Source organism: Rhamphochromis longiceps, linkage group LG7, assembly GCF_057381845.1.
Source record: "Rhamphochromis longiceps isolate RC_006_pf linkage group LG7, R_longiceps_female_GT1.1, whole genome shotgun sequence".
Classification (NCBI taxonomy): Eukaryota; Metazoa; Chordata; class Actinopteri; order Cichliformes; family Cichlidae; genus Rhamphochromis; species Rhamphochromis longiceps.
Genome location: NC_140563.1, coordinates 49,598,270 through 49,742,448, shown reverse-complemented (window position 1 = coordinate 49,742,448; position 144,179 = coordinate 49,598,270). Strand labels below are relative to the sequence as shown.

General features: G+C 42.0%; 2 protein-coding genes across 4 annotated transcripts in view; one reads left to right on the top strand and one right to left on the bottom strand.

The window, feature by feature from the left end:
- Window positions 1–16,142, top strand: part of smad7 (SMAD family member 7) — a 16,520-nt gene extending 378 nt beyond the window's left edge. Inside the window, exons 1-4 of the mRNA XM_085414061.1 lie at window positions 1–1,138; window positions 1,979–2,032; window positions 5,267–5,338; window positions 15,223–16,142. The exon at window positions 1–1,138 is cut by the window's left edge and continues 378 nt beyond it. Of these exons, the coding sequence (XP_085270187.1) occupies window positions 673–1,138; window positions 1,979–2,032; window positions 5,267–5,338; window positions 15,223–15,761 (1,131 nt within the window). The 5' untranslated portion in view covers window positions 1–672 and the 3' untranslated portion in view covers window positions 15,762–16,142. The remainder of the gene's footprint in view (window positions 1,139–1,978; window positions 2,033–5,266; window positions 5,339–15,222) is intronic.
- Window positions 16,143–77,142: 61,000 nt separating this feature from the next.
- On the bottom strand, window positions 77,143–139,060 carry ctif (CBP80/20-dependent translation initiation factor). Of its 3 annotated transcripts, none has more exons than XM_085414058.1 (14): window positions 138,899–139,060; window positions 125,974–126,212; window positions 124,654–124,725; window positions 123,020–123,142; window positions 121,732–121,805; window positions 120,069–120,173; window positions 119,859–119,937; window positions 101,777–101,853; window positions 97,012–97,092; window positions 93,514–94,087; window positions 90,973–91,272; window positions 88,127–88,279; window positions 82,022–82,075; window positions 77,143–79,699 (listed from the first exon to the last, which is right to left on the bottom strand). In XM_085414058.1, exons 2-14 carry the CDS (start codon window positions 126,148–126,150, stop codon window positions 79,478–79,480), a joined length of 2,091 nt encoding a protein of 696 aa, XP_085270184.1. In that variant the 5' UTR covers window positions 126,151–126,212; window positions 138,899–139,060; the 3' UTR covers window positions 77,143–79,477. The 3 variants fall into 3 exon arrangements, with proteins under 3 accessions (XP_085270184.1, XP_085270185.1, XP_085270186.1); XM_085414059.1 differs by having other exon boundaries at window positions 125,983–126,212; XM_085414060.1 differs by lacking the exon at window positions 97,012–97,092 and having other exon boundaries at window positions 138,899–139,059.
- Between the last annotated feature and the right edge of the window lie 5,119 nt (window positions 139,061–144,179).

Genomic DNA, 144,179 nt, shown 5'->3' with positions numbered 1-144,179 from the left:
CAAATAAATAAATAAAGCCTCCGCATGCCCGGTGGAGAACCGCACTCTGTGCAGTTTGGATCACGGATTTTTGTGGATTAATGCTCTTGAAGACACACGGCAGCGAGCTTCGGTTTTCATGGGATAATTGCTATAACATTTTAGGCTTAATTAGGCCCCACGTTCTGTAATTTCCATTAAAGCTACTGCGAACTGGCAGAAAGCTTTTTTCGTTCTTTTTTTCTAAGGCAGTGTTTATTTGCTGAAAAAGCTGCCTGGAGAATTTTTAAGGGGTCAGCTCACTGCTCTGGGTTGCACATCACCAAGTGAAAATTGTAACACATTTAGGCTCCGCGCAGCAGGGTTGCTCCCCCATTCGCTTTAACGATCACATTCTGCTAGGTTTTCGTCATCAGACACAAGTCTTAAATTCCCGAAGGTGATGGTGACTTATCCCCGGAGGAAAAGTTAACTGTCCCGTGAACCCTGTCTGCTTTTTTTGGTGATCTGGTTTGCAGAAGACGGCGAAAGAGACTGGCGTATGCTACAGATTTCCTCTGCTTGTCCAGACCACAGTTTTTCCACCGTCTTTTCTCAGGCTGCTTATCACCGCCTGGACTCGGATCCCGGAATCTTCATGATTTGCGGACACAATGCTCGTTTTTTAGCCGGGAAACCCTCTTTTCGTCCCGCATGTTTAGGACCAAACGATCGGGGCTCGTCCGGCGACTCTGGAGGAGCCGTGCGCCCGTGGAGGGCGACGGGGAAACGGATAGAGGGACGCATGGCTCCGGGGGCTGCTGCATGGGCAAAACGACAAAGGTGGCCAAGTCCAACGCAGGGTCGGAGGCTGAATTGAAGGCGTTGACCCACTCGATACTGAAAAAGATCAAAGAGAAACAATTGGAGGTGCTTTTGCAGGCAGTGGAGTCCAAAGGGGGTGCCCGCAGCCCCTGCTTGCTCCTGTCCAGCAAAGTGGACGCCAAAGTGGGTCAACAGTCTTACTCTCTCCCCATGCTGCTCTACAAAGTGTTCAGGTGGCCGGACCTCAGGCATTCCTCGGAGTTGAAGAGGCTGTCTTGCTGTGAATCCTACGGGAAAATCAACCCAGAGCTTGTTTGCTGCAATCCCCACCACATGAGCAGGCTCTGTGAACTCGGTGAGTTGGATTTTTATGAAAATAGACACGTTTGTTTATTTATCTGTTTATTGGCAGCAAGTATTTTGAATTCTCTGGCCTTATTTCAGAGCAAGTTCAAGTTCAGATGCTGTGACATCATGTCAGAATTACCTAAAGAGCTAATTAGCCTAATTCAAATGACATCACCTCTGTTGGCACAGTTGTGTTGAGTTTCCATAAGGTCAAACTAGCGTGCTGAGACCTCCCCAACACCTTCCCATCTTTTCGGAAGTGTGGCGCCATTAAATCCGAGTTTGGCATGTCATTTGACTAAAATAATAATTGATTGATTGGCCGTGTTGTAAAAACGGTAACATGTATCCTAACGTATACAAACATAAAGAACATGCTTTATTTTATTTTTGGCACTTCAAATATGCGCTTTCCAAACAACAACAAAGCCTTTCTGCTATTTAAACCTTTCATAGATGGCATTTCCGAAGTGCACAGGGCTTTACAGTCTTCCAGTCTTTCCACGGTGAAGTTTTTCCAGGGTCTCTGTGTGTATGGGCGTGCACGCGCTCGCTCGATTGAGTGCGCGCGTTTGCTTGGCGTCCCGGGCCAAAAGAGGCCCGTATCTCAGTTTGTCCTAGACGCTGATAGTGGCCCTTCTGGCGCCAGGCGGCCCCCCCCCTGTTTATCTGCCTGCCAATGAAAGGCAATAGCCGCCCAGCCGGCCTCTCAGCCTGCCTCTCCAGGCGGAGCTGACAGACACAAATCTTTCCCCCCTGAAAAATGACAAATCTTATCATAAAGTTTCGATCTCTCCCTTGTTTTCCCTTTTTTTTCCTCATGTACTCATTTTTTTTCTCCATACAGAGTCTCCTCCTCCACCATATTCCCGCTATCCCATGGACTATCTTAAACCACCAGGTGAGCTTGCTATTCATGCATAAATATATGCATTCATGTTATTGCCAGAAGCGCATTTGTTTTTGCATAACATTTCCATCTAAAAGGCTATGTTGCATTTATGAATGTTTGTGTTGTATGTGCCTCTCCAGTGCGCGTGTGTGTGTAGGAAATGGCTCCATGTTATGTTGTGATTTATGATAGCAGTGGAGTGGCACATCTGGCTGACTGGCTAGCCATTTCCAGCATGGCTGACAGCCAGGGCAAGGCAGTATAAAGTTGAGACACCAGCTATAGACTGACTGACTGGCACATCACCGGGGGCAGCCTGTGTGTTCCTGTGTGTGTGTGTGTGTGTGTGTGTGTGTGTGTGTGTGTGTGTGTGTGTGTGTGTGTGTGTGTGTGTGTGTGCGGCTAAAGGGGGGGTTGTTTGTGTGCTCGTCTATCTCTTGTGAATCGCAGCGCAGGGAGAAACAGACAGACAGCAGCGTCTCTGGAGCCAGCCAGTCTTTATCAGCTGAATTAATCAACAGAATGAGGGTGAGGGCTTGTGTGTCTCTAGTGTGTGTCTGTGTGTGTATAGCTGGGGGTGTCACTGTCCCCATTTCCCGGTTTGATGTCTTGCAGAACAGAAGAGAGGCTTTGTTGTAATTTCTTCCACATCTAAAGCGTAACTGTTGCAACCGTGTTAATTGTGCACTTCGCTCCACACATGGCTTCTGCTGTCATTCTCTTCCTCTGTTCAGGAAAGTGGCATCAAGTTATGTCAAACAAGGCAAAGTCAGTTTTCAGTGTGTTAAACTTCACACACTGTAGCTAGAATAGTGTGAGATCTACATAATTTCCCATCCCGTCCTCTGTGTTTTGTGTTGTTTTTTTGCTCGTTTGCTCATCATCTTGCTGTCTACAAGTGCAGGAGTTAAACAATGACCAGTTAGGCGACCAGCCAGCCAGCCAGTTAGTCAGGAGAAGAGGAGAAAGTGGCTTTGAGTGAGTGGAAACAATAGGAAGTCATTGCAGCTGCAGCTGCGGTTCTTCAAAGCCCCCCTCCTCCTTCCCTCCGTCTTTGTCATCACCTCTTTAGCAGTGATGTTGTCCTTAAAGAGCGTTTTTCAAAAAGTTAAATATAAGTAGGGTTGATCTAAAGTGTTGGAAAGAAAAAAACAAAACAAAACAAAAAAGCCGCAGCTCAGTCCTCAGTGCGTAACACTCAGCTGATGTGAAGTCTGCCCTGTGGAGTTGCAGTGGCGTCTCCGTACGAGTTCAGTTGGAGACTTTACCCTGATGAAAGGAAACAAGAATGTAAATAGGAAAAGAAGGCTGGATACACACAAAGGAAATGATTATACAACTCATACCAGCCTGAATGGGAATTAAATCCCCCCCCCCCCCAAAAAAAAAAAAAAAAACAGAAAAGAAAAACCCACAGAAAGTGTGTGCGTGCAAGCAGATGTGTCAGTTTCACGCCTCTGCGGAGCGTACCTGCTGCTCTCTTTCCTCGTTCGGTTGCGTTAAGCCCGCGTAGCTGCGGTTGTGGTTACTTGGAGACGACCCGTGTCTGTCTGCGCGTCTCCTTATTGGCAGAGTAGGTGAAAGAAGTATTAATAAAACACTGCAGCGTGGTGGAGAGTGCACACACACACTTGTATGCACACGGGACAAATAAGCTTATCATGCAAAAAAGTAAAAACAAAAAAAAGCCAGGGGTTTTTCCCTACCGCCTCAGGGAACTGTCAGTCATCAGCTGGTTCATGTATCTGGACGTTATTACAGTTTTCTGTAGAATTCTCTGTGTGTTTGGTTTATCTGAGGATGTGGTAAATCCTCATGACATTCAGAGAAATCTGCATGGAGGGCGATTGGACGTTGCTAAATAATTTGCACGGAGCGGAAGGGCCATGAATTTTATGATGATGGTTTTATGATTCCAGCAAGCAGGAAGTGGGTGGGTGGGTTGGGGGGGGGGGGGGGTATGCGTGTCATGGTGCCTGCCCACTCCAGCAGTGGCGGTCAATATGAAAGTAGGCCAGACATAAAACGCTACCTTGTTTCAGCTCTGGGGAATATAAATCACACACTGTTTAGTTCCTTCTCTCTGATGCCCCCCCACCTCAGCCATGTGGTCAGCTGTGAACTGTTGCCCGGGAGACCAGGGCAAGGCCATTGGCAGCCGGTGAAAGCGAGGCAGGCTCGGGTTATGCCCGTACATCTCGTTACCGTGACCGCAGCAGCATGGGCTGCGTTTGGACGGGCCGGGGTGGGAAGGGAGCAGTGAAACCGCTCTGGTTGGCTCTCTGTCAGCTGCTTTCAGCAGAAACACAATAGCACTCCTTGCCATACGTGGATTACTTCTGTAGGTGCAAATAAATATAACGCCTTTTGGCGCCTTGTTGAGCAGTCAGAGCGGGTGCTTTGGAGTTGGGAAAACTTCACTGACCTTACACTTCAGTGAGAGTGGCGCTGACCACCGCTCCATACTGTGGTGGTGAGCATTGTTGACGCAAAAGGAATATATCATTAATAAATCCCAAGCTACCAGCAGCAGTCTGCATTGGTCCTAGCCCTCGCCCAGCACATGCTGTGGTTTTGTTGAAGCTCCATTCAGGTGTCGTGTTGAAACTAGTCTACATTACAAGACTTAGTGGGAGTTTAGCATTCAAATGCAAAGCGAAGGAGAGAGCGGGTCTAGTTTTCTCTCTATTGCGCGCATCTGCTGGTTCACCATGAAGAACATTTAGAATAAGCAACTTTTTTTGAGCCTTTTTTGAGCCCACTAAACGATTTCGAGGCTTGTTTTTGCATCTTTGACAGCTCTGTTTGCTTTTCGGCGTGAAGACTCTGATGTCGGTTTGACATTCAGATCTTTTACACAAGCCCGGTCTACTCAGACCCAGAGCGGTCGTGTAATGTTGGGTTATTGAGCGGGGTTTATCGTGCCCAGACTGAACCCTCCGCTCAGTCGTTAGCAGAAAGAATACACCTCTTTTCGGATCAGCAGCTCGTCTGTGCAGGGGAAGCCGGGCTAACGTTCCTCCTGAAGCAGTGGATTATGGGGGATTATCAGGGGTGTGAGAAGCGCTCCGCTGTAAGTCTCCTGTGCGTATGTGTGAGGGTGCGAGCTTCGTCGTCAGCATCTTCATTAGGCATTGATTTCACCAGAGTGATTGACGGCCTCGCAGCTGCTGCTGTGCTGTCTCCTCTCACTGCCATGTAAATGCACACACACTGATTCAAACTCTTCTCTTTCTCCATTAGATTCTCCAGACTCTGGACCTTCATCCAGTGAAACTGGAGGAACGACTTACTCGGCCCCTGTGGGGCTTTCAGGTAAATATTCCTACTATTACCCATTTTTCTGCTCTTTTTCTCCCAATCCATTCCACTTATGTCTTCCTTTTCCTCTTCTATTGATTCTTCCCAACAACCACACGTATTCCCTCCATACTTGCGATGATGGAGGCGGTGATTGTGGGGGCCCCTGCTTCCCCTCTGTAATAAAAAAAGCCGTTGAAGGAGGGCGGCGTATTTCTCCCACATCCACATAAATTCCTCCATCCTGGCTCTTTGAACAACGCTCCACTCTTCTCCTTTTCCTTCCCCGTTCCCTCTCATCCCCTTTCCGTGTTGTGTTGTAATGGAAGACAAACACGCTCAAGCGTTGTTTGGAGAAGAATATGTTCTGTGTGTGTGGTATTGAGGGAGGAAAAATGTGAGCAAAAAAAGCTGGCTTCGACAGACATGAGTGTTTGTTTGGGTGTGTTTGCGCGTACAGGGGACGTATTTGTTAGATCCTCCTCCGGGCTCTGTGGGGATAAGAGTGAGACACAGGCGTCTTTCTTTCTTCAACCTCCCTGGCAGGATGTATTTCGAGCTTCTTCGGCATTTCCCGCATAATCTCCCTCTGGCAGCGCCGCCTTCCCTGCCCGTTGCCCCCCATCCGCAGGCTCCAGACTAAGATGGGTGTTCGCGAGAGAGAAAGAGTTTGTTCGCCGCTTGCCTTGAGATTGCTCTGTGCTTTTCTCTGCTTTCCTTGGCCTCAGATGGTTCTCATTACCGGGCCTTTAAAGCCTGTTTTATGTCAGTTGGTGTTCGCTGCCCGTTCCAGCCCCCTCCTTTGTTTAGTGGTGGGGTTAGCCTGCTTGTCTGCCTGTGTGTGTGTTAGAGGAACAGAGAACCTAAAAATCAGTCTCTACTCTCCTCCGCCTCCTCTGCCAGACCATCAGATGGACACTAAAGTAGGCCCAGTGTGCATTAACTAAAGACACATTTTAGGCCCAGTTCAAGCGGTGAAACCCAAGAAGTGGAGTCTTAACAGGCCTCCTCGTACTCCCCTCCCTTTCTTTTTCCCCTCCCTCAGTGAAGTATACATGCCACCCCTCCTCCTACCCCTGTTTTCTTTCCTGGCGAGGGTGACATGGCAGCGTTTCAGTGAATGTGTCTCCTCAGTAAAAAGCATTAGAGGTAGAAAAGGCCAGGCGGGGTGGCTCCAGTGCTCTGCCCTCATGATTTCCCTGGCAAGCCAAGAAAAAAAAAGGCTAATCCATTCGTCCTCTCACTCCCTCCCTTCCTTCATTCCCTGCTTCCCTCTTTGCTCCCTCCCTCTGGGGCTCTGACAAAAGAAACATGGCTCTCCCAGAGGCCCGCTGCTGACCTTCTAATTCACTCACTCTGCCCTTTTTATGTTCTTCTCCAGACATATTTACAGAGAGGGAGAGGAGGGCGGCTCTCAGGGAAGGAGAGTGGGAAAGACTTGGGAGTGAGCAAGAGCTGTGCCACTTCTTCTCTGCTTTGGCGTTATAATGCAGTAATTAAGTGTTCGTTGTCTGTAGGAGAAGGCTCAAGCTGTAGATCTAATGCGCAACTGCACCTGAGGCGAGAGCACAAGCTTGACCAAAGGACATCAGAGTCGGGAAAGAGGAGGCTCTTTCTCTGCAGGAAAAGCCATCCAGGCAGGAAGGAGTTAAGTGAGCTGTGACAGCGACAAGCGCAAATGCAAACTAGGCTGCCTGCCAGGCTACCAGCTCCAAAGCTCCTCTCGCTGGCTCACGTCATCAGCTTGAAACAGAGTAGAGAGGAGGGAAAAGGAGAGGAGGAGGGGTCGATGGCTGGAGGCCTGGAGCTGGGTGTCGGGGTGCTGATCTCTGTTTGAGCTGGGAGTGAGGGCTTGGATCAGGGGTTTGGATTGAACCAAGAACAGAAGACAGAGATCAAAAAGAGAGATTTTGAAATGGAGAGCAGGCCAGGGTTAAGAGGGTGCTGGACTCTGAGTTATGAATCTGTAGGGTGTTAAGTAACTCGTTAAAAGCCATATAGTGCATTCAGTTGAGTTTATGAGCAGATCAGGTAGCATTCACATTGCCAATCATTCATTTTGTTAAGTTTAAAGTGGCTTGCAATATGTTGTTGGTTGTGAGTTTTTGGATTCGTGACTTGTGAATTTGAAGATATGGAAGTCTGGATCAGACATTAACTGTCGGCTTTCTGCACTTTATTGTTAAAGCCTTCTTTAAAGTCAAGTTACCGGCCACCACTGTTGATGTTCCCACTCTCTGGGATGTATAGTGTTGTTTGTGTGTCGGTGGCATGCCTGTTGGTGCCATTGGGGACTGACCCGGAGTGCCTATGTGTAACAGGATCCTGTCTTGCTGTGGTGACATGTACGCATGCACACACGCACACACATACAGTTTTTCACACATACACACAGGCGGGCAGATAGAATGACTTGGTGTGAGCCCTGGCGCATGGCCGACTGTCACACAGGCGCTTCCTCCCAGTGCAGGTTAAATTTAGGTCCAGTTGTATTCTTATACCACCAACCAGTCACCTCACTCGACAGACAGTCGGCCAGCCCTGTAGTCAGTCAATTAGTCATCCAGTGAATCGGCTGGAGGTTTAACCTTCATCAGAGATTAAATTTAGTCCTGGCACCTTGGCTCATTAAATCAAACTAGTTCTGCTGTCATGCTGAAGGTCCCAGAGAAACGGCCCATTTTTGGTGCAAACCGAGGGCGAGATAAGGCCTGTATGTTTGGTATGAAGTATTAAATACCTAAGACAGCATCTTACTTTTTTTTTTTTTTTTTGCAAAAGAACCTCCAGCAATTAGGAGCTCAGCTCAGAAACAGAGCACCCTCAGTCTCCCTCAGCATTCCTGCCTTGTTTGGGTTAGCAGGGAGAGGAAAGGGCTGCGCAGGATATGACCTCATGTCTTTGAGGAAAAGGCGAGCGGACAGGGAGGCAGCTGAGGCCTCATCTTGACGGAAAACAAACAGTGGAGTGCACCGAAGGAGGGAGAGAGAGAGAGAGAGTAACTGAAAATTTGTTTTCCTTAAACCATGAGAGAAACGCGTGCGGCACCCATTACGGTAGAGCGAATTCGCACTTTTCTGACCGTAACAGGGTTTCTGTTTTGGTTGTACCTTCATTCCTTTTTGGTTAGATCTTCTTCTTCTTTTAAATTTCTCCTTTGCCTGAACAGTAAGAGGAAGGAATGGAGAGGGAAAGAAGATGGCGGCTTTGGGTGGAGAGGGAGAGAGGCAGAGAGAGAGGTGGCCGGCTCCTCGCTCTCTTCTCTGTAATTTTGGAGGCTGTGCGTTAGCCAACGAGTTGAGCCGAGCAGAGCTGGGCCGCCCCGTGCCGGGCCAGGATCTCTCATTACTCCCCACTTCCTCTCCTTGCGCGGCAGCCAAACCGCCTCTTGGCAAGGGACTTAATTTTGGTTTTGGCTGTCCTCTGTTCCCCACCCTGTGTCATTATGCTGCACAAATCGAAAAAACAGCGCACACAGACAGCAGAGGATAGAGAGGTGCGGGGTGGGGGGTGGAAAGAGAAGGGGAAGAAGAGGAAAGCGTGTCTAGTTTTTGCGAAGCTTCACACGCTCCCTGTCCTCTCGCAGCATCGCTTGCAGTTGAAAACATTTACCTACCTTTGCTGAGCCCGTTGATTGAAAAGAGGCCCATGCAGATTTGGCCATGAGCCAAAGCTGGAGGGAAGCCCAGAACAAGATGAACATTGTTTTGGTTTGCAGTCACTCTGTGGAAGTGGATTTTGACATTACCTCAATGTATGAAGATATGAATGAAGGAGGGAGGCGAGGGAAAGAAAGAGAGAGGCAGAGCGTGCGAAGTGGAAAGAGGAAGGAAGGGATAGAAGCCGTCTTTAACTGGATAAAAACAGGAATGGAAATAAGTGGAGACACATGCCTGTAAACCTGCGTGTGTGTGTGTGTGTGTGTGTGTGTGTGTGTGTGTGTGTGTGTGTGTGTGTGTGTGTGTGTGTGTGTGTGTGTGTGAAATTTCTAGTGTGACACAAAGTACTGCCGTCTCCACCCTCCCGCCTGCTCATTCATGTAGTCGGTTTGTCTTTTGTGTACTCAGAGTGGAGGGGTGTGTATTTGTCTCTCCCTCTCGCTCTGCCTCTCTTCATCTTGGTGACAGGCCCAAACCCCGTCGGTAGCCACATCTCTATCCTGAGCATTGGCACAACCACCCTCACCCACACACACAAAAGCGCACGCACATGCATGCTCGCTCGCAGACGCGTAGAGGTGTATGACGATTAATAACAGAGTAAGAATGCAACAAAAACCTCTGATCACATGCAACTGGCTCTGCTAGCTGTTTAGTTCCCACGGTGTGTTTTTTGGTTTTTCTGTGCCACAACAATGCAGGTTATTGTCTGTCCATCTGTCTGTGTCTGTGTGTATAAATGGCTCCTTAGATACAGATCCTGCGGGTAATTTCTCGACCTGTGCGTTTGCAAAAAGTGAGCCGATGACATCACGGCAGTCTGCCTGGCACCTTGTAGCCAACTAGCTGGTGTTTATTTGTCCTGTCACCCTGGGAAATCTGGGCTGCAGGGAGTGGCTGTGTGTGTGTGTTGGGGTCAGCTTGATGAAGTGTTGGAATAATAACTCAGCAGGAGCAGGGAGGAGGTGTAACACGGAAACAAGGGTGTCCTTGAGTGGAAAAAAGTATTGTGCTGCAATTTAGTGATAATGTGGATCCAGATGGAAGCCGCCGGCCACCCCGTTTCATTACGAAACGGCCCTGTGTTTTGTCACAAGCCGCGGAGAACACCACGCCTGAGCGACTTCAAGACATGCGGATCGTGTAATTACGGCAGGAACGTCCACTCAAGAGAAAATTATACCATAGATGGAGACATTTGGGGGGGGGGGGACATGCAACATTTCTTCTCCTTATCTCTCTCCCCCCTCCGTTGTGGCTGGATGGTTCATGTTAGAGATGGCGTGTCTGCAACTCATTCTCTCTATCTGTGTTTCTGCAAGGAGTCAGATCTGGTGATAGCGAAACCGTGCCACTCCCCTTGGTGGTTTTCCTGCCATCGGGGCTTATTTATGTTTCCTGAGCTAGGGGGCGGGGAGTAAGACTTTGCATCGTACCCAACCTGCCACTCTGAAGCACCACTTCCTCTGTCTGCTACTAAACCCACCGCCTTTCAGTTGTCTTCTTTTCTTTCTTTCTTTTTCTCCTACTCTGCCTTTTGGTGCATCATTTCTTCTTCTTCACTCTCAATTTGCAAATGGTGGCATTCGACAGACACAATGGGACACTTAAAGCAGTAAAAGTAGTTTCACTGCTTGATGCACGGTGAAGATGGCCGTATTAGTCATTTTTGCACATTTGCACCCCCCCCCCCCCCCCCCCCCCATGCCACTTCTATAAATGGCTTATATCACTTGACGTAGCATCAGTGTGGACTTACCAAGAACTGTCAAGATGCATTGTGGGTAATGCAGGTGACTTGCAGGATTTTCATTTTCTCATCTTCTTTCGCGTTCTTTGTTTTTAGCTTGAGTTTGTATTCTTTGAAGAAACAGTGCAATTGAGTTGATAAATAACATAATTTAGCCCAAGTTAATGGCTTTTTTTTTGTTAATGGCTGCATGCTCTGCTGCACAACAAGTAATCAATCACAAACAAGTGTAGACTTGGTCGTTGTCTTTCAGCACTTGAGAAACACCAGCCAGACTGTATACTGTCTATAATCTGTGGTCTGTGCTAATGTGAGACAACGGTAACACGCAGAACAGCTGACATTTCTGTCGGGGGGGGGGGGTTCCATCTCGCTGCAGGGCAACCTGCTAGTGACAAATAAAAGCTGTTTCATTTCATTCTTGCGGTGAAAAAAGTGAGCTGATCAGCCAGTAGTAGTTGTGAGAAGGCGGAAAGTTTGCTGTTGATTACACTAAAATCAATGAGACTACATTTCTTTGTGAATACAGAGTGAGAAATGCCAGGCTTTCAGGCGCACACACACACAAACACACAGGGTTGAGCATATACGTCATGGCAGAGAGAGCAAAAGGAATGCCTCAAGGTTGACCCTTGACCTCTGGGATAGACTTTCCCCCTGCTTGAGAGAGGGTGTTGACTTGGAAAATAAGGCACCGTGAAGGGCCCTTTCCCCCACCCCAGTGGTGTTGTATCCTTTATGTCTTCCTCATTCCTGTTTTCAGCTGCACTCTGTGTGTGTGTGATGACGACAGGGTCATTACACGTCTGAGTTGAGACAAGCACAAACACACACACACACACACACACACATAGCTCTCAGGGATCGATGCGAGACGGTTCTCAGGAGCCTCCTCACTATTTGCAGATGTTGAAAGTATAGTTCAGAACAGAAGGTTGGAGGGTTTTTTGTGTGTGTGTCCATGATGGCGTTAATGTGTAATTACACATTAACGCCATCATGGACACACACTGTGACAGTGCTGACTTCTATGAATAGAAACAACTTGGTGTGTGTGTGTGTGTGTGTGTGTGTGTGTGTGTGTGTGTGTGTGTGTGTGTGTGTGTGTGTGGAGTCAGACAGAGGTAATGATTAACCTTTGCAGACTGTGTAAGAGAAGCACCTAGTCTGCCACCCCCACTCCACCCCTCCTCCCTTCAAACTCAGTCCAATTGTCTCAGCTAGCGTGGCGTCCGCTCTTTAAGCCTGGGGACCATTAAAAACCATAGGGGAGCTAACACCCTGACCATTTGCCAAATCTGCTATTATGTGCTAAAAATGCTGCTCTGCATGGGATGTTTATTTAACAACATGTATTTATAATTTCCTCATATGCTGCAGCGGACTTATCTCCAAGCTGATGGTGCATTAAATACCAAAAATGAAGAAAAAAAATACAGCTAGAAATATGCTGATTTGCTCATAACCAGTAGTCACGTTAGCCCATACATCCTGCAGCATCATTTTGGCATTCTTCTTAGTAAACTAGCATGAAAACTGTTTTTCTATTTGGGGATAGAGGGGTGGGGGGTTACATGTGGACCCCATGGGACAGAGCAGCAGACAGGGGCAGAACATAAAGGGCTGGGGTGACAGATGGCCTGAGGGTTGCTAGCTAGCCAGCTTATCTCCAGTGATGGAGTAGCCTGAAAGGACAGGGTGCAGACGAGCAGGTGGGGGTAGGCCGGGGCTAAGACTTGGACGGGCAGACGGATGCACGGACGAGAGAATAAGACAGCCTTCAGAGCATTTCAGAGACCGTATCTGATGGAAACACGCTAGGACAGGCGCTCTGACAGCACAGCTTCGCACGCACCTACACCAGACGCACCTGAAATAGTGTCAGACGGTAACGCGAGGAGGCAGACTGGCAGACACCTCGCAAAAAATGTGTTAAAAATTGAAATCAGTTTAAATTGAGTCTCACCTCACGCTCAAAGCGCATCGATATGGGGGCCCACAGATAAAGAGTGTGTCTGTTCATTTAATGTTCATCAGTATGAGGTGTAAGCTCATCTGCTGTCAGGACAACCTGCGAACATACTCTTCCTGAGGCGGCACCCTAAGGATCTTGGCTGGTTTCGGCTCTGCTGCTTTGGTGAACAGTGAAAGTTGGTGTTTGTTTACCTGCGAGGGCCATTTGAGCTGGATTATGAGTGGCATGCACTGTTTATTAGAGCTTGGATCAGGCCTTAACTTAACTGTCCAGCACGACGGCACTTGTAGTGTTCTTTTAAAAATACAGTGGTGCAGCTTTAAGCTATAAAAGGATTTGAATCCTACTTTCCGTGCTGCTTTGCTACCTGGCCTGTCTATTATAAGTTCCCTTTCCGTTTGTCTGCCTTGCGTACGTTTTATCCTTTCATCTCTTTTCTCCTCTGCGGTTCTCGCTTACCTGCAGTCTGAGCGAGCTTCTGAGAGGGGAGGATGACTAGGGAGATGGGGGAAGGAGAGGGTGGGGGTGAAAAGCAGTTAATGTAGTCCTGAATAGCAGGGTGTTTTCAGGCTGCAATGACAGGCTCAGACAGGCAGCCGCTCTAATGACCTCTGACGCCAGGCCCTGTCTCTCTCAGCAATAACAAACACACAAGGGCCCCACAGGTGAGCTCTGCCAGCAGGCCCGCTGTCAGCTGTTAAGAAAGTCCAGTCCACTCGGTCCTCTTTGCCCATCAGCCCCTGTACGTGCAAGACTGTGTGACACCGGCCTGAGATACAGATGACACTTTCTGTCTCTTATCTCAAAGATGAACCTTTCGTTTCCTCCAGTTTGGCCTGAGGTAGAGAGCTAGGTACTTAGTTTCCCCCAGCACCCCACGAGGATGGATTTACGATAAACTCCCCGAGGCTCGGCTCAGACCAACTTCAAAGAGCTCAGCCGCTCTTGTTTTATGGAAGGCATGCTCCTTTTTTTTTTGGTGCTCCCTTCTCTCTCCTCCTGTTTCTGTCTCTTCCCCCGGTGTTGTCTTTGTCTCCCCCCTTTTTTTTTTTTCTCCTCTAATGAAGGCTAATGACAGGCTGGGGTAAGTCGGCTTGGGCCAGCACAGATCCTGCCACATTAATGTTGCAGTTTTTCTCAGACGGGACCTTCCAAATTACCGGTTACATTCACAGCCGCTGCCAGATTAAAGAAAGAGGGGGGGGGGGGGGTGGCTGTGGAGTTGAATGGGAAGGATGGTTGCCACTGAGAGGGGCTCTGTCCATTTTTTTCATATCTGTTTCCCTTTGCAAACAGTTTTTTAACCTTTGCATGTCTCATTTTGTAAATGTGTGTGTGTGTGTGTGTGTGTGTGTGTGTGTGTGTGTGTGTGTGTGTGTGTGTGTGAGGAAGACGGAAAGTATAAAAGATGGCCGAACAATTAGATAGAAGTTGAGGCGATTATACGATGACCCCCCCCAAAAGGCGCAGGAGGCTCCTAAAAAAACCACGAGAGGAAGCAAAGTTGCAAAAGTAACAGTCAAAATATGTGAAAAGCCTTCCCTCCCCTGCCCACCCCCTCTTTCTTTTCCTCTCGCCCTCTCTTCTCTGTCTCCCTCTATTTCCCTTGCGCCTGACTGGCTCCCACTCTTCTCTCTGGGAGTAGCTGGGAGCCAGATTTCTGTGGAATAGAGATATGAAGGGTTGGGAGGGTGGCGAGGGGGCGCGAGACATGGCGCAGGAGGCACTCTAAAGGGTGGTGGAGGGGGGGGAGTTTGGAAACTGGAGCGTGGCCAACGCTACACTTTTTTTTACGCTCAAGAGAAACTTTAGACTGCAGAGGCCTAGCTTGTCAACGATTCAGACAACTGGGAGGTTTTTGAGAGTTAACAGCCCGCCTTGCTCGTCAGCTAAACACGGTTTTAGCTCAGGTTAATCTCCGTCACGCATAAATTCGAAGACGGTTTCCTATCATTTCCTCCAGTGGGGGGAAGCTCGTTGCCATCGAGAGAGAGACGGGGAGACGATCGGACAGTCGGTTGACGTCAGCACATTGTTGGCCACGCCGCAACAAAAATACAGCGAGCCAGACAGAAGATAAGCATTTAATGCCTAGATAAATATTGTACTGCGTGTGGACGCTTGCCTGCCAGTGTCTCAGAGTTGCTTTTCTTGTCTGAAGTCCAGGAATTCCAACATGGTTTTCCTGTGTGGCAGAAATCGAGGATGACAGTTTAGCTTTGGCTCTTGACAAAAGCAAATTCCCCATTTCCCAAACAAGGAATGAGGAAGAAACTGTTCTGAAGTAGTAACGTTTTAATACGTTTTGGGAGTGTTTTTCCTCGACATAGTTGACTTTTTCTTTACCTCTTGATCTACTTTTACTAGCTGGCATGTTTATAAAACACTGTTCTTTTCTGGTTTTATGTCTCTTTACTCTCCTCTCCTTTCGAGTATTTTATTGCCTAATGTTTCAGTGTCATTGTGTTTTCTCGAATCTAACCCTCTCCTTCTCTTGACTCTTTTCTCCTTTCAGATTCCCTGGCATTGCAGGAGTCTGGCGAGCGGGCCCACTGGTGCGTGGTGGCATACTGGGAGGAGAAGACTCGTGTCGGGCGCCTCTACTCGGTCCAGGAACCCTCTCTGGACATCTTCTATGATCTACCTCAGGGGAACGGCTTCTGCCTGGGCCAGCTCTGCTCCGAAAACAAGTCCCCGCTGGTGCAGATGGTGCGGGCCAAGATCGGCTATGGTATCCAGCTGACGCGCGAGCCGGACGGGGTGTGGGTCTACAACCGCAGCTGCTATCCCATCTTCATTAAGTCGGCCACACTGGATAACCCGGACTCGCGCACGCTACTGGTGCACAAGGTGTTCCCTGGATTTTCCATTAAAGCTTTTGACTATGACAAGGCCGGCAGCTTGCAGAGGCCCAATGATCACGAGTTCACGCAGCAGCCTCGCACAGGCTTCACAGTGCAGATAAGCTTTGTGAAAGGCTGGGGACAGTGCTACACCAGACAGTTCATCAGTAGTTGCCCATGCTGGCTGGAAGTCATCTTTAACACCCGATAGCAGCAGCAGCAGCAGCAGCCTTCCCCCTCTTCTTCAACAGCCCTCACAAACGGACTACACCCACGTTCCTTGTTTTTTGTTTTTTTTTTCCCTTCTCTCCACGGGAAAAAAAAAAGGATTTAAAAGAAGAAGAAAGTCTAAAATTCTGACGGGACTTTTGTTTAATAAATGACTAGGATTTAATTAAAGAAGCGAAAAAAATGTATTTTATGTTATATATAAATATATTATTAATTGTAAATATGAAGACGTTTTATATGCATCATTATTTATGTATTGTGCAATGTGTTGATGAGAAAAAAAATAAGATGCACTTTGCTTAATATAAATGCAAAACAAAGAAATGCCAAAATAATAATAAAAAAACAAATACAAATAATATTTCTTGTCCGGTCTTACTTTGGAGTTGTGGTGGTCTCATTCATTCATCCATGTTTCCTTTCAGTGCATAATTCAAATAAGATTATTTGAATGGATCCACATGTCAATTCTTTAAAACCCATCTAATTTGATTCGGTCTTCATTACACCCAAAGTCAACAGTGGCTTAACTTTATATTACTGAGGGACTTTGATGTTGTGCCACGGATCTTAAAAGCATTTCCCTCCCCAGACGAAATGAGTCAGACAGTGACAGAGCCATAGCTCACTGTCCGTGCTCCAACGGGCTCATTATGCCTTTTAAAATTGTCTGTTTTTCCTGCGTTATTTGGGGGATGAATGTCCCTCTTCCTCTCTGTCATTAAGAAACTGATGACATCACAGCCAGGAAGCCCTAATGACAAACTTCAGGAACCAATAAAGTCAACAGAGGGTCCGGTTTCCTGGAGGCGCAACTTTATTTAAAGGGCTGATAAAAACAAAAAGAATGCAGCATTAAAACAATCGCAGAAGAATTTGGTGCCACACCTAAGGAAATTAAAACTTTACTGGAAGATTACAACTTCACTTAGACATCTCCAGATATCAGAGGGGTGTATCGAGCATGCACTTGGAGATGTTGGCACATTAACAGCCTATTTCTCAAAACAGGGCAAACCAAAACAGATTTCCTTCTAACAAACACGTATATGTGTGAGGCATGAGTGTGTGTCTGTCTGGGTCCCGTCCTGTTGCTAGTCAGATGGGTGTCTGTGAAGAGGATTACTACTGTAAGCCTGCTTTACCCACACACACACTGTTTCAAAGACCTACATTCACAAGACCCACTTTCCACGCCATCCAATCCCCTCTAACCACCCCATCCTGCACTCTGCTAAAGAACACATGGCATTTCATAGAGAATACCAGAGACAAAAATCATATTTACTGATAGCAACTTTGCAGTGGAGACAGAAAGATGTCTGTATGTTTTTCTTCATGTCCTCCTTATTTGATGAAACCCTTTAGAAGTGTCTGAAATATCAGACCTTTCAAATAGATCTTGTCCAGCATAATTAGTGGGGAATTTATGTGCTTATATGTTTCTTATTGCTGCATTTTGCTTGTCTATTTGAACCTTTAAAAAAGAAAAAGACTGAAAAATGCAAATTTTTTGCTAGTGATATACTACACCATAAGACTAAGAATCACAAACATAAAGCCACATTGAAAAAGATATATCAGCAAGTGATTGTGGCTGAAACACAAGGATGGATGCATATTTATATTCTTTCTTATTAAAGACTGTGCTCAACACCTACACAACTTTATATCTTTGTATCTCCTTCAAAACCCACAAAGAAACCTTCACACAGAGACAGTCACTTAAATCAAAATCTATTTCCACATGATGGGACCCTTAAATCTCATGGCTATCTGTGTGTGTGTTGTGTGTGTCCTTCGAAACAATAATCCCCAACCCTGCTAATACAGCTAAAGCGGCTCGGAGCTGTGTGTGGTTGTGTGTCCTTATATCCATGACCCATGACTTCTCCAGACAGGGTGACCCCGATTCAATAATTCCATTAAAAGTATTGCAGCTTTCTCCAGAATCTCTCGTCAGCATGTACACGTACACAGCTAAAATAAGCTGTTTGTGTGAATCGCTTCTAGGAAAAACACGAGTGCTTTAGTTCCACAGTATTTGACTCAGTATGTTTAAATGAGTCTGTTTTAGGAAAAAACAGCAAAAACGCTGCCTTCAACATCTTCTAAGGAAAGAATATTCAGCCAAATAAATACAATAATAAAGACTTTTTTCTAGCTCTTTTTGAGAATGAGGTGTTGTATTATAAATTAGTGGAATTGGTGAAGCGGTGCCCCTAGTGGTATGATGCAGTAAATGGCAGCTAATCCCAGTTGAGCAAACGAGTAGCATTTATTGATAAAAATTTGGCGTTAATATACAATATACCTTTTGACTGTCAAATGACAGTTATGCTACTGTGAAACTGTCAGTGGTTAATGCTAGCTGAAGTAAGTCCGAAGTGAACTAAGAAACAGCCGGTCACGCCTTGTACCAATTTATTTACCTTTAGCACATCAAAATGTGGTGTAGCAAACGTTTTAAAAAACCGCCCGTTGTGTTAGCTTACTAGTTTGCCATTAGCCAAATTTCCAGGGTTAAGCTCCTTAGACTTCCAATGGTATAAATAACATCAAATACCATGTTTTAGCTAGACTAACTGTTTGCTATGGCTGGATACTTCTGTAAACAAAGTTCCCCAAAGTCACCATGGGACAAGACTATCACCTGGATACTGACCACTTAAGCTCCAGCTACAAGAAGAAGTGGCTATCAGCATCAGGTAAGCAGCGTTGGGAATGGCATGTTACTGCCATTAAATATTTTGGTAATGCAGAAATGTACCACATTATTATACTGAGTTCAGTAATCCCATTGCAGTTATGGCATTTCTTATGTTACTTAAGTTCTTCAGATATCTGCCAGATGGGTGGATAGAAATAATAATAATAATGATGATAAAAATTTAAAAAGTCAAGCATGTCTATTTCTTCCTGTGCACTTCCACTACAATGAGCTAATTTCAGGAAGGAGGAAGTTGGTAGAGTGGTCTATAACTTTTGAGGAGTGTCGATATGGACTTTGCTTTTATTTCCATTGCACCAAAGAACAAGAGCCTAGTGTTAAAGTGCAAACTGCATTAGGACAGAAACAATACTCCTAGCTAGGGTTGCCAACTCCCTGAAAAATAAATAAGGGACACCTCGTGGCCAGGGCTGGGCGACCCAGTTGTCTTCACCCTTCCCAGTGTGGTGAATTTTCTAGCTCTTTTTTTGTGTGTGAAATTATTTTTTTAACCCTTTGACTTGAATTTGATTTAAGTAGATGTGTATTCTTTGTGATATGAACACATGTGAAACAAATGATCATTTAGCCATTTATTTTTAGCTCAAAATGACAACATTAACACAGTAAAACAGGTCTCCTTCTTAAACAGAAGCCTGTCATGCTTAACTTTTGAGAATATAAGTAAATCTTTCTTTAAAAGAACTCTGTCCTGCTTAACATAAAATAATAGAAAACAATAGAAAGAAAAACATTCTTGTAACAGTGCACATTTAGTGCATTTAGTACAATCGGCTTCAGTTGAAATATTATTTCAGCTTTTCTAATGCTAATCAGCTGCTCCTGTTTGTAAACCCGCTTGTTCCCATGATTACGCATCATAACTCATCATCATTATTCATCTATGTATTACTTTTATGTATTAGTCATCTATTTGTTGTAATCATCTATCCTTGCAGTTGTTTATTACACAAAATAAGTTATATTATCACACTTCTGGCCACATAGCGCTGATATTCATTGCACATGCCCATATTAACTTTTTCCAGCCAGGTGTTTTCCTTTTCCCATTCTTCCCTTTCTCTGAGGGGAACACACATTGCTGCTCTAATGCTGGGCTTACACTGTGCGGTTTTAGGCCCATTTTGAGACGATTTTTGAGTGATCGGACCGATTTTGGCCTTCATCGTGCATCGTGTAGTATACGTGGGGTAACGAGAAGTGATTAACACCTCACGACCAGCTCCCGATCATCAATCGCTCGTGAGGTTCTCACCACAGCCGCTCACACTGCTCGCGCGCAAACACGTAAACGTTGGTGAAAAAGACGGCGCAGCACGGCAGTGCAGCGTGTGATCTGGACACAAGCGATGGAGGCACAACTTGTAGAACTTTGGAAAGCTCATCCGAGCCTTTTCGATGTGGCATCACAAAATTATCACGACCACAACAACCGTGAAAATAGTTGGATTTACATTGCTGCTCAATCACAGCTGCCTGATGAGTGTTTTTCATTAGCAATTTAGCAAAGTTGATGGTAGTGGTGTGTCTGTGTGAGTGAAAGACAGAGAGAGCGAGCGACAGATTTTCTGTTATAACCTTCATGTTATGGAGGCACAGTGTGAGCACTCAGGTCCCATCAGAGCATCGGGCGGTATAGTGTGAGAGTACATCGTGACATACGAACTTCTAACCCCTGCGAGTCAATCGTGCAGTTTGAGCAGGAGCTGAATAACGTGACTGAAAAAATCGCACAGTGTTTGCCCAGCTTTAGGTGTACTGTCGTCCGAGACTTGCACCGCCGTGTCGGCGTTTGTTTCCCTGTTGGCCATGCTTCTTGTTGTGGTCATCTGTTGTCTTCCGGTATTTTCTCCGTAAGCGACCTTTCCTCGACCAATGAGATGAGCGGTAATCTGAATTGTCATACTCGAATTGTCATAAGTGTGCTGTCAGCTCATTGGTCACAAAGCAGGAGAGGGGCTGGGAATTATGTTTTCAAACAAAGCGTTAATTCCATTAAAAGTTATAGACTACTTTTGATTCTCACTATATTACGGGACAAAGTGCGTCCCTTATTAGCTCAATACGGGACGTGTACTTTTGTTTCGAAATACGGGACGATTCCGTATTTTAAGGGACGGTTGGCAACCCTACTCCTAGCACAATGTCTGTGCTTTGCAAGTGCCTGCACACACAGCAAAGAACCCTGAGTGTATGCCAACCCCAGCCCAGGAGCCAGACACTGAACTTCAATAGGTAACACAGGTAGCCTGTAGTAACGTAGCCTCCATTTCTATCCGTACATGTTTGCACAGTAGAATTACAGTGGCAGTAACTCTGAAGTTTCTTTGGACTGGTTTTTCAATTTAGCTTTGTGTTTATATTTAAACACTAAAAGGAAACGTGTGTGTGTGTGTGTGTGTGTGTGTGTGTGTGTGTGTGTGTGTGTGTGTGTGTGTGTGTGTGTGTGTGTGTGTGTGTGTTCATTAGGATGGGCATTGGTGTCACTGTGTGGGACTGAATGGACACTGTGGGTTTTTATTGTTAACAAGTAATTAACTTACAAAGCTTCTGAATAAAACAACAGTAATGTAATGACTAGGGTAACAAATTAGTTTGTCCAGAGAGTACTCTTAAGTAACATAATGTATCAACAATCAACAATTAATGCAGTATTTTGTGTAACAACGTAACACCGCAGGTGAGTAAAAAACATGGTCTCTCGTCCCCCCCCCCAAATGGCTTTATTGGTGCTTTATTCTGCTTTTTGAACATCTTGTAAACTCTGCTGGGGGAATTTTGCATTTAAGGCTTGCTGGCAGGATGAAAAGAAAAGGAGAGAAAGAAGGTTTTCTGTCTTTCTTCTCTTCACTCATTTCTAGAAATGAGTGAAATCCAGAATTTTTTCACTTAATGCATCATATTTTAAAGGTGTAGCACCTGCAGAGATTCCCTATTTTGCAGGAGCACCTGTGTGATGGTGAACTGTGAGTATAAAAAAATGAAATAAAACGAAATCTAAAAATACAAAATAATTCTTTCACATGAAATTAAAATGTCACAAGGAAAAAAGGTACTTACTGAATGGCTCTGGCCCTGCTGTGCCCCTGATTCACTGCTCATACCTAAACAAACCAATAGTCATGCATCAACCAAATCTCTTAAACACACGTACTGCAGGCCAATTCCCATAGAGTAAAGTAAAAACCATCCAGAGCGTCACAAGTGGTGTTGGGACAATTTATACAGTGTTGTATTAGAAAAACAAAGTTCAGACATTGGTGACCTTGGTTACAGCCATGGTGGCAAGTTATAATATTTTTCTATCAGGGTCACTTCACTATCTCAACCAATAGTACCTCTATTCTTCTGGATTCTCGCCACCTTTGGCAGTGTCTTTCTTCTATTGCTATTGAACCACTGGGTTAGCAGCTAATTCAGTCAGTATCCATATTTGTGACATGTGCTATATGTGGGCCTCCTGTCCTTCAGTTTTTTTCTGTCCTTGTGCATGTATTACTTCGTCTACCTGCTTCTCAACAGCTGAGTGAATCCCATTGATCTGGGTGATTTATAGCTTGAAGTTCTGCTCTGTCACAAAGGCGATAGTTGTTGCAAGCTGAAGCTTGTAAATTAGTTTTTGTTTTTTTTTAATTGAAGCTGCCTCCTCACTCACCAGGGTTGCAGGTCCAATAGTTGTTTATTGCTTAAGAAGGTTCCTAACTGACCTGGAAGTAGCTTCATAATGACAGCTGGCCAATTCAAATTAAAATACCAAGTGCTTCCTTTATAACCTCCTTTAGTGTAGGACACGCAATGGATACTCCTTGTAAAAGGAGGTGAGATAATACCGCTCTGTATTTCACAACTGCCATTTAAAGAAAATCAACATAACTGACAGGTGGTGATAATCACTTGCATGGTAATGTTTCTATTTCTTGCCACAATCCCTTCATATGTTTTAAACCTTCATCTACAGGCTTGTAAAACCCACGAGTGAACTATGAACTGTATGCTGCTGTAATAAAATTAGTTTATTATGAAGCAATTACCTTACCTAACACACACACATATATATATATATATATATATATATATATATATATATATATATATACCTACAACCACGATTACCGACACTAACAAGCTGATCTACAATACGGCAACAGTGATCAGTGAGATGCTTGGCTACAAGTTGAACAGCGACAAGGGGCAGTACCCTCCATGGAGAAGGAGGCTAGAGGGCAAGATCAAAGTAGCACGGAGGGAGGTTAGCCAACTAACGGAGTTGCAGAAAGGTGCGACAAATAAGGTGCCTAAGAAATACAGCAAGCTGTCCATACCTGAGGCCTTGGAAACTGCCAAGCAAAGACTCACAGCCTTGGCCAGCCGCTTGAGGAGGTACACCAGAGAGATAGAAGGCAGGAGAATAAACCAGCTGTTCTCCACAGAACCAGCAAAGGTGTACTCTCAGTGGCAAGGGAACAATAAGAGAACAGCACCACCAAGGCTGGAGACGGAGCAATACTGGAAGAGCATATGGGAGAAGGATGCAACCCATAACGGCAATGCTCAGTGGCTAGAGGATCTGAGGGCTGACCACAGCGACCTCCCTGAACAGGGTCCAGTAACCATCACAGTGGCAGATATCCAAGAAAGGGTCTCCAGTATGAAGAGTTGGACAGCACCAGGGCCCGACATGGTTCACGCCTACTGGCTGAAGAAGCTGACTGCACTCCACGAGCGTCTGGCAGCACAAATGAACCAGCTGCTAGTTAACGAGAGACACCCGGAATGGCTAACTGAAGGCCGGACGGTCCTGATCCCCAAGGACCCCAAGAAGGGACCGGTCCCCTCCAACTACCGACCAATAACCTGCCTCAGTACTACATGGAAGCTCCTGTCAGGCATCATATCGGCTAAGATGAACAGGCACATGGGTCAATACATGAGCGGGACACAGAAAGGAATTGGCAAGAATACCAGAGGCGCAAAACACCAGCTACTGGTAGACAGAACAATCAGCCGAGACTGCAAGACCAGACTGACCAACCTGTGCACTGCCTGGATTGATTACAAGAAGGCCTATGACTCAATGCCCCACAGCTGGATACTGGAATGCCTAGAATTGTACAAGATCAATGGGACCCTAAGAGCCTTCATCAGGAACTCAATGGGGATGTGGCGTACAACACTAGAGGCCAACTCCAAGCCCATAGCACAAGTCACCATCAAGTGCGGGATCTACCAAGGAGATGCTCTGTCCCCACTGCTGTTCTGCATAGGCCTGAACCCCCTCAGTGAGATCATTAACAAGACTGGCTACGGATACCGACTACGGAACGGAGCAGTTGTCAGCCACCTCCTGTACATGGATGACATCAAGCTGTATGCCAAGAGTGAACGAGACATCGATTCACTGATCCACACTACCAGGCTATACAGCAATGACATTGGAATGTCGTTCGGACTGGAGAAGTGTAGTCGGATGGTATCAAAGAGAGGGAAGGTAGTCAGAACTGAGGGGATTGAACTACCAGAAGGCAACATTGCAGACATAGAGGACAGTTACAAGTACCTGGGGATCCCGCAGGCAAATGGGAACCATGAAGAGGCCGCTAGAAAGGCTGCAACCACCAAGTACCTGCAGAGGGTCAGGCAAGTCCTGAGGAGTCAGCTGAATGGTAAGAACAAGATCCGGGCCATCAACACGTATGCCCTGCCCGTGATCAGGTACCCTGCTGGGGTAATAGGCTGGCCAAAGGAGGAGATAGAAGCCACTGACATAAAGACAAGAAAGCTCCTTACCATGCATGGAGGGTTTCACCCCAAGTCCAGCACCCTGAGGCTGTACGCTAAGCGGAAGGAAGGGGGCCGGGGACTGGTGAGTGTCAGCACCACAGTCCAGGATGAGACAACGAACATCCAAGAATACATTGGGAAGATGGCCCCAACTGACCGAGTGCTCAGTGAATACCTCAGGCAGCAGAAACCCAAGAAAGAGGAGGGAGACGAGGAACCATCATGGAAGGACAGGCCCCTGCACGGTATGTACCACCGGCAGATAGAGGAGGTGGCTGATATCCAGAAATCCTACCAGTGGCTGGACAAAGCTGGACTGAAAGACAGCACAGAGGCACTAATCATGGCAGCACAAGAACAAGCTCTGAGTACAAGATCCATAGAGGCTGGGGTCTATCACACCAGGCAAGACCCCAGGTGCAGGCTGTGTAAAGATGCCCCAGAGACAATCCAGCACATAACAGCAGGGTGCAAGATGCTAGCAGGCAAGGCATACATGGAACGCCATAACCAAGTGGCCGGCATAGTGTACAGGAACATCTGTGCCGAGTATAACCTGGAAGTCCCGAGGTCAAAATGGGAGATGCCCCCAAGGGTGGTGGAGAATGACCGAGCTAAGATCCTGTGGGACTTCCAGATACAGACGGACAAAATGGTGGTGGCTAACCAACCGGACATAGTGGTGGTAGACAAACAGAAGAAGATGGCCGTAGTGATCGATGTAGCGGTTCCGAATGACAGCAATATCAGGAAGAAGGAACACGAGAAGCTGGAGAAATACCAAGGGCTCAGAGAAGAGCTCGAGAGGATGTGGAGGGTGAAGGTAACGGTGGTCCCCGTGGTAATCGGAGCACTAGGTGCGGTGACTCCCAAGCTAGGCGAGTGGCTCCAGCAGATCCCAGGAACAACATCGGAGATCTCTGTCCAGAAGAGCGCAGTCCTGGGAACAGCTAAGATACTGCGCAGGACCCTCAAGCTCCCAGGCCTCTGGTAGAGGACCCGAGCTTGAAGGATAAACCGCCCGCAGGGGCGTGCTGGGTGTTTTTTTTTTTTTATATATATATCAACGTTGTTTATCATGGTTCAGTTTGCATTAGTTGTGCCCTCAGTTTAACTATTGCTATTTTGCTAGTGTTTAGGATTAATATAAATTCTGTTCATTTTTGCCACAAAGCTTTAATTAATTGGCAGTTACACTGGATCGCCAGTCGTTCTGTTTCATGTGAGCCAAGTCAACAAAATCCACTGTTACATTATAAAGTAAACCGAGCACCACATTTATCTTTTCCCTTATACATTCTTTGTTGCATCTTTCCTTGACCTCATGACATTTCCTGCTGAGGTCAAGGTGTAGCGATTAGGAGAAGACCTCAGGAAGAGAAATCAATAAAACCCTGAAATTACATGGTGCATTTGTGTCACCGTGGAGGACAATCTGAAAGGAGCACTTCCAACACGCTGAAAATAATGCGCCCCTGGTTGGCGCTTCCATAGGTGGGGTTAGGGGTGGCTGCATTGTTCTGTTGCAGGTGTGTGACTATACCCTGACCTTTTTGTGTCAAGGATTGTTTTTCAAATCAGAATCTAGCACTCAATCATATGCAGACATCCTCTGGATTGTTAAGCCAATTATTTCTTGAATATGAGTCATGTGACACCGTATAAATGCTGGTGTGCAGTATTTATGGATGAATAGTTCCTGCATGCTTTGTCCTTGCATTTGCCTGGCGTGTGTCGCATGCTATTTGCTCACCTCTGCCTGTGTTTGTGCTCGTGTGTATATGCTGTCATATATTTGTGCACATGTGCCTGCTTGTGGGGGAGAAGCACAAAGCCCAGTGCCAGTAGACAAAGAGCAAGCCCCATCTCCCTCTCTTCATCTTCCCTGGTGGGGAGATAAGACAGCCTGTGCCCCAAGGGGGGCCCAGGGCTTGGGATTGGGGGTGACGGAGGTGGTGGGGCGTGCACAGTTTAGCCATGTTTACATGCTGGGAGTTCAATAGGGGGTTTAAAGAAGATGACAGTCAGTTCTGGCTTTCATATGCTGCTTTAACCCCAGTATGGCCGCCCTCTTGTCTTTCCTGACCTGCACGTACTAAAGAAAACACAAAAAACAAACACAAGTACAGATGGGCTGAAAGGCATGCAAACACACATGCACACTGAAGCCCTGTTACATGTAAATAGCATGCTCTCTCGCTATGAAATCTTTCTGGGTGGTCAGTGAACACTGAAGTGCAGTAAATTAAAAGACTTCGCTATTACTGTAACTAAAATTAGCTGACATTAGCAGGAACACAGCTCCCCGATTGTAATTAGAAAAATGTTTTGAGCACAGCACTTTAGTGTGATGAATTTTGAGCCAACATTGATCTGGTTCTTACAGACAAACTGGCTGTAATTGGAATTTGTGAGTTTCTAAACCAGTGCTTACTTGCGTCCTCTGTTTGACTGTGCAGTCACATATGCCTGCATGTAGAGCACAGGAATACACAAAAGCAGGATCTCTTGAAGGTTTCTGAGGGAAGGTTTTGAAACTCTGTCTTTTAAATGGCAAAACGCAGTTACGACAAAGGACAGCACAGAAATCACCTCACCTCACACCAATGTAGCTGAGAGAAAAGCACAATGTACACAATGTAGACTATTAAACATCGTAAGTTCTCAAGTTGGATCCTCATTTGTCTTCACAGCTGAACTTATTTTCATTCAAGAAACAAATTTTGAGCTTTGTGACATGCTCCATTATCCTGCTGTAAATTAGCCATAAGAAGATTTGTACACTGTGGTTGTTCTTACAGGTTGTCAGTAGGGCTGAACGATTATGGAAAATAATCTAATTGCGATTTTTTGCCCCAATATTGCGATTGCGATGCGATATGCGATTATTTTTTAAGGTCTTTGTCTTCTGTATTATTAAACAAAGACAAGCAATACATCATATAGTATGGCCAATACTATATTACATTAATTTTAAACTGTTCTTTCCTGGAAGACAGACCTCTGTTATGATGACATGAGGTGATGCATGAATTGATGACTGACATTTTTATTTAACTTCTTCAATCACAACAGTATATTTGAACATACACAATAGTTTATTTTTAGCTTACAAACATCTGAGCATAAAGTGCTGACAAGGAACCCTGGTGTAAACATTAAAATGAAAGTCAGTACAATGTGCAGATTGCAGAAATATACATAAAAAAAAATCAGTGGCTTTACCACACTCAGTTTTTCGACATCTGTGAACTACTAGACAGTCATTCAATTAAAAAATAATATTAAATAAATAAAACTAATAAATAAAAAATACACACATCTTACTGATCTTTGCAGTCAGTAACATTACACATAAGGTGCAAACATAATAGCAATTGTATAAACACACACACAAACACGCCTTTAAAATTTAAAGGCGTGAAATTGGACGGTTCTGATTAGCGTCACCGCTGTCTCGGTGGAGTTTAATAAACTCGGCCGTCTGCTTCTTGCTATCTAAAATATAACCAGACACTGGTGTAAATTCTCGACTGTCTCATACTTCTGTTTAATAAGTTTTCTGTTTGACGTTTAGTCAGCTGTGTGAAAACCAAGGAGGAACCCACCCGGGGGATTAATAAAGTTTTATTTTATCTAATCTAATAACTTTAATCTCAGCCAAACCGATTTACTCACGAACAAACAAAACACTGAAAAAAGCCCAACAATAACATTTTTAGGTTGTCTAAGTGACTTATATATTACGTTTAACCCGAGCAGCGAAACTCCGCGGTGATCTGAAAATGATGTGCCGGGAGTTGTGCCGTTCTCGGCCGCATCAGTAACCCTCGAGCTCCCGGCTAGCTGTCGAGCTGGTGGGTAGCAGACGCCTCTGAAAACGTCGAAGCACTTTTGCAAATATGGGATATCTTGATAAACCGAGCAGATATTTGATGTTTACACAACTACTTTCTCGCCTGAAAATATTTTAAAAGTTTATTTTGTGACCCAGAAAGATTAGTATGAGTAATTTTAAAACTTAGTAGCGGCCGCCATTGCTGGAAACTGGAGTTTGGCTGGGCCGCGCTATGAATTCTGGGATATGGTAGTAATTTGGACAGCCTTCGGCACGTCGCTGTGACGTAATCGGTCTACAAATGCGGCCTCAGGAGGATGCAGCCCATGAATTTGGACATGTCCAGAGTATAATCGCAGCCTTTGCGGTTAGAAAATTGCACTTGATCATGTCGCGATATTATCGCAAATGCGATATATCGTTCAGCCCTAGTTGTCAGCAACAATACCAGGGTAGGATGTGACATTTAAAAGATAGTCAGTTGGTATTACGGGGCCTAAAGTGTGCAAAGGTCCATTACACCACAACCAGCAGCCCAAAACTGTTGATCTGTGCTTTGATATCGTTTATCCCAAATTCTCACCCAAACAACTGAATGTTGCAGCAGAAATCAAGACCACCGGACAAAACCGCCTTCTGTTGTTCAGTTTGGGTGAGTCGTGTGAATCATAGCCTCAGTTTCCTGTTCTTTGCTGAATGGAGTGGCGCCTGATGTGGTCTTCTGCTGTTGCCCACTGTGTTGTGCATTCAGAGATGCTCTTCTGCATACCTTGGGTATAATAAGTGATTATCTGAGTTGCTGTTGTCTTTCATTTGAAACTGTCTGACATCAACAAGACATTTTCGCCAGGATAACTGCCACTTACTAGATAGTTCCTCTTTTTCATACAATTCTCTGTAAACCCTAGAGACGGTTTTGTGGGAAAATCCCAGTATCGGCAGTTTCTGAACTATTCAGACCAGCTCAGACGGAGTCAGAAGGAGTCAAGCATGTGTACCTAATAAAGACGGAACTGAGTTATACCTCAAAATGATAACAGTAAGCACATTTTCATTTTTAACTTCCTAAGACCCGAACTCTTCCACAGTATGCATTTTTAATTTCTCTTTGATATTTGGGCTGATTGGGGCCCGATGAATGTAAAAACAAAGAATTACCAGATTTATTTATTTTTTTACCTTATTTTTGTTTTTAAGAAAAATAAGAGCCACATATGAGGATATGCGTTTAAAATTTTGATAGAACAGTACCAGTATAATGTAAGTGGATATCAGGCCCTTGTAGAGCAAAATTGAGTATTTTGGTCTAAATAACCCAAAATGTGATGTCCACATATGTGGACGCCAGGTCCTAGGAGGTTAAACATTTGTACCACACACAAGTAGAAATGTTCTTTCTGTATCACTGCACAGTTATTGCAGATAAAAATCAATCATTTTTAGGAAGTTATTAGCACCAGATTTGCATTGAGACAGGGCTGTAGCTAGCTGTTACCTTGATTTGCAGTTAACATATTATTTTCTCAATTAATTAATATGTTTCTGTTCTAACTATTCTTTTAATGACTGGAAAATGGAGAAAAGAAGCACCAAAAAATAGGGATTTGTGTTCTAGGGCATACATTGTAAAACTTAAACACAAAGTACTACATTATGGAGAACAACTAAAACAAAAACCAGCTGGTATACTGTGAAAACCGGTGCCGTTTCAGATTTAGGCATCACAGGCTTAATGACGAAAGAAACAGGATGACTCGTCTTCAACTGTCTGTTGGCTTTTCACAAATATTGCAAGCCTCACACCGTATCTGATTTCATTTACTTAAGCAGCTGCAACGTCTTTCTGGCAGAGCAGAGCGCTAAATGAAATTGACTTTAAAGTGCAGACCTGCAAAAGCCATGCAATTGCCAGAGATCAAACTGGCAAACAACAAAAATTATAACACAATTTAAATTGTTTTCCCCAGCTGTGTGAATCATCGTCTTAATATCTTTCTAAGTGACACTCCGCCCAGAATCTGCCTTTTGAGTACAAAATGCTCAGCAGGTCTGCTTTTAGCGATGGTTTTGCAAAATAAAGATTGTTTGGATTTCTGTATTCTTCCATAGATTCCCCTGTTTTATACATTATACCCTCTACATGGCCATAACATTAAATCATCACATACATCCCTCTCTCTGATGCCCTTTCTCTCCCATTTGTATTGAATGCTGTGCGCTTATTATTACCAAGATAAATCAAGAGAAATGCCAGTGAACACTCGAAACATAACCTATGAGAAATAATTCATCTGCGCAATATCACCGTGGGGCAAGCTTGAGATCACTACAATATCATATTCCTTTCCTTTTTCAATTACGTTAACCAAGCAGAGACATTCCCTAAGCTTGCCTCTTGATTATGAATTGCACTGTCCTCTGTCCATTTGGACCTTTCTCCCACAGGCCAACACTGTGATGTCACACTACCTGACAGAGACCTGACTTTAATAAAGCAATGGGAAATTTATTTTCAAAAGGAAGGAAGCAGTGTTTGGCGACAAGATGACTGCCAAATACAAAGGTGAAGGCACGTCCTGCAGGGAGTGTGTGACCTTTTCACACACTAACACACAAACACTGATGTCTTAAATCAAGTGGTCTCTCTGAAAGAACACCAAGTCCTGTGGCAGCAACACGGAACTGTGGGTATACGCGCAGCTGAGTCGGTGTCTCGTCGGCTGTCTGCGACCGCATTCCTTGCAGCAGGAGGGGAGCAGACAAGGTCGAGGGCTAAACCGCCACATTGCTGCTGCTCTGCTTACAGTTTGGTGCGAGGTGACAAACGGCTACATGTGGATTGCAGTATTATGGCATTTTACAACCAGGTTAGCACTGCAGTGGCAACACAAACCTCACCCACAGTCGAAGTCATTATCCAGACTGTTGCGTTCTTGTGTTGTGTGTTGCATTTCTTGAGAGAATTTGTGACGGAGACAACTGGAAGGGGAAATGGGGATGAGAGAAGGGGTCATAAAAGTAATTATATTTGAATGTTTTGAGTTAAAAGTTGGTTTAAAATTGGACTGGAGAGCCGTCGGGGTTGTTGGTCCTTGTGTTTATGTGTGTCTTTGTTCTGTGTGTAAAGCTGACTTTGCAAGATTCCTGTGTGGATTGGAGTAAATGAGGGCTGTGGAATTTGAGTGGAGGGTAATCATCAGACCTGCAGGAGTAACCAGATACCGAGTGCCAGACTTCAGAGGAATGGGAATCCCTCCACACCAACACACCGCCTTCTGCAAGAGACATATTGGCTGGGCCAGAACAAGCCGTCCAGTCTCCTTCCCCCCACATTCAGTATCTCCTTTTTTTGTGTGCCTCTAAAATTCACGTATAAAAAGTCTCTGTTTACAGCTATACCGTAAACAGAGACATGAAGTATCTTAAATACTTCCTGGAATACTTTTAAAGAATCAAGTGTGAATTATGACAGTGAATCGCAGCATTTATTCAACACACTGGACTTTCTGAGAAACTGGTTGCAGACGATATTAATCTGCATAAATTAGATTACTTTTACTGCAGATGCTGTGGTGGCTGCATGTGGTTAGATTCAGGAAATAGAAGAACTTTTATCAAGGTTAAAAAGCAATTTCTCTTTAATCCCCTGCAGATGTTTTGGGTGTTAAATCAAGATAATGATATTTCCATAACCTCAACACCCAGAATTGACCTGACCTTTAGGCAGTATTTAAACACAAATACTGTAACTAAACAGCACATTATGATAAAGTGGCTTCAGCAGAGAAATTATAGTGATCCTTTCTGGAGAATTGCACACTCTTGACTTTTTATTTTATTTTTTCAGTGTAAAAATAAAGCACACCTCTTGTCTTTCAATTCTAAGGAATGTTTTCTGTATAGAAACATAATAAAAATAAGCTGATTGTTACCAGGTCTTAGAATTAGCTAAATACACCCCATATGAACAACAACACATAGTATGCTACATTGTATTGTCACTTGTTTAGCAGAAGTTCTAGTTATAGAAATAGTACATGAAAAATGAAGTACACACATAGGACTTAAGAGGTTAAGTAGCTGCCAAGTGCGGCTAATCAATTGCAATTGATCATCAGCAAGTGTGAGCCCTTCTATGAAAACACAAGTTGTAGTAGTTTGCTGGTCTGGAGCATTCAGGTGTGTGTTGACACATGTGCCAAGGAGGAAAGACATCAGCAGTGACGTTAGAGAAGCGATTGTTGCTGCCCATCAATCTGGCAAGGGTTATAAGGCCATTTCCAAACAATTTGAAGCCCATCATCCTACAGTGAGGAAGACCATGGAGAGGAAAGTATTCAAGACAGATGCCAATCTTCCTAGGAGTGGACTTCCAAGCAAATCACTCCAAGGTCAGACTGTGCAAAACCCCAGAAACCACATCTCAGTCTCCACGGGCCTCAGTTAGCATATTAAATGTGAAAGTTCATGACAGTACAGCTAGAAAAAGACAGAACAAGTATGGCTTTGGAAGGTTTGGCAGGAGAAAGCCTCTTCTCTCTAAAAAGAACATGGCAGCATGGCATGGGTTTGCATATCAGTCTAAACACCTCGTGCTGGTGGAAGGGTGATGATCTGGGCTTGTTTTGAAGGCACAGGATTTGGGCAGTCTGCGGTCATTGAGAGTGTCCAATGTGAGGCCATCCTCAAATTTGGGTGAAACTGAGTCATGCAACAGGACAATGAACCCAAGCAGAGCAGCAAAAATTTAATGGAATAACTAAAAAAAGATCGCCATGTTATTAAACAGCTGACCTATTTTAACAGTAACAATAATTTTTGCACATCAGGTCATCTCACATATCAACCAGCATATTAAGCTCATACCGCTTTTGCACATAAATCTATTTAATACTTCAATTTTTCATTTTTGTCTCCATTTATTTATTCATGCTATTTGTATTTTATCTATTGTACATTTTAACCGGCATCTGTGTGTGGACAGCAGAGAAAGAATGTCATTGTACAGAGATATGCTTTTTCTTGGTACACATGACAATAAACGCTTTGAATCTTGAATCTTGAATGTTGCGATGGCCCAGTTACGGTCCAGAGTGCTTGAGAGCATAATGAACAGGTACGTTTAGTCATTAATGAAGAGTGATCGAACAGAGCTTAAAACTAGCAATGCTAAGTAGCTAACATTAGACCAGAGGTGTTGAACTCCAGGCCTCGAGGGCCGGTGTCCTGCAGGTTTTAAATATCACCCTGGGTCAACACACCTGAATCAAATTATTAGTTTATTACCAGGCTTCTGGAGAACTTCAAGACATGTTGAGGAGGTCATTTAGCCATTTGAATCAGCTGTGTTGGATCAAGGACACATCTAAAACCTGCAGGACACCAGCCCTCAAGGCCTGGAGTTTGACACCCCTGCATTAGACTGATTGGGTCTGGCATGTCTCAAATGATTAGGTATGTTTGAGATCACCGGCTTGGGATTGTCTGTTTTCTTAAAATGATCCCACAAGCTATATCTTAAATCGGTCAACTTCATGCTTAGATAAGGTATTTGTGAGGTCCAACTAACAATGGAATATATACATGCAGGGATATACTAAAAGTGCCTGGATGGTTTACATATACCGGTCAAAAACTTTATTGTGGACTAGGACACACAACTGAGATCAGTAGTATAACCAAATCACTAGTTGTTGGTGGGATTCCCTCTCTTCAAGTTGTACACTCCTCTTCTATTTGGTTAAAATAAAGTTGGCAGAATAAGCAGTAGCTTGAATGAACAATAGAAAATGGTGGTACCATCAAATTATAGCTTAAGTCATGGGGCAGGGTTTCAGATGGCTTTGTGGTTACACTATACCTACTGGATAGGTTTATCACACAAAGTACACATAGTTTAAGAATAGATATATGTACTCAAATGTATACGCAAGCACATATTTAAATTTGTTCTGTGTCTGCTGTGTTAGTCCACCCTGGGGCCTTGTTATGTGAAGAACCAGATCAAAGCGTTAGTCCTGAATCAAGCAGTAAGAAGAGATAAAGACGTATAAAGGGAGGGAAACACTGAATGTATCGGGATGAATGCTACACCTTCTGCTTTTATCTCCTCGCTCAATGCCATAACAATACGTGTTGCAGATAAAGGCTTGTCTATTCAAGCATGCTTGATTACAGACTTGTTGGAAATCTGGTTTCTTTTGTGCTACACTGACACATTTGCCGTCTACTTTGCATTGGCCTCGGAGTGCCAAAAAACTTCCTTGCTTCTATAGTTTGACCTATCTGTCTCCACCTTACTATAACAGATTTAAATAGATTTTCTTTTGCAACATTCACAGTAGTGAGAGCTAACATTGTGAAAACATTTCTCAGAGATCATGTTTTTGATACTCTCGATTCACAATCACCTTGAAGAGAAGTAACACACTCTCTGGGTAAAAGTGTCATGTTGATGCCAGAGGTCAGAGAAGAATGGACAGACTACTTTGAACTGAGGGGAGGTCAACAGTAACTTAAATAACAACTTGTTTCAACCGAGGTATGCAGAATGCACGACATGAATGTGCAACACATCAAACCTGGAAGTAGATGGGCTACAGCAGCTGAAGACCACAGCGGACGCCACTTTGTCAGCTAAGAACGGGAAACTGTGGCTACGGTTCGCATGGTTTCACCAAAACTGAGCAAAAGAAGTTTGAAAAATGTTGCATGGTCTGATGAGTTTCAACGTGGGTGGTAGGTTCAGTATTTTGTGTAAACAACATGACAGCATGTATCCTTCCTGCCTTCTATCAACTGTGCAGGATGGGGGTGGTGTAATGGTGTGGCGGATAATTCCTTTGCACCCCTTAATATCAGTTGATCTGCATTTAAATCGTATTGTAATCAAAGGGCCTCCATAGTCACCGGGTCTTGGTCCAATATAGCAATGCTGAAAGGTACTGAATGGTGATATTTTCATCATAGATGTACAGCCAAAAGGTCTGCAGGAACTGTGTGATGCTGTCATGTCAAGATGGCCCAAAATTTCTGAGCAAGTTTGTTAAATCTATGCGATGAAGAATCAAGTTCTATAGGCAAATGTTGGTCCAAACCAGTACCAGCAAGTTGTAACTAATAAAGTGGCCAGTGTGCATACGTGAACCACGTACCACATTAAAATTTGAGACTTCAGAATCGGCGTTCCTTTTTTGTTTAGAGCAAGTTAAATAATGTCATCAGCATACAATAACATTCCCAGAATTCCAATACGAACCCATCTGAAGCCTTAATTGAAGAACCTAAATCAACAACACAACGGGAAATAACTGAAGACAAAACACTCACGTGACATGACAGCATCCACTCGTATCTTTATAAAGCAGCAGTTCCTTGATAAAGAGACTTAATGAGATTATAAAACTTTACAACAATTTAACATCCAGACATGATAAAGACAGGATTCAGTAAATGGAGACATAAGAAAAAATCTTTATGATGTAATAAGTCATTGATCTATTGCACTGTGCATGACCTCTTGATCCCTCCTCTATTCCCTCCATTTATATTTTCTTCCTCACCAACGTAGTGGTTTTGGCCCTTTGTCGTCCTCCTCCCCTCCTGTCTCTGCTCTCTATGAGAGGTCTTTTCCTGTTGCCCTTATCTACGAAGGAGCCAGCAACGTTGACGTACTTCCATGTTGTACTGGGCGAGCTGTACTCTCCAAACAAACACACTGGAGCAGAGAGAGACGGAGAGACACTCTGGCAAAAAGAAGATCAAGATAAAGGGAAAAAAACAAAAATACCGCCAGGGAGGGTCTGTTTTTTTTAAGCAAGATAAAAAGATACCAGAGAGAGAAGAAAATCCTGGTGGGTTTGTTGTGCTGTGTGCACTGTGTGGTAAATATCAAGGATTATATATATATAAATATAGTTTTTATCAACAGAATAAATATTTTTGTTCCTCCCCAAAGTTTCTTAGATTAAATCACAAGGTTGCAACGTCATTGTTATTTCTTAGAGTGATCTTTGAAGTTGCTTTGTACAAATCCTCTACTTATAGATTTTTTTAAAACTTACTTTTAAAAAAAATAATCAAACAAGGTAATTCTGAACCTTCACATTTTTTATTGTGTTTCAAACAGCATACCGACAAACACCTCGCTCCAAATCGCCACAGTCACACCCAACGGAGCTCATCATTCGTGAGCAACCCGCTGCTCTTTCATCTCAGCCTCCCCACCTCTTTTACACATCACTCTTTGGGTTGTGCAGCGATGCCTGATATTGAATAGTACTGAATGAAATGCTGGAGAGAGACTTTTTAGTTGGAGTGGAGTAGATGCTGGCTTTCATCCAGTAACCTGCCATCATTCATCTGGGCAACAGGGGTTATTGAGAACAATCGCAGATGGAGAGAGAGAAGTGTGCTGACAGGCTTTATATGTGTGATGATGTGTATGGCTCCTTCTGCAAAGAGCCTGAGAAAATGTTTTTCATTCCGCCCTTTCTGCCATTGTTACAGGGAAGCCGACATTTTTGTAAAGCTAGATAAGATAAATAATTCTATGGTATGAAGCAAGAAATGCTTTACAGCAGTGTGGCAGCAGCAGAGGCAAGTAGAGAAGCAACAGGGGCCTGACTGGCTTGATGTTTTTACTTTGCAGCCTTTGCACTGAGTAGAAAAGAAGAAAGTCAGCATTGAAAACTGCATCCACAGCTAACCTAGACTGACCATGTCTCCAACCTATTACTAAACTGAGCACACAGATTAAACTGATGTTGACCTTCTGGTCTAATTCCTGGTGAACAAGGAAAACAAACACGGTGATGTCAGACTTTTTTAAAGAAGAGTAATGTTACCGATATGAGTGAGCGCTGTTTCTGGTTTCATAATAATAATAATAATAATGGATTGGATTTATATAGCGCTTTTCAAGGCACCCAAAGCGCTTTACAATGCCACTATTCATTCACTCTCACATTCATACACATTCATCACATGAGTCCTTCCACAGATGTCTTAAAATTAATTTCTTTTTCTAACATTTGAACTTTGGTCACACTACTGCAACTAAAAAAAAAATTATTTTAAATCTTTTTTTGTGCATTTAATTAAAGACCACATGTGCCGTCTCTTTGTGGCAGATATTATCGTACTCCTTTGGTACTTTGATGAAATATTATTTCTCTGTCTCTTCAGCACACTTTGTCAGAATCAGAGAAGAATAATTATATTTATTCTAACGGGTTTGGAAGTGTGATTGCATGATTTGTTCAATGACAATGACTCTTTTAAAATGTGCAGATGATATGGCCCTGGTGACATGAGGTCACTGATGGAAAACACCTTAAAGCTTGTAATAGGCAAGACAGAGGAGCAGTGTTGTAGGGGCAAATTGCGACATGCATAACCCCAAGGACAGCTGGTAGAGCAGGGGAGTCTTTCAAATATCTGGGAACAGAGGTAGGTACCTCTTTCTCTCTCTTCTTGTATATTCTGACTCAATATACAAGATATGTCACGGACGAGAATGCGGTGGACTCAAGAGCAGACTCAATTTGCTTAGAACTGTGTATAATTTATTGAAAAGAACAAAACGTGAACGGAACTGGGTTTAACAAAAACCATACGCAGAAAACTAAAGGAAATCCGTGGGCGGAGAAACCGGCGTAGAGCACGGGGAGACTTCTAACGGGAACTTCTGTAAACACAGGGGAGAAATGTTACTGAATGGGAAACAAACGAGTAAGGGACAAAGGTACGGAGTGCCAGTGAATAGTCTTGGGCTTACTTGGCGACCCTAGTCATTTAACGGGGAAAAGGCTGCCAGGGGTGTATTCCAAAGAGGGTCAAGAGTGGAGAGTCCGGTCCAGATTTCGAAGAGATGGAGAATACAGACTGAAGGGCAGGCTGAGGAGAAGTGGAGTATATAATCCTCGGGTTCCGAGCAGATGGGAGGACAGGATGGAGACCAAAAACAGCACTACTGGTGAGTGCGATGGGTGGAGAATCTGAAGAATACAGGAAACAAAAACATATTAACCCAAGGTCCAGATATACAGAGTCAGAGCTCAGAGGAGGCCGAGTTTACCACAGATGGTAGCAGGACGAACTGGCGAGGAGTGGCAGGCCGTGCTGGCTTAAAAACCCTCTAGGTGGAGCCCCGGAGATTGACAACAGGTGATGAGCTGGCCAACTCCACTCCCAGGGACAAATGACAGGAACCTGGACCACGCCCAACCAGACACTCCCACAGCATATGACAAGATAACTCAACAGCCACGATTCAAACTCTGCCGAGGAAGGTCAGAAGTCTTAATATCAGTAAAGAAGTTTCAAGCCTGGTTTACGAGTCACTCATTGAATCTGTCTGGACCTTCAGTATTTAATCCTGGCATAATAGCCTCACTGTTATACACAAGACAAAACAGATACAGTTTAAGCACCACTGTCTGACTCTGCTGGTCATACAGCTCTCGCACCCTCCATCAGTCCTTTCAGCTGTTACCATCATGGCCAGCAAGTTTACTTGGCTATGAAAAGGCAGACAAAACCTCCTTTATTCCCATACATGTGAAACTTTATATAAGATGTTATGACATAACCTATTTTAATTTTGAAGACTTTTTGAAACGATGATTTATTGATTTTGTCAGAACAACATGAACAGCAACAAGTCAGCACAGCCAAGCACAAAAAAAAGAAAAAAAAAAAATAACAAAGCAAATGCAGGTATATGAGTTACCAGTACACACGCCTGGGACAAAATATGTAAAGCGTTTCACATTCGAAGTCAAGGGAAACAATAAATAAAAAAAAAATAAAATAAAAAAAAAGGGGGGGGAAAACACAGACATTAATCAGTGTGTTTAAAAACAAACTGCGAGTCCCCTTTATGTAATAGCACAGTAAGGTCATGAGGTAGGTGATCAAGCAGAGGCTGCCATATGCTACAGAATGCATTACAATTGCCCTTTATGATGGCACTGAGGCGCTCCATCGGCAGCACCCTGAGCAGTTCTCTGTACCACTGTGTAACAGTAGGAGGCCGTCTCTGAATCCATTGAAACAGTACACATCGCCTCGCCAAATGTAAAAGTTTACTTAACAAAAGCATCTGTACAGAAGACAGAGAGAGCCCTTCTATAGATAGACCCAGAACGAACAGCATAGGGTTCAGTGGGATCGTTCGGTGGAAAATAGAGCAAAGCTCTATAGCAATATTCTTCCAAAATCTAGTAATTAAAGGACATTGCCATATGCAGTGGTAATAGGTCCCTACAGCCGTATTGCACTTCACACAAAGAGCAGAAATCTGAGGGTGAATTTTATTTAGGAACTCCGGCGTACGCTGTAGTCTATGTAAGATTCTGTACTGGCTTTCCTTTAGTCTGTTACAGGGAAACAATTTCATGGCAGATCTGAAAGTTTTGGACCATGCTTCCGCACCAACCTGAGCTTCGAGGTCGGTTTCCCACCGAACCCTGGCCTTATCAGTGGTTATAAAGTTCAAAGACAACAATTTCCCATAACAAAGAGAAATAAATTTCTTTTTTGTAGTCATTTCCTCGTTAACTTTGAGAAGAAAGCTTTCAACAGGGTTCAAAACTGGTTGATTGGCTGGAAATTTAAGGGAGTTCACATAATGCCTTACTTGCAGGAATCCAAAGAAGTGTTTCTGTGGTAAATTATACTTAACTTGAACTTGATTAAAGGCCATAAAACTACCCCTTTCGAACAGATCACAAATAAATCTTATACCTTTGGAATACCAATCATCAAATATATTAATGCCAATACCCGGGGGGAAAGCTTTATTCCTAGTTAGAGGCTGCAGTGCACTAGAGAAACCTCTTCTTCCGACGTGGGCAGTAATATCACGCCAAACCTTTAAAGTGGGCATCAAGACGGAATTAGTTCTGACACCAAGAGGGAGGTCCGCCAGGTCAGTGGATAAGAGACTAAGAGGTGAGAGAGGGTCACAGCACCAGGCATCTACCGATGGTTCGCCCCGGTGAAGGAAGGAATGTAACCACCCTGAGATTATTTGTGCATGGCAAGCCCAGTAGTAATATAAAAAGTTAGGCAGTGCCTGACCCCCCTCATCCGTGGGCAGTTGTAAAATCTGTATCTTTAGTCTAGATTTCTTCCCACGCCATATGAATTTAGAAAGACATCCCTCAATCTCTATGAATGTTTTTCTGTTGATCCTGAGAGGCAACATTTGAATGGGGTATAATATTCTGGGTAGCACATTCATCTTGATTAAACTTATTCTACCCGTCCAAGACAGGGGGAGGTCAAACCACCTATTGAGGTCATTCTTGATTGAGGCCACAATCGGCTTGAAGTTCAACTTGTACAACTCCGCTGTGTCTGCGGACACCCTGATACCTAAATATGTGAAACCCGTGGTCGACCACCTGAAAGGGAAATTAGGAGGAGCGTCCCACCTCCCCCCGTCACCCAGTGGCAAAGCTTCAGATTTATCATAATTTATCTTATACCCTGAGAAGAGGCCAAATTGGTTGATGATATGTGTCAGTGCAGGAATAGAAGTTTCTGGCTTAGTGAGAAAGAGCAACACGTCATCTGCATAAAGGGAAATCCTGTATTCAGTATTCGACAAGGTCACCCCACAGATCTCAGGATCAGTTCTTATAGCCTCTGCCAGTGGCTCCAAAGCAAGTGCAAACAACAGGGGAGAGAGGGGGCATCCTTGCCGCGTTCCCCTACCCAGTGGGAAGACATCCGAGACCGAGCCATTAACCAAGACCCTTGCAGCTGGGGCCCCATACAGCAGTTTGACCCACTTGACAAATTCAGATCCCAAACCAAACCTGTCCAAAACATCAAATAGATACTCCCACTCCACCCGATCAAATGCTTTCTCAGCATCCAAAGAGATCGCAAGAGCCCTATAATTGGTGTTCTGAGAGAACTGCGCAACATTTATGAGTCGGTGGACATTGGAGCGGGAGTATCTATTCTTGACGAATCCCGTCTGGTCAGGCTTTATCAGAACCGGCAGAACCTCCTCCAAACGTCTGGATAAAATTTTGGACAGAATCTTACAATCCACACTAAGTAGACTTATAGGTCTGTAGGATGTACACAGATCCGCGGGTTTATCCTTCTTTAAGATCAGGGATATATGGGCAAGGTTTAGGGTGGGTGGAAGCACGCCCCTCTCAAGAGATTCTGTATACATTCCCAACAAAGGACCCGCCACATGTTTGGCCATTTTTTTATAAAACTCTGGCCCAAACCCATCAGGGCCCGGAGCCTTCCCACTCTGTAAGGATTTAATTGCATCCAAGACCTCCTGCACCCTGATAGGGCTGCAAAGATCCAATCGACTTTCCTCTGACAGTATAGGGAGGTTAACAGTGTCAAGGAACAGTTTCCTGGCGTCTACAGTATTTTGACACTCAGGGGAATATAAGTCTTGATAGAACTCTTTCATTATTTTGCTGATAAGTTTAGCCTCAAACTGTAAGACACCTGCCTTATCTTTTAGAGAGGGTATTGCATAAGAGCCCCGTTTCCCTTGGGCAAGTCGGGCGAGCAAGCGTCCAGGTTTGTTGCCTGATTCAAATAATCTATGCTTCGCATAGAATATTGCAGTTTCCGCTTTCTGAGTTAACAGTTGGTCCAGGGCCGATCTAGCTGCATCCAACTTCCGAAGCACAGAAATAGACGAGGATTTCTTAAACTCCCTCTCCAAGTCAGTGATATCGCGTTCAAGCACTAATTGTTTGGCTAAGTTGCTCTTCTTTTTTGCCGAGGTAAAAGAGATAACGGAGCCCCTGAGAAATGCCTTACCCGCCTCCCATAGAGTAGAAGCACTAACCCCCGGTAAGTCATTTGTAGAAAGATAGAGTTCCCACTGATCTTCTAAATACTTTACAAATTTAGGGTCACTAAGGAGAGCTGGGTTTAGCCGCCAATGTCTAGACGAAGGGTCATAATAAGGTGGTGATAGCTCCATTGAAACTGATGAGTGGTCCGAAAGCGCACATGTGCGGATCAAACAGCCCCGAGTTCTGTCAAGGACAGATCCAGAAACAAACATGTAGTCAATCCTGGAAAAGGAAAAATGGGGGCGTGAGAAAAATGTGAAGTCCTTCACATGTGGATTACAAACTCTCCAAGCATCAAAGAGACCAAGATCTGAACAGAGGTCCGTTGTAGCCTTTGCCATTTTTGAAGATGGTTGAGATTTTGGTGGATTATAATCAGTTTCAGGATTCAAGCCACAGTTAAAATCCCCACCAATTATTACGTGGTTCGGACACACAGGGGAGGTTTTTGCCAGAAAATTTGAATAGAACGATCTATCAAAAGTATTTGGTGCATAAACACTTCCCAATAGAATTAATTCCCCATATAGAAGCCCAGTAATCAAAATAAATCGTCCGTCCGTATCCCTTACAATAGTATGTAGCGTGAATGGTAGATTTTTATGGACCAATATTGCGACGCCTCTACTTTTAGAGTTAAAGGAGGAATAATAAATTTGTCCCACCCAATCACGTTTGAGTTTTAGGTGTTCGGAATCTGTGAGGTGAGTCTCTTGCAGTAATGCAATCTGCACTCTATCTTTTTTGAGTAAGGAAATTATCTTGCGCCTCTTAATGACGTGGTTAATTCCCTTGACATTAAGAGTAATAATTTTAGTGTTACTCATTGCAAAAGTAATCTGTCATTGGACAAGAATCGTCAACCCAAGGCAAACAGAAAGAGCCATCATAATAAAAGACATGTGAAAGACTTAACCCATGGCCTGAACCGGCCGTGCTGACATGAACAAAACCATCACAAAAAGATGGCAAAGGAACCTTCACCCACACAACAAATTGCATACAATAACAGAATTAAGATAAACGTCAAGGTATCACGGACTAAAAACAGACAAACAAGAAACAAACAAAAATGAAAATGCCACCCACCGGGTGGTGTCACAAGCCCAGTGCAGCCAAAAGAAGTTTCACTCCACGGGAGAGAAGGAGAGAGAAGACAAGAAAAAGAAAAAAAAAACAAAGCAAAACCCCGCCCCCGCTCCCCAAACCTGAATGGAATCGGGTTACTGTCAGTTGTGAATCAAAATTAGAGACTGAGTAAACAATTAGGCTATTTTCCCCGTTAAACCGTCTCTGCCTCCTCAAACTGCGTTAAACGCTGCGGACTCAGGCGTCCAATGACACGGTCCCAGTTAAGTCCGGCAGTGCCACAGTTTGTACGGGGCAAGCATCTATTAATCCAGCGCATTGATGAAACTTTGTGCATCTTTAGGTGATTCAAACTTGTGCTCATTGCCATTGTAAGTCAGCACAAGCGTCGCTGGATAGCGCATCCTAAAGCGGATGCCCTTGTCGATTAAGGCACGGCAAGAAGCATTAAATCCCCGTCGTTTCTCACGGATCGCGTAGGAGAAATCCTGATGTATGAAGATCCGCTGCCCGTCGTGGTGGAGTTCGGGGGCCGCTTTCACTGCAGCCATAATCCGCTGTTTATCTCCGGAGTTGTGGAGCTTGATGATCACCGGCCTGGGGTGAGCACCCCGCGGGCCGAGGCCCCGGTGTGCGCGGTCGACTTTAATGCGGGCTTTACCCGCGGAGCTGTGTCTCAGCCCGAGTGTGGCAGGCAGCCAAGCCTCAAAAAACTGAGTAGGGCTCTCACCCTCCGCACCTTCTTTCAGGTTAATGATGCGAATATTGTCGCGCCTGCTGCGGTTCTCTAAGTCGTCCAAACCTTTTGCCATAACCTTAATCCTCCCCTCCGCTTCAGCCAGCCTCCCCGCGAGGTCAGTCACCCCATCTTCCATATCTGAGATTCTCTGCTCTGCCTCCGTGACGCGTTTGGAGACGTTTTCCAGCGAGGACGAAATTTTCTCCAGTGTCCCCGACAGTGCAGACAGTTTTTGGTCAATTACCTCACTGATGCTATCGGTCACCTCACGGACGAGAGTTGCGGTGTCCACCGGGGGCGAGGGCTGGTCGCCCATTGCTACTAGCATGTCAGTTTGGCTAGCATTGTTCATCACGACGGCCGTGGTCTTTCGAGATTGTATCTTCGTCTGCTTCGACATTATTTAACTTCCAAAAAGCGTATTTAGGACTGCTGAGTATTCCCAAAGCTCTCAGTCACTAGTTTAGGTAAAAATATAGACAGTAGTGCGCATTACACTGTGATAAGTACAGGTGGGAGCGGGAGCACAGTGAAAGCACGTCTTCTAGCCTACCATATTCACCGGAACCCTTTGAAGACTTTTTGGATGTCCTTGTATTATTGACTGTGATTTTTGGGTCTGATGCCTGATACTGCCTGTGGCCAATAATTGTTCATCTTTAGAGCTAAAGATGTTAAAGTGTCTGAAAGATGAGTTTCTGCTGCTTTATTCTAATGTAGCAACATTCAGTGGATGTAAAATTATTATCATGCCAAACGAAACACATTTTATTTGATGTGACAGAAACAAAGCCACACATGGTAGCATACGTACGACCAAAGATCCTTACTCTCCATCTTACTGACTGATCATCATCATAAGGAAGCAGTGACCGAAAAAGAGGCTTCCTATGAAATTATGAAATAAAAGAGAAAATAATTGTGATAAATTGCCTGAGACATTGTACTGACTGTGAGTAATTCTTAATAGATCTTCAGGAAATTGGCTAAAGGAAGGTTTTCTCACACGGTAGCACCAGTGACACCAGTGCAATGTTGCGTTTCTTTCACGTGTCACATTCAACATACATCGCCTCACCAACATTTGTATGTGTGACAGAATTTTGCCCTAAACATACAGCCCTTGCTCTGCTATACCCACTGTGGGTATAAACACTCGTGTGGTTCTTAGAATTCTATTTCATTGATTTTAAAAAAACAAATATTGTGAAATTGATAGCTCCAGAAGCTGTCACTGCTCAAATAGCATTTTGTTTTATTTTATCATCCCAATAAATTGTATTCAAGTCTAATTTTTCTCTAAAGATTAGGCTCTAGAACGACTGAAAAATAATCGAATCTTCTGCAACTTGCCATACGGTAGTCATGCATACTTTTATAAGATATTTCGTTGATGTTTTACCAGCTTTAATAGATGAATCCCCATATTAAGTTATTAAGGCCTTCTGATCAACTGGAAAAAAGTAATTCATGCCACATTTTCAATTAGATAACAGCTATTATTATTTTAGAAGAATATGTCAGATTTTCAAACATCTGCAATTACCCGTGTGGCTTCTCGTCATCCCATTTGACGATTGTGACTGTTAAAGATTAAATTCCTGTTTCGTCTACAGAAAGTTTAACCTTGGATCAGGCAATAAAGTCACTCAGTTATTTTGTGACTCCATAACAGGAATCTGCCTGATTATCTCTCTTATAGAAACCATTAATAAATAAAACTTTAAAGCTTTGAAAAACAAGTCTATCTTGATGGGTGTTTCTGTCATGTGATGCATCCCTTCATGTTTATGGTTTTATGTTCTTTCAGTACAGCCCGGTTTCTAATATAGCACTGAGAATTTGATTACTTACCAAACACTGTGCAAACTTCCACTTAACTGTAAGAAAAAAGATCTGGGGATGTTGGATAATTACGATTTATGGACTTTATGGACTTCTTCCTGGACTCTAACAAAGCAAAGAATTTCCAGTGTAGCAGACATGGAGCAATGGGAATATTTACTGGGAACATTTTTGGTTTCCATTTTCAGTTACTGTTATTGATGTTTTAACAGTAAAAGGAAGTTCAGGGTCTCCTAAAACATTTTTATATCTCATTTAACAACACTTACTGGAGTTGTGGAGGTATTCTAAGAATCCTAAAAGAGTCTGATAACCATGTGAAAGAAAATGTTCTTTAATCATAGATGCAGCAACCAGGCAGGAATATGATTTGGTTTTCTTGAATGATTTATAATAATGATGATTATTATTATTATTAACAGAGGCCAACGTGGAGTTGCAGTGGTTGGCTTTGTCACCTAAAAGTTAAAAGGTGTTTGGTTTAAATCCACCTACAAGCTGAGGTCTGTTTATGTTCATCTGTGGATGCATGGATGGGCAATTATTATAATGCTCTTTGAAAGAGGGTGTAGCAGAGTATGGGTAGAGGGAATGGGATGGTAAAAGACCCTACAGTGTTAGAGAGAAATCCCAATGACCAAAGGGTCATAGGAGGGTGAAAGAGGGAAAGGGTGTGGAAGACTGATTAAGATAATGAACGGACATGAAAAGGTGATAATTAAGCTAGAGAGAATGGGAGTGGAGGGGATATAAAGAGGTAAGGTGAAGGAGGAGGAAGAGGAAGTTGAGCTGCACCAGAAGCACCTCCAGATGCCACTCCAGTTCTTCTCCTTCTCATCTGCTCTTTCAGTTTCTTTGCCTCTTTTTCTTTTTTCAGATGTTTCTTTGCTTCTTTCATTCTCAGCAGTTTCATGTCTATTTCTTCTTTCTTTTTCAGTAGTATCGTTTTTTGTTTGTTTTTTTTTTTACCAAAATTTTTCCAGTTCTGACTGTTGAATCCTAATTTTGTCTCTTTCAGTTTCTTTTTTCGTCACGGTTTGGATGTAGAGAAGGAGGACCCAGGCGCGGAGCTCTGTATGTAAACAGTGCATTTATTTACAGTGTATGGAAAAAACAACAATAAATCCCCGTGCTCTCCCCTGACTCCCGTGTCGTGTCTCTCCATGAAAAGTCCGTGTCTCAGCACTCCTCGTGCTGGCTGCTGTCTGGCGCTCCACACTTCTCCTGGGGATACAATAGAAGCAGCCGTCAGGACACATACAACCGCGGGCATACACACACTAAGCTCAACTGGATGACTAACGTGGAGTCTCACACAGTGGTCCCGCGCCGGTGGGAGCTCCAAGACTCTCCTAAGTAGCTCCCCCGACGAGCCCTGACCAGCAGCATGTGTGTGGCAGGAGCTTTGGGTGTGGCCAGTCCCCTAGCAGGGACACACCCACCAGGCCTGCAGGTGCTTGACATCCATCCTACAGCCAAACACACACACACACACACACACACACACACACACACACACACACACACACACACACACACACACACACACATACCTGCCTATACAGAAATGTGGACACAGAACAGCAGCACAGTATCACCTATACATATAACAAAATAATTCATAACTGCTCAGGGTCCTGGGTCGCTCCGACATTTTTGTTTTTCCTATTTCTGTTTTCGTCTGTTCTAATGCTTTTTTTCTCACTCCCGTGTCTTTCTGTGCAGCTTCAGCTGCTTTATTTGCCTCTTCTATTCACTTTTTCTCTTCTTCCAGTGCTTTTTGCACTTCTCTTTGCCCGACTTTCTTTATCTTTGCATTTATCCTTGACTCCTTATGCTCTCCATACAGATCTTTCTTTTCTACTTTTTTCTTTTCTTCCCTTGGCTACTTTGGTGTCTTCCTTGACTTCCAGGAGCTGTTGAGCTGTTTTCGTCCTCCAAAACTCTCTTGTCTTGCTCCACCTTCTCTCTCCTAGTACCTTAAGGTGTCCTCCAGAGAGCTGCATGTGTTTGTGAAGGCCTCATCTTTCTGACCGTTTTCAGTGAGCTTGACAGAGAGACTCTCCTTCTCCTGTTTCATGTTCAGGATTTTTTTTTTGTCCCTCTGTGGGAGTTGTTCTTTAGGCTGCTTATTTCCTTTGTAATTTTGAGTCTATGCCACAAAGAATGAAGGCAGTTCTGAAGGCAAAAGCAGGTCCAACCAAGTACTAGCAAAGTGTACCTAACAAAGTGGCCTGCGAGTTTATAATTGTACATAAACATTTTCATTGTTACCTGTGGGGACCAGAAAGAAAAAAGAAAAAGGGAGACGCAGAAGATGCTCTCTGCTTGGGGTCTCGCTGACAGAGAGCACAAAGCGAGCAAGAGCCCAAACAGATGAAATCTGTTTGAGAAGGAGATGAAAACACTGAGATAGTGGGAGCAGAGTGTACAGAGCGCAGCTGGCTGCAAACAACCATCTGAAACCACTGATGTCTCAAACACAGCGCATGAAAACTTAAATAGCAAAGGCAGACATGGTGAGATTAGCAAAGCAGCACTGATGAGAAGGCACTGTATTTCCTCGGCTTGGTGCAGTCTCTCCCTCAAAGCAGAATGAACACGCACAAACACACAGCAAATCCTGTTCATGTAATGAAATCGCCTCTGTTGGCCGAGGAATTTCTCCAAGGGTCCAAGGTCTACCTGTGTGTGTGAAGCTTTATCAAATATTTGGAAAGACAACAGAGAGACATTCTTTGATTCTTTTTGAAGTGGACGGAGACCTAAAAGGAAGAAAAAAAACCCTTAAACAGTCGTGATCACTAATGCACCGTAGACCTTCAGCACTTGTTATGATAAGCGTTTGTATATATTTGAGCCTGTGTGGATTAGAGAAAAGCCTAAATGTCATTAAAGAGTCCAACCTGGAAGAAGATCAGTACTTCTACATTCCTGGATAAGTCGGATTACTGAAGACATAACTAATAAAAAAGCCTGCTAATCAAAACAAGTTGACTATGTCCCACCAAGCATTTGTGCCGAAGGTCTGTGTGTAGCATGTGTGTAGTAGAGGTGAGCAGATTGATCCAAAAATCGATAGCATTGATAGTAGTGTGATGGGATCGATACTTTGTTTCGATCGTCCGAGTCAATATCAGTATCAGCAATACCGGCCCCATATTTACTTTGTATTGGATACCATACTAGTGTATAGAGAGATGGAAAAATGCACACAACAAAGAAAAGCAGACACACACAGTCATTTCAATTCCAGTTTCCACCTCTAATGGCCTCTCATGCACAAACATAACACCCCGGGGATGGAGATGTTCAGTAGAGGGTTTTATAGCAGCAGACACAAAAGCCACACAAACCCATGCAGTTTTTCTTTAGCTTCACAGTCACAAAAACACAAAGACGTGCACTGATTGTTTCATCGGAACTGAAACACGCTTTCTGTGATGTGTGTCTGTTACAAGCAAAGGTTCGTTCAGTAAAGATAAGGACAAGCTACACAACAAAATATTGATTTTTTTTTTATGTGTCTATGTACTAGTTTAAAGAGATGCCAAAATATGCTGTTTCTTTTCTGAAGCTAAATATTTCTCGCTGTTCCAGATGCCGTGACACAGTGAAACTTTGTTTGCTCTTCGCATGTTAGCATACCAAGAAGCTGAGTGTGTTTGTTGAGTATATTTGAATAACTCAGTATTCTGAGTCAGAACTCATTAAAACTCCCTTTTTCAGCCACAACTCAAACACTTTAGTGTAAGCGTTCTCCCTTTGTACAATAAATAAAAACATGGAAAATCAAAACTACACACAGTTTCATTTGAAGCTGTTTGTTTGCGAAATCTCGCCTAATGCTTTGGGGGTGTATTTTTATAAATGACAATTATCTCCTTAACTTAGATCTGAGTCAAAGCTGGCATATGCAGAAATGAAACCAACATGGATATCAGAGAAGGGCACACATTTCTACTGTTGCCTAGCAACTGCATGCCTCAAAGTCTGTGGAATTAAACAGTGGAAGAGATCCAGTTTTTCCTGGGGACTGATTTAAACATTGCGCCTGTCTTGGAGGTACCCTGGGCGCAAGAGTGGAAGCCTGCCCGCTCGGTGATAGTTGCAGATGATGAGTGAGCCCATGTGACGGAGAGGAAAGGCCCTGACATGTGAAGAGGAGGCCAAGTGCAGGGAGAACATTGCAGTGCTCAACATGGTCATATTTTATACATGACTGAGCCGGTGTTCCCACTCAGCACCCAGACATGCAACTGTTTGGATCTTTATTTGTTGGGTAGGAATTTTTGAACACAGAGGCATAAATATATTAAAGTCATTTCAGTTTTATTCATACAGCATCAATTCACAACAATAGTCGCCTCAAGGAGTTTTATATTGTAAGCTGAAAACTCTACAATATTAGAAAGAAACCCCAATAAACAAACGGCACCCAATGAGAAAGCACTTGGTAATGGCGGGAAGGAAAAAACTCTCTTTTAACAGGAAGAAGCCTCGGGCGGAACCAGGCTCAGGAAAGGGTGGCCATCCGCTGTGACCAGGTGGAGGTGAGGGGAATGAGACAGAACAAAAGACACACTGTGGGAGAAAGTTCCAGAGTTTAATAATTACTAATGGTTAAATGCAGTAGTGCTGTATAAACACATAGAAAGTGAAAATGGCTGATGCTCAGTGCATGGGAAACTCTCCAGCAGCCTAAGGCTATTTAAGCACAACTAAGAGAGGGCTCAGGGTCACCTGTTCTCACACTAACTATAAGCTTCATCAACAAGGAAAGATCATATATACATAAATGTGGAAATGCATGTCAACACAGGTTGAGTGCTTCACATCCCACTCACCCACAGCAGTGATCATCACCTCATTATCGCTATATTTAGTATGACTTTTCCTATAACTGGTGGTCATCGGTGCTGCCTAAAAGCAAGGAGACACTGAGTTCCAAGTGAAGGGATGGAAAATTAAGCCAACTGCAGCTCCCCTAGGTGCCACTTCACGTTGGACCCAAAAGCGAGTCAGACCCCTTACACTATATTAAAATATTAAAATGGCCAACTTTACAGCATATTTACACCCTGGTTCAAAAACACGTTAAGCTTATATGGCTATTACCCCTCTCTCATTGCAGCTGTGAGTGTGGGGATTTCTTTTTTCTTTAAAAAAAAATAAAAATCATCCACTTGGATAATTGAGTTAGGGGTGTGGCCACTTTCACTGACATGTTTTCCAATCAGAGTCTCTTTCTAGCCGTTATCTAGATTATATGGCTAATATCATGACCTGCTATGTGGTACAGACTATTCAAGAAGTCTGTGCTTCAGCTTTGGTGAGTGAAGTTCTAGTAATTTATTAGCTTGCTAATTAGCCAATATGTGCCTGTGAGTTTTGCAAACCAGACTAGCTAGTTCTAGCTCATAAGGCTACTTCCGATGCCAAAAACCCCCAATATGGCATCAACCAAAACACTATTTTTGAAGCTTACCTCCATCTTTTAAACTGTCTGTTACTTGGATATTTTTTATATTATTTATTATTTTAGGTTTATTTGAATGATTTAAAAAAAAAAAAAATCTCAAGTGCTGCTAAGAGCAAGCCAAAGCAACAGATGGTGATATCTTCCTATATGTGCATATATACCTGCATGTACTTTCATTCCTCCTTAATATGTGGGCTAATCACATTGTCACATATAGGCATACAGTTATTAATATCCCTATGTATTAAACAATATTCATTATAAATCCCCCTTAATATATTAATTCATTTCATTATCTCAGAGAAGAAAATGACGCATGAAGGTGGAACTCACAGGAAGCCATGTATCAGGTAAAAAACAAGTTATTCCTAAATGCAGCAGAAATCTGGAGGGGCATTATTTTTTTTAGCTGTGCATGTTTTTTCTTTTCCAACTACAGCTTCATTGTATGCCATTGACATGCAACAGTTTCCATTCAGATGAAAAGCTTTTTAAGCAAAGAAATTGCTCTAGAAAAAAATCATACTAAGATACCTCTCTCAGATCGTGTGCTTTTCAGCTTTTAATCTTCAGTTAAATAAAACAGTTAATGAGAAGTAGATGTATTTATTTACAAGGATGCGTTTGACATTATCAGAATACCCTTATTAAGTGTAGGAAATAATTTTCTCTGGTCCTGCGACTCGTTCCTTCTGTCTGGCCCGAAGGTTTGCACTAAATTTGGCAAAAGAGCATTCACATTTGCAGCTCCTGGAATCAGCTGCAAAATCAACTGAAAGTTAAGAAGCTGGTTTGGGTGAATACATTTAAGGTGATTTTTAAATGACCTGGAGGCAGTTTCTTCAGGCTGCACATGTTTTGCCTATCACTGCCCCTATTCTTTTTTTAAATATTTTGCCCAAATAAATTTTACTGATGTTTTAGGTTTTATTGGTGCATAAATTCAGAGATTTTGGTTGTTTTTGTATTTTGCACTTTATTAATTGTGCATTTTTGCTGTGTGTGTGTGTCTCTGTCTGTGTTACTGGCTTATGCAGCTACAGTTTAATGCACTTCTACTTGCACTGTTATTGTTGAGGTAATTGCTTGTAAATGGTTTACTCATATTTTAATTGTACTGTCTTAATTAATTGTATAATTTCATTATATAAGTTTGCCTGTTCGGGCACAGTGACAGCTGTGTGTTAGTGGCTGCTGCTTCCAGCGAATGATAACAATGAAAAATAACCTTATGGTTAGTGATTATTCACGTTTCATTTGAGTCAAAATGATGGACGGTGTAACATGAACTCCGCCTCTTCGTCTCTAAAGTCCTTTTCGGTGACATGCGCCAGCAGAGCAGCCTTTGTAGCGGATTCATGTGAAGAGCGGTGATTCAGTGTCCTCCCAGCTGAGCCACACAAACCCCCCAGACCATTTACTGTGGCATGCTGAACTCTTACTGAACCAGCGTGCTGTTAGTGGAGCTGAAAAGCACATCCAGTTCACAGCATTGATTTCACTCACCCAGTCAATTATCCGGCCATCCAGCCATCCAGGCGGCCGGTCAGCCTTTTTTTCTTTTTCTTTTTTGGGAACATTTCAGATGGGTGTTTGGGTGTGAGTGAGCATTAGGCATGCGATTTGAAGAAGATTACCAAGGTCCAGAAAGCTGCCTGGAGGCTTCGTGTGCTTTTCAACAGAACTGCCACTTTCCAGGCTGCATTAGGCTATGAAATATCTGGTGTGTCACTCTCTCTCTGCCCTTTCTCTCTCTGTGTCTCTCTCATTCGCTAAGTGGTTCAGACATTGAAAAACATGGCTGCAGGGCCTGGCGGCGATATCTAGGTCTTCTCTTACCTGCTCTTCACTCCCTTGCTCTTCAATGATATGAACTATTCCTGGTTTGTGTCGCCATGACGTCATCACCTCTCCAGTTCTGCAGACTGTCCTGTGCCTCTTTTACAATGACCTCCTATCTACTTGTGTTAAATTGTGAAAAGAGAGTAGCTGGGTGTTGCTGGCCTAATTATTCATGCTGCTGAGACTTTCATCTTGCCAGCACTGCAGCTTACAGTATGTTGTTTTCAGCAGTTCAAAGGCCTAGGTTTCCCTGATTAGCTATGTTGTGGTACAGGTTAATAAAGGTGTGGTATTACAAAGCATAAAGCATGTCACTAGTAGTGCTTTTGCTGCGATTAAAGGTTTAGCTTTAAGGGTGTGTCATCCTTTATCGAAAACAGAGCAGCTCTCTGGGCTTTTGTCTTTTTTGGGCGTTGAGATCAATTTACTCCTTCGCTGTTTCTGTTTGTGGATGTTGTGAGTTCAACACACCTTAATAGATGACAGTAACTGTTGATTTCAGGAGACAAGGTGGCAAAACGTCTTGTCGTATGTGGGGTACGATTGGGAAATCACAGATGCATGTGTTAAGATTCCAGAAAGCATTTAGACATACTTATTTAAGATAAGATAACTCTTTTTTTTTTGTCATTGCACAGTCATACATACAGTAGTACAATGAAATTGGAAATTTGATAAGGAGCGTACCTCTACACCGCCAAGTTGGGCTCAGATGGTTCCATGATTTAGTTAATTTAATAAAATCAGCATAATAAACAAATAAGTAGGCTCCACTTTACAACAATACAGCTGGTTCTTAAATGAGATCGCAGATTCTAACACGAGCAAACTCATAGACAGCGTTTCTGTCAGTGCATAAGCATTGAAGTAGTTCATATTTTAATTGATTACATTTGTTCTTGGAGATTTAAAAAAAATAAAAATATGAAGTGAACTATTTGACTAGCTAATGTGTTGTATTGCCTTAGAAAAACAAATTTAATGGAACAATTAGACTGAATTTTTTAACATTTAGCGACTGACCTCAAGTAATTTTAGCGATCGGTTTCAATCACAAGGCGATTGCACAACTCGCCAATTCTGGTACTTTCTGGTAAATGTCAGTGTGGCTTCACAGTGCTGGGCAGTGAGCACAAGGCACAGTGAAGGATGTCAGGCCCTCAGGCCACCCTTATGAAGTCTTTGTCTCATCGTGTGGTCAGAGACATTCACACCAGTGGCTTGCTGGAGGTCATTTTGTAGCTCGAGCAGTGCTTATCCTGTTCCTTCTTGCACAAAAGAACAAATACCTGCCCTGCTGATGAGTTAAGGACCTTGCACCGCCCCATCGAGCTCTCCTACAGTAACAGCCTGTCTCCTGGAATCTGCTCCATGCTCTCAAGACTGCGCTGGATGGACAGCAATCCTGGCAATAGCACGTATTGGTGTGCCGTCTTGCAGGAGTTGGACTACCTGTGCAACCTCTGTGTCCAGTATTGATACTGACCCTAGCCAAATGCAAAGCTAGTGAAAAAACTGACAGAAAAGATGAGGATGGAGAAACTGTCAGTTTCCTCCACGTTGCCTCTCTAGTGCACCGGTTAATTTCATGAACACTAAATCAGCTGAAATTGGTTAACAACCTCCTCTGCTGCTTAACCGAACTCATCAGTGTCCTGGAAGTTTACCTGACTCGATGCTATACTCTGATTAAAGTGGGCCTTTTTTTGAGCAGTGTACATAAAAGACTTTTGAAATAGTGTTTTCATTATTCCCCTAATTTAAACATTTTCTGTCATTTAGGTTTTATACATCACTCTCTAAGACTTAAGACTTAAATGACTCTTACTATGAATAACTCATAAATGTGGCTCCACCATTTCCCAATGACATTTTTCCTCTCACGTGTTTACTTGAGTCATACTAACAATCTATGATAATTATGATGTTTAAGCCAGAAAACAGGCCACCTCATGATTAAATCATAGTACGACACATATGTAGCATGCATTACAAAAAACACTAAGTGTAATATTACAGGAAGATCGGAGCGGATCAAATAAGTTCACTGTTTTAAAAAAACAAAACATATTTAACATCAGTCCAAGTGTCATAAATGCAATATTATTCTAATTGTGAAGGTTAAAATGTTTCTGCTTCAGTGAAAAACTTTTGGATCTTCTTCTTCTTCTGGAATAAACTGGTCTTTATCCTTCAAGCTTGGGTCCTTCACCAGAGGCCTGTGCAGTATCTTTGCTGTTCCTAGGATTGGGCTCTTCTGGACAGAGATCTTAGATGTTGATGCTGAAGCCATTCGCCTAGCTTGGCCGTCTTCCTTTACTTGGCTACCACTGCTATATCTGGTTGGTTAGCTATCACCAGTTTTTCTGTCTGTATATGGAAGTCACACAGGATTTTAGCTCGGTCATTCTCAACTAATGCACAGGAAGAAACGTGAGTGAAATCAACGGTTAGCGTAACGTGATTCCAGCTATCACTCGTAGTCCTCATTGGCTGTCAGGGGCGAACATTTGTAGTTTTTTCAACACGCATGTATTTACACAAAGAATGTGCGAATGCACCATAAGAAGCTTCAGTCTTCTATGTCCTCTAATTTTTGAGTCTGCTGATTGTTGTTTGTCCTGAAACCAGCAGGTGCACTACCCCCAGTAGCTGGACTAGTGTGCTGCCATAAACCATGGTAAATTGTAGGATACAGCTGTGAATATCTTATTAGGATGAGTGTTGGCTGAGTGCACTGCGTGGGATGCGTTTTTTTTCTATCTGGCTATGTGACATTGTGCTCAAGTGCTGTAGATTGCAATTGCACGTACTGGGACGAAACCAACCGTATCTGGCATCCACGTGAACACTTTGTCCTCGTACAGCCTTTACAACTTACTAAACATGTTTTGCCTTGTGAAATCCACAGAGCCAGTTTAGTGTAGAGAGAAACAAAGTGAAGTGTGGTTCAGTCAACAAGGCACCCACACAGGAAGTGGTGTTTATAAACCGGGTTGCTCTTTGAGAATGCGCAGCACTTCCCTCAGATTAACAGTTGCCACTGCAGTGCACTTTACCTGCCCTGCTGCCTTCAGATAAGATGAGTGCTGGGATTTAATCACTGGAAGTGATAGTTCTCACACAGCATCCAAGCGGCTGTGGATGCCAAATACCACTGTACCGGTCTGGCCTTGTTGCCATTAGGGACTTAATCACTTAAAGTATGTGGAAGCGCCTTTGCAAACTAAAGACTGTATGTCTGTGTGCTGATACTGGGTTGGAACAGTGAGAGGAGTAAAGGTGGTATTCATGCCAAAATGACTCTAATTGGTACCTTCAGTCCTCTCGAATGTCCTCTGTGCTCATATTTGCCAGTAGAGATGTCACGAAATTAACAAAAAGGCAGAAATTGGGTGCTATTACCGCCTCACTGGCAGAAAGTCTTCATCATTTTGTGTTTGGAAAGAGCTGGGAATGAATGCAGATTTATTTGCACATAATGTTTTTTACATGATGCAAAACCCTAAAGAAATGATGAAGACAAAAGTGGATGTATGTTGGATATTCGCCATGAAATTTAATGAGCAGGGCCAGTGGCAGATAACCCACAACTGAACCTTGTGTGTAACAGAGAGGGCGAGAGACAGAAAGGAGCGAAGAAGAGGAGGTGGTCGTGTGGGATAACTGCAAAAGAGTGGTGAGAAATGAATTTTGTGTGTGTGTGTGTGTGTGTGTGTGTTCGCTTGTCCATGTCACCTCCTCTCTCTGCACCAAAACTTGTGAGGGTGACAGCCTGTGAGAGGAACAGGAAGCAAAAGAGACTGTGGAGGTGTGAGTCTGTGTATGTGTTGGTGTTTGTGGGCAGTGTAGCAGCTTGTTGAGCCGGCTAGCACTTGATCTATTATTAGGATCGATATTTTGTCACCTTTTTGAAACAATAAAAAAAAGGTGCGAAAAATGCATTTGGGGAACAACAACTATGTTGTCAAAGTATATAAAAGTGTGATTTAAAAAAAAAAAAAATTTAAAAATCACAACGTTTTTAATCTCCCCCCTTTTTCTGTGCATGTTTCCTCCAAACTGCAGCTTGGCTGATGTGCACGGTCAGATCGTTGCTTTGACAGGTACATGCTGCACTTCGAAATCCAATATTAATTTTCTGAAGCACCTGGTTGCTCTTCCCTGTGGGACCAAAAAGCGTGTCTTTTGGAGGAAGAAAGCCACTGATCAATTATTGCATTTCACACTATTGTTTCTGCTAATTAAAAAAAACAAAACGTTCTTCCAAGTGAGCTCCTGGAGGTAATGATTAATTGAATTCTCCTCCTCAAAGGAGCACTAACAATACTTTTACGTTAAAGTGCTAAGACGGTAACCATATAAAACTTGAATTCAAGAGGCATGCTTCATCAAAAAGAAATCTTCATCAAAAGGAACCTTAAATATTTAATTACTATTTATTTAAAAAAAATTTACCTATGGCTTCCACCCGCACAACATATGGTGACGATTTGTCACCTAGCGTAAAATGTTACGCTTTGGGAGTGAGAACGGGTTGGTATAGACATGCATGAACCATCACAGGTTCAAGGAAATTACCTTTTGTGTTTATTTATTTATACATACTTAAATACTAAGGTGACATGATGGCAGCATTTGATGCAGGCACATCATCTGAAGCTGCAGGTCATATACAGTGCTTAATAAATTTATTAGTCCACAACATATTTTAGAAATCCATCAAAACCTTGTTTAAAACTAAAAGTAGTATTTATTTGGCAAATGAGAACTTGAATGAATGTTTTTATAGCCAAATTTGAGCTGACACAACTCCACAGAAATTAATCAAGCATAACATTTAACCACTAAAATTAATTTTTCTGCTCAGCAATACAAATAAATAACTGTAATTTGGCATCTTAATCAAAAACAATAACACATTTTATTATTTTCTCCTTTTTTGTAAAACAGTCAGTATGAAAATCAGTGGAGCTTAAACCTTAAGCATAAAGCTTATATTGGATGGTGGTATAAATAAATTTGTTAAGCATTATAAGTGGAGTTAGCCTAAGCAGCCTGATCCTTGGCTAGCAATGATGAACAGCAAGTATCACGGCTGATCAAAAAGAACACGCGAGAAATACGTTTTTCTTCGTGATTTAAATGTACTCCATATTCATTCGACATTTAGTGAACATTTCAAGTCTTTTTTTTTAAGTTGAATGATTATTCAAACTTTGGAAATGCGGAAAAGTTGGTTCAACAAATGGATGAGGGAACTGAGGCTGGTGTCAGTGCACCAACCACGCTCAGACATGTTCAGGAAAGAAGCTACAACTGTAGCGTTACTAATATCGAGTCAGTCATAAGCCAGAGATCTTGCATGGGCTAAGAAGAAAGAGAGCTGGATTGTTGCTCTTTTCTGATGGAAGTCATTTTTTGTGCATTTCATTTGGAAATCAAGGTCCCAGAGATTAGAGATTTATTTTCGCAGCTTAAGTGTTTCCACCTGCTCACAGTGAACTTACTTAATCTGAACCTCACAAGCAATCTGTGACGTATTATCAATAGAATGATGAGAAAAACTCCCAAAAACCCCAAAATACAGATGAGCTGAACCTCAGCAGAGCCACCAGCTGATCAACTCCGTTCCTTGTCACACTGATGTAGTAATTTATGCTAATATGAGTTGCAACCAAGTTGTGAATTCAGAAGTTGGACATTTCTGCATTGTTCTGGAGCTGGTGGTTGTAGCTCACGAGGTAGAGTAGGTCATCTACTGACTACAAAGGTTGGTGGTTCGATCCCTGACTGCACGCCAAATATCCCCAGGTTGCTCTCAGATGCACCCACGAGAGTATGAATGTCTGTCAGCATTGGACAGAAAGCACTTGAGCACAGAAGAAAGAACAGAAAGAAAGTGCTTATATGAATGGGTGAACGAGGCATTTTACATAAAGTGCTCTGGTAGTAGAAAAGCGCTGTATAAACAGTCCATTTACAGGTCATAGGAAATATTCTAATAATTTGATATACTAGATGTCTGACCTCTCATGAGCTAAAAGCAAACAAAGAAAATAATAAAAATGGCTTAAAATGTTTCACTTGCCAAGTAATAAGTCTAGAAAATAAAAAATTATCTTTTTGAATTAAAATACGAGATGATCTACATTTTTGAGATGCACTAGTGTAACATAAACACACAATCTTAACATCAAGTTGTTTTTTAATTCTTTTTTTACATTTTAATACCCGTGCCACAGTTACACCGTTCAAAGCATCCAAACATGATGGAAAACCAGAATGAGATATTGTTTTGTCCTCAGTATTTCATAGCGATGTCGTTAGATGTCACTAGAAAAGCAACGTATAAAGTATAGATGTAGATAAGTTGTATGTATTTTAAAGGCTTTCTTAGCGTGGCCATTTCTAATTGTGTGGTGTCAGTGGAGGCTTCACACTTATGCCAATTGATAAGAAAATATTAAAATAAATATTTAAACAAAACAATAAAATATATATATATATATATATATATATGATCACCTCTTTTTAAATTAATTTAATTTAAAAATCAACACCACCGTCTACTTTAAAAAAAACTTTTACTGCTTACTTCATTAGTGACAGTACAGACATATTTTTCCGACATTAAAAAAACAATATAAACCTTTGTGTGTCTCTACTGTATTTTTCAGAAGGTGTACTTCAATAGAGTTTTAGGTAGCAGGCGGAGACCTACAGGTAAAAAACACAAAACCCACCATAAAACAGCGTGTGGTGCATGCAGAGCTGTGATTGTGTATTCATGTCTTGTCCCCAACCAGCAGACAGGATAGTGAGCGCAGCTGGCAGCCAAGTGTTGATGTTGGAGTGTGTGTGTGTGTGTCTGTGTGTGTGGGTGCGCACATGGTGACTGCATCTAAAGTAGCCCCTGTTGTACACTCATGGCACCATGATTCAATTATATAGAGCCGCTGCTTTGCCTGAATATTAATCTGGAGGCCCAAACTTAATTTGTCTGGCGATGGGGGACACAAGCCCATCTGGCTGTATGGTAAGTGTGACTCAGTGTGTGCGTACGAGGGGGTTGTCTTTCTATTGTGAGACACAGAGGGACCTGTCACCCTCCTCTGAGGAAGACAGATCAGTTTGGAGGAGGCAATCACTGGACACCCATGCGCACTCATGCGCACAACTGGTGAAAAGTGAGGCATATAGAAAGTAAGAATAATCCAAATGAGTTATGACCAGCTGCTTTATAATATGAAGATATAGCGAGCACATTTATTCCATGTGGGCGAGAAACGTGTGCTAATGTTTTTTCACTGATGTGAATCTAAGCCTTTATTCAAACCAAAGCCCATTCATTTTTTTGCTGGTTTTTATTCTTGGTATCTGAATGATCTTCTAGATGTTAGATCCGTATATTCAGCACAGTGACTGCATACAGCTGTATATGTGTGCAGATGAACAACACCCCCTAAGGTCAAGTGGGAGCCCCTCCCGCCTCATCCTTGTCACATTGCCCACAGTCCTCTGGGACATAGGCAGCGCCCCAGGGCTTGAATTCAACCTCACCGTGACCCTCCCCCTGTGTGCAAGTGACCTTTCTCTGACGTGTAAGGTTAGCTTTTATACTGGAGCGAGGTCAAAGGCAGTGACTGAGAGGAAAGAGGTTGAATAGAGAGAGGCAGCGAGGGAGGAGGAGGCGGAGGAGAGGGTTGGAAAAGAAAAAAGATAGGAGAGGGAGAGCTGGAACAAAGGGTGAGTGAATGTGTGTTGTGTGTGAGGGAAAGATGAATGGGAGTGGGTTGAAGAAGTTAACAGTTCGTCTAGTGTGTGTCTCATTTTGTGCATCACATTTGGTTTTTTTGGTCTTCTTGCTTTGCTTGTCAACATGAAACAGGAGAGGGGTGATAATGCAAGGAGACTTTAAAGTTGACTGTAGACTGGTGCGGTCCATCGTCCATTATGTCTGTCTCTGCCGTTAAAGGGACCAATGTTTCTCATCCAAATATAATGATGCACAAATTCAGTCAACCTGCAAAAACCTGAATCCCTAATTTTCTAGAAGCAGAATCTCTTGTTCCTGAAAGTGGAGAAGGGCTATACTGTTCCGCATTTCCAGGTCTCTTTTCTCATATTCCAAGGACACATGTGGCAACCTTTCCAAATCCTAAAGGGTGGATTTGTATTTCCAAGTAATGGAGCTTGATTAAAATATAAACCAGTGCGAGAGTGCAAATCAAATTTAAAGGAGATGCTTATAAAAATAGCTTCATAGTTAACATTTTGAATAAGAACACAAAAGTATGGCACCCTTCACAGAAAAATAAAAAACGCTGGCACTTTATTTACATTTATTTTTCAGCAATTTTCATTTGAAGTCAGAAATGTTGTTATATGTGTACTTTAAAAGGTTCGTGAATGCACACTCAAATAGACCTTGGCCTGTGCCGGTTAGTTTGCAGTGTACGAGCCTGTGTGTTAACACGGGTGGATCAGCCAAGGCTGTGGACCTAATAAAAAGGGCCAAACAGCTTTTTACACCTGTATGTTAATTTTGACACTCTAGTGTTTCCCTTGGCTTTGACGTGAGTGTTAAGACAAACTAGAGCTTAATTGCTCGCCAAGCAGTCACTCCCCACATAAGTTACACTGCGCTGTAAAAACACAAAGTAAGCGCGCATTAAACTGCCACGAGGACGGCTTTTGACTCACCGAAGCTCATGAAGATCACGACTGAGGTTATTTATTAATCAGACCTGCCCGTGTCGTGTTTTCTGTGCTTTGTTTTCCATTTAACTCTTCATTCCCCGTGTTTCTGCCTACTTTTACTTGCCTCAGCTCACAATCTTGCCTTTTGCTTAGACCTTTACTTTCACATGTACACGTGCAAGAGGTGCACTCAATGTATAATGTAGGGCTATAATGTAAGACTAGAAAACACATGCCGCAGGACATGCTAAACATAATGGTCATGTTTTGTAGTGAAGAGTCAGTCTTAATCTGTCTGTGGAGACGCATGCTGATGTCACAATGATGTACAATAATTATGTCCTACAGTGTCTGACCATTACAAACTCACGATGACTAGAAAAAATGCGCAGACAAAGTGTCGTATGGAGTTCATTGCCATGAAAATCAGTGCTTCCTGTCACCAGTTTTTGTAAGAGGAACAAACTTGATAGCTGCAGCATTTTTCAGAATGTTTAAACTCATCAATGTAAATGGCTACTGCTCCTGAGAAACCAAATCCCGGCCTTACTTTGTTTCTGAGAGTTTGAATCGCACGCGCAACTGATTCACAAACATATCCCACATGCTTTGTTTACGTGTGTGTGTGTGTGTGTTTGGGATTCAGAGCTTGGAGCCTTGAATCATTCTTCCAAGAAGTGTGTGTAGCTGTTCTGACACCACATAATGTTGCTATTGTGTCGCCCAGTGGCACGAATCTCAGTGTCAGCCCCAGTGTCTCCAAGTAGGGCCCTCGCAATCGCCCAAATGGGACGATGAATGGTCCTTTGTTTGTGGGCCTCGTGTCTGAAGTGCAGACACACACAAAGGCACACACAGCGCTGTTACATCCATCTACAGGGTTTAGCGTAGGGTAGAGGCTAGACAGACACACACACACACACACACACACACACACACACACACACACACACACACACACACACACACACACACACACAGCTGCTCAGATATGAAACAGAGTGATAATGAATGACTTTAAATAGGTAAGAGCTGCTGCAACCCACACATTGTAATTATCATATATATTGTATTGGCATATCGCTCGTGGCTCAGTGTCAAAAAATGTACACATTTAATGAAAGTGTGACTGCTGGATAAAGAGTACTGGGCCATATAGACTCTGCATCGCATCTCATCTCATTAAGCGTGCCTGTTATTGTCATAAAGAAGCAATAATATAGATTCTTACCTCTGGGAGTCATAAAGTCGCTGTAAAGGAAATTCATTTTCACGTCGCTACAAATTTCATTTTAACGCTGCTTTAGAGTAAAACCGTTTGCCAGGTTAACAATCTGAAAAGGTTATTTCGTTTGCTCTCAGTTCCTTTTCTTGGGTAATGAAAATACACTTATGTTTTAGGGAGGGAAAAAAAAGAAGTATTTCTTCACTGCCAAGTGACCCTGTGCTGAAAACAAGATGAATAAAAATCAGGCTGAATTACACCAAACTGTCTGCTCTGCCTTAGTGCAGGAGGAAAGGGAAAAAGAGAAACCATTTTATTCGTCTTTGTCAAACTGATCAGATCAGACTGAAATGGAAGATCAACATTCCTACTGTGACCCTCCTGGACTGAAAGTGGTGTGGGAAACACATGACTAGCGCTACTTTCTGGACCTGCGTCTGCAGAGAATATGTGGCAGGTTCATCAGACAGTGTTTAGGTTGTGATATTGTTATTATTTTTGATGTTTTGTTTTGTCAGACAACTGGATGAGTGCAAAATAAATGAGGAAAAATCGCAATCACAAGCCTTTATGAGTTAAGCTACATGGAAATGCAACATAAGCTTTAAAACACAGGAGGGTGACAGATCAAACATGTACTCAGTTTCCCAGACATGGATTAAGTCTTGTTGTAGACCATAACCTTTATTCAATGGAGTTCTGTATTGAATTTTTTCTTTTAGTCTGGGACTAGGCTTAGCCATGTCTGGAAAACTGTCCAAGTCTCTGAGAGCGCAGACCCTCTAATAGACTCAGAGGTCCTGTATAGCTGATTTTTACCTGTGTGGCATAAGCTTCTATTAGCTCATAGTACCATATCGCCCCAATAGCACTTTGCCCTTGTACTGCAGGCTTAGTCGGGGTTCCCAGGGTATTTAAAAGTAGAATGGGAAGCAGAGCCTTCAGCTTTCAGGCCACACTTCTGTGGAAGCAGCTCCCAGTTTGGATTCAGGAGACAGACACCCTCTCTACTTTTAAGATCAGGCTAAAAAGTTTCCTTTGTGATAAAGCTTATATTTAAGGCTGGATCAGATGACCCTTAGTTATGCTGCAATAGGCCTAGGCTGCTGGGGGCTTCCCACGATGCACTGAGTGTTTCTTCTTCACTCTGTGTGCAGTTAATCATTAGTTATTATTAACCTCTGGCTCTCTTCCACAGTGTCTCTTTTGTCCTGACGGACCTTGTTGATGGTTAATAGTGATTATTTTGTTAACGTGCACCAAACTACAGCTCCACTTGCTCTTCTACCGAATAGCTGCGTCTATACTTTCCTCATTGCCAGCTGATTTGTGGTATGAGATCAACAGAAACTTGTTAAAAGAAAAAAAAAAAGGGAAATTCCAGTGTATTTGAACTTGGCGCATTTCCCACTGGGAAAAGGCAACTTTGCACTCATCACCTCAGTCAAAGAGACTTTGGGAGACGATGATTTGCACAGAAGCACAGTTTATTGGCTTAGCTGCTTTTGAGCATTCTGTTATGACGACTTTTCTTCTATTTGTCATTACGTATGCATGTCAGTCATGCTTGTTAAAAGTTTTTATAACCTTCATAACCATGTGGGCCATTTTATAATTTATGTGTAAATCATGTTATTGCTGTGTAACAGAACAAAAACCACAAAGATACAAAGAGAGGGGATGAGGACAAAAATGAGGGAGTAAAGAAAAAGAAAACATATTTTAGTGTTGCGTCTCCAGTAAGATGAAAGACTTCAGAGCCATTAACCTGCTGGAATGGAAACAGACAAAAGAAGAAATGAATAACTCACCCACTGGCCAATTGTCTTGTGGTTATTAATTCACTTTTAACTGTTTGTTTTGCATACTTCAAAGGGAAACTAGGACAAGTAAACTAAAAATGCTGTGATGTGCTGATATGTTTGCAGCAGTGCTGTTAATTAGATGAATTAGCCGAGCTCTATGATCGTGATCCCCGTTCTCCTGCTGGCCCTCAGCCACAGCTCAGCTCGCTGCGTTGTTGGAAATTACTGTCATGTTTTGCACAGTCTCAGTTTGACGGTATGAATCTGTCACATTTTAGAAGGAGAAACAGGCTGGCTAACTGACAGTACAATGCTAACATGTTACAGTGCCCACAGTAATAATCGTATCTCAACTCTGTGATGAATTAAAGAGAATGCAAAAATCTCTCTGAAGATGCATAAAGCACAAATTACTTTTTTATTCGCTCCATTTTGGTGTCAATGTGTGCGCACGTTGTCATTATTACTCATTTAAAAATGTGTCAATTAAAAGAATTAGCTTTGTAATTAGCTCCCTCTCCACACTGTCTGAAATGTTCCCCTCGAGAGTTTGTTCTCTCATTCGATTTTTACCATGTAGTGCTGGCTTTGCTGTGTCAGTCTGCGGGAGAATATATTCAGAGTGCTGAGTTTGATGAAACCTATTTCTGACCAGTTTGATCAGACTGTCAGACTGGCTTATCAGTAGTCTGTCCCACCCCTACTGTGGAATGGTCAGGCAGCTCTTAGTGCGAACCTTGGAGGCGTCTCTCACTTTCTGACAGTTTGGTCGGAAACATGCACGACGAGCAGCCACCGGAGGTCATTTTTTAGGGCTCTGACAGTGCTCCTCAGTTTCCTCTTTGCACAAAAGAGCAGATACCGGCCGTGTCGCTGGGTTGATGCCCGTCTACAGCCCTGTCCAGGTGTCCTTGTGTAACAGCCCATTTCTGATACACTCTTGAGATTGTGCTGGGAGACACAGAAAACCTTCTTGTGACTGCATGTGTGGCTGTGGCATCGTGAAGGAGTCGGACTAGCTGTGCAACCTTAGCGGGCTGCAGGTCAATCCATCAATTTTTTGCCAGATATCTTGATATGAGGCAGTAATCTAAGCGGGTTCGTTCTCAGCTCCCTCTTCGTTGTCAGTCTCCTGCTTCACACTCCCCTCACTCATGACAAGTTCCTGAGCCCCAGAGATATTTCAACTCCTCTACTTGGGGCATCAACTCATTTGGAGTTTGCATTTCAGCCGTTTTCAGCCTCAGACATTAGCAAAAAGTAAATGTAGAGAAAAATCAGTAAGAGGAAGGGTTGCCTTTGATATCCCTGAAGTTTAACTGATTTTGTGTTACACTGTGATTAAGTGATCCCTTATTTTTTTGACTGGTGCAGTTAAAGGACTAAAACAAGAAAAGTGTTACATCTTCCTATTTGAAAGCAAGCATCCTAGCTATCCCCCCTTCTTTTGTTTTTCTTAGAAATGATCAAATTAATTGAGGCTGACTATGAAAACCAATATCCACTGAACACGCAGAAGTAATTTGTTATTTTTGTTGCTGTTTTTTGTGCTGGACACATTGCAAAGACTCACTCTGGTATCTCAGGGGCCATAGCGTGTCTTCCTAGATATGTAGGCTGTGTGTGGGTTGTACTGTACTGCGTGTGCTCAACAAAATCAAGACATAACGGTTAACAGAGAAAGGGGATGTGGTTGAACGAGTACTGTTGAGATACTGTGATTCAACTTTCACTAAATTGATCACTCATCCAAAAAAAGACAGAGGAAAAAAAAAGCCTGTGTAACACCCTGAAACACAGCATCATTTAGAAACAGAGTCTACAGCGACTGCCGGATCTCGTGGGTGTACGACACTCAGCAGCCGAATTCACTCTGACTCACACATCACAAATATTCTCACACCGCCAATACTAAAGGAGTTTGGATGCTAACAGTTATATTTAGGGGGGGGGGGGCAATGCATAACCCTGTGAATCATCCTTGCCCATTATTGGGCACGTCAGGTTTTCTAACTCGTTTAGCTCCTGACATGTTAGTGACTATCCTCACAGTTACCGTTTTTGTGTAGCTAGAGAGAGACAACAGGAAAGCTGGGAGAAAGATATCCAAAAAATGGCCTTGGAGCAGTTTTGAACCCAAGCTTCAGCATTAGATTGACAGCCTTACAGGTTGTCTGAGCTGAGCTGGTGTGCAAACCAGAGCATGCCTGAATGTGCACCCAACTGTAGTTGTTGTCTTTGTGATGACAGCAATGGGAGTGGTAGAAAGAGAAACGAACACAAATGAAAGACATCTGCAGATGTCAAACTCATTGATGTGGACGTGCTGTGGAAAACAACTTCTGAGTGTACTTGAGATACTGAAGTTCCATTTGGCAACTTGGCAAAAGAACTCAATTTTCTTTTCAATTTCAGTTTTATTTATACAGTGCCTATTCACAGCACCAGAAATCTCAAGGCGCTATGTTGCCAGGTAAAAACCCTACAGTATTAGGCAGAACCCCGGTGGTCAGACCTTTCTTTATGAACAGCACTTAGCAATAGCAGGAAAGGATAGTTCCCTTTTAACAGGAAGAGACTGGAGGTCTGCCGGAGGGAAAAGGAGATAAAGGAGGTTATTTTTAGTAATGTTTTATGAACAGTTTGCAGGGGTCTGTGAGTTCATTGGAGTGGGCTCTGTGACATACCTGGCTCACAGAGGGGGACTGACTAACAATCTCAATTAGGCAATAGTAGCTCAACCTTTTTTTTCTGTATTTGGAAAGGGCTTTTACACTTGGCCAAACCCTGATAAACCCTCACAGTCTCATGCGGTTGAGATCATGTCATCTATGTGAATAACTATGAAAAATTCTGACTTTGAATATTAAAATTTTGTGTCTTAATACATGTAAATGTTACACATTGACCAGTTAGAACCCTGGTATATATATATATATATATATATATATATATATATATATATATATATATATATATATATATATATATATATATCATCTATCTATCTTTCTTTCTTAGGGGTGCAACTATACACAAAATTCACGGTTCGGTTCGATACTTTGGTGTCACGGTTCGATATTTTTTCGATACAAAAAAAAATGTTCATGCTTTTTTAATTTGTCATTTATTAAAATTATAAATATATATTTTATCTCAAAAGTACAGTTTTTAAATTTAATGTTGCTGAAACAACAAAGTAATAAAAAATAATATATCTGATTGAGAAATCACTCATCTTTGGAAAAGAGAGTTTATTACAGAGAAATGGCTCTTTCCAAAATAAAAGCTATACTATACGCTTCTTCTGGGCTATATTCTCAGCAGCATATTAAACATATCAGGTCCCCATAAGGAGAATCATGTGCTAACGGCTGTCTAAATGACTCTGGTAAAGTTTGTAGCATGCGTGCTTGTTGTTTTTGTCTGCTTCCACTTGTCTTTGCACTAGGATGATGTTGGAGTAAATGTGCAGTCATATTCGTTGTGTTTCCACTAGTGCTGTCAGCGTTAATCTCGTTGAAATGACGTTAACACCACAACACGGCAAATCTACGTTAACGAGCTAACTGCGCTAACGCAGTAGTTCCCACCCATGTAATTGAGCATTGCGTGGCGCAGCCGACATACTGTTTTACTTTTGTCCATGACGCGCTTACCTTCAGGGTCATACGTCACATGAAAACCAAAATAGTTCCAAGTTTTTTTATTTGTTTATTTATTTTTAATTAAACTAAATTATTGTTTACCTCCCCTAGCCCCCCAGCTGGTCACAGCAGATGCCTGCCCCTCCCTGAGCCTGGTTCTGCTGGAGGTTTCTTCCTGTTAAAAGGGAGTTTTTCTTTTCCACTTTTGCCAAGTGCTTGCTTATAGGGGTTTGTTTGAGTTTTCTGTGTATTATTGTCGAGGTTTACCTTTCAGTATAAAGCACCTCGAGGAAACTGTTTGATTTAGCAGTATTTAACTATTAAACTATCACTGGCAGATGATGTAATTATTAGACTGCTAATGGACAAGCCAACAGAAAATTATTCAAGGACTACGATAACAGAACAATCACGTTCTCAGATAATCTCTGAAAATTTAATATAACTCAGTAAGTCTTACTACTCAGTCACTGAGTTTCCCAGTGATTGCACTGAATCCTTTTGAGGTTGGTGACCAACTGCAAGTAGTTGCAGCAACCAACTTTTTTGTTTTGATTGCAAGATGACTGCACAGTTCGGAGGCAACGTGACTCCAAACAATCGTGGTCTGACTAGGACCGACTGCAGTCAAACTGAAACAGATTAGTGAGGGGTTTGCACATAATTGCATCTATTTCTAAACAGAGAGATTGTCAGTCAGTCTGCACTGATGAGTGCAACCTGTCAGCTATGCATCTCTTCTCAAAAGAAGACTCAACACCACTGGTTGCCAGGCTAAGCTGCAACTGATATAAAATAGATGGGAATATTTATCGCCATTTTATCACATTGTATTGTTGTAGTCTCACAAAGAGATTGAATCAGTATAGAAGGAAAGCAACTGACTATTTTTCCCATGTGCGTCTGTATCATAAATAAGTGAATTCATGCAAAAGCTCTGCGGGCATGCATTTGCTGTGCAGAAACTCAAAATGCTGCCAGTACTGTGGGATATTATTGTGTTTTAGAGGATGAAATCTGGGGTAGTGCATGCACTTTCTGCAAAGCAAACATGTAGGGTTGTGCATTGGGGCATTTGTGTGGAAGAGGTATACTCGGGCTATGTTTGTTTTTTAGGAATATGTTAGTAGTTAGTTCATTTTTTCATGTTAAAGGGTTTCTGGTGGGGAGTTTTTCCTTATATCACTCACGGGCCTAACAACAGTGGGTGTTACACGTATTGTGCAGTCTCTAAAGGCAAACTTGTGAGTTGTGAAATTGTGTTATATCAATAAAACACACTTGGCTTGACTTGAAATGTGTGGGAGTGTGTATGTGTGTGTTGAGGGGGGGGGGGGGGGGGGGGGGGGGTGCCAGAGCAGGCTGAGGTAGAGCCTGCATGTCCATGGACAGAGCAGTACCTTGTACAAGAGTTCATGTGATCCCTTGGCTGTGCGCAGAGCTCTTTTATGTGTGTGTTTACACACACAGTATACTAGGAACACGCCTCGCCCTGCATGCCACCTCACAAATCAAAGGACTGCTGGCACGCAGGGAAGCAGGTCTGTAAAAAGTAGGAAAAGGCAGACAGCTGCACCGGTTTTCTTGAAGACACACTCAAGTTGAAACTTCTTGCTGTTGTGCTTCAGTGCCTTCTTTGATAAGCTGTCCACAGACCTTTTTAAAAAAAAACATTTTTATGCTTTTCATGGAGGTCTGAATCCAACACCGCTTTTTCTTTTTCTTCCCCCCCCCCCGTATCGTTCAGTTTTGCTCTTGCTGTACGACTTTGCCACTATCTGTCGCATAAGTTCGGGTTGCCTAGCAACAGGGTCGTGCTTGTCGCAGCAGGTTCCCACATTGACAGTCGCTAGGCGGGAGCCTGGCAACAAAGACATCAGGTGTTACTTCCCACTGCTTGTCTGTGGACACTTCCATCGACGTCCAATGGCTATAGTGTGTGTTTGTGTGTGTGTGCGTGTGTGCACAAGGTTTGTGTGTTCACTTCTGCTCTGGTGAGCAGGAGAGGTTCTGCAGACGCTATCCGTGTCCCTTCACCATCTCTAATTATAGTGTGCACGTGTGTGTGTGTGTTTGTGTTGATTTCTGCTCGAGTGGTCGGTTACTGAGTGCAGCTCACAGTGGAAGCTTTGCTCACGCCGGCTTGTGACACTTCTGGGTGGCTGGTCTGGTCAGGTTAGGAAATGTCACACGGACATGCGAACACACACGCACACACTCGTGTGCACACACATGCCACTTCTTATAAATTGAAGCATTTAGCTGAGATGACCATTGTAAGCGAGATAAAGAGAGAGAAGGATAGAATGATCTGATCATTCCCCACCATTTATTTTCTCTGCTCTGCTGCAAATCTTTATCTAGTCTGCGAGTTTATTCCATAAAATAAATAAATAAAAAATCCGCTCTACCTCGTGTTTCTTCACCACTCCTCTCCCAGTATGAAAGTCCATCTGTTGACACCGGTCGCATCAGCTCTCTCTGGCAGCAAGTGAGAGAAGCCTGCTGCAGCTCCGTTTTCAGCCAGGCCACTGTGAGGGCACAGATGCTCCTGAACAACAAAGACGTCACACTTCCCCTAAAAGCAAGCTGCTCTAAGCTTGTGTGAATGAAATGCTTTACAGCGTGCGATTCACATGTCTGCAACAAAAACAGTGTTAATCTGTGTACATTGTTATACTTTTCACTGAGCTCAAATTGCCATACCACACTTACTCAGGCTGCTGATGTGTGTTCATCGTATTGCAGAGCACATCCTTAAAATTGCTAAGTCCCTCTTTGTGTTTTTCTTATTTTTCATACTTTCTGTAGAATGATTGTGATGGTGGATTTTCCATGATGCAGAGTCTTGTGTTTATTAGTCATCTTGCGGTCTGGCTGTTGGGACATAAGCCTGTTGGGTGTTTGGTTAACCACTCTGGTCCGATCTGTGATAGCTTGACAATTACTGGATGGACTGCGATGACTTGTTTGCTACTAATGGAAATTCCTGATCCTGATGGGGTGAAGTGCAACTATCTGGGTTATTCCCTGACTTTTCCTCCACCAAGAGGTTGTCGAATCTGTTGGAGGCACTGCCAGGAAATTAGTTTTAGGATGAATTGTAATAACAGCGCCAGTCTATCACAATCCCAGTTGCTCCCACACTTTAGGTGACAGTTAATCGCATCCTCAAATGAATGCCGATGGGGAAATTTTAGCCTGATAGTCCAACATGAAAAAGACATGTTGGATGGAAAAAAGAAAAAAACATGAAGGCATTCTGGTAATGGCAAAAACTACAGTTCATTTAAACTGCCCAACATCACAGCGTTAAAACATGTTTACTGCCTGGCCTCCTGCTTTACGACAGCTCCGGGGAGTGTGATTTTATTTATTTATTTGTGTTTAAATGAGTCGTTCGCTTGTACTGTAGTTTTGTTGATTGAAATCCTATATTTTATTAGTCCGTTACTTAATTAGCTAATATTTGTTGTACATGTGCAGTTTATGGATGCAGCGTGCCAACTTCTGACTCCCACTCCCTGTAGGAAGTGGGTAGAAGAGAGTCTGGAGAGGTGGAGGTATGCACTGGAGAGAAGAGGAATGAAAGGTAGTTGAAGCAAGACAGAATGCATGTATGTGAATGAGAGGGAGACAGGTGTAACAGTGAAGATGCAAGGAGCAGAGGTAGAGAAGGTGGATGAGTTTAAACACCTTGGGTCAACCATCCAAAGCTACAGACTGTGCACAAGAGAGGTGAAGAAGAGAGTGCAGCCAGGTCGGATTGGGTGGAGATGAGGGTTGGGGGTGATTTGTGACAGGATGACAGCAGCAAGAGTGAAAGGGAAGGTTCACAAGATGGTAGTGAGAGCTGCTTTGATGCATGGTCTGAAGATGGTTTGGAGATGTTCAGAGGAAGGATAGTGGGTGTTCATGATGGAGCTGTGAGGAGCCCGAAAGATTATCCTTTTTTTTGCCAATGATACACGAACATCTCAATTACTTGGAATAAAAACAATTTCAACTCTTCTTCATGCTGTCTTTAAATGTGGCTCAAGAGTTGGCAGTTCATCTTGTAATCGGAAGGTTGCCGGTTTGAGCCCCGGCTCTGACAGTCTCGGCCATTGTGTCCTTGGGTAGGACACTTCACCTGTTGCCTACTGGTGGTGGTCAGAGGGCCCGGTGGCGCCAGAGTCCAGTAGCCTCGCCTCTGTCAGTGCTCCTCAGGGTAGCTGTGGCTATTATGTAGCTTGCCATCACCTGTGTGTGAATGTGTGTGTGAATGGGTGGATGTAGTGTAAAGCGCTTTGGGGTCCTTAGGGACTAAGTAAAGTGCTATACAAATACAGGCCATTTACCATTTAGTTGATGTGACAAAATGGATAAATATCAGTCACTGCCAGTGATAAATGCTGTTTGCCAAAAAAAAAAGTAAATATGAAGGCAGTCAGGAAGGTCAGTGCTGGCTGGCTGATATATTATTAGTGTTGTAAGCATGTTGGCATGAGGATTTTAGTGTTTAGCTCAAAGCAGCTTTGTGGATTTGAGCAGACTTCCAGTTCTTTTCTCAGAATAGATCCAATATCTCAGCCTGGCGCAAATGAGTCAGTGAGTTGTGGATGTACTTCATTTAGAGCCAAAGAAACCTATATTTTGTTTATTTTGCTGAGTCGGCAGGTTCTTCACCAGAAGAGCCACTGAAAGAGTTCATTCAGGAAGTGAGCAGGTCATGACATCATTTCCTCCACAGCCTGTACAGGAAACAGTATTATGGCTTTTCAGTTTCCGCTCTGCCTGAGATCACCTTTTACTTTTACTTTTTCTCAAAAAACACCATTTTACTATTAAACGTGTGTGTGTGTGTGTGTGTGTGTGTGTGTGTGTGTGTGTGTGTGTGTGTGTGTGTGTGTGTGTGTGTGTGTGTGTGTGTGTGTGTGTGTGTGTGTGGCACACATGGCAGCTTCTTATTGCAGGCCTGCAGACATAGTAACGATGACCTGCTGAAGTTCAAACTGAGCCTCAGAATGAGAAAGAAAGATTGAAGTGGCATGGTTGATGGTGCAGGACAGGCTGGTCGGACTGGTATTTTCCCACACAACGATCTCTAGCATTTACAGAGAATGCTGTGAAAAACACATCAGAGAAGAATGGCCAGAGTGTTTTGACCTGATAGGAAAGCAACAGTAACTCAAATAACCACTCATTGCAATTAATGTGTGCAGAAGAGCATCTGAATGCACAATGAACCTGGAAGCAGATGGGCTACAGTAGCAGAACGCCACAGCGTGCGCTACTGCTGTCAGCTAACAACAGGAAACTGAGGCTAACGTTCCCGTGGACTGTTACTGGACAACAGAAGATTGGCAATAGGTTGCCTGGTCTGATGAATCGTGATTTTTGTTGCAACATTTGCATGGTGGGATCAGAATTTAACATAAACAACATGAAAGCATGACTCCATACTGCCTCAGTAGGCCAGGCTGCTGGTGATCAGTACTTTCTTGAGCATCAACTTAAGACCACAACCAGTCTCCAGCATCCAAATGCAGTGAGTCCATTTGAGTCTGCTGTACTCAAATGGACACCACAGTCACCAGATCTCAGTGTAACAGAGAGAATTTTCTGTTTCGAATTGTGGTGAAACAGACAGTTCGCATCATGGAGGTGTAGCTGACAAATTTGTAGCAGCTGTTGTGATGCTTTCAAATCAATATGGACCAAAATCGCTGAAGAATGTTTCCAGCACCTTGTTGAATTTATGCCAAGAAGAATTAAAGCAGATCTGAAGGTAAAAGGTGTCCTAGAAAGTACTAGAAAGGTGTATCTAATGAAGTGGCTGGTGAGTGTATAGTGAAGGACGAGTAGTATTTTTACAGAGCACACAGCAGAGATTTGTAGGTGGATATGACTGTAGGATTTAATTTGGCAGCAGCCACAAAGTGATGATATGATTAATCATTAAACGTCTCGGTATCTACTTTAGCTCCAGAATATGTTGACACAGTTAAAAATGTCTGAATCCAATTATAGTTGAGATGGAGTCAGTTTTTTTTGGGAGAGTGGAATAAACTGCTGCGCAGTAGCTGCTGCTGAGTTGGAAAAGGTCAAGAGAGCGAGCTAAAACCACTTGGTAGCCCACAGTTATTGATTTCTCCCACAGCAAAGCATACAGTAGAGGAAAAAAAAACATCTGGGGATGCTTCTGCGCGTTTCAAATCTACTTTGTTTTACACAATGTTTGACCTCTGCAGCCCTCGGACTACACAGAAAACAATCTGGAGTGCTCTCCTCCGGCTTTGCCTGTGCGCCGATCAAACACAAAAACGCGCATGCTGTGCAGACGGGAGGGCACGCACACACAAAAACCCCACCAAGGGTCTAAAAAAAATACAGTGTGTGAGCCATCAGACAACTTAAAAAATAAATAAATAAATAAAAATACAAGACGCAGCCAGAAAGAGCTGTGCTGGCACTTGTGTGTTGAAGTTTGTGGGAGTGCGTCTGCGCTCGTAAACCGTCATCTTAAAGTGAGTGTCCTCCCTCCTCGGCTTTGGTTCGTCATCGAGGCCAGCAGAGATGCAGCCAGCTTTTTGTCTGGCTCACACAATGGACGATGCTGGTGTGAGTCACCCTGCGCACACACACGCACACGGATCCATTCATTCTTCAGTGCCAGCACAAAGTCGGTAAAGCTCGAGTCATCATACGGTGCCCCGAGGCTTGATTATATTTATTCGTGTGCTCTATTTATGGGCTTTAACTAATGGTTGTTTAGACACTAAAAGGACCTGCCAATGGTTTTCTCAAACAAGGTGATTAATGGTTCGGTTTGATCCAAAACGTATGATCCGTTGTTAACCAGTTTGATTTTGACAACCAAAAATACGTCGGAATGAGACAATGGAAAACAGAATAGTGAATAACAAAAGCAGAATTATGTTAATTATATGCACATTTTTAGAAGTAGAAAAGTGTGGGTGTTTCTTTTTTTGTTTTTTGCTCCATATAGCTTATCTAGCATCTAGGATGGTGTGGTGATTAGCACCGTCACCGCACAGGAAGGGCTCGGGTTTGACTCCAGCCTAGGGCCTTTCTGAGTGGGTCCTCTCCAGGTAATATGGCTTCCTCCCACAGATATGCATGTTGTTAGGCTAATTGGTGAAACTAAACTGACTCTAGGTGTGGATGTGGGTGTCAGTGTCTGTGTTAGCTCTGTGATAGACTGGCAACCTGTCAAGGGTGTACCCCGCCTCTCGCCGTATGACAGCTGGGATAGGCTTCAGCCCCCAAAAGCAGTAAGAATTTTGTCCCCAATTATGTTGTTTTAATCTTTGCAAACCAAAATTGTAATTACCCAGCCTTCTTTCCACCTCCAGCCCAGAGTTAATAGTTATGGAATAGTTATGGAGCAATAGGAAAATGGGCAGATGTCATCTCGAATTCTGGATTACAGACCTTTCTTTCACTCATCAGTCAGTGTTGGGCCCAGTGACAGACAAAGGAAGAGACACAATCTTCATTCTTTAAAGTTACAGTGTTTCTGCCTGTTCTTACTGTACCAAGCTGAATTAAGTGTGACCGGTGCCGGCCATCAGTGTCAGTTATTCATTAATCATCCCCTGTATGATATGAGCATTCACTCATTTTAGTATTTCATTTCTATCCCCTCTTGCATCTGCTGTTGGCGTGTTTTCACTTCCCTGTTTGCCAGATTAGAACATCTATAACATCCTTACTGGCCCTGTTTGTGTTGTGATTCTGCGTGAAATAAAACAAAGAAATCTAACGTTTCAGCCTTTCACATGTGTTTACGTGTTCAGAATAATCACGTGGGATTATGTTGATCGCTGTGGATAAGGGCTGGAGGACATCCAATAGGTTTGAGGGACGGGGCCCTCAGCAGGGAGGTAACCCCTGCATTAAGAGCGCCCATCGGGACGCCAAAGTCGTGGAGCCCCCAGGCATATGTTGGGGGGCTCAGCAAAGGCGAGTCACTGATGAAGGTCGCTGCGTGGCAGTCGTGCACACCAACACAGACGGCGCTGTTAATTTCTAAAGTGTGTTCGGCTTAATGTGTGACGATGTAAATGAGCTGCAGCGTGCACACGTATGAATTGTTAGTAAAATGACCCACTGCGGCGCCACGATTAGTTACGCAGTCTGTCTGCTGACGACGGAGCCAACCACGTGTGTGCCATTGTTTCTTTTGTCGTGTCTGAATGACTTTTCTTTTTTTTTTGTCTAGTGATACCACGCCAGCTTCCATGTGACTGCACTGAGAAATTGACGAGACAGAAAAGAAGGAAAAAAAACCCCCAACACACACCAGAGTTTGTTCCAGCACATCTTTTCTTTCCTATTAGTTTATTTTTTCAGCTGCTTAGAAAAACAAAAACAAAAGCTCATCACAGATGACCCACCGTCGTCAATCCCAAAAGCTCGTCCGCGCGTCGGCCGGGCCGCTCGTTTTGTCAAGATTCACGAGAAAATCCAAATGAGGGTGCATCTCATTCAGTCGTCGAGTGAGTCACGTGACCCGAGCGCAGGGGTCTAAGGGCACAAGGGGTTGGAGGTGGGGGGAGGGGGTGCCACAGATGATGGGGGCAATCCCCACCTGCCCCAATCTGCTGAGAGAGGGAACCGCTCTTTGCATAATGGATACTGACTGATGGCCTTTTCTTTTTTCACAAAGGAAACTCCAGAAATTCCAAACTTACACACTTGCCAGCAAGCTAGGTATCACTGCTTCAGATGTGTTAAAAACCCACCAGAAGAAAAAAAAGTTTATTTTTAATATATATATATATATATATATATATATATATATATATATATATAAATAAATGAGCTAAATATAATTTAAATACAAACCTAAAAACAAAATAAGACAACAACAAAAGACAAAACAATAAAACAGATCACTTCTTAAGCAGACACACACACGTACAGATGATTGGGATGCGTCTTCAAAAAACATCTGAGCTTAAAAAAGAAAAAAAAATTGTCACCCATCTCATCTAACTAATCTTCTGGGGTGTGTTTCTACCACACAGGATCTTAATTCTTGATGCAAGACACAGAAAATAATAATAATATAAAAACAGCCCACAGAGAATCAGTGGGAACTAAGCATATATATGTGTGTGTGTGTGATTACTCCCGAACAGCTACTTCCTGATGAAAAAGGATGAGCTAACTTGTAGCCACACAACCACGGTATTCCTATGTGTAACATCACTGCTGCATTATTCCCCAAATTTAAGAGGTTTTTTTGTAATACTTGTAATTATATCGTATGCAGATTATATATAGAGAGCCCATTTAAAAAAACAAAAACAAAAAACCCCCAAATAAACGTGATTGGCTTGGTATGACTATTGCAGTACACACGTTAGCTGGAATAAGGGTCACACATGACTAGCTAATATGAGGTCAAACAGTTAAGATTTTTCTTGTCGTCATTGTCATCTTCAAATACACAGGTTAATAGTTGTCATTTCTCTCCAAAAGGAAAAAAAAATCAAGACCAAACTACAGTCGATATTAAACACTTGCAAAAACATCCACTGCAAAGAATGGCTTGTGTAGGAGGAAATTGTAAAGAAGCATTGTACTTCTGCTTCATTGTGTGCCATGCTTATTTTTTTCTTTTAGTTGTCACATCACTTTTTCAGTTGTTTTATATTTATATATATTTCCTTCAACAACACAACGATGCGATAAAGTCCTCAGCACGCTCGCTGCTGTGCCCTAAACAACGGAGAGAAAAAAAGGGCAATTGACAAGGCCACTAGTCCATTAAAACATCCTCCAATCCCTCACTATGCTCAACTCAGATCTCTCTCTACTTGAATTCGCCGTTACTCTGCAACGCTGATTCCAATTCAAACTTCCTACTTCTGTTTTTTCTGAGTTTTCAAAGCAAATCGCCTCAAAACGGTGCAAAACAAATCGATCCTGTGCAATAAGGCCTATGACTATAATATCTCATACATATTACCATTGAAACAGGACTTCAAAATGAAACATTGATAACCAAAAACAATAAATGATAAAAAAAATATAATGATGATGATGATGTGGTTAACAAAGCATAGACGTGCACGGCTTAACAGCAGAAGAGACATTCCGTAGCAAGACAAAAACAAAGGAATTATCAGACAGCAGTGTCTGATTTAATTTCCTAATGCTGCTCCCCCCTCACCCCACCCTCTGCAATATTTCTACTGCTTCTATTGGCTGTGTGGGCCTGAGCTTGGGGAACAGGGAGTTGGGGTGCCAGTGGGGTGTGCTCGGAGTGTGTCGTCTCACAGGGGCTCAAGCAGCCATCTGTCACCCTACTCTAGCCAGCCTGATCTTTATCCCCAACCCAGCCTGGCCCAGCAGGCCCGCTGTCTCATCTCCTCAAAAGGGCTTCCTGCTGGGTGGGGGGTGTCGGGGAGACAAAGGCAGGGAGGAGCTGTGGGGGGGCTCCACAGCGAGGCCCTTTGACCTGGTCCCTGGCCTGGCAGGGCAGACAGCCCAGACAGACAGCACTGTGTCTGCTCCCTGCCTCCTCCTCTCTTTTATCAGCCACACAGACCCTGGGGGCTAACGGAGAGACAGAAGAGGGAAGGGGAGGAGGGGAGGTGTGGCAAACGAACACAATGAAGAGACTGACACAGACCACCCCGGCCCCCACCCGCCCCTTCGCTCTCCGTCCTCTATTCATCTCTGGGCACAGATCTCTCTATTCCCCACGGACAGACCGCTGCCCTCTCCTCCTCTCTGCTACGTGACCCCTCTCTTGTCTCTTCCCTCCTTTATCCAGCAGCCAGCCAAGCTCTCAGGCTCCATGTGGCCGAACACACCCACACTGACTACCTATCAGTTACCATCTTCTCAAATGTGTGCCAAATGTGGCACATGTAGTGTTGGCTTTTTGGGTTACCTGTTAGGAGGCTCTTACATGATTTGTCTGTGGTAGTGGTCACCTTTTCTTATCCGTTTTGTTTTTTAATAATGGAATTTACAGTTAAGCTCAATAGCGACATTTACTTCTTTAGGCAACAGAGATTATTACAATGCATAACCAGAAAACATCTGTTGTGTTGGGGTGAGGAGGACACATCTCCTCTTCTCCTGTGGGAGCTGGCACCTAGGCAGTGGTGGTGAGCTTTTGGATGGTACGGTTGTAGTACTGGGTAGTGAGAGCCTCCAGGGGGCTCCAACGGTGCGCATGCAGTTCGATGACCTCCATGAGCAGAGAGCGAGTCAGCGGAGATTCGGCGGGACAAAGCATCTTGTCTCTGACAGCTGCTAAGAGCTCTGTCATCATCTCGGGGAGCTGCTCTTCCAGCAGTCGGCCTGTGCTCTGCAGCTGGTGGAGAGACAAGGAAGGGAGGGTGGGGGAGTAAAGAGGTAGGAGGTCAGAGAAAAGAGTGCGTGTGTGCGTCCTTAACTGAGAACAAGACACAATGTCTGGCACCTTGTTATTGTGGATACAGTCAGACAAGCAGAGGTTCACACACCCTCTGGCCATGGAGATGTGTGCATGCCGAGGCTGCCAGTATGTAATCAAGACTGCAAACATTGTGTTTGCGAGCATCTGGGAACTCTTTTCCAATCAGAGCTCACCTGCCTTAGCCCTTTCTGTCCTTTTAGTTCTAGGTATTACTTTCTGCCGTTTAAAGGATTTATTGCTGCCTGGCAGATTTCCCATTAAATGTGGAGGCTGTGGCTCTATGGGTGATGCAGACTGTATTCGCCCCCACCCCACCCACCCCTGATAACAAGACCCCTGATATAGTTTGCAAGATAGTTGTTCCAGGGGGCTAAATTTCTGTGTTTTTACGTTTACATCCTGCTAGCTTCGTTTAAAAAACACACAGCCTCTGGTCTAAAAAACCCACTGCAAAGCCAATTAGGTACTTTAACTGTGTTCTTTTATGGCCAGCAGGGGGCGACTAGTCTTGTTGCAACAAGAAGTTCAAATGTATAGAAGTCTATGGGAAAACGGGCCATCTGCATACCACATTTATGACCTGAGTAAATTCTTTCCTAATAAATTTATGATTGTGGTCGCTACTTTCAAGTCTTTCGTGATGTTAAATCCATCTGCAGAGTACAATTTAGTTATGCTTCGACTGATAATGCTACTGATAAGCATATAGTTTTGCTTCCCAGTTTTAGAAACACTACGCAGCAAAAATGCTCAAATTAAGGCTTCAATATGCAAATCCAGAAACCAATGACTGACTATATCCATCTTTTGTATAGAGATCGAAAATGTGATGTAATTTCCGGGGTAAAACCGCAAAGGATTGTAGGTACGAGTGGCAAGCGGTACTAGGGCACGCAGGCTTTCATAAGAAAACAGTCACACAACGATAAAAAGAAACAAAGAATGGCATTATTAACTGCAATAGCCGGTCACATGACAGCCATGGGAAGCCGACGGGTAAGGAGATCGTTTTTTATCGGATTCTGTCGTGGAAGAGAAATTGTTCAAGCCATGTTTCCGAAGTAACAAAGAGCCGACTGATGGCTTCTGTTGTAGTTATTACGTAATTTATCATAACATAATTGTTGATGAGGGTTACAAATAAGTCTTATATTGATTTGAATTGAATTCGTTGCACTATGCTGCTTTGTTCACTGTGGCGATCCAGACTGGGCCCCCTCTATCAACCTGGGTCATACCGAGTTTAAAGCTGCTACCACAGCGAGATTTGATCGGTTAAGTGAGAGAGCGATATAAAAACAGCCGCGAAAAGTCCCGCATATATGTGCCCAAAGTGTTGTATTGAAGCAATCAAGTGATGAATAACTGTTTTCAAGTAAGTTGTTTTGCAATGGTTATTATTATTATTATTATTTTTTGCATTGTTGATTTGTTTTTCACCAAAGCAGCTAATAAAGCATAGTGGATTTTTACAATTTTGCCTGTTTCTTGTAAGATCCTATAATAGAATGAAACAATAATGCCAGTTATAAATAAAGACAATAAATTGAATGAATTACGAAACACTTATTTTATTTCTACTGGATCTGAAAATGTAGTGTAATACTACAACCTGAAAAGACAAATAGATTGTGTTTGCCTGTACAGGAGATAAAGAGAAAAAAAAAATTAACAACAGCTGTGAAATGGAATAGTCCAAATCACCAAAGTAAACTGGACCTGGGCTTGTTGCAGGGATCTGAAGTTACCAAACATTTTGTGAGTGTATGCACCCACACTTAGGACCATATAATAATAAATATGTGCGTGATAAAAGTTGGGCAGCACGCTAACGTCCTTACTCCACTCTGTATGCTCGTATAGGTCTAACCTTTTCACTCCTTTGATTTTTTTCCTCGTACTTTTTTTTTTTCTTGGTTTGCCTTTTCGTCAAGTCTGTCTTTGTACGGACCTGCCGTGTTCTCCGTCGTTTTGTACATAACTGTTTTAGGGGCAAATAAAATGCAAGTAGGGATTAAAACCGCAGAATTAATGATTACCGGTGCTGGAAATGCTAACGCTTGATGCAGTGTTTTGATTTTGCTGCCAGTCGTACCTACAATGCAATGCGCGAAAGTCACGTGGTCTGTCAATCTCTATACAGTCTGTGGTGTCTGTATAGGCGAGCACTTGTGTTTGTAGGGGCCAGTTTGACTTTTGAGTATGAAGACTTGACTTTAAGTAATTATGCATTGATACCTCCATGGAGCAGCAGAGGACTGCGTCTTCCTTAACATCCGTCGACTCTAGCAGCTGCAAAGGACAAGAACAGACACTGTAAGACTTACAAAGCAAAGGGCTGCGCAAACTAGCACAACACAACTCCAGAAGTAGCACAGTAGAAATGATGGAAGATGCACTGTATACATACAAAAACTGATTTAAACCACTTGATGAAGAGAACAGAAAAATGTGTTCATGAGTTCACAAAGAAACGGGGAGGGACCTAATCCTGATTGTAAATATTTTTGACATTAACATTTTAAATCCTGGAAGACAACACACTGAGCTTCCAGGCTGCCAGCAAACATCACACATCATGCCTTCCTTTACGCACAATGTACATACACACGCAGTAGCACACACACGTAAACACACAGCGTGGCCAAAAACAAACAGTGGATTGGGTAAACATGCTAGCCCCCTCCCACCCACTACCACACACACACACACACACACCAATGCCGGCCCGCATGCACAGATGGGCATACAAATACTCCCCTGAAACAATGCAGGCAGAGAGAGGTAGAATAACATTATGCCAGAATACGAGCTTCTAGGTTCAGTTTACAGCAGAAGCGACTTTGGCTAAATGCTCAACTCTAATGCTGCCTTAGTCTTCATAACACTGTTTACAAAGCTCTGCTTTGATTAAACTGATGGAGGGAAGGAAGTACCATGGAGGAAGGGGGGAGCGTGTTTTGAAAATGAGGAAAATACTGTCACGTATCAATGCGCCGTCCAGCGACAGAGTAAAGGAAAAAATAAGTGAGATCACGGAGGGAATAAACAGGACATCACCTTGTTCAGGAGAACGACCCATAAATCCAATTTGTTTTTCAATGCCAACTGTATATAAAAATGTTCAATCTCTTATATGGTTTATCACCTGAATCTGTATTACCTAACATACTGTCCCACAGCTTAGCAGTGTTGGCTCACTCTTAAAAAAAAAACAGAAAAGAAAAGCTTTTTAAACCCACTGCATGCTACCAGACTGCAGACAGACAGAATTAGCAACCAGCTGATGGGCAGAGAGCAGCATGAAGTTGCCAAATCCCGATATTTCACACAGGAATTGGTGCATCTTAAAACTGGAAGTTTAAAAAAAATGGCAGACTGACTCTCCATAAAGGCTCATGTTGCTCTGAAGCTATTCAATGATTAAAACAAACAATTTTGTATGAATAAGTTCACTATAAAAACGGCAATGATATAATATGTGAGTACTAGATAGAATGCATCATAGAGACTCCAACCCACTCAAGTAACCCAACTTCAGTATTTCAGAGCTAAATAACACGATCACTGTGTTTTCATTTTAAAACTGAGCAGACAAACCAAACCCTGTTTAAATGCATGCTTTAGGAAAGACGCTGTGATCAAAACCAGTCATTCAAATGTCTGACTCCTCAGAGGTAAAAACATTAAAAAAAAAAAAAGTAATCCTCCACCATTTGATGCTATGCTCCACATTCACTGTGAGCAGGCCTCTTATTTCCACACTGTAAGCTTAATGGTATTCCACCTATCATTTAGGTCCAACAGTTGCTCAGACGTCAGCTCCTCAGTATGCTCAGACGGGTGTGGTGACAGTGTGGCTGTTTGATGTGGAAACTCAAGTCCCGTCCTTTTCCAGAGCAGGAGAACTATGTGACAAGCGGGATTAGCTCATAATGAGTTCCCCGGGGAACCGAGGGAGGAAGTTTTGTTCAATACACTTATAACGATCTAATCTATACTCATCTATCATCGGCTTTCCTATCCGTTGCAATAAGCTTTTCCTCTCTTCTCTCTCCTGTCACTGCTGCACCGTAACACATGGTGTGTTCCAGCTGAAAAATCAGCATTTAAAAAAAAAAGTTTTTGAGAGACAGCTTAACACTCAGTCTCTCCGGCTGAAGCTGAAAACACTCGGATGTCTGGTTGGTTATATCATCAAGAAACTAATCTTACTGCCATGGGAAAACCCGGGATTCTGTGCGACTTCCATTTACAGTATTTTTATTTAAAAGACATCAGGATTAGAAAATACAGCCGTCTTATTTTTTTTCCCTTTGATTGTTTCACAGCACTGAAGAGAAGAAATAAATCCAAACACGGCTCTGTGAGTGACTTAAATGAGTTTGGACTTCACATGTGCATTAGTGCAGCGGTCCCCAACCTTTTTTGCGCCACGGACCGGTTCATGCCCGACAATATTTTCACGGACCGGCCTTTAAGGTGTCGCGGATAAATACAACAAAATAAAACTAGTACCGGTACCGAAAAAAAGAAGATTTATTCATAACACACGTGAAAAGACCCAGGAAAACCGAGTTAACGATAAAAACGATAACAAAATAACACTGAAAACCGATAAAAACCCTGAAAACCATACATTTCACACCTGAGCCTCAACTCTCGTGGCCCGGTACCAAACGACTCACGGACCGGTACCGGTCCGAGGCCCGGGGGTTGGGGGCCGCTGCATTAGTGTATCTTCAAGGTTGTATCTTCAATAACTGCAGCACGGGATGAAGCAGAGCGAAACATGCTTTATTAAAAACACACAAACTCGAAGGATTCTGACGTAGTAGACAAAACTGGAATTCACGCTTCAGGACCAGCCCCATATTTGTCTGGTATCTGTTATAATTTAATTTAATTCAGTTTTATTTATGTAGCACCAAATCCCAACAACAGTTGCCTCAAGGCACTTTATACTGTAAGGTAAACACCTACAATAATACAGAGTTTAACAATGTAAGACTGTTAAACTTTCCCCCCCTTGAAAACCCTGAAAGCTGTCTTCTGAACTGAGTGGTTTCTGTCATAGAACAAAATGACTGAGTGTGCATCAGAAGTGAGCGGAAACTATTCTAATGATCGTCTAACCACGTCTTTATTAATACATACTGACGTGTCAACTTGTCATTAAGAATACAGAGGTTGTCAAATCTTAATGGGGGAAAAAGTTAAAATCCACTGAACAAGTTAGTAAACAGCTACTGGTAGCTTTCTAAGAGGGAAGCCAAGATACCATATAAATAGGTCCTGATGTCACCACCGGAGGGTATGTACATGCTGTCTACCAGGAGTGACTCCAAACCAATATCCTGATGGCAACTTCTATGGGTCACATGATGACATGATGATCTTTTGGGGTAGAATCATGAGCCACACTGCATCACAGTTTTTCCCCTTCATTTGAAAATAACAGAGTTGAACTCAAGTGATTCAATAATTGGTAGTGTGTATGATTACTGGTACACAAAGAATGTTGCTTTAACTCAAGGCTAAAGGTCCAAGTCAAAAATCTTTTATATGATTTTTATTAAGTTCTGACCTGAAGGGTTTTTGCCAACCTTTGTTACCATGGCAACATATTAAAAAAGAAGTAAGCCCAAGAGACAAAAAGATAGATGAACGTGTCATTTTAATTGTGCTACAACGCATGCACAGCTGTAGAACGGGTCACTTAATCTAGCAAAAAAAGCAGCTAGTTGGTGAGCAGTCACAGATCAACTGAGCTAAAACAGGACAGCAGGTCCTGGAGCTTGAGTCAAAAGTAGGACTCAAACAAATGCAAATATTGCTCTGTAATGGCAGGATGTGTCAATTGGAAAAAAGTCATTCGTTTTAAGGTGTGCTTTAAATTTAATTTTACTTGAGGATTATGTCTTTTAGTTTGTTCTGTGTGGGGCAAATCTTCCATTTGATTGGAGCTATAGCAGCCTGTCAGTTATTAATGGATGGGATCAGCACTCATTAATTTGCTCTGGCTATAGGAGCTGGCATTTAAGCCCAAACACTAACACACCTTTGCTGTTACCTGATCCTGTTGTGCAGGCTACGTTTACTGGAGAAGTGTCTCCTCTGCAGGGACATATGTATGCATATGCAAACACTTAGACCGCATGTATAAAGCGGGTGTGCGTGTGCATATGCAAACACCTATTGCACATAGCTTGTAGCAAGAATCTGACAATCGCATGTTACAACAGGACAATCAAAACAGTGGCCAGATCAAAGTCACGAAGACTGTCTCTAGGAAACTGATTATTAGACCGTTTATGTGGGCTTGAAAACACACACACACACACACACACACACACACACACACACACACACACACACACACACACACACACACACACACACACACACACACACACACACCATATATCCTCATTATTAGTGTTTAAGTTGTTCACAGGCGCCTTCTGACCTCTAGTCTTCTCGGGGCTCCCTTCATACTGCTGATGTAGATTATAGAGGCGTGTTTGTGTGTATTGCTGACTGGTTAGTCCACACCCTTGGTCATCCTGTTGAGCCTTTTAACAAGCCTGAGATAAAGCCCTGGGCATACCCTCAGACAGGGTGTGGATGGCTTAAACTGTTTGCGATTGTTTTGTTTGTTAATGAGACGCCAGGTGTGTTCAAACTACACTAGAAATATGGAAGTGAAACAAAAGCTGAATTTCAGAATCCAGCCCTCCACCCTCACCAGAAAAATGCACGCACTGTGTAGGAGTTAAAAATAATGTCACCAAATATCCAGCATAGATGCTGGGAGGCTGACGCCTCTTTGCCTGCGAGGAGGTCCTCTGTTTAACCAGCTCCGACTGTTGGGCTGTTGCTCCTTTTGTACTACATCACTTGATCTGGGGCTTGGCTAAGATCTCACTGGCTAGATTTTCTAATGCCTGGAAAAACAGAACAAAAAAAGGGGGTGCAGAGGTCTCCAATTACCCCACTTGAATTTCAATATGAGGAAATGTTCTCCAGTGATGCCAAAAAATTACTTGTCTCCCTGAGGGCTGGACGATATGTTTTCAAATCAGATGCGGGGAGGTTTGAAGTGTCATTACACGAATCCTTTTGTTCCGTATAGAGTTCACTTCTATCTCCTCTCACTCATGCAACCAAACCTCACTCTCCTTCTGCTGATCCGACAACAAATAGAACTTCATCTCACAGCTGCATGTGGTGCAGCAGATGATAGAATTTGTTAATGTAAAATCACATTAAGAAGATACAAACAACAAAGGAAATATCATAAAGAATCTTACTATAACGACTGTAGTGTACGTATGACTGTCTCTGCCCCATCTCCTCCTTATTGGGTGGGCCTATCTGAATGAAACTTTGTCACACATACAGCAATTTTTAATTCTCCGTCTTTTTAAAATGGATTTCTTATAAATCCCAATTGTTTTGATTCTCATGTTCATCATCCCTCTGTGAATGCCATGTTATTCTATGTGGTCCGAAATGCGTGTCTGCGGTGGACGTTTGTTCAACTCACCGCTAAATGTGGGATGAAGAATTAGAAAAATTGCCGCTAGCAAAAGAAGTGGAGTCTGCCTCTGTGAGTTAATGCCTACTGCGATCATTGAAGGGAATGCACACTAACCCTCACAGCCTTATTCAGTTATTTGACTTAGTGTTGCCATGTGATTCGTTGATTTAAATACTTGCGTTAAGGAGCAGTTGAACAGGTGTACCTAACCAAGCAGTGATGCTATTTTGTGGATGTGTATTTTTGGACAGTGTTCAGACTAGTTCCTACACCTGACCTTGTTTTTCCTCTCTCGTTCAGACCCTGTATTAAAACCAAGCTTCCTCTCTGCTGGTTTCTTTTTTACCTGTTGTGCCATGAGTTGACAGTCAACCTGAGCCACAGTCTCCCCCACTTCCCCTCACCTCCCTCACCTCGCTTGCTTCCCCTTTCAGTATTTCATTTGTCATTAACCACTTCTGTATCGCCGTGCGTCTGCTGCGGCTTCCCTTAATGGTTTCCATGGAGACCGAGAGAGCGTGTCTAAGTGAGCAAGACCAGCTGATGAGAAGTGAACCTGGGGTCACAAAATTTTACTGGAACTGATGGTGTCCTGGCTGTTTTTGCACCACTAACCAAACAGAGCTGTGGTTTCAAGAGTCTAGACTGAGTCTGGCCAAAAACAGGAAACTCTGATTCAGTGCATGTATTGAACTGAGCAAGCACGATACAGAGACGCAGCCGGGCACTTTCTTTTATTCGAAAAGCGTGAAAGGGGTTGATAATTTTGGCTAGTGACCTAAAAGAAAACAGATACAAACCTCTCGTAGACAAGTGTAGATGGGACACACCAGCACCCTGAACGGCTCGCCGGAGCTCCTCATGGTACCAAACACTTCGCACAAGAAGGTGATGAAACCCAACCACCGCTCCACATCTGACTGCTGGAGCTCCTCGCGACAGGAAAAATCCCTCTGAGTGGAAAAAGGATGCTTGGTTAGTTTAGAAAACACACTGAAACATTCCCGGTTATCCAGCTTCAGTAGCTGTGTAGTACAAGTAGGCAGTGGGTAGGTAGGTGTTAAATTCATAAGTGAAGATGGTTAACCATCTTCCTGGCAGAACCATTAATCATTATTAACAACTTTTCCATCTCTCTAATGGGATTTTTTGGTAGGTGGCACATATATTAACCTTGTTCCTCAACGTACTTGAAGCCAAAAAGCAGCTTGAAAATGCATTAAAAAAATTCCCAAATTTCTTTTAACTGCCAGAAGTGGATGCGAGTGTGTTAATTTAGTTTGAAAGTGAAGTGTGGTGAACTGTGTGGTGCTGTTAAAGTGCCGGGGTTAATATGTGTTAATGCTTAATGTGCACTTGTAAAGATGTTATTCAGCAGATTAAAGTGAAACTTTATCAACAATCAGAGCCGCTCGCTCTGCTGCCTGTTGGGCTGCTGAACGGCTACACTAAAAGTCTGCCTGTGCACAAACAACGGAGACGTAAAGAGGTTTGGCAGGAAGCTCCGCCCATTTAAAAACAAGCGCAACACGCGCTCAAAATTAAACTAAAATGATTCAGCAAATTATCATATCATATTATAATATCAAAAGGTGTCAACAGTAATAGACAAAAAGGGGCCCCTGGGACTTCTGAGCTGTGTTAAATATTTCATTATGAGAAAGTCTGACTATGTTCAAGCAAAGCCACAGCAGACGCACAGTAATTCCACCCCATACTGAGATCCAGGGGCCTGAAAGCAGCATCATTAATTAAAGCTTTCATGAGCCCACTTATGACATTTAAAATGTTTTAAAGCAAAAAAAAAAAAAAAGTCAAAATGTCAAAGACAAGGGGGAAGGGGGGGCATGCTGGCTGGCTAGCTAGGAAGTGGATTTTAAAGTGAGGAATAAAAGAAAAGAAGGGACCTGACAGCTGAGATGAAGAGGGGGTGAATAAAAAAAAAGGGGGGGGGGGGGGTGTAAAAGGATCAAGGCAAGATTCACTGCTGCTGGATTTGGGATAAAAACAAGTTTAGCATCTAAAGGAAGAGGTGGAAAAACACTAAAGCTCAAGGGAGGAGGAAAAAGAAGAGCGTAGGAGTACAGGGGGGGGGCATAGAAGCGGATGGGTTAACATTTAGTCCTTGCCGGCATCAAGGATGTGTTGTATGTCTACTTCTAGTTTGTCTGCTGCTCTCAGGAGTTTGCGAAGGGCGAAAGGAAAAGTTTGGCGGGTGAGAGATACACTTGGGAACTATGCAGGATGAAGTAGTGAGGCAGTGGCCTGTGTCATTCTAGGTGAGGGGAGGGTGATAAGATGGGGCAGCTCTGGAATACAGAGCTCATGAGGGATGAGGAGGAAGGGGGAGTGAAGTATGCAACGGCGAAGGGGATGTTTTCACGGAGGGTGCGAGACTGGAACGGTGCAGTTAAGTGAAGACACGGAGAGGAAAAAGGGGGAACGGGTTTCTTTCTTCCCCCCTGGGTGTTTAGATTAGCTGCTGTGCCCACTGACATTTACGGCGTCTCACACACAAACACACACAGTGGGCTTCCACCTGAACGTTCTCAAAAAAGCAAAGCTTGAAAGTAGCTGCTGAAATGACAGATTATTATGTTAAAACAGGGGTAGGCAACTCCAGGCCTCGAGTGCCGGTGTCCTGGAGGTTTTAGATGTGTCCATGATCCATCACAGCTGATTTAAAGGGCTAAACGACTCCTCAGCATTTCTTGAAGTTCTCCAGAGGCCTGGTAATGAACTAATCATTTGATTCAGGTGTGTTAACCCAGGGTGCGATCTAAAACCTGCAGGACACCGACACTCGAGGCCTGGAGTTGCCTACCTCTGTGTTAAAACATAGAGTATAAAATATGATGTTTAATGCTCATTTAAACTTCTTGTTTACAATAACTCATGCATTTCAAGGCATAAAATGGCAGGTACAGTCAGGGGGATTCAAACATTAAAGCAATAGACTGGACAAAAGATTTTCTGGGTCATTATTGCTTCATCTGAAAATGCTGTTTTGGTTAATCAATTAAAAGTGTTTAGTCTATTCCCAAAATATATAAAAAATGATTCAGACTAGAGGTTTTGTTGCTCTACAAACAATTAAATATGAAACTGTTTTCTGCTTAATTTTTAATGATTAACTGCAAAAATGGTTTAGCTGGAAGCTCAACAGTGTGACATGGATTTAAAATATCTAAATTCAGATTTACCAGATTTATCATTTTGACCAGTTTATCATAGTTACTCATGTTCTCACAAACAGATTGGATACAATTGCCAATGCCACCCCATTCACTTGCAGACTTACTGACTGACTCCATCTGCCTTTTTTGATGCAACAACGTTGTTTTAAAAACACTAACTAACTGCAAGTGGTCACAGACCTCATCCCCATCTTCAAAGCAGCTATTTCAAAAGGCAACAGGCTCTCAAGTTCATTGCACATGGCTGCAAACACTGTTGTTTTTTTAAGAACAGTTTAGCACACAACGTTTTTTCAGTAAAAGTTACTATTTAAAAAAATCCCCCCCCCCCCCCCCCCCCCCCAAAAAAAAAAATAAATAAATAAATAAATAAATTACACCTGCTTCAGTATATAGAGAAAACATTAAGGAGCCAGGATAAGCTTTGGACGCCGTTGTTGTCATCTCACCTGCAGCATGTTGAGCAGCAGCGATCTAAACTTGGTCCCCTCCACCATGAACAGCGCCATCTTGTCGCAGAGCCTCGCAGCTGTTGCCGCGAAGCTCCTGTCCGACACGGCCTTGGAGTAGATCGCGCCGACCACCTGAGCGAGGGTTTCCTCCGAACGGGCTGAGGACTGCGCCTCCTCCATGAAGGACGCCAGCTGTTGCTCTACTCCACTGCTGTTGCTCCTCATGCTGTTGAGAAGCGCCACTAGTCGGTCCATATTCCGTGATCCGGGGCCCGACTGCTGCACGCATGCTTCCTCCTGAGGGGAAAGACGGGATAATGCATGTAAGTGGTTGGTGAGGATAATGATATTAGATTCAGAGCACAGTAGATTTCAACACAAATCAGATGTTCCTACAGAGAAATAAATGTCAGCTAATCTGACACATGAGTTGCGATGAATGACAAAGCAAGTTGAGTTAATGAGAATGTTTAGGAAGTTTATACGTCATGTTTCTTTCCTTAGGGAACAGTTGCTCTAGTTAAAGTCCTGAATATGTGGACAGACATATTAAAGCTCATTTGTAGCTTAAATAGCAAATGCTTCAAAAATGGTACAGTTTCACAGTGATGCATTACTCTGACTAGTAATGATCTCTCATGTGAAATTAAACACCATTGAACTTTTCTGTTTTGGGTTTTTTCTGTTTTACTAAGTTCTCTCACAGCGGAGAAAAAGTCCTGGCTTCAGTGCCAGTCATTGTTACATTTCTTGTTGAAACACATCCCAATAACCTCTGACAGTTCCATGTTTGGGTACAGACACTTCTTGTACTGGGTTGACTGACTTGGTCAGTGGAAAAAGGGTCAGCAGTTAAGTTCAGTGACGTACACGGGCCACAGCTTTCAACATTTTCTTCTTTATAAGCTGTCATATGATGATTTTTATTTATTTTTTTTTGCTGAAACATTCCTCTTCTATCATGCAATGTCCTTGACACTCCCACAGAAATTGTCACAGAAACTCTAATTTACATTCATAACCACTCAAGATTTTTCACATAGAGCACTATCTGGGGTGTCATTTTAAGTGGATAGCCACCCTGGCTCCGATTATTGCTATGTTGGCTCAGTAGACATAGAGTGAGCCAAGGCAGGTATGACTGATACTGTATTTCCAGTTTTCCTATATCCTTTTCCAATAACGTTCTGGTTCAAAGGCAAGTTTATAACTATGTTTATAATTAAGCTGATTAGAAAAAGAGAGATAAATCACAGGTATATCCATTTTTCTTACATTGAGCCTTTGTACCTATTAACTGTATTATTAACTGTATTGTTACACATTGTTTTCCATTGTTAACTGTCAATGCCACTGGGAAAAAAAGTGTAGGAGTATGAGTGAAAGGAGGGAAAAGAACAAAGCAGGCAGTGGGTTCGTTATCATTTAAAAGGTGGGGACTCATGGCACAATTATAATGTGTTTCCCTTGCTCAGCTACCATTCTAACAAAGCAGGGAAAGGGTTGCAGAGATGCACCTCCTAAACTGGTGACCAGAAATAGGACGGGCCCACCTGCCCCATCCCTCTCGCCACAGAGGAATCCTGGCAGAAACTGATGCGAGGAGGCCAGCATGAGCAGCAAGGTGGCCGTTTCATTTCACTCGATTTCAGGTGGCTCGAGTATTGGGGAAAAAAAAAAAAGTAAAAAATTGAGTCTGATCTAGCGGGAGGCCCTGCTGCTGCTCGTATTAGATGAATAAATTCACCTTCCACCTGTTCCCTGCTCATCTCGCCGTGTGCACGCAGAGTTGTAGCAAAATATATGTGATTTAAAATCGTCTGCAATCAGACTACTGCCAAGCAACAGATTGTGTAGCCCTGCTGAAAGCGCGTGACTTGTAACCCAGTCAAGGTTTTGCAAAATGTTGCGAATACACCAGGTTTTGTCACCAGTTAGGAAAAAACGTTATTGCAAACAACGATGATGCAAACATTAGATGTATTTCTCGGTGCATCCCATCAACCAAAAGTTCCCTTCTAGACTGGTTTCACTGATTCACTGGCATCACAGAGGGTATATTTACTAATTCCTGCCTTGCTGCATCTTGGGAAGTCCCGTGTTGTCAAATCAATGGTCTCCTGGTGGTAATGAATTAGCTGTAAGGAGAAAAAAAAAGGGGGGGGGGGGGGGGGGGGGGTAGGGGGGCAGCTACAGTTGGCCAACTCATCAGTTTGGGGCACAGTGGAAAACATCAAAAACTGTTAAGCTAATGCTGGTTTAGTTCCTTCACCTCCTTAGTGAGAACATGTGCTCCCCTCCCTGCCAGTCTGGGTGTGTGTTTCAACCTGAATGCTGTAAAAATGAACAGACAAGCAAGGCAGGGAGGAAAGTGTTTCTCCATGTGTGTACATAATGACAGTGCACCCATGTTTTTGAACTTAATTAAGGTAATCATGAGAGCAAATGGTGTCGTGTGACTGTGTTTGTGTGTGTATATACACATCGGTTCTTGTTGCTTTAATACTGACTGACAGTCACTAAGCAGCTTTTCAGTACCTTGTCCTTTAGTCTCCTCCTCAGCCTCTCCTTTGACGACTGCAGAAGGCAGATTTTGGGCTGCTCTGACTGGCCCTCGCTTGCCTTTCCACTTTGCGGTGTGTTGGGAAATTCCTTGTAAGCCGTCAGATCGGCGAAAGCGGTCGTGTTTGCCGTCGAGTCAGATTTGGGTGACTCACTGAGACTCTTGCTGCTGCAGTCTAGAAGAGGTCTCATGTGCTCGTCACCCAGTTTTACATTCTCAGTCTCTTTGTCTTTGGTTGTTCTTGGGGGTACTCCTTTATCACCGGTAGTGTTTGTCTGTCCATGCCCCTGACCTTTCTGATTGTTGTGCCAACGCCGGTTCTGGCTGTATCCGTGATGTAAGGGCCCTCCTTGGCGCTGCCCATGTCCCCCTTGATACTGGCGTGGGGGTCGACCGGCACAAGTGTTTCTGTTATCTCCCTGTTCTGCTGAACTCTGCTGTTGCTGGTTTGGGGACTGCTGCTGGTTTTGATCCCTCTGCTGCTGCGGTGACTGAGGCTGGTTCTTCCCTCCTCCGCCACCTCCGCCGCCGTGAGGCCGCTGCTGTTTCCTGAAATGAGGGCAAGTTTTAGGTGCAGTGTAATGAAATGGCAGCCGCCTTATATCTTAAACGGCTCTGTGACACTGTGACGCACCTTCTCACAAAGATCAAACATTATTCTTGTGAGAACCTCTACACAAAAGCACTAACCCACCACTACTGAACTACATCTAGAAAATCAAAAGCCCAGTGCCTGCTTACATGTGGACGCACAGTGTGTCTGTGTTTTCCTGTCCTGCATTGCTGTGTCCTTTTGCTGCACTGGCTCTGGGCTTGACAAGCCGCTGACATATGGTCCAAGGGATTAGTCACCCTGGCACTGAGAAGGCAACCTATTATTTGCCTCAGCCAGTGAACTAGCTCAAAGGGTAGCAGCAGCTAGCAAGCATTTGTTTAGATATACCTAACTGTATCCATGTAGGCAATTTAATGTTAATTTTTGACTGATGTGATCTGTAAATGAAGGAAATGAAATCAGTATGTTTAGCATATTGGTGTAGGTGGTTACAAACTTTACTTGCAAATGAACAGTAGCTAGTTGCCAAATATTATAAATTAGCATCTATACGGTTGTTTAACTATTGTACATGAACCCAGTAAAACGTATACAATGAAACGTCATGGTGGAGGGGTGGGGCGGCTGTAGCTCAGGAGGTACAGCGGGTCATCTACTAATCAGAAAGTCGGTGGTTTGATCCCTGGCTGCTCCCGTCTGCACGTCAAATATCCTTTGGCAACAGACTAAAACCAAGCTGCACTCAGATGTATCCTTTGGAGTATGAATGTTAGATAGAAAGCACTAGCGTTTAAAAAAACAAAACAAAAAAAGGATAAAAATTATGCTCGTGTGAATGAGGCAAGTTGTATAAAGCACTAAGAGTGTTCAGTTACAGTATAAAAGTGCTGCATAAGGACAATTTAAATAATAGCTTAAATCTGGAACGTCAAACTCATTTTGCGTACATGGTGGGTCACACCACTCACCTGTCTGTCCATGTATAGACGATTAACTACACATTGAATCGCTCAGATATTTCATGATATTATTTATTTATATTTAGTTTTTCTACACTTCTGTAGTTGAAAGAAATCTATCAGCGTGACTCTTTGGGCTTAAAATGTAGTTAATAAATGTGCAAAGTTACAGAACAGAAAGTTTTTGTTAATTCACAGAAAATGTCCTTTTTTAACTTTGAAACCATTGTTTTTTTTTTAAAAAAAAAGCAATAAACCCCAGAAATATTTCTCTCACTGAATTTTTTTTAATCTATTACTTAAATACTTAAGTCGTATAAATGGCTGTGGAGGAGGTCTGTCAGCAGCAAACTCTGTAAAACCTACGAAGTTAAATGTCTAAAATTGACACCGTCCTTCTAATTTTTCAGAACCATCCAGTGGGCCAGATTGGAGTCTCTGTTGGGCCAATTCTGGCCCCCGGGCCGTGTTTGACACCCCTGACTTAAATGGTTCAATTAACTGGTAGTGGCATGCTGATAGGCATAGCCTGTTAAGTTACTAAATAAATTACAAAGCACAACAGACTTTATGTTGGATTTAAGGCTTAGTTGTCCAACATTTGCTGGATCAAGGTTGTCCTGTGAGGATCGGCTTTCTCTGTTTTAAAGCAATGTAAACTGAAATATTCATGGTTTGGGGAGAGAGTTTTGCGCATGATATTTAAGGAATTTTTTTCTACAAATAATTGATTCCATCAGTAATAAAAAAAACAATTAGCTTTTTTTCCTGTCTGGCAGCTCTCTCGGTAAAGGAGTGTTTGTGTGAACGTATTTATCGTTTTTGTGCGTGTGTTCATGTGGTTTATGTCTCGCCCGGCCTCCCTCCTCCACTCTCTGGGAGGTTGAAGCGGTTCCCTCTGTAAAGAACGACAGCGCCTCTTTCACAGGAATGATTTTCTTTTGCATCAAAAAATTACCCTGTAACTTTTCCTGTATTTAAAAAAAATATATTTATTTTTTTAACCAGTGCTTTATTTTAATCACTAAATTATCTGGCTTATGGTCATTGTGAGCGACCAATTTAACAGTCCCCGCTTTGGTGTCCAAGTTATTTTTTACATTTTTGATTAGGCTGAGCTGTAAACAGATGGTCCTGCAGTTCTATTTTTGAGAGAGTTTACACCTGAGGGGTATTTACTGTAGGTTTAAGACTAAAGAATCAGATGCCTTACGGATTAGGACTTCAGTGCTAATGATGATGTTTAATTTGCTAAGCTGCTCACTGCAAGACAAGAGAGCTGAGGAATATGACACGTCTGTCTTTGACACACACACACACACACACACACACACACACACACACACACACACACACACACACACACACACACACACACACACACACACACACACTCTGATTTGATTCATTAGATATTTACAGTAGCTGTTAGTTCAGGCTCAACACTAATCCATTCTGATCTACTGGTGTTGGTGATGAGGGGTGAAAGTGAGAATGAAATAAAATGTAAATCATATTTAATGACTGTGAGCTCTGCGGTAGAGAGAGCGTTGCTCAGATTGACCGCCCATCAGTCATATTAATGCCAAAGAGATGTTTGCATTAGGGATGGGGCCACTGATGAAATTTCATCTCGCACTGTCTTGTTACTTGGAAACAGACCTGACTCTGGCGTGACCGAGCTTCTAATGAAATGAGAAATTACTTCTTTTTTTTGTCTGAGGATGATGAGTTTGGTAATATGAAGGTATTAACCGGTTTAAATTAGTGTTTGATGTTGCCTGGCGGGCTCCACCTCCTCATTATATGGAGCCATTTGTGTGTTTGATTGAAGGGGGGGGGTGAGTACCACACCATTATCTGACCTCTGGGTGTCTTGAGTAGAATCAATCAAATGCACTTTCCACCGTTTTGTACTCAGGTCTTGTTCTGAGCATCTTTCTTATGTTGTCACTAACCTGGCGCAGACTTGACGCTTTCCCCCTGGGCCAGTAGGCAGAAGTACGGTTAACTGGTCTCGGGTGAACTGATCAAATGCTCTACAGACAAGAGAGATGGGGATGCCACAGTGCAGGTGATTGGAAGGATGGATGAAGAGTTGAGTACAGTGGCAGCAGTTTGTAGAAAACAGCAGGGGGGATTTAATGGAGAGCGTAAAAGGAGGAAACGGAAGGTTTTAAGAGAAGGAAAAGCAAAGCGGCAAAGAGGGAAACAAACAAAAACTACAGGTTGATAATGGTCATAAAATCAACAGGCACAAAACTACAGAAAGAATGCTAAGGTAACTAAAAAGGTGAAATTAATGGCCAGACATGATCATTGGAGGAGGCAGGATGCTGATGATCAATCACGACTGTTGCCGTGCACGGTTATGTGGATGGAGAATTCATGGAACCACCGGCTGACCCAGACTGGACGATTGATCGGCCCAGGGGAAAGACACCCGGAGGCCAGACGAGTCAATAACAGGGCCAAAGCTTCATAAAGAACACAACACGCTGGCCTAATGGACTGTGGGGAGATGGGTTTCGACTGCTTGACTGAATATTTGCATTGCTAAGTCTTGAGATTTAAAAGTCCAAAGCATATTGAGCGTGTGTGCATACATGCATGCAGAGCTTTTATTGATTACACTCAGTAAAGCAGGCGTTTCATGGTGGGTGCAGAAGAAGCAGCAGACCTCTTTCAGATGTCTGTCACACACCATTTTCTGTATAATGCATTCTATGTTGATGATTTTTAAAAAAAATAATTTTGCAGTTTCCATCACTCTAAATTTGAGAATCACTCACATTAAATAATTTTGACTATTTAGTTAACAAAACAAAAGGAAAACCCTCAAAATATTGGCTATGGTTAATAGGAGGGTTATCAATTATTCAGTATGGCTCATTTACCTGATGTTGGCTTAAAATGACATGTCATATACACTCACAGGTCACTTTATTATTTAAAACTTGCTAGTATTGGGTGTAACCCCTTTTGCATTTTCCCTTAATTCTTTATGACACAGATTCAATAAGTTGCTGGAAACATTCCTCAGAGACTTTGGCTCATATTGGCATGACGGCATCACACAGTTGCTGGAGTCTGTGCATGCCATCTGAGTGCAGTGAACTCATTGTCATTTTCAGGAAACCAGTTTGAGATGATTTCATGTGATTGGCTGATTAGATATTTGCGTCGAGCGTGTGGCCGGTGAGTGTGTGCATACACGCGATAAAACAGGTGCTATAAATAATCGCAGTCGTTTTGTAATGACAGCTCTTCAAAGACATCGCCAAGTGCCACACAATGCATTTACTTCACAGGCTTAATGAGTCACTGAGCGGGGATAAGCCCTGATATGAAATCGTGAGTTCAGCAGGGCACATAAGGCTCGTACTAGAACTGAGATGTATAAAAACGGAACCAGGCCTACTTTCATCTTCATAAATCTAACAGAAAGTGTGCATTTCTGGTTTTCTCTTTTTGTATTTTTTTGTTGGTGCACAATTTCATGCCTCTGGCCCCAGATGTTTACTCATATTTGAGAGCATAAAAATCATAAAGATAGCGGAACTGTTAGTCATTGTGGTGACATTTAGTCCCACACAAACTGTTTTTAAATCGTTTCAACTCTCAGTTCAACAGCTCCAATGACACTTAACAGGTTTCAGCTATGATGTGTTGTAAATGGGATGTTTATCATCCTCGATTAGTGTTTGTTGTTTGTTTAGTCATGAGTACAGTTAAAGTGATGCTATGGAGAAAGTGCACTTCTTCCAACAAAGACAAAATTAAGTCAATATGTGTAAAAAGCTTCTTGTTAATTAATAGAATGGGTTTTTTTTTAAAGAAAGACTTTAAGGTATGATGAAGAAAGGATCTGCTATGCTCTTTCTTTGCCCCCTTTTTCTGTTTTGAAGCAGAAAGCGGTAAGCAGCACATTCCAGTAAATCACAACTAATTTCAGCCCTGCTTGACGTGCCTACTAAAGTAGAAACACATGCACTACCTCCCCTTTCTTTTCCTTCCTGCCACAGCCAGCCTACACTTTTCCTTTACTCAATCTCTCAGTCCCACTCTGTTTCTCTTTCTTGAGCTTTGTTCAGCGCAGCCTGCATGCCTCGGACAAATAGTCAAATGATCAATAGTTATTTCCATATTTCAACATCTTCTGCTTTTAGCACGTTTGCTCATGTTTTTTTTCTCCTTCTCCTACCTCAGCTGTGTTGAGACATTAGACAAAATAAATCACTAAATACAACGTTTGCATTTACAGTGACTGCTGGTGTTTAGTTGCACAATTACAGGAAAAGATTAGCATGTTTTACAAAGAAACAAATGTGGTAAATGCATTTGATGAGCAGACATGTTAAGCTTTATAAAGACCTTTCACTTTGTTAACTGGCTTTGCTTACTAACCACATGTCGGTAGAAAGGCTTTTAGCTTTGTAATAGGTAGCTCTGTTGGCATGACCCAATCATATCACTTTTTTTTTCATTCTCCTGACCCTCTACATATAAAATCTGCTCCTACTTTTAGCCATTCCACTTTAACTCTACTCCACACTCTTCTTCTCTCAACTCCCAGCTTTTCTTTTTCATTAATAATTGTATTGTTTAAAAAAAATAATAATTTGCTTTCATGTTTGGCTTGTGAGAACAATCACGGCTTTTTCCTTTTTGCTCCCTGCTTTTCCAGCTCTACTGATCCCCATTTCATGTCCGCCCAGCTTTTTATCCTCTGCCTCATCCCTCATTTGACATGTTTCATCCTTAGCTTCATTTTGCTTTCTGTGTGATGCTTCTTTTTAGTGTAAAGCAGTTGTTTACTGAGGACCAGGGGGAAAATATGGAGTTAAACTACAGTGAATTAAGATGATTTATGAGGGGCGAAAGAAACCATAGTTTATCATTCATTTTTAATCAACTTCCGAAGAAGGTCAGGCCAAAAAAGATTTACAGACAGTTTAGTTCCCAGTAACACAACCGGGTCAGCAACCCTCGGTCACTAGGGGAAAGACCCCTGACAACGATAGGTCGTTAGGGAAAAATGTGTCTGGTTGGTGAGTAGTATGCAGAGGTTGCCAGCTGTCACTAGGTAAAATTGATAGCAAAGAGGCATAAGTGCTGCCCTCAAAAGCTCTTTGTGATTGCTTTGGTTATTAGCAGATTCCCGTAATCACCTGTAATCTGCATGGAAGATGTTGACTTGTCTGCAAACGCCCCCCACTTACTCAGCTAGTGGTAGGGAAACTGTGAAAAGGGGAGTGTACTTCTTTCCCTATCAACTAGATGTTTCCAGAGGGCTGCCTCTAGGCCTGTGTGACTGTGATGCCTTAGGGTGGTAGCTAGCATCACTGGCATCAGACCCATAGTAGCATGATAGGATCGATACTTTGTATGGAAAGTGAAAATCACAGTGGTTTAGTGGTCACAAAAATGTGTTCAGAATTGAAGGTAATTCATCTCATACAGTATGATACCCTGGTCTCCCTTACACAAGCTGCCTTTGCAGGTTAAAAATATCAGTATTGGTAATACTGGCCATGTATTGATAATGGTATTGGATCAATACCAAAATTTGATTGCACAGCACTAGTGGTAGCCTGGTGGCACCTTTGACAGCATGCACTCATCACTGAAAGAAATTTATGGTTTGAAAATGTGAATACACTTCCAGAGTCCACCATCAACAAGTCATTCAGCAGAAACCTGTTTGCCAAGTAATTCATTGTGGTTAAATGTAAATGAATGCAAATTTAACAGAAGGTTGTGACAAGGTTTTCTTGTCAAGATCCCTCTTCGCGTTTAATGTTATTCCTTTTCAGTTGGATTCAGGCGCAGATGGCTGAATGCAAATGTTGGCGGCAGATTCAAATTTATGAGACGAGAGTTGTGTAAATTCCTGACAATTGTGCATAAACCAGACACAGGCCAGCAGTTTCTCTATGTAAAACTTCCCCTAACATGTAAGCTGTAAGGCTGCCTGGGAGCAGAGTGCACGAGAAAACAGGATGGTCTTGTGTTAATATTTCCCATTTAAAAACAAATAGACCAAAACCCAAGCAAACTGATGTTGGTCCATATTTTTGTTCTTTTCTTTCTGCCAAGCCTTTGCTGCTGCGGCCATCAAACATAAATACAAAAGCTCTGGACAAAAGTAATTATCCTCTGAGCTTAAAAACAAGGATAAAAGTGCTTTTTTTCCATTTGAATTAGAGACAATTTCCTCTTTTTAAACCACAAATACAATCACAATATTTTCTCTTCGCTGGTCGCTTAGCAACTGAAGAACAGTTTTCCAGTGACATCAGGGCAGAGAGTGAGAGAGAGAGCGATTTTTCTTTTCTTTTCTTCTTTTAAGGACCTGGTTTCAATGAAGTCAGACTTGGGTGAAATTGGATTTCATTGTATACAATTAAAGTAGATGTGCCAGTGTGAAACCTAGTTTGGACTTGAGATTACTTGAACATTGTAGGCACAAAAACGAGTGACTAAAAAGCTGGCACTTTTTTATTATAGAGACCTAATCAACTTGAAAATGGAGGAGAAACTTGTCTCCTCCGTGCATTTTCTTTATTCCCCATCTGCAGTTGAGTGTGGTACCTGCATTACTGTCTCAACTTTTCTTTGGATGGGGAGAGATGTCAGGGCTATGGGCCTGACTGCACTGACACCAACACAGAAAAATGTTTCCTCTTACTGAGGTAGGTGTGTGTGTGTGTGTAGGCTTACCGTCGGTCGTTCCTCCTGCGTCGGAAGAGCTTTTTGGTGTGTGCAATCTCAGCCTCGTTAGGAAGGGGTGGGAAGACCTGTAACAAGACAAATCACAGAGTAAGAGTAAGCATCGCTGCTTTCAAAACTAGCATAAAGAATATACACATGACTTCAACAATAATCCATTAAAACACACTTGAGTTGCTAGTATGTGCACAAATGTCTACAGCTACAGTTAGAACTGTCCTTGATGATGATTTTGATTTTAAGAGAGTGAAGAGTGTTGAACATCTTGTTCCTTTCCACAGGATGACTAAAGTACTGCTACAAGAATTCTCACAGTAATAGTTGACCAACAATTTTTATTCAGGCTTGTGTGACTGCTGGAACTTTTTCCACAGTACTTGTAAGTCATGGAGGAAGTCCCCCCCCCACGTTTGTGCTTGTGATACTTCTGAAATGAGGAAGTATCGAAGTTCATAGAAACCTGTTTTCAGGATCTTTTTCAAACTGTCCTTCAAGGTACATACTCACTAGCACATGATAAGACACAAGCATATTTTTTTCACAAGACCAGCGCCCATTTTTAAAAATCTCAGTACCGCATCAGCTGTGCAAACAACTTCTGGTTTTAAAATTGAACAAAATTGGGGGAAAATGGACCGGGAGTGGAGCCTATATGTGCTGGAGGAAATACACTGAAAATTTCATTCATGAAATGAAGCTCGCAATTTTCTCTCAGCCTGATACTTGAAGTATTCACAGAGATGGTGATGTAGGAAGAAAATAAAGAAACAAGATTAGAAGAAAGAAAAAGACCACACTCATGCTGTGTGTGAAAAGCTAGGCTGTGAGTCTGTGCCACAAAAAGCATTTCAGGTAGGCAGCTCCGCACTGTAAAATGGCAGCTCTCTTACCCTTGGAAGGGCCATAGCCATGGGACTTAAAGGCCTCTTAGCATCTGTTGGTTCATCAGCAACCAATCTAAATTTAGGGTTGGGTTTTGTTTTAGCCACATGCTAAATAGGGACTATTTTAGAAACTAGAATATGCTACATTTCAAATGAAGTGTCACATTTTGGCATAAATATTTTTCTGTTAAAAGCTTTTCTATTTAGGTGTTACAAATAGGAGAACATCCATCGATCTTGTCACAGATGGCTAACACAGACAACCATTCACGCTCACATTTACACCTACAGCCAATCACCAGTTAACCTTGTTTGCATGTTTTTGGACTGTGGGAGGAAGCTGAAATACGCTGAGAGAACCCACACAGGCACAGGGAGAACATGCAAACTGCACTCAGAAAGGCACCAGTCCACCATTTGATTCAAACCCACTTACTGTGAGGCCACAATGCTTATCACTGTACAACTGTGCTGCCCCAAGAAGAAGAATAAAAAGAAAAAATATCCTAATATCCTGTTGGACATTAAGAGTATATAACATACACACTCTATTGGCGATATCTTCTATCCTGTCATTGCTGCTGTTGTTCCTTTGCCAACCACCAGCTCGCCCCAACCGGCTGTGGTGTATTACTGCCCTTCCCCGAGCCTGGTTCTGTTGACGATTTCTTCCTGTTAAAATGGGTTTTTTCCTTCCCACTGTCGCCACTGGTGCTTGCTCATTAGAGGAGGTCTGATTGTTGAGGTTTTCTCTCTAGTGCTGTATGGTCTTTACCTTATAATGCAAAGAGTCCTGATGAGACCGTTGTTATAATTTGGTGCTATATGAGTAACCTAAAACTGAACTGAATAGCTGTTGCATCACTGTAGAGTTCTCATTGGCCATGCAAATAAAAACAGAAAAAAAAAAATCCCTTTAAGGCATAAGCCATCTCTCTTCGGAGCTCCCTGCTGGGCAGTGATCCTCAGGGAGTTCCTGGAACTGTTTGATCCACCTATAGTATGTAGAATTGTCCTTGAAGATCTCTTTGATCGGCTGCTTCAAACAAGGATTTCAAACATCCTTTTCATTTCCAAAGGATGACTGAACTATTACCACAGTAATAGCTGAGTGAGAGTTATTGATTGCGATTAGTTTTTCGCAGGCATGACTTTGACAAACTGTACAGTAATAGGATGGCTATGGCGAAAATCCACTGCCTCATGTCATTCACTGCAAACAGACACACTCAGTAATTTACTCAATAATGACCAGTACATTGTGTGTGTGTGTGTGTGTGTGTGTGTGTGTGTGTGTGTGTGTGTGTGTGTGTGTGTGTGTGTGTGTGTGTGTGTTTATGCACTCTGGAATCATTAGAAGTTGAGCACCAGCAATCATCATACAAGTGTACAAGCCAAGTGTCTAAAACTGCATAAAAATGGATAAGAGAGAGACAAAAGCTATTATAAGCCTCTTTTTTTATTGTACCAATAACTGAACTCAAATATGTTCTGTTTAAAATGTGATAGGAAAGCAGGATATCCTCACTTTTGTGCAGGTGAAAACAGCAGAGATATGAAAACAAACAATAATTCATTGAGGGACGAGGAACAGTTATTAATGTTCTTTAGTTTAAATCAAGACTTAACACTTCCCAGGGTTTTAATAAATAGCACAAGGTGCCCTGCATTGGAAGCGACAAAGTATAATCAAACAAATAAGAAACATGAGTATGTTTTTACAGTTAGTTCTAACATGGATATTTCCAATGCACACTGTGTTGGATGTCTTACTTACACAGTTCACTTCTTGTGAAAAGGACATAAGACTGTCTGCCATCCATTAAACATCAGCCCTGTCAGTCAAACATCATCATTATGCGCTGTTACCATGGTTACAGGCAGGACTAGCACATGCAGTGTGCAATAAGAGTGAGTGCAGGAGGCTTGGTACTCCTGGTTTCAGGTCTCCCACCCTCATTTTCAAGTACATTGTGTGACACACACACACACACACACACACACACACACACACACACACACACACACACACACTTTCGAATTTCTGTGTCCCAGGTGTTGTATGTTTTTTTTCCTTACAGGTGCAGCAGTTGGCGACACGTTGTGTATTTCTATTTGTACTCTATCCTGTCCTGCCTTAGACATTGACATAATGTATACCACATATAATATAATAACTTTAAATACAATGACCAGAAATGAAGAAATAGTCAGATAAACCCTGAACAAGAGGAGCCTAATCAGAATTTATAGAGCTGAACCTGGCTTGTTTGGCACAACAGTGCATTCAGATCATAATTCTGATTGCAAAAGCTACCAGACAGGACAGGATTTAAAAAAAAGGTGCATGAGGCAGAGTGCTGTGCAGTCTTTGGTCGATGCTGTATAATACTGTATCATCATTTTCTTCTTCTACATAAAAGAATGACAAAAATATGGTCGATATTAAATCTCAAAGATTTTTTTGTCTCATGACTTGATAATATCGACCGTATAATGACAATAATGCCTTTTGATAATGATCACATGAGCACTTTTAATATTTTGTTCCCATTTTTTTTAGTTTACCTTGACATGAAACAGGACTCTTAGACTTTTTAATTCAATGCAAAATAACTAAAATATCAGTACATTTCTGCCGTTATTTTAATGTTAGGAATACATTTAACGAATCATCCATTTACACAATAGATCATAAACAGCCTGAGACGTCGAGAAGTTAGAACAATTTAAGAATTGGTCTCAATTGTTGTTGTTGTTTTTTTTTTTTTTTTTTATTCAGTCTGCTGTCATTATAATGACATGCACCAGCATGGCTCCTTGGCTTGCTTTGGTAAGACTGCCGTAAAACTGATAATGACTCATACCTGCGGTTTGGATGAATTTAAATGTTCAGACAACCACGTGTGACATGATGCATTCTTAACAACTTCTAACACAATACGTTCTAGTGCACAAAACAAAAAAAAACATCCTCCCCTGTAGTTTTTTTTTGGCACACTGCGAAGTGATCCAGTCAGTGCACTAGACTGGATACCCTGGCAAGCCAATTCTGGTTGGTATATGTATGACCACTCTGGTTTAGAAGTAACACGAGAGAGAACTTTTTAGAGCTCCAAGCTTTGGTTTCCATATATTACAGAAGAGTGAGATAAAGTGAAAAGAAAACTGTGTTACAAAAAATGTTTGTCAGCGATTCTTTAGTCCTGTAATGACTTATGCCAGCCTTTCATAAACTTCCTCCAAGGACTGTGAGTACACACAGAGTACAGAACATACCTGTACAGCATCGCACTGCAAACTCAGACATCATCTAAAAACACTCAGAAGAAAAACTGAAGAGCCCAAAATTATTATAGTTGAATTCTGATGGAAATCTGAGATGCAAAGAGTCTGGAAATGTAAATAAACACATGCTTTTAGCCTCTAACAAACTAACCCATATTATAGACTCTGCCTTTGTTCCCTCATAATTTAACTCTTCTTACCACTGGAATGATCTGAGAGGGAGGAAAACGGAGAAACTGTTGCATGTTTAGCTACTGTAGTTCTCCTCTAGGATATCATTAGCTATAATTCTGCCCTCAAATGGTAACCAGATGACAGTGAGTGCACGCGCGCACACACACACACCCCACCACCACCACATATTTCTTAAACTCTCTACTTGCTGCATTTCCTATTGCTAGTTAGATCTCATTAGAAAGCGCTATTAATAGAAAAATAGAAAAAAATGTGAGTAGTTTCTATCAGATAAGAGAGGCGTGATCGAGAGACAGGAAACGAGAAATGTAGAATTGCCTCTCAAGCAGCTGCATGTGTGAATATGCTATCTGCAGGTAGCAGCCAGTTTAAGGCAGATCAAAGTGAGGACCCATACTGTCCTGGTCCCCAGCCAGAAGACCTCTCACCTCGAGGCAGGCCGTGCTAGCCCTGTGGACGTGACAAGGATGGAGGGGAGGGACTGCCTGCGCAAGAGCTGATAGAAAATGAGACTGATTTTTATCTGTGGATCTGATCACATCTGTATGTTTTTTAAAACAAATGTAGCTCTTCAAAGATTACGATACACTGGTGGAGATGAATGACGAGCTGTGCTACAAAAAATGACGAAAGAAGGATTAACCCCTTTCATCACCACTGTCAATAGTCTTTTATTCAGACTCTTAATTTTATCGTCCATTGAACAATTAGGGCTAATAATGAGGATTCAGACTCATGACAGCTAAATTTGAGGAATATTTTTAATTTGGATTTTATATGCTTGAAGTAGTCGGCAATAAAGGGGCTGGCAGTGATGAGGGCTCGAGTCCTGCTAATGTGAAGGCAGAGCTTCCTTTTAAAACATTCATCACTTGTTTTAACCGAAGCCTTAACAAGCCAGAGCTGGCACAACACACGCATTTTAATAGCTAACAATGATCGTTCCTGCAGTCTTCAGTTTTAGACTTCAGTTGTGGATATGCATGTGTAGTACGCAGCCTTATTTTGTAGAAAAGTAAACAGCATGGTGATGTAAACCATCAAACTCAAGTTTTTCCAAGTTTAAAACAACATCGAGTCTCAGATGTCAAACAGCGTGCCAACAGCTGAAATATAAATCAGCTTGAATTTTACAGGCCTGACTGTGGTGTCTCTTTTATGCGTGTATTGTGTTTTGCGGTTGGGTGTTGCGCGTCCGCCTTCAGGGGAAGTCTGGTCCTGTAGCATGCCAAGGACATTCACAGGTTAGCACATAAATCACAGTAAATAATTCACTCTGGAGTTGGGTTGTGAACTCTTTGTCATCATTAGCATCTTGGAATTTTCTTTAGACACAGGCTGACATGGTTACAGGACTGCCTAAAACAACCACGCAGATTCCTTCAGACTGTTACCTTCAGGTGTTCATCTGCACCAGGAGCAGTCTGAAACATGAGCAGCACCTCTGCCACGCATTTGTTCTGACTTTGGCACACAGTAGTCATTAATTATAGTTAGTGGATAGTGCTTGTTTTTTTTCCATCCAGCTCAATTATAAATTGAAAAAAAAAAAGGAAAACCTGTTTAGAAACCTATTTTGTTTAGGTACCAGTGAAACATGGGATGCTATTATAGCTCTCATGTCCTGCATCATTCCCCCTTGCTAATACTTTCCTGTCGACATTCCTGTCAATGTTAGTAATAGAGGTAAAAAAAAGAAAAAAAGATCAACCTATCTAAAATTAAACTACACATACTGGAGTTTTGATGTTAGCATTTTAGCTGCCACCATATTATTTTGTCATTTTGGAGCCAGAAGCTGCCATATTTGGATGAAAGTGTGGAGAGTTATTAGCTATTAGCTAGTTATTAGCTAATGGTAGCATGCTAGCAAAGTTTAAAGTCAAAGCTCGCAGATGTCCAGATAATTAGTGCTTAATAACACGCTAAACAACTACTAGCATTTCATGTAGCTGAAATAAAGTGCAAAGTCAGTTAATATGTTAAAAAAAAACGAGTTTAGGGGCTACCTTACAAAATAAAACGCCTTGAGGCAATTGTTGTTGTGTTTTGGTGCTGTATGGATAAAACTGAATTGAATTGAACTGAAAATTCCAAAAACGTGACTGTAAAATGTGACTATAAATTTTGAACTTTGAACAATATTTTCATGCGTTTTACATCTTTTCCTATTGATAAAGACTCTCCTTATACTACACAAAAGTAATTAAGTAACAGATAAATAATTAAATGACAGAAAAGTGTCTGTTTTTAAACTGTCTGCTATATAAAAATGTCAGTTTCTCCAATTTCACACATTTATCATGCAGTTTCACTGGTCTGGCCCCACTAATACTTAGTAGCATTTGAGAGGATTCAGTTTTTCTAAAGAGTTGCCTAAACAGTCACGTACCAGGTCAAATGCCATTGTTGATCCATTCATAACAATTATGAGTATGGAAGGAGTATAAGTTGCAAGGAAGGAAAGTAAGGAAATGAGAAATGTTAACAGGGTGGAAATGTGGAGAATGGAAATGGAGAATAAAGATTATAGAACTTTGTCTGCTATAGCATAGAAAATGAAATGCATGTCTTCCTTTCCCTTCTGCTTTGTAACAATTCTGGTATGATGCTTATTGAGTCGCTCCATTGTTTCTCTTAGTTTATTTATGTTGCAAGGGCTTTCAGCCAAAAGCAATAAATTTAAAGCTGACCCAAGGGTGGCATTACAGGACAGGTTGTTGAGAGCAAAAGCCGCTGTCAATACAAGACAGCAGGCACGTAAAATGAAAATACAAAAACGTTCCTCAACGTTTCATTCACAGGCCAAACCAAACAAATAACGCTCCTTTCTGTGTCTGTAAGGAAATTAGAGTTGGAAGTTTTTGTCTTTTGTCTTTTGTGGGGTGGGGTGGGGGGTAGATTTTAAACAGTTTCTTTGTTTAACTTTGTTACTAGCAGGCTTAAAAACTACATCAGATGAACATTATCTGAGTCATATGCTTAAGAAATAGGAGAACCGAGAGATGCATCTGGCTCTTCAGTTCATCCATCTACTGTTTGCCAAAGCCTCAACAGAAATGGTCTCAGTGGAAGGGTGGCTGTCCAGAAGCCATTGTTAAGAAAGAGAAACAAGAACTGGACTGAGAATCAGCAGCTATGCTGATGGAGTCATGTATCCAACTTGGGGTTGTGTTTCAGGCAGTGATGTTGGGGATCTCATCAAAAGATGGAGTTCACCAAGAAAATTACAGTAAGTATTATGACAATTATCCCAAACATTGGTAAAAGCACACCAGGATTGGCCTCCCCAGAGCCCAGACCTCAACAATATTAAGCAGTGTGGGATCACCTTGACAAAAGGAGCAAAAGGCAGCCAACATCCAAAGAAGAGCTTTGAAGAATAAAGGAGGCCATACCAAATTTTGACTTTCAAGTTAGCTAAAATTGTACAAACAGTTTTGTCCTATTTACTGTATTTCCATGTATCCTTTCATAGGAAAATTAGGATTTACTGAAACATATGTAAGTATAAAGAAATATAGGGTGACTTTTGCACAGTACTATATGAAATTTTACACACAGTGTGACTTTTACAGCACTAAGTGATTTCATTTTATAAATTATTCACGAAAAGCAAACTATTAGCACTCTTATTACTTTAACTTACTAACTTTATATGATGAAAGATGGCATTTCTACCGTTAGATTTAAGTAGCAGGAAGAGATAAATTAGCAGTAACATGCTGATCCTGGATCTTTTTTATCGGACCATCTTGTCACGCTAGTATTCAGAATCTATAAAACCCCTCTAGTACAGGATTTCCTTCATGTTTCATGATACGCATTGCCTTTCATGTAACTTAGTCTGTAGCTGATGCATGCTAACAGTACAGACAGAGGAGATTTAGAGCTGCCACGGTCGTGTATACAGGATGATCTGTGATAAGAGGCAAAGATGTGAGGTCCTGACATTCATGTCTCATTTAATAAGTGATCAGAGGCCAGCGCCACAGATGCTGAGACAGGTACATCAAAGAACTCAGGGGTCTTGCTACTGGAGGATATGGAGAACACTGCAGGATCAAAGTGTCGGAGACTGAAAAAGGGAGAAAAACTGTAGTACCCTATAGAAATTAACTGCTGCTGCAGCGGGTTTTAAGTGCATATAGCTGTGCTCTTGGCAGCTCTCAGAATAATGAAAAAAGGCTTCAATCATATGTTCTCTCTACATCCCAATACTCTGTGTGTGTCTGTGTGATGTTTCTTTTAGTATATTTATAAAGACCTGCAAATAGCATATATACATTTTTATGAAGACATTTTGCTGCTTCTTACAGTGAAACTTTACAATCCGTAATCACAAACTTAAGATTACCTCATTCCTTAGGAATAAGCGCACAGGAATGCAATTTATTATGATTAAAGTGCAGGTATGGCATTTTTAAGTCTGTCTTAAAACAACACTGCCTTTATGAGTGGACTTCTGCTGTGTATAAGAATATGGTTGGTGTCTGCGTTTATCCAGGATGATCTGAAAGTAACAAGCATTAGATGAAAGCTCTCCCTAGACTTACCCCGAGGAAACCTTTAAAGGCCACGTTACCGCTAATTGGCTGAGCCTATTTCTCAGAGGACCACAGTAGGACAAAAAATTCTGACGTAAAACAGCAAGCTGTCAAAAGAGCCACATGTCTGATGATTGTGAGCTCAATTGCAAAGATTACTACACATACTGACACGCTTGATTCATCAGAGCCTATTGTGAGCAGCTGCCGAGGGGGTAGGTGCGTCCAAAAAAAGACATAATGCGTTAATCACGAGAAACTAAAGGTGCGTGGCAATGTAAGTATTATAGTATTGCTTCGACAAACACACACACACACACACACACACACACACACACACACACACACACACACATCATTAAAACATTGGCAATTCTCTTTATACTAGAGCCCAACTAATTTTTACGGCCCATACTGATAACAATAGTTAATAATTAAGAATCTGATACATCAAGTTGTATATTTTTTTCTTTCAAACACAAACAGATTTCTCTACCATTTGTTACATGAGTCCTTATTGGACTGGATTATTTATTTACACTCTGCCTGACTCTGATTGGCTCAGCTAGTCCGCAGGTATGTTAATGACCTAAATACTTTGCAGACTGCCCTCTGGTGGATAAACTATGCAAGCTCAACATTCAAAACATGGATAAAGTGCATTTCCCCCTTCTAAACTTGAAATTTTAAAGTTTTATTTATTAGCAATTATAAATGTTTATACTAATAGATTGGCAAATAGCTAATATTGACTGACATATCAGCCTAACTAAGTGTCTACAAGAAAGTATGCATCTTCTAAAGTTCAACAAGCAAACATATTCAGTGAAGACTGTACTAAGTACACTTGTGAAGCTTTGGGAATTCCTGTCAAATTACTTCTCGGAGAAAGGTCTCTATGAAGAGTAGGAATAATTACTGTGACAAAAACCTAAACTCATGGAGAGTGTGCTACACCGTTTCTTTAAAAAAAAGACCATAAAATTTGATTAAAAGGGATTAAAATCAATGAACCAATTAATTTTTGGCGTTCCACTACGATATATTTTATGCTTTTGCATACACCACTCCATATTCTTTCTGCCACTCATATGTGATAAAACAGGTCAAGTCACTGGTGACGTATTGAATACCTCTGTGTGAGTGGTCATACATTTCCCATGGTATTGTGCTTTCATGCATGCGTGTAAGCATGGCTCCAGTCTTTCTCCCAAGCCAGAGCCCAGAGCAGAACAGAGTACAATGATGATTAATCCAGTATGTGTGCGGTTAATAGAGTGTAGGAGCCAATCGGTAGTAGGACCAGAGACAATAGCAGGAAGTAACCACGTGAAGGGGGGCTGCCGGTCACCATGACCCTATGGATATTGTTCTGCTGCCTACCAAGATTTGAAGGATGGAGGGGACGAGTGAAGGACACCATAAGGAGGGTGGAGGCAGAGCATAAGGGTAGTGGTCATAAGTAGGAAAAGGCAAACTGGAGGAAACAAAGCGAGAAGAGGTAACAGATAGTAAAAATGCCATGAAGGAGACAGGTTTAAGGTTAGCTTAAGTTAAAACTACAGGAAAGAACAGCAAATGAGTGCGTATGACCTGCACGTCTCAGACAAATTGACAGCTGACACACAGACCACCAAAGAAACCCACCCCGCCCCCAGTGTCATTCTATAACCGGAGTCCTGCTCTGCGGCACGTACACTTCCACACTGAGGGGCCAACCAGTCTGTAATATCCCAGCTCCAGATTCCTGCTTTGTTCTCCGTTTGGACGGCTTTGTTCACAGACCAGAGACCGGATGTCTTCTCAGTGACTAGCTGCACTCTCCTTTTCTCCCGGGTTGCACCCAAGTGCTCTCCTCATTATCTGGTGCCCTTTATTTTTATTTTATTGTTTCTTTCTTTGAGAAGCAAAATACTTTCTTTTTTCTTTTTTACTGAACCAAACACAAAAAAACCCTTAATATTAAAACATGACACCACATATTTATCATGTGAACCCACTGCTGTACAATACAGTACAGTATATACTCATTGGATACCCTACTTGCTAGTATCAGGTTGAACCGCTTTTGCCTTCAGAACTTAATTCTTCATGGCACAGGCTCAACAAGGTTTCTCAGAGATGCTGGTAAATATTGACATGAGGCCTTTTAAGTAGTGTGAACTCCTCAACATGGTCAAGAAACCAGTTTGAGTATCTGAGCTTTGTGACATGATGCATTAAACTGGTGGAAGCGGCCATCAGAAGATGGGCACACAGTGGTCATAAAGACGTGGACACGTTCAGTAATAATACTCGGCCAGTCTGTGTCATTAAAACAGTGCTCAAGTGCTACAAGGAAAAAAGAAGAAAAAAAGCATTGCCCAAACAATTACACTGCCACCACCAGCCTCAACGGTTGATATGAGGGAATATGGATCCATTTATTGTCCAATTTTGGTGAGCCTGTGTGAACTGTAGCCTCAGTTTCTGTTCTTAGCTGACAAGAGTCTCCTGCGGGGTGATCTTCTACTGCTGTTGCCCATTTGCTTCAAGGTTTGACATTTTGTGCATTCAGCAATGCTCTTCTGCATGTCTTGATTTTAACAAGTGTTTATTTGAGTTACTGTTGCCTTCCTATCAGGCTGACGAAGTCTGGCCATTCTCGTCAGACCTCTGACATTAACAAGGCATTTTTGCCTAGAGAACTGCTGGTCACTGGATATTTTCTCTTTGTCAGACTATTCTCTGTAAACACTAGAGATGGTTGCGTGGGAAAATCCCAGCAAATCAGCAGTTTTGAAAAACTCAGACCAGCCCCTCTGGGACCAACACACACACCATGTTCAGACTTACTTAAATAACCTGTCTTCCCTGTTCTGAGGCTCGGTTTAAACTTCGGCAGGACCTCTCAATTGTGTCTACATGCCTAAATGCACTGAGTTGCTCCCATGTTGATTAAATGTTTGTATTAACAAACAGTTGAACAACTATACATACAAAAGTAGACATGTCCTGAGAAAATGTTTAAACTTTGCCAAAGGAATAAATGGCCTGTATTTATATAGCGCTTTACTAGTCCCTAAGGACCCCAAAGCACTTTACATATCCAGTCATCCACACATTCACACACTGGTGATGGCAAGCTACATTGTAGCCACAGCCACCCTGGGGCGCACTGGCGAGGCTGCCGGACACTGGCGCCACCGGGCCCTCTGACCACCACCAGTAGGCAACGGGTGAAGTGTCTTGCCCAAGGACACAACGACCGAGACTGTCCTAGCCGGGGCTCAAACCGGCAACCTTCCGATTTCAAGGCGAACTCCCAACTCTTGAGCCACAATCGCCCACATACTTTTACACTTTGCTTTCTTACACACAATTAAATATGGAACAACAGAGAATAAAAGTCACAAGACAACACAGTACAACAACTGCATAAATTCTATATTAGGGTATGGAATTTGGCTCTGGGTCCGAAAAGTCAACTGAATGTGAAAGTGGCTTGCATTCTTTCAAATGGCCAGTAGGGGGGCTAGCCATGTTGTTGCAAGAATAAGTCAGATTGGTTAGCATTAAATGGGAAAATGACCCTACTGATCACTTGACCGGTGACCTCAGGAAACACTTTGTTGACGAGTTTATGGTCTCAGTTGCTGGTTTCGAGCATCTTCAATTGGTAAACATGGTACTCATTACAAGCAATAAGGATGAAAAAGGAGGGTATACTTTAGGGCAAACAATTAAATGATAGTCCATGACACGGTGGCCACATCCATGTTTTGTCTATACCTGTTTTATTTTAACTGTCTCTGTCTTATTTATTTGCTTTTGTGTGAAGGAATTTGTACGTGAGGGCGATTACAAGTATTCTTTTTATATAGCCTTTCATGTTTCCCAGCATCCATTGGATACGTGGCATGAATCAAATACTTGCTCCCTGACCCCTGGATGCTTCTGTCGTTACAACCTGAAATTGCACGTGAAGGCAGGTCATTGTGACTGCAGGATGACATTCCACAGAGGCCAGTGGAGGTGCAGCAGAACCTTAAAGCAAAGGGAGGAAGCCCTTTCTCACTGGGTTGCTCACACGCCCTCGCACAAATGAGAGGTTTTCCACGTCCGAGGGCTATTTGTAAGCGCATTGTGGCTCCTGGAAAAAGGGGAAGTGAATGTTGGAAGGAAGCGTGGATTGCAGACGGGGACTTTGGATGATGTAGTCCTGCCGTGCAGTAGCAGGAAGTGATGACTCTGGAAAAGTCCAGTACATTATGAGTGGAAAAATACCTGATGATTTCTTTCTATCTATTTATCCTTCCATCCGTGGAGGCAGTTATTATACAATAGGGCAGTTTAGCAGCAAAGGGTTCACATGATAAATATATAGAGTCATAATAGGAGTAATCGGATCGGAATGTGGGAACCAAAGTTGTGATACATATTTATATTTTCACCTTTAATCTTGATGCAATTCTATTGCCTCTTAATTAAAACTGATATATCTTAGCCCCAAGTGGGCCCCCAAGGCTAATTTTACCATCTAAGAAGTTGAGAGGAGTGATGTTTCTATGGCACAACTATCAACAACTGACAAATAATAAGGAGCAATGTCTACTCACAGCTTTTTCTTAAGTGCCCGTTAAGCCAAAATAGTTATGAATCAGTGGTTTAATTGTTTCTTCCACAAAGGAGGTGGAACCTTGTGTGTGCTGCATGTGAGAAAAAAACAACTTCAGACTATGTTTAGACCTGATTCTCATGACATTGTCCAGTTTTTGTATGTGAGAACAGCTTTGGTAGAGTGTGGGCAAAGGAAGAACCCCATATTGCATTACCCTAGTCCAGTTTTCTCTTGTTTTGGAGATTTGGTTGAAGATGCCCTCTAAAAGTGCGCTTCCAAATCACAATATTTGATATTATATATAAAGACACACTGATCAACCGACCAGGGACAGGAATCAGATACTTTTCAGCATCCTCGCTTGGTGACTGGCTGGGCAGCATCACCAATGTCAGATTACGAGCCCATTCTTTTCATGCATGCGCATAGTAGCACAGGAAAATAGTCAGTTTTCACATTAGCAAACACACAACACTGTGATCAACAACACTGTGATTGGTGTGGTTGTGATCTGTTAGCGAGTTCTTACTGAGGAAAACACAAAATTGGCCAAACTAAATTGGCAGGGTTGGAAAAATGGTGGGTTTGATTCTAGTGTAGGAGTCGCTCTCATGGCTCATGCAGTGATGTCACTCGGTGCCCTTCTGTCTGTTGACATCACATTTTTGGCATGACTCAACTGGCTTTGAACCCCACCCAGGTAGGTACTGAAAAAGTACCTGGTAGCCCATACTACTGCCAAACGGAAAACCAAGTCAAGTCGAGCAAAACTGAGTAAGTAGAAGTAGAAAAGAAGCTTATATCAGGTAAAGATTGGTGTACAGGAAGTGTGAAGTTTAAAAGATTTTATTATGAGAATAAAATTTTGCATTGAAGAAAAGCTTTTAAATGTATATGCTGCCAATTATAGTTTTTAGAATGAAAATCTGAATTGTCAGAAATTGGTTTGTCAGCAGGCTGCAAGGCCATGGGTGCAAAAATGTTTATGTTGGAAAAAATACGTATATAACGGCACAAAATGAAACTATTCAAAGACAAAAGAAATAAATAAAAATCCCCTGATGACTAAATATTACGTAAAGGAGAATGGGCATCTAATACAGATGTTTTTTTAGAATTTCATTATTTGTGAGCATGTCAAGGCATAAGCTTAAATGCTTTTTTCCTCAGAAGGTGAACAAGATACCCCATGAGGATGTCTGCATGTCTGCCAGTTTATTGTGACCAGGAAGACTTGTCTGCAACAACATGCACGTGCTCATCAGGGAGGCTTCCAGTGGAAAAGTACTGTACAACCGGAATAACTACTAGTCTATGGGATATTCAGCTGTCCATGTCTACGACCAAGGATCACTGCTTAAGTGCAGCAAGTTACCAGCAGAAAAGAGAGATCCCTGCAAACATAAATACAGAGCCAGGATGCTGAGAATATATATTTATTTAATAGAGATTCATGACAATAAAAGCGATGACAATACTGAAGAAACACGACTCCCTTTCTATTAGTAACAAAACCATGCGCAGTGGGGTATGCAGTTTGTAATTTAATGTAATAATGCTGGTTATCAGTTAACTACAAAAATTCTAGTCATCTAACGAGCCACAAAAAGATGTACATACTTTCAAACACAAACCCCTGTGCTTATCATTCCAACCAAGGTTTACATTGATTTTGTTTTATTTTACACTGTGGTCTCTTGTGGAAGACTTAAGTACCCTTCCTGTTATCTTGAGGGCTATTCAAGACCAAAGAGAATGTCAGTGAATGGCCTTGTTAGTATGACAAACAACTGGGCATCAGTGGCCTTGCTTTATAGCTGCATGACCCCACAGGGCATGGTTTTGCGATCAGCTTGCCAGGGCTCGATATTCACACAATCGGAACGTGAAAGAGTAACTGGGAGAAGATGAGAATTGCCAGAAACAGCTGAGAAATGTCAGGGAAAACAAAACAGAAAATGTGGCACTCAATTCCCAGCTCTGCGTCTCTGATCCCGATCGCAGCACAGAAACGCTGATGACCCCATCTATCTTTTGGCCCTTACTGAATGAACGGAAACGACAATCTTGGCTCAGAAATGATACAGTGAGGAAGCCATCTCAATCGCTCACCTAGATCCATCTTAGCCCAAGCTGCGTGAGCGGCGCAGCTCAGCTCAAAGGCCAAGAGGGGAAGGAAAGAGGAAGACACTGTAGCTTAAACACCATGAAAGATGGAGGATATTTTGGCTCAGAAAGCAGGGGAGGAAGAGAGGAAGGTGACAGGAGTGACCTAATGTGAACTCTCGTCACCTCAATGAATCACAAATCATGTTGGAAAACACAATGCTCAATACCTTATACAGAGAAGCATTCCAGCTGCAAAATGACTTTTACTCTGTTGATGTGAGACACGTCACGTTCAGAAACACGGCTGTTGCCCTTTAGACTGCAAGTAATGTAAGTAAGAGGCACTTAGATCCCATTTAGAGAAGATGCTAAACCTCCTCAATAGTTCAGGAACTCAGAATAACCCTATAATATATATATAAGGTTACTTTCCCTGTCAAGATTTTAGAAAAAGTTGCCTTTCTCAAGTTTTTTCATAGTTTTTCATACTTGAATACTTTTAATATGTTTAAGAGATTTCAGTCTAATTTAAGAAAGATGCAGATTTTGCCCTGTTAAGAGTTTATAATGATATCTTTTTATCTGCTGATTTTGGCTCTTCTGGACTTTACTGCATTTAGACAATGATCTAAACTAAATATTTTTAAACTGGATTTCCTTATTTGATGGCACCTTTAGAGTCCAAACTGCTCGCCATTCCTAACTTCCATTAACTGCGGCATCCCTCAAGGATCCGTTTTAGGTCCTTTTTTACTTAAATTGTACACGCTACCTCTCTTGCTCTATTGTTCATAGATACAAAATTCACTATCACTGTTATGCAGGCAAAAAAAACAAACACTTCAACAAAATGACTTCACTTTACTTATTATTTGATTTGGCATCCCACGCTCCACAAACATCAAGATAAGATACTTATCTTCCAAACTGCAGTTGAAAATCATGGTGTTTATATGGAGAGTTATTTGAGTTTTAACGATCAAATCAAGGATGCTGTTAAACGAAGCTTTTACCAACTGAGAACCAATCACTAAGTTAAAGCCAGTTTAGCAGCTAAAGGATTTCAGCTGGACTGCTGCAACTTTACCTCAAACCTCTGTCTCTCTCTCTCTCTCTGTGTTGCAGATGATTTAAAATGCAGCTGATCAATGTTTAACCAGTACAATGAAAATAGCACATCACTATCTGTGATATTTCAAATAGATTTTAAAATTTTACTATTTGTTTTTAAAGTCCACAATATATCTGTAATATATTGAAGAAGTTCTTTTAAAAAAATCTTTTATCTCCGCATTTTTCCTCTGTGTCACGGAGGTTCTGGCAATTTCTTAAATCTCTAGAGGACGCTCTTTTTCTGCTCTATTATATGCTTTATTACAGCTCACTGTAAATGTTTTCTATTGCTCTTTTATTTGACTCTTTTGAACACTCATAGATTTTATTTATATTTTCATTCTTTTCATTCTTGTTTTTCAAATTATTGGGTTCTTGGTGATCTGGAAAACACTCTGGGTCAATATGTCTGTGAAGGTTCTCAGCCATCCAGGTCATGGTAGTCTAAGGAGCTTGGAAAGAAAAGCGTCTGGACTTCTTTAAGTTGCTTGAAGACTCTGGGTCAACTTATGTTGTTGTTTGTACACTGACCTGACAGTATAGTTTGTACAACATTTGCCTTTTTGTCTTATTACAAAGCGAGAAAACACTGCATGGGGACTTCAACTAAACTAAAGAATGCACGTACACAGAAATACTGAGGCATACATTTTTGTATTTTGTGGACTGAAATGAGAAAGTATTATAACTTCTATCACGGTACAAGTATTGTTTTGAGACACACTTGGAGAAAATGTGAACCTACTCATTAAGTTTTGCACGAGTCTGTTAGAGATAATCAGACGCTGACTAAAACAGCGACTGCCTCAGAAACCAACAACCCACATCTCTTCTGTGTGAATCATTTGGGCATCTATGCATATATGTTATGCAAACATTTGCCCACTAGAGGGACATATAACATCATTATTCACAGTTACAGCTCACTCCTGCATCTGACCAGCGGATGTCACTAAAGTTTTTATTTTCAATCAACAAGTCTCAGAAAATACATATAACACAGACTCATCTTGCACCCTTAAGTTCCTTTTTTTTCTTTAAAAAAAAAAGAAATTAACAATACAAATTGCTCCTTTAGTACAAGAAAGATCATTCCTGTAATTATGTTTAATAGTAATTTAATCAAAAACCGGACTCCAGCACTCTTGACTCTGAACTCCATTTGGTGCACGTTATTCCTTCACCTAACCACCAGGGGTCACTCTCTAACAGCAAATCACACAGTATTGCTAAAGCTTCTTAAAGTTGTGACCTGTGAATGGCTTTCTCACACCTGTTCACTGCAGTACTAAACTGGGATGGCTTAGTTTCACACAAGAAAAAAATCAGAGACTTACCGAGCGAAGATGGGGTAGGAACCTTTCTATGTCGTTCATGTCTATACCATCATCTTCTTCAAACTTGTTTTTGATTATCCTGTAAGAGAGAAAGGGTGAGATCAGGAGGTTGTATGATGCTATAAATTAAGGTGGTATAGAGCAATCAAAACTGTTCTGAGTTCCACCAGTGAGACAAAATAACTGAACATAAATAAATGTATAGTTTACCCTTCTCTGTCAATGTGTGGCAGATGCTTTGGCGTTCCTCTGAAGTGTTTTCTGTGAAAATGGCTAAAATCCAGCTTCTCTGGCTGCACGTCCCAGCCTGCACCTCTACAAGGAGGAGACAAAGTAACAGTTAGAGTCATGGAGAGTCTCTGCATAAGTGCATATGAGGGGAAATGCAGATCTTTAGCAGGTCTTGTGTGGGATAATCTGGACTTTATTTGGATCACTTGCATGAAAACTGCTACAAAGTTGCAAAAACTCATTTTAAAAATGATGTGGGACATTTTCTTTTTAATCAAATCCCTTAGAAATGATTTATTTGCCTTTTTATTTTGAAGATATAGAGAGACATTGTGATATTTCTTGATTTCTTGTTACATCACCATCCTTTAAAGTTATCCTTCAAATTATTTTTGGCTTTTCAAAAGGCTTTAATTATACTTTCACTAAATCCAGATAAAACTTCACAAGCTTCTACTTACGAAAGCAACTGGTGTTCAAGAACCAGTTCCCTTGGGGGGGGGACATGAGATTTTATATAATGAATGGCTTGCTTTTCTTAATATTTCAGGTTGTCATTGATTACCGTAATGTATGTAATTTTTTAATGCCTGGTGTGTGAATGCAGATGTATAAATATGTGAATTGTTTATGCATCTATATCTCTGGCTCTATATGTGTATAAAATGATTTACACATTTCTGCATGTTTTATACTGTATAATTTATAATCTACTTGCAGGGTACCATTGCTAATGAGACCCTTAGTTTTTCTTATTATATCATCTGATATACAATATATAATACACTATGTTTCCATATTTCACACACACACACACACACACACACACACACACACACACACACACACACACACACACACACACACACACACACACACACACACACACACACTTGAATGAATCAGTGTGTTTTAGTAAAACATTTAACCCTGTAACACGTCTCCACCTGCGTGAGGAAAAAACTGCTTACATCATCCCACCATGCTGGCTGCATCACTCACTGCATGCTCCGTTGTGCCAGCGTGGACAGAAGTCGCTGCTGTGCAGATGTTACCATGGCAACCAGTCCTGCCTCCACTTTTAACTGATTTATTTTTCGCTCATTTCCTTTCTCTAACGTTTTGACTTTCCCCCCTCTGCTCTTAAGTCTCACGACTAGCTCTTGTTTGAAAAACCTCTTGGACACACAGAAGCTGATTCACGCAGAGACGTCATTTATAAAGAGTAACAGGATTTAGAGCACTGGGGCTAAACAGTCGAGCCTCCGGTAGCTCAGATGTAGTTTAAATGTGTTTTTTTCTCCCTCGTGATTAAGGTTGAGTGAAGAGATACTTAGTTTGGAACGACAGCTGAACAGATTTGCTAAAGGTCAAGCTGAATGTTGAAACTACTGTCTTGGACTACAAAGATAAAACAGGTTAAAAACAGGACACTAATGGAGCTCAAGTGCTAAACTGCAACCGCTGACCACAAGTGGAGAGGAAATCTTAAAGAAGTGAAAAGAGTAACCAAACAAAATTACAAAATGTACCAAAGAGAGGAACAAACAATTGCTACGAGACTGTGCTGTCTACTGTCTGTCACATGACCATCCAAAAGCTATATCCAGCAGACAGGTGTGTGAAACAGAAAGGTACCTACCCATGTGAGTCCATTGTGTTAGCAGCCCATATGTCTGTCCCCAGGATGTCAAAGGATCCCTCTCTGTTGCCATTCTAGATAACACACAAGGAAAAAGAAGAAAAAATATTTTCAGCATGACTACAAAATACTTCTCACCAATCCCATGTCCACATTACTCAACTTGTATGTAACCTTTCACAAGCATCCTCCAAATCATTTGTTCCTCCAAAGGTATTCTAGAAAGACTTCATTTGTAGCCTAGACGTTTCTGTGACTTAACTCCATAACCAACCATAACCAGAAGCAAAATCCTCAACAAGCAAGGCCTTGTGTAGAGAATGAGCAGCTTCCTGCTTTACATTCCCTCATTGTTAGCAGTGTTTAGAGCCTAAAATTCTGAAGCATTCTGCTGTTGAAACCGAGACCCAGTTGACTACTGTTATATCCCTAACAAAAGGGAAATTGTTTCTCTCAGGATTTTGAGCAGCTAATGTGGCTAACATGACCAACAGCTGTGACTGTATATCAATATGCCAGAACTATGTGAAAGTTTTAATCAGAAACTGTGGAAACATGAAATCAGTGATTTGAATGAGTGAATGATTTGAAATCAGTAAAAAAAAAAAAAGAAAAGAAAAGAAAGGAATCCATGTATGTTAACGTGTTTTCATTAAACGACTTTGTCCTGTGGCACAAACTAAGCCTATCTGGATTTTATGTTAACATTAACCAACAGGACATGAGGAAGCCTCCAAACTTTTCCTCTGCTGAGGTAAACCAAAGCTTTACTGGCTCTTCCTTTGCCCCTGCTTTTTTAACGCTCTATCTCTCTACAAGGTTTCATAATTTGGCTCAGGACCTTTTCAGTCTTTACCATGATGGAACTGAAAAATTAACTGCTGTGGCAGAGAAACAAATGGTCATGGGCATTACATTATCATGTACTGTGTAATGCAGTGATCTCTGTTCAAAGCTCCCCGTGTTCCTGGTCTAATGTTTTGTAGGCATACAACTCACTGAAGGTGGTGTCTGCTCTGTAAGTAACTAATGTAACTAATGTGCCTTCATTTTGCTGGACCAGCTGACAAATGAGAACAAACCTGGCTTCTCAGGAGGAGAAATTCCTTAAAGAGGATAAATTGGAGCATTGAAGCATCTAAATCTGTTCTGACAGCTTGAACGCACAAATGACCATGGTATCAGGGTTTTTTTCCATTTACTTTCATCTTGATTAAAGTCATGTTAGTGAGGCACTTTCAGAAAGTTAATCCAACTCAAAAGCAGACAAACCCATGTGTTTCTGTACCTTGGCAGAACCTTTGTACTGGTTGTTGTGCCCCCTGCTGCCAGATCGTGAGCCAGATCCAGGTCTGGACCCTGAACTGGGCCTGGAACCTGTGCTGCCATTACTGCTGTGTTCCCATTCATCCTGTGGAGTTGAGAGAGTTAACGAAAGAAATTATGGTCTTTGTTTTTGGTTTTCCATTTTTCCTCCTTTTTGCTCATGCTTTGTGTGTGTATATATATTAGACCATTGCTCTAGATAGTCAATGTCAAAACCTGCTGAACATGGAAAATGGAAAAAGATTGACCTCAGCTACCCTGCTTTATTTTGTTAGATCATTCTAATCCATGCTGCTAAAAAGTCAACTCTGGAGAGCAACAATACAACAATAAAAAAATCACCAAAATCTGCATTGTGAGAACGCACCAGAGCGACACACACAGACTCAGATTTAACAGACTAACTAGCTGGTAACTCACTTAGTATTTTTTTAATTACTGGCTCTAGCGTCATAGTGTCCCATGACAGTCACTATGAACATGCGTTCAATGTAGAAAGTGTAGATGAATGACTAAAGGTTGGTGTTACAGAGCTCTTTCAATCATACACTGAAGAGCTGACAGAGCCCAGAAAACGGACGAGCATGTACAGAACAGAGAGAAGGAAAACATGTGATTTAATCATTGTGGTGATCCAGTGACCAGAGAGTAAGTCAATATGCAGCTCGAGCAGACTGAAAGGGTGCACTGGGTAAAATTAGGACTATTTTCAGATCAGCAACTACTATGTGCAACGGTATACATCTGACCTTGCCTAGGAGATGTGTTACAATGACTAAAGCTTTTGTATTATTGTTTTAGGCATCCAAATTATTTTGGTTGTTAGTGATTTAACATCTTTATATTAACACAACAGCAGCATTACATTATGTTCAGCATAATGGTAAGCATAAAGGCAATTGACTGATAGGAGGCTACCTGTCTGCAAGCAGTTGCAGTCTGACTTGGACTGAGAGCAATCAGACTTAGAGAGACTGTCAAAGGTCTGCAAATAATCTGGTTTTTTCAAATGCAGACAGATGTGTTGCCATCAGTCTGAATAAGTCATTGTCAATGAGCACAACTTAAGGATACTCAACTCAACTGGTTACCAGCTGGTTGCTGAATACAACTGTAATAGGTAAATGTGAATTTCTGTCTAGGTAAACAGAAACAGATATGTGATTTTTCACAATTTATCACTGTTGATTGTTATATTATCAGAAACAGATTGCATGTAATTGCCAACTTGACCCCATTCAATCACTCATATCAGACTGTTAGCAAACTGATTCCATCTTATAGCAACAGTATAGCACATGCTAGCGACAGTGTCGATATGCTCATTTTCCAGCAAACAAAAAAATTGAAGTGAGGCAACTTATCTCATCTTACTGGATAAAACAGATGTTGACAAAGTGTAATGTCATTTGCGGTGGACAAAACATGACAAGTCCCACTATATGTTATTGCAACGGTCAGCATCTTGCAAAATGTTAAAAATTGCAATAATATTGTATTGTGAGTCATATATTGTGATAATTTCATATCACAGGGTATCTGGTGATCCCCACCTCTATTTAGCAAAGATAGAGCTGTGAACAGACAAACACTCACTGGCTTAGATGTGCCTCGTCCTTGTGATGATGTCCAGCTACCATCTTTCTTATCATTGCAGTCATCTGTCCACTGAAGAAGAGAGAAAACAAAGTAGGTAAGTTAACAATTACGGCATATTTAAAGTCTTATTAAAGCATATTCAAATTTACTTTGAAGTTCTGCTTTTAAAACGGACTCAAAATTATGTTTCTGACCAAATCTTAAAGCCTGGTGTATAGTTTGTGTAGCAGCCAATAAACTAGGTCAAGGCAGCTGAAGCAGCTAAAGGTGAACTACAATGTAAGTTCAACACTGCCATGCTTTCTTTGCATTATGGTTCTGTCACACTACAATAAAAATAGGGACAGCTACTAATTAACCAATAATCTGTGGTTGTCCAGTGATTGGCCGTACATTGGTTGATCAAATGGCACATGCACAGGTCACCCTGGTGGAAAGCAAGGCCTGCAAATAATTGACTAATTGAATATATCTAATTCATAAATGCAGACGGATTGCCAACATGTTGGAATCGATCTTTCTCTTTCAATGAGATCATCTGAGATGTGTCTCTTTGCAATGGGGAACTCTATTCAGCTGGATGCCAACTGGTTAGATTCTGTTGTGTTCGCATATAAGAGCAAGACTACTGAGCTTCTATGTCATGTTGTAGTTAAATCACCGTCCTGAATCAGTCAAGTCACTATTTGAAGTTGAACTTCTAAATTTCTGTTTCAAATGTCTGAGATTAGATGTGTTATTTTACTTTTCTTCAGTGCAAAACCGGCCAATCAGAGACAGTATTAGATGATACCAATCTATAAAGAACCTAAATCATTAAATGCCAAATCACTGTTCATACAAATAAAATGAGAGTGATCCTGCAGAAAACTGTGAATAAACATATATCTTCATCAGAGAATCTATATGGCACATAGAGCATACCAAAAATGTAAGAGCCTGTGAGAATGTGGCTCTCACACAGTCATTTGCGAACTGAAACTCAGAACATAACCTGCTCCGGGCCATATTATGTGTTTGGCATTAGTTACCATGGTAATCTAACTAGGTAAAAAGACAGCTACCTTCATAACAATGAACGCTCTGACATTAACCTCAAAATACCACCCTAACCCAATAATCTATCTTCGTGGTACATCTCTGACGAATGCCCTTCCACTTTCTCTCTATTTACACAGTATTCATTACAACACTAATGGCAGCTGACACAGAGAGAAACCTTCCAGTCTTTTTTGGGAAGATAAAAAAAAAATCCACAGACACCACCAAGGCCTGGAATAATCAAATACAGTATTGCTGATGTGATATAGCTCTGACCTGGGGTACCTTGCAGCTACTGTCCAAGTCCAAGTCTCCATCTGCCTTGTCTCCCAGAAGCCCTTGCACTTGATACTCCAGCACATAGCTGTCGATAAAGCGCTCCAGCTCTTCTATCTCCTGCGAGCGTGTGCTCCCAGCCTCGGACGACGCAGACGCCACCGAAGAGCTCTCCATGGCAACGGGTGCAGTGATGGGTGGAGGGGGAGGAAGGGGAGGGAGGGAGGAAGGAAAGTGACCTGTGGGGAAAGGAAGTTTAAGAAATGTACAAGAGTAAGTGAAGCTCAACTTTTTGACAGTCATTATATAGTCATTATAAGAAATGTTTCAATATCGAGACACTGACTGTCAAAGAGGTGCGTGGACATCAGTCCAACGACCCAATACAGACAAACTGTTGAGTCACTTGATCAAATATATCCCTGGGAGATTTACCTAAAATAATCACTGCTTGCAGCTCAGGAACAGCTAAACACATTTTTCTTACCTTTTCCACCTCAACTCCCTGACATTTGAAGAAGGTACACAGCCTCCCTGCTGTCAGCAAACACCCATACATGCACTGCCTGCTTCCAACAAACTGTCCAACACACAAGATAGAAAACTTGTGTTCAGGTGGAGCTACAGCAGGCCCAGGCAGGCACTCAGCTTATCAATCCAACTTTTGAAAAGTTGCTCCACAAACCCTGTTGGCTGTCACCATTCACACACCTCTCAATGTCAGTTTGTTTTCCCACCTTTACCTCGCCGTCTCTCTCCCTCTGTCTCCTGTCAGTGTTTTTGTGTGATCACCTGACCCCCGGCCAACAGGGAAGCAGCTTCCTGGCTGTCTGTCTATTGCTACTAAGCTCCTTTACATCACGGCTTGATCACCAGCCATGCAAAGAGGATTTATGGCTGGAGCAAGCAGAATGGTATCTGCTGAGCCCTTGGGACTCGCTGGGGAGTCCTGTGCATTTGCAGCCAACAAGTCAGCTACATAAAGTCTAAAGGCTTTGTTTTGGCTATGATGCAACAGTGCTGCCTAATGCCAGAGTAATGGGGAGTGGTATTTCCTAAACATATTCTGCAATCTCTTTTTCCAAGATCAAATTTGATCTTACTAATTTCTGCACTGCATGAAGGGCAATGTTTTTCAAACAGACGTACAACAAAGGCAGGATCATTTCTAAATTAAGCTAGCATAACAACAACTCTAAACAAATTTAGAACAGTCAGCAAATAACATCAACATCCTCCACTAGAAGATCAGACCTCAGGTTCTGAACTGTTGTTGAGAGACAGTAACCTGAATCTCCACAAACACTAGCAGGTCAACATGTTATACATCTGACTCACAGTCAGCACTGTAATCCATACGTGTCAATAATATAATCCACCATACATTAATGCCAGGGCTTTGATTAGCCTGGTGATTTGCAATTAGTAGGTTACAGAAATATGCACACTCAAACCAAGTGTGTGCTCAGCAACACGGGACCTGCAAGTTTATGAATGCATGCACACATGTACAAGTACAAGCATCCCCTGGCACACCCATGCATATATCTACATATATGTTTGCATGCTTTCATATTTTCTCCAATCTCCGTATAGATGCAGTGATTCACTACTTGTTACCTCTGCCGAGGTAACTCTGTTTTCACTACTGCTTTCTGGTTTGTCTTTTTGTTTGTTAGCAGGATTATGCACAAGTTGACAGGATGCTTTTTATGAGTGTAGGAAGAGAGCTGGGGCATATGGAAAGCAAGAACCTGTTAAACAATGGTGTCTGCCTTGCCAGCAGTGCAGTACAACTAAAGGGTTTAAAAAGGGGGTCCATTTTGGTGCCTTTAACTTTTAAACCATATGTCTGAGTAAAATTAGTTTGCTTTAATCAAGCATAGTTCTTCCTTAATTATTTTTTAGCGATACTGGATCTTATGTCACTTGCTGCAATTATTGCCAATCATAATCACTGAGAAAGCTGCCTAACAGGATGTAGGGTCACAGCTATCGCAGTCATGCTTGGTACATGGACTTGAGACCCCATTTTAAGGAAGGACAAACAATTCTGTGGCTTTAACCAATGGAGGGCTTTTTTTCTAGTAGTTCAATCCAGCTTTGGAAATATATTGTGACATTTATGATGAGATTGTTTGCAAACTTGCACACCATAAAAGGGTGCACTGTTGGCTTTAGTAAAGTTCTACAGAGGTTTACAAGTTTTCCCTGCGCTGTCCCTTTTCGTTGCCATTGCTGACTCAAGAGACATTTGTTATCTTCATGGTATTTGGTGTATTTTAAGACTGAAACTAACACTTTTCATACTCATATGCAGCCCAAAAAGGCAACAAATTTATCTGACAATCCAATCAATCCAAGTTGTACCCCTCGCTATGTCCTCAGCCAAACCGGTAACAACCTGCTACTTTTGGATACTCCCTGCTGGTTGCCACAGCGGGTATCTCTGCATATCTGACCTAGCAGATTTTTATGCCAGACGCCCTTACTCATGGAACCCCAAAGGGATTTGTGTCTCCCACTGCTCTACCAGCAACCTTTCATGTGTCATGTGTTAATCGAATGTGTAAACCACTATTTTACATGGACCCACTGTATACGAACCATGGACAGTGCAAACTCACTTCAGACATTAAAAATTAATGGTAAATTAACTTATATATAATAAACTTATATAAGAGATGCCTAATCAAAGTCTGGGCTTAAATCCGATAATGGCATGGCCTTAAACAGGCCATTCATGCTTGAGCGAATTAAAACTATTCTGCAAAGAAGAGTGGACCAAAATTCCTCCACGAGGATGTGAAACACTCAGTGCCAGTTATTACAAATACTCAATTGCAGTTCTTGCTGTCAAGGGTGGTGCAACTAGTTATTAGGTTTAGGGCAGCGGCCCCCAACACACTGGCCACGGACAGGTACCGGTCCGTGAGTCATTTGGTACCGGGCCGCGAGAGTTGAACCTCGGGTGTGAAATTTATGGTTTTCAGAGATTTTAGCAGTTTTCATCGTCATTTTTTTCCCTGGGTCTTTTCCCCTGTGTTATGAATGCATTTCCTTTTTTGTTACCGGTACTGGTTTTATTTTGTTGTATTTATTCGCGACAACTTAAAGTCTGGTCCGTGAAAAAATTGTCTGACATAAACCGGTCTGTGGCGCAAAAAAGGTTGGGGACCGCTGGTTTAGGGCACACACAAAGCGAGGAAGATTTGGATATCTTCTCTCTCTTGATTAAAAAAAATCATAATTGGAAAATTGCATTTAGTATTTTTTTTCACTTATCTTTGTCTAATATTAAAATTTGATAATCTGAAACATAAAAATTACAAAAGAAATCAAAACTAATTTTTTTTACAGCACTGTGTTTATTCACTCGAGCTCTGAAGTTAAAAGTGTTGACTTATAATACTTTTAACACAGTTTGAATAAGTAGAGCTGCAATCAATAATAGTGTGAATGCAACAGTATGTTGATAGATGCATATCGATAGTGGCTACAATCCAGTCAGTTGTCCTACTGTTGTTCTTGATATGTAGTGTGGGATTACTGCCTAAGGGTAAACAGCTGCCAGCAATTATTGACCCTTTGATTGATGCAAAATACACATAGCTTCTGGGTTTTTTTGCCTTGCTATCTATGACAATTTCTACAGTGCTATTACAGCCTTTATGAGCTTTCTGTAGGGGATGAGTAAATCACCAGGTCCATCTCAATGGCATTAACTTCAGGATATAAAGCTTGTTCTGCATATCACAGGAGTGAGGCATCTGTGGAATGGAGTCTACCCAGCAGTGTTTTGCAACACAGCACTCTAAATCTGCAGTTCTGATTTGTTTCATGGCTACATTGACTAAAAATCAATTTTTTCTCATGAGGGAAAAATAAGTGTTTAGTCATAAAACACAATCACGTATAACAGTAAAAAAAAGCCAAACTATTATTGTACTTATAGGCTGCAGGAAAAGGATAGGAGATTAAAGCAAGGACCTGCTCTTCACAAAGAAAAGGATACTACTGTATTTGGTGTATATGTGAGGAATAACAAATAAAGATGCTCTGCAGGCTGGTAGCCCATCTTAGAGCTTTGACTAAACAGAGGAACTGACTCTGCAAGGTCAGGGACACAAATAGCATTGCAAGGCAGCTCAGATTCACCAAACACAGGTCTCATCTTCCCCATACACGCTAAGATCAATCAGCGATATGAGCTCTCAAATAACAAAAAGATGCAGACAATGATGAAATCATTCTGAAGTCCTGCTTGCACTTTAACTTACTAGTAATGATCGTCCAGCCTTTCTATCTACGCTCACATGAAATGAGAAGATTTCTGACATTTAAATAAGCTGCATTTTGTATCCACGCCTAACCTGACTCCTATGATACACGCATACTTTACAAACATCTTCAACTTGGGAGTAGAGAAGATCCATACAGTTACAGGGTGGGCACTAATGCCTATTTTTAACACAACATCCAATGTGACTTTTTCCTTACGTCATCCTTGTATCCTGACCTGTTTGTCTGAAATATTTAATGTATGAACTTTTGGACAATGACATAATTTTTGTACTTTTTTCACAGGGGATTTTTGACCAAACAATCAAGATGTGATTGAAGTGCAGACTTTTAGCTTTAATTCGAGGAGATTTACAAAAATAGCGTGTTGACTGTTTAGCCATTGAACAATTGACTGACAAGCAGTTTCATGGCCATGGTAGTTTCATATCTTTTCACAAGAACTCCCAATGAACGTCTAAAAAAATGTTGAAGCGAGTGAAAAAAAAGCAAACTAAACCCATCAGAGAGATTGCAAAAACGTAGCCAAATCAACAATGTGGTAAATTGCCTGAGAAAGGGAAGACACAAGCCAGCTTAGCAAAACCAATAAGCCTGAAAGGCTACAGAAGGTAATTACAGCAGATGATTGAAGGATTCTTTCCTTGCCTAAGAAAAACAACTTCTCAGCTTCTTGCCAAGTCATGAATGCTCTAAAATAGATAGATGTATCACTGTCAGAGATGCAAAAACGTAAAAACAGAGGATTTGCAACAAGGTGCAAACCACTGGTGCCAGAAAACATCTAAAAGAGCTATGATCTTTCTGATAAAAGAAATTCTTTGTATAGATGAAACCAAGGTTGACCTGTAAAAGAATGATGGGAAGAGAAAAGTATCAAGCAAGACAGAAACAGTCACTGATTTGCAACAATGTCTTCCCCTCCTGGCGCAGGGAATTTGGTTAGATAAAAACTCAACACACCAGTTGTCATCAACCCCAGGTACTGTCAACTATTTGTTTAAATTACTTACTATAGCTATTCTAAAATAGATAAGAACTACAGGGTGGCGAAAATTTTAGACTGCATTCCAAAAAAAGCATGTGCATCGACCAGCAGGGTCATATGACCTGGACCAAGATAAGTAGTATAAAATGGTTTGCAGACAAACGTGCATAAGCATTCGAGGTGCATATAAGCAGATAAGTGTTCAACACAATGAAGCTTAGCATTAGCCGGTCTAAAACTTTCCAGCTTTTTACTACAAGTTTGTGTAATGTTGGATTGCGCCAGTGTGCAAACAGTCCAGTTAACGGTCCAGCACACTCACCTCTCGCGAGCAGGCTTCATGTGTCCTGCTTCCTGCAAACTCCCTCACCGGCACCACAGAGCGTATCTCCAGTAGTGCAAACACATGTGAATCCACTTATTCCAGCTGTGTGCACCATGTAAGAAAGTATAAAATATCCTGACCCATGTCTCCAGATTTCAAGCAATTTTTGCAGTGGTTGTTGCACTGTGGAGTTTTTTTATACTACCTGTTTATGTAGTATTAATTTGCTTGTAGAATCATCACAGTATAACACACTCTCTCCTCTTTTCTCTATTCTCCTTTTCTGTCTTCTCAAACTACATTTTTCAGTCCCCTGACCCACAATGCTCTAACTCCTCTGCTCTTTCCTGTCTCCATCTTTTCGCTCTTTTGCCCCAATCCTAACAGCTGTTACAACAAAGAACTGCCTGCCATCCTGTCCAGCTTCCCCTCAAACTTCACTGCTAAACTTAAGCCGCTTAAGAAATTGCATATCAGTACACAACAATTGCAGACATCAAAGTCTCCTCCTAACCTTTCAGTTGAATCTAGACAAGCCACGTAATTTATTACTATCCATTGTCATTAGCCGAGTGGTTCTGGCAGGTTCCGGTTAGGGTTAGGGACAATTTACCTGAGCCGCTCTATGTTTTAGAGTCTCACAGCTTGTTATCAGCCAAAAAATACACACATTATTACTTATTACAAAGCCTTTCCAGCATGAATAGTGGAGTAACAATTAGGGCTGCCACGATTAGTCGACTAGTCACGATTACGTTGACTATCAAAATCGTCGACGACTGATTTAATAGTCGACGCGTCGTTTGAAGCTTTGTTAGATCCCAAAAGACGCAGGAATAAGTAGCAGGATTTAAGAGTGTAATAACGGACTGAAACAGAAGATGGCAGCACTGCATGTACAAGGATGCCAGCTGCCGTTAAACTCCGACGAAGAAGAAGCTGTGTCCCAGAATTCATAGCGCAGCCCTGCTCAGTTTCCAACAATGGCGGCAGCTGGTTAGTTTTAATATTACTCTTATTATTCTTTCTGGGTCACAAAATAAATGTTTAACATATTTTCAGGCGAGAATGTAGCTGTGTAAACCTCAAATATCTGCTCAGTTTATCAAGACACCACATATTTTCAAAGCGCTCCGACGTTTTCGGAGACGTCTGTTACCCACTAGCTCGATAGCTAGCCGGGGGCTAGGCTCACTAGAGCCGTGAGAACACCGGACTCCCGGCAAATCGTTTTCAAACCCACCGCCGTCTTTCGCTACTCAGGTTAAACATATATAAGTCACTTAGATAACTTAAAAATGTTATTGTTTGGCTTTTTTCAGTATTTTATTTGTTCCTGAGTAAATTGGTTTGGCTGAGATTAAAGTTATAGTTTTTACACAGCTGAATAAACATCAAGCAGACAGCTGATCATCAGAAGTGTGAGATGCTCGAGAATTTACTCCGGTGTCCTGTTATATTTTAGATAGCAAGGAGTTTATTAAACTTCACCAAAACAATCTGCAGATTTCATTAAAATTTAATAAACTATCATCTTGTCTTTATTTTTAGTTACCACAGACCTGAAACACTTAAAGCTGTAAGCTAATGATAGTTATATAAGAGCAGATGCTGCTGGTGCAATAAGCTGTACGCTTTACGTCCAATGGATGATGATCTGATTAGTCGACTAATCGCAAAAATAATCGGTGACTAGTCGACTATCAAAATAATCGTTTGTGGCAGCCCTAGTAACAATGTGTGGTGAGAAGCTGGGTTACCTCAGGCAGTGACCCTCCAGGCAAGCAGAGAAACATTAACCCTATAAAATGCAAAGCAGACTATGAGGTCAGCTGCATCGATGCCCAAAGTGAAGCAGTGTTCATGTTGATACTAAACTGGCCAGACAGACACAGCGTGGCACTGGACTGCACACTGTGTCTTTGTTTCAGGACCGATAGATATACTTTCATCACTATGCATGTCCGTGATTGGATGTATCTCCAAAATCAGAGTGCATATATTTGTCAATTAATGGACAAATATATGCAAACTTACAACAGGAGTGGTGTATAAACACACACAAAAAATCAATTTTGCTGTAGACATTCTAATCAATGTGTCTAATTAATGTCTGAATAATGAAAGAGTACTGTCACAACTAGTTTAGAAGTTAATCGTGGTCCAAAAGGAACGTTGAAGCATGGGCATATCCAAAAATGTAATTTTATGAAATGAAAACATATGCACAGGCTCGTATTTTTTTTTAAATTGTAGGGAAAGTGGAACTTTTCTGGAAAACCATACATATAATTAGTAACTATCTTAAACTTCTGGAGAATGCACTGCACAAGTTAGCCTGTTGATGTGCTGAATTAACACACTGCCAGGCCTACTGAATGAGATATTGAACAAACTGAATTATTGTTCCTAAAGCTTAAATATGACTTGTGCCCTGGATCTATGTTGAGCCTATGACATAGCCTAGTGGCTGATGCCTTTCCCAGCATTTATACCTGTGCATGCTGTACCTGTACCATGCTTTACCACCATGATGGAGTTTTTATCTTCGAGTTGTTCCAGTCAATTCTAAAACTGGCAGCAGAAAAAGAAGATGGAAAATCCACAAAAAGGAAGAAATAATGGTACTGAACGGGCCAACCAGTCTTCCATTTCTGTCGAGGACCACACCAGGTTTCGGTGTAGGTTTTTGTGGCTGGGGGAGGGGGGGTTTTGGTTTCAGTGTACCTACAATGAAAATTTAACACATAAGCACAAACTCAATTTAAGCGTCAGAGTGCGGAACAGACTTTTTGGACTCCTTCACGTGATGTGCGTCACTCTCTTCGTGGATTTTACTCACTAAAAAGAAATCAGCTGTAATGGAAAGAACACAGCTTCTACTGTGTGAATACAGAAAAACAAGCCTAAACCATTCGGTGATTTGCAACCTTTGATATGGTTACACAACAACCAATCAGTAAGAACCATAATCCTCACAAGCCAAACAGAGCAGAACATGAGACCCCGTCTACCCAGTGGGAATCCAAGTCAATGTTCTCACCCCATGCAGTGAGAGCTGGTAATACGTCTAATCTGGTCTACTACTGACTGGCAGCTTAAGAAACTCACACTTGAGCTTAAATATAATTTGGAGTAGTCTATTCTTGAGAGCAGAAGAGCTGCGTGCCTTCTTTGACTCTAATCATTCAGCAGACATACTTGCTGTAATAGATGTATGCAAATAGGTTAAATGGAGCAACCACATACTTTGCTTAGGATCAAGGGCTTTACAGTCAGCAAAGGGTACTAATAACACCTGTGTGCATATGAAACATTAACAGTCACTGAAGACACAGAGATTCAAAGATTTTTTACACCTCTGCCAGTATGTAATGACAAATGGACAATTTTCTATCATAATACAGGACTCCACAACGTGCTTCATTTATTTTATAAGTAAATGACAAATAAATCCTTTTAATACTGCATCTTATTTTGCATTCACTGGAACCGGTAGTACCAGGATGAGCGCGTCTTCTTACCTAGCAAACATGAACACTTTAAATATATCGCCTACAAAATGCAGTTGAAAAAGTGTCACTGTTCACATTGCGTGCCACTCTCTGACAAAGCCGAGGGATAATAATAAGCATTATGTGGCTGGCACCAATCAATCACAATTTCTCCCGCGACACTTTTTCTGCATAATGCGTCTCGGTAGTGAAACTGGAAATTCTATTTCATTTTCTTTTCAGACATTCGTCACACTTTAGAGAGTGCATCCCCTATATTTGTCCATCTTATGGTTTTCATACAAAGGCAAAAAAAAAGGGCATTCTCAAACCTCCGTAAGCCTGACGTAGGTAAGCCTGACGTAGGTAAGTAGTCAACCTCAGGATACCCCTGACAGGCATCGGGAAGTACAGCACCAAAACAGAAGCAGAAATCCTGTTACCAGAGCAACAGGTGGCAACAATCGAGAAAACTGCCTTTGTAGATCTATTATTGTTACTACTAAAGATGACATGGATACAAGGGAATTGTCAGGGCTAAACAAGGGGAATATCCCTTTACATAGCTAAAAGTTACAGTCATAACAATATAAAAACATAAATTTATGTGCGATAGGGAGCCTCAAGGTTAGACATTCAGCTTCAGTTATACTTGATGATGATGATCTTTGCTGATGGCTTCAGAGCACACTGATAGCAATTAATCCCCACAGTTAACTCTGAAAATTAACTGGATGCTCAATGCCGTTCATTTGTCTGACATCCTGCCCTCATTCATCTCCCTAGCGCTGGAAGAGTTTCTCCTCCACGAATTGTTGTGTTGAAAACGACTGCATGAAAGTTCTCTAAAGAACAACTGATGTAAATCAGCTTAAGAGGTCATTCTTTTTTGGCACTTTATAAATATAGATTTTTTTTCTACAAAGATGCGCTCCACTGCAAAATCACACAGTCATTCTACAAAGATCAACTCTCCTAGCAGAGCTATTCAAGTCATAAAATACTACCTGTTCTTTCACACTGCAATACAAGTTACATAAAACAAAATATAAAAATATTCCATTTTTTCCCTCTTATGTGTACAAGTGTGTGATTAGAACGACCTGAATCCAGTGGAAGAGACTAACAGTGTGTGCACATGTCACACGAGAGGGGAGGTACAATGGTGTGTGTGTATACTTAAAACAATAGCCTCATTGTCCTCTTTTGTCCCTCTTTGTCCCTGTACTGACCAAATGGGAATGGACTGGGCATGTGCAGTACTGCAGAACTGCTGGGATTGAAGCTCCACATTGCTATGCTCTTCTGTCCGGACACACGAGCGTGGAGGTGTGACAAACAAATGAGGGCATGCTGACCTGCTCACAGGCTTCCTAACATGTATGGAGGGTAGATAACAGTCCTGAGACCTTAAAGGTGAACAGCAACCAAAAGTCAAAAGACAGGCACAAAGGTGAGTGTTCAACAGAGCTGTGGCTATTATTGGTCAGGGCTGAGATGATGACAAAGAGATCAACCACACAAACAACACAACTAGTAGCAACACAATGGCTTACTGCAAAAACCATAGTATATAACATGTTGGAGCTCCGTCATCTCTCACAGAACTGCTGTATGTTTCTCTGATTCATCAACCGTGTAATCACTCTATCCTCACTTTCTCATTTCCCACTCACTCATCCGTTCCAGAGAAGCAATGTAATGAGGAGCAGCCCCCACTGAAACAAGGCTAGATTTCTGCTTTACAGCCTGACTCAGGATGATCCAGTTTTGTGCAGGCAGCTCCCACTCTCTCCGTAAGATTGCTGCTATATTTGTGCCTCCTCCACATTCTTCAAAGCGCTACACGCACATACAGGGAACCGGGTCTACATCATGACCTAAACACCAGCTCTTTTCTAATGCTTACGTTGACATACAACACAGAGGTAAGAGTTACCTGCTGCTATGGAAATTAACCCTGGCATCACTGGTGAGATCAGCCTTTCATTATTGTCTTTTCTCTTTTTTTGTCCCTGTATGGTCTCCCAGGACAGAGTTCACAATAACGATCGTTCATCACGTCAATGCAGGATTCACATGCGCCATGATGGCAGATCACAGGGGTGATGATGGTGCACTGACTCTTAGATTAGTATGAATGAAACTTTTTTTCAGGCCACATTTACACATCAGCAAAACTCAGTTTTATATTAATGTGAGAGCAATCTAACTACACAACATATCACAAAGTGAAAAAGCAAATGGATGGATATTTCTAATATTTCCTAACTGTAGCAATGTGTATTAAGAATCCACAGTATCCTTTATTGAGCATATGTGGGGCACATAGTGTATCAGATCTTTCTTTTTCTTGATCAGCTATTTGATGATAGTAATATAGGCATATTATCAAAGTTCAATTTCATACATATCCTTGAATTCCCTGCAACTGTAGGCAAATCTCAACCAAGTATGTCTTTGCTCATGTACTATCAGATCATGGCCAAATCATAATTGACTGAACTATCTTCACAACAGCTAAATGTTACCAAATGGGTGGACTTTACATGTACATGTACAGAATGAGAAAGTGGCTGAGCATGACTGACCACTTGGCATTCTAATGAAATAGCATATGTCTCCTGAGTGATCACAGTAATGTGACAAGGTAAATACACTGCAGAGACATGCTTTCATCACTGCAGACAATCTTTTTTTAAATTCTCTATTAATAATACCATCTGTATAATGCAATCATGCAAAATAGGTCTAGCTTCTAAGTCTGCATTAAAAAAGGTTACCTTGGTCTCTGCTTTTTGACTTGTAGCAGCATGCAAACATTCCTTAAATCAGTAAAGTCACTCTGATCCAATCAGTCCCTAAACAGCTGGAATCCCAGGAATGCCATGCGCAAACTTCACCGAAGTATGAGCTAAAGAGCAACAGTCAGGTCGGCTAGTGATCAAAATATTAAGTCTGCCAAGTTTTCTCATTAAGGACTGCATGATTAATGAATAACATGTAACACATTCATCATTGGAGTATGAGCTAAAGTTTATGTTAAAATATATTTAGACAGACGTTCCAAATCTGACAGAAATGTTGATCTGCCTCTGTCCTGCCACAGTCGCAGCTGTGATGATCCACTCTTTGTTGTGAGGGCCAACAGCTGAGACAGTGTGCTGCTCTGCAGCTAGCTCAGCACAGCTGATTGACTTTAACGCTTTAAGCGACTGTTCCCATGATTCCTGTCAAGCAAGTATGACGCAACGTTACAGAAACCGAAGAAAGACTAACAACCTGTGCCACTATAGCTTAAGCTTTCTTTTTTTAAATTTAGCACTTAGAGCCACGCCCATGCTGTCTGTGATGCTAGTACCGTGTGTACCGGGGTCAGTGAAGCGATACATGACGGTTCGTTTATGTCAGAGGTTTTGAAAACAGCTGCACAGCATTGTTCCTGTTAAGGTAACAAAGCCACATCTGGGGGCACTTCCACGCCCTGTTGTGTGTGTCTGTGTGTCTGCGTGTGCCCGCGTATCGCCGGTAACAATGGTGACGCAAGCTTTGCGGCTAACCAGCCGGCTAGCGTTAGCCCTTAGGAGCAGTAACCGAAAGGCTATAAATTACAAATTCAAACAAGTCTCCGTCACCTCTGTCGTATCAACAGGTCTGCTGGTGGAGGCTTAACCAATCCCAGCATAACCAGGTCACTCACTGAGACAACTCGCAGCAAATCCAGCGCATCTCTTAAAACTGTTATCTCGTTACAACGGTTGAAACGCTCCAACCGAAAAACACCTTCTGTTGTCTTAAAACGAAGTAAATCCTCACCCGAAGTGAAATGCGAACTCCTGGCGAACCTTGGATCGCCTCCAGAGATTAAATCCGCCGTGTCATGGGTGTGTTTCTCTAAAAGAAAGCGAGGGGGAAAGAGGGTTAGCTATCCAGTGGCAACTCCGACGTCCCACACTGAGGAAAAAGGGAATGCAGGAATGTGACGTTCAGTCCGGTCTGCTGGCATCATTGACACGTGCACTCAAGAGCGGAGCACTGTGGGAAATAGAGTGTGGTTAAGTAACAGATTGTTACGGGTTTATTACTAGCGCATTAATCGTTATCCACAATTTCCATACCCAGTGAATCTCTGTGCTACTTACCGAAAACATATAAACCTTAAATTATTACAGCCCTTAGATATAACAATTGAAGCTAGGTTCCAACACTGCAAAAAAGTAAGTTAAAGATCAAGTAAGTTAAGATTGTGGGTTATTACGTCAAAGTTTCAAATTGTTATGTCATGTTATCTTATGTTAAATCTGGAAATAACATCTCGAATCCTTTGAGTTATTAAGTCAGAATTTTCAGATAATTATTTACAACTAACATGAACTTTCAATAGACCAAATTTTTATAATTTTTAATTTTTATTTATTCATTTATTCATTTCCCCCCAGTGGCATTAACCTCCTATAAATGTCCTATAAATGTTTTAATTATTATATAATTACTTTTACAGAATTATTTTAACCAGGGTAATTGATTATCCAAAAATATACACACATCTAACAGGGGTAAGTCACTGCTACTACCTAATTCTGTTAATAAAAATACAAATAGCATTCTGGGTTTTTTTCAGATGTGTTTTTTAGTTAATAATACAAACAAATCTTTTAAATTGGCCATATTATGCACATCATTATTTATTTAGCACGGTCCACTAAAAAAGGTTTACATGCTACACTGTTCAAAATAAATTCCAGTTACTTTTTTACATAACACTAAATTTCACTCTCCTCTAGGCTACACCCCCCCCCCCCCCCGCTCTCAGTGGTCAGTTACCCACACAAAAATAAGTCACTGGTCACCTATTGTACTTTATAGTTGTGTGCTGGATTCAATCAAAGAGCAAGGGATAGTTCTGGGCATGCTGAATTCTTCTGTGGTGGGTTGTTTTGCTTTGTGAATCCAATACTTGCCTGTTCCAAAAGAAATTCTGTTCTGTAATTAGTTCGGGTGGCCCAGTGCGGACACCTAAAATTACTGCCCTCCAAAAAAAACACAAACTGATAATCGCACAGTTTATATAGTTCTAAGTTCAACCCTACATGCTCAACCAGAATTGGATTGGGGACAGAAGAGACTCCTGTAAAAGCTGTTTTGTTACACAGTGCACAATGCTTTCAGATAATGGCTTAACCATTTCTGTAAGTACTTGCATGCTGAACTTTTGTTCCTCAGAGTTGTTTGTTCGTCTATCAACAGCATACCCAAAAAGCCACCCTGATGAATTTTTGGTTAAACTTTCAGAGAGCTGGAAATGAAACAAGACGAAAGAAGGATTCTGTTATACTTGAGTCAAGATCCAAACTGAGAAATTTGGCAAAATATGTTCTCTTTTGTTAACATGCATTTTCTGGGAATGTTAAAAAAAGGCCGGGTGATTTTAACCAACACAGACTATGATTTTTAGCCTTACAAGTTCCAAATGGCCCCAGGGGCAAATGATCAAAGCTAAAGGTGACATTAGGCTCATTCGCTCGTCATAGTGTCTTCACTAAGGGTTTTCCTTTTGCTTTGGGGACGGTGCCATTAAATGAATATAATAAACAGGGACTTTAGCTCTGCAGTTGCAGGAAGTGGGTGAAGACTCTTGTATTTGCTCTTGCAGCGAGCAACAGAACAGCTTTTAGTTAGAGAAGGGACCGTTAGGCTGCTGCTTTCTCCTTTTTGGTTGTTAGGTAAGCATCATGCAAATGTATCACACGGTGAGGAAGATAAGCACTGAAGAAAGTCTAGCCCTGCAGAAAAAGGTGTTTCAGGCTATCGAGCGGCACGGTTTTCGGCCAGAGAGAATTACTCAATTTGAAGTGGACTTTGAAACTTTGCAGCCCTCCAACAAAAACAGTTACATAAGACACCAAAGCAACAAAGGAAGAGTAAATAAGCATTATAATACTCTAAAGAATCCCCTTTTGTTTCTCAACTTGTTAGAAGCGCATAAATAAATTAAATGAGATCAGAATACACGTTTAATGTAACCACAAACTGAATAAACTCAGTGCACATACATTTCTATTACAGTTTAACAAACTAGTGCATTAGTATTAGTGATTTTAAAAGCTGGTGAAATTTTTTATTATGGTGTCACAAAAGAGAGTGGCACCATTTGTTCATTACCTGAACAGGAGTCGTATGATAGTCCTGAGAGTTATTGTCAGTGCAAAGTATTATAGTGTAACACTGCAGTTATTCTGGTTGTCAATAAATCAGCTGCTTAGTCCAAAACAGAACAGAAGAACTGCAGCTAGCAGCTGATCAGGCTCTTAACTATCAGTTTTTCAAATCCTATAAAAATATTCAAAAGATAATTTTGGCCGTTTCATGAAGTTGTGTTGATTGTGGCTCATAGAAATGGATCAAATTAGAACTTCATGTGTTTTAATGGCGTGAGGTTAATCACAATACCCTACTATTGAATATCTCTTATAGCCAATATAGTGACTTTACCTGTTAAAGATTCTGTACCAATTTCAGGGTGTCTGACACCTTTTTATTTATTTTACTCAATAAAGAAGTATTTTTATACAAGGATCCGTTTCACTTAAGGGAGGCTTTAGAGAATTTAAATGACTGCTGTACTTTCTTCTATCACTGAAAGGTGTATCCCAAAAACTAAAGCTGTTTTGAATGTCTTCTCTCTAGCTTACACATTTAATAACAGACACGCAGAGAGACTGTCACAGAAACCAACATTCTTTTATTTATTGTCTGAAAAGTTGTCTTTATTTAGCTTTTTGGGGGTTTGTTGTGCTACTTGTATTTGTTGTTGCAGTGCTCATAACCTTTTCAAAATTCCAGTCTCAGATGTAAAACGTGTGTGAACAAAAGTGAACTACTCATCTCTTTCTAAATGTTTGCTCCTCTTTCACAGTGGAATGCTTGTTGCTATTGGTTGAGCAATCAGCATTGATTTATGGGGATCTTAGGTGTGAATGCAGCTTGAATGTGGAATCATAATTGATTATCTTATGTGAATCTGCTTTTGTTGTACCACCAGGCAAAAACCATCCAAATACAAAAGAATCCCACAGTCTGGTTGCACCTGCACACAGACACAAATGACTGCAGAGAAGGGCTAAAAACACTGGAAAGAGTCTTTTTAGTGTAATCATGACCCCTTGTGGAAAAAGAAGAAAGTGCAGCTGGAGCAGTCGGCTACTCCTTTGTCAGGGTTTTGTGTGTGTTTGAGTGTGACGTTAGATGTGTACATTTTATGAATATGTACCCGTACAACTGGGATTCATCAGGGTCTTTAGTCAATATGGTACACAGTTGGAGGAGAGAGCCAAAACAGTCTGACTGTCAGTTAGATCTGCATATAGTTAGACATACGGGAAACAGACAGATGGAAGAATAAGCAATACAAAAATAGATAAAGTGTTAAAATGAGGATGTATGAATCTGAGCGTGGATAGGTAGACAGACAGCCGAGTGAAAAAGTGCCCTCTCTGTTCCAGATGGCTGCTAGTCAGAGGCTAATTAATTGGCGTGATGGAGATTGCAGCAGGTCATTACACCCCTCCTGACCCTTTCTTCTTCTGCTACTTCCTTTTCTTAGTCTCTGGTTTCTTCTCACTCACTCTCTCAGTGCTATGCATATCCTTAACTGTCCCATAATTACTTTGTTGTCCTCTCAGCATCAGCCACAGCACTCCAGCCAATTCAGGCTTCCATTCCCACCCATGCCGTTGAGCAGGCTTCTCTCGTGCACATGTACCATTTTGTCTGGTTTCTTCTCACGTGTGCTAAAACCCGGAGCTTTCTCGTTGAGATGTGTGCTTCAGGAAAAAAATAAAGCAAAACCTTTGAAGTGGCATCATGAAATCTGTAGTCTGCTAACTGAGAATGTGAGAAAACTTTTTCTATTATGCATCTAACCTAATTCAGCCCCGCGTCTGTGTTAAATCAATGAATATACTGAACATTTGATTTAAGGCTTTTGTTGAGGCTTTTTTTTTTAATGCTGGTCAAAGTAATTTGCACTGTTGCCAAGGAAACCATAGTGTCAAATTGGTATATAATTTAATTGTTCGAAAAAGAAAGTCAGTCAGTGAAGTCAATACGAACAAAAAGTCAAACATTGTTTTTATTGAACACAGAGAGAAGAGATAAATCATTTGTATGTATTTTTGAACACGTGTAATGTTATATTTATTTTTAGGCCGCACTAACAGCGTGTGAGTACAGATCAGTTCAAACACTGTATAATTACATACTAGTGGAGTGAGTCCTAGCAATGCTACAAAGTGCAGAATAAAAAATTTCAAATCCTGTTAACATATGGCAATGCACAAAAGCATATGCATTTAATTATTTAGATTAAATTAAAAATAATAAAATGATCACGTATCAGTTTGTCTGCATCACTTTAACACTGAAAATAGCAGATTGGAAGGGTTTAAATTAATCAGTAGCTGTGAATGAACATGAATTAATTATTTGCTTTGTTACGTTCCATCCATGGAGGTATATTTTGGGTTTATCTTTTAAATCTTTTTACTGTGATAAACGTTTCTCGTAAGATGTATTTTGAAGTGGGTTTGATAGTCGTGCAGAACATTTAGCTAAGTGGGAGAATGAGAAGCAAAATCTGCAGCTGGAGCTGCTCCTCAGGTCGCCCAGCACAAAGCTGAATCCTCCCCAGAGGGATGGTAGCAAGGCACCAATTAGCAGCAGAGAGGGCGCATGATGATATTTCCGTGTGCTTGTGGCCTGGGCAGCTCCGTCTGTGTGTGTTATAAAAGGCAAAACCATAAACATGGAATTAGACAGTACAGGCCCCACATCTCTTAAGGTCACAGACGCTCCCCTCCTGCGGCTTCTGAGAGCAACGGTGTGATATAAACAACACCAGCCAGGAAACTGTTAGTACTGTATATATGTTTGTTTTTTCTTTAAAGGGCAGCTGATTATTTGTGCCTGTCAGCCTGTGAGGTTCATCAGGCCAGCGGCCCTGATGCAGTGGTCTTCTGCAGCTCTGCTCTGTTATTGTTGGGTTGAGTGGCTGCAGGAGATAGGTGTGGGAGAAAGATCACTGTGAACTAGATGGAGA

Coding starts and splice junctions, on each gene's coding strand:
- ctif (XM_085414058.1), bottom strand. CDS start 126,150: ATGGAGAGCTCTTCGGTGGCGTCTGCGTCGTCCGAGGCTGGGAGCACA. Junction 94,088..97,011: donor AAGCGTCAAGTCTGCGCCAG/GTTAGTGACAAC, acceptor CCCTCATTTCAG/GAAACAGCAGCGGCCTCACG. Junction 79,700..82,021: donor TCCTCTGCTGCTCCATGGAG/GTATCAATGCAT, acceptor TCTCTCCACCAG/CTGCAGAGCACAGGCCGACT.